Here is a 143,695-nt window from a genome sequence, read left to right on the forward strand (position 1 = left end):
GCCTTAGTGAAAATGTGTTTGCACCTCCTGGGCTCCAGGCTGCCAGCTGCCTGCCCAGGGTCTGAATGTCCTACTGTGACCTGTTTCCTCACCTGGCCCAGAGGACAGATAGGGAAGGCTTGTTTTGAGGATAAAGCAGGGTAATCCCTGTAAGCCCTCATTAGCTTGCCTGTCCTCCAGGTCTTTTTGATTTCTTTTTTCTCTTCTTTGTTATGAAACTCTGGAGAATTGTCCTCCAGCCTGTCTTCAGCTGGGGAGGTAGAAACGCTGGACCTTGCCCTTGACTTCAGGGTCCCATCTGGGTGCCCCCTCCTCCTAGGGTTTTTAAAAGCATATACTTGGCAACATACCCTGTACCTGAGAGAGCTGCAGAGAACCTCCTGCATGTCCAAGCCAGCACATTTTGTTCCCTGACCCCAGGCCCTCATCACACCCCAAAGCGCAAATACTTTCAGGTGGCCAGCTTCAGACAAGAGTCTGAACTCTATGCTTGCTTTCTGGGGTCTACACAGGCACATATGATGGGGCTACCTCTATTCTACCCCTGTGCCTCCCCCAATCCATTAGGGGCCTCAACTTAGTGATCCCTAACCGGGAGCAATGTTCCCCAGGCAAGGAATGCAGCCCTCCCCAGGATGCTGGTCTGTCCAAGTCCCAATGGACATCGGTCTTGGAGCAAGAGGTCCAAGGCAGGGAGTTTCACCCCCTATTTCACCACGTGTGGTGACCTTTCTTGGTTCCTAGCATTGAAGATGGGATTTTTACACTGTGCCACAGTGGGGGAAACCGAGGCACAGGGCCAGTGAGCGGTAAAGAAGGAAAACCTCTGTGACTAGGAAACATGGCCCTTGCCCAGCACAGCCGCTCCAGGATATCACCCTTTGAGATGTATTGCTGAGCTGTTCTTGGCACATGGCATGGCACTGGGGTGGAGGTCAGCAGCTTGTGGAGTTGGGGGTGGGGGTGCTGGCAGGAGCAGGTAATTTTGGACCCACCATGGGGAGGAAGGGATCATTGCCCCTTTCCCCACAACTTGGGCACAGCAGCAATTTTCTTCTCTGATGTGTGTGGGCACCAATGCCTACGTGGGTGTGGGTGCATCCTCCCTTTTGTTGATGAAGAACCTTCCCGCAGCCGTTGGGGTGGGTATGGGCACCACGTGTGCCTGGCAGCAGGGTGGTGCCTGTGGAGGCTTGGCTACTATATGTCTCACTGCCACCTCCCCAGGGGAAGGAGACCCTGTGCCCTTAGTGCCCCTCATGCCCAGTCCCTCACATTCTTCACTTGGCATCCCCCTGCCTGATTCTCCCAACTCAGCCCCTGCCAGGTTTCTCCAGGGGCTGTGGGCCCTGGGATGGGATCAAAGGAGGCAGCAACTGTGCTGCCTGCCTCTGCCTGAAGTCGGGGATCCCTGGCCGCTTCTGTCATCTGGTGGGCAGGGTATGTGGGGAGGTCAGGGATCAGTTTTTCCACTCCCCAGCCTGCACTGCCTACGTCACCAGGTGTAACTGGGCTGGAGGCTGATCTGTGTCCTCCACAGTCCCTTGATGCATTATATTGAAGCCAATCCTTGTGTGAATGACAAGACCTGTTGTTACCGCCCAAATCAAACCAGAACCTAAAGACTGTTGCACTTGGGTCCAGAGCCTGGGGCTGAGGCTGCCATGACCACTCTGTTCTCTTCCTTCTGTTGCATTTGGGCCCAGAGCCTGGGGCTGAGGCTGCCATGACCACCCTGTTCTCTTCCTTCTGGGGTCCCCAGGAAGCTCCCAGGACTGAATGATCCCCACAAAACCCAGCGGCCAGGATGGGAGGGCTGGAGGTCAACTCCCCCACTCTGCCCCTACCACCACAACCAAGAGGCCCCCATGGAGGTTGCCCCTGAGCTGTGGGTCCCTGTGGGATGCAGGCTCCCACGGATACTTCAGGGGATGAGCATGGGTCCTCCTGGCTGACGGAAGCCTGGTGGGCACTAGGTGTGTGGGGTCTGTGTAGGTGGGTTGGACAGCACTGGGCCTAGCCAGGGAACCAGGGTGTGGTGTGACCAAAGTGGACAGCAATATGTTGCCAGAACCAGAACTACAGTGCAACCAGCCCAGCTGGTAGGGAGGAGACCTGACTAGCAGGATCATCCACTCCTGTCCTGGCCCCAAGCCCAGACTGCCTGCCTGTACTGGACATTGCCTGGTCTGGGAGGCCTGGGCATGATGGTCAGGTGGTGTGTCCCTGGGTTCCAGGCCTTGGTGGTCCCTTGGGAGCTGAGCATCCTCTGGGCAGGAGGAGGGCCTACGGTCCATTGTTTGCATCTGCCCCTGGGGGTTTGCCCCCGCCCCAGCTTCTCAGCCCATACGGGGATGTGGCCAGGGCTCCTCACCTGCTCTGTGGCTCCAGTTCTGATTAGCTCACTTGGTGACTCTAACAGCTTCCTCCCCAAAGCTTGGGTCCTCATCTGTGAGAATGGGGTGTCCCAGGCCCCTTGCAGGCAGGAACCCACCCCCAGCTCCTCTGGTGGGCCCTCCTGGGCTTTCTTACCTACTGGCTTGTGAGACCCAGTTGGCCAAACTTGGTGTCCTATTTTTATTTTGGCCTTTTTCTTAGTGTGTGTTTTCTATAACTACTGCTGTGTAGAACCTCTATATGAGTTTCAGGTAGAGAATCTTGCCCACCCAGAGGTCCCCCACCCCAGAGAGCCTCCATTCAGCACCCCCGGGCTGGTCCTGCCTGTGCTCCGCTTGGTGTGAATGTTGAGTGTGACCGATCCACACGGCTGCTTGACCCTGCATCTCCTTCCTTCTTGTTACTGAGGCCAGTTCTGTTCTCTCTTTCTCCACCTGAACTGCACTTGAAGCCAAGATGAAGGATGAGAAGTGGTTGCTAAGAAGGATCCTCCTGCAGCGAATCCGCTGTGAGAGGCTGCGCTGGCCCAGCCTGTCCTTTCCTTCTCTAAGCTCATTCCAGAGGTCGGCAAGGGGCAGCCCGTACCTGCCCGCTCTTGTGGCCCATGAATCAAGAATTGATTTTACATTTCCATATGGTGAAACAAATAAAAAAATAACAGTTCATGACACTGAGACGTTTCCATGTCCATAAGTAGTTTTATGGGGGTGCAGTCATGCCCATCTCTTCACAGGCCACCTGCAGAAGCTGCTGTCATGCAGCCATGGCAGAGTTGCATCCTTGAGGCAAAGATCACTTGGCAAAGCTGAAAATACTGACTCCCGGCTCTTTAGGGAAACGGTTTCCAGTCCCTGGTTTAAGGGCTGTGTGGCAGGACCCCAGGATCTTGGTCAGATTGTTCCTCACTCAGGGCCTGCTGTGGCCTTCGCTAGTATGTCTGCAAAGTCTGAGTGCTATGGTGCCTCTCATGGGGGCGTTGAGCTCTGTCGTGCTAGATTTCAGGGTGTCTGCCTCATGGTCATTTGTCTCACCAATGGAGACCCTGTGGCCAGATTCAAACAAGCAGGAACTGTTGGTCTTTGGCAGCAGGGATACCTTAGAGCTGAGCTGCCACCCACCCTGAGATGGTCCCATGACACCCACTGTCTGGGTCAAGGTTGGGGCAGGGCTGGTGTCCTGAGCTGCTGTGTGATTTAGATCGTAATCGCCAGGGGAGAAGAGGGGGCTATCACTCCCCATATCAGGGAGGTGCCTCACTCCCCTGCGATGGGGATCTTAATAGCCAATTACTCCCTGCCGCAACGTGTGTCCATTATTAGCAGTCTCTTTTGTTCAGGATATTAGGAACAATTTCACAGGTTGTGTGTACACAGCCTGTGATCGGAGAACAAATACCACAATCTGCTCCTCTGGATATTAGGCACCATATCACACAATGGGTGTACACTTTTTGGGAGATTTGGGATAATGTCATCCTGTCTTTCCCTGATTATTCCGAGACATATCACAGGGCGGCTGTACACCCACTACTCTCTTGGCTGGAACATCATACTTTATCTACTGGAAATTACGAGCAATATCACAGACTGGGTTTCAAGCCACTGTCATATTGCAAGTAATATCATGCTCTCCCCCGCAAGTTATGAGGAACAATAGCACAGGGGGTTGTGTACCTTCTCCAGTAGCGGGAGTAGCATCATCATCTCTTCCTTTAGATGACAGGAACAATATCACAGGGTGGGTGTACACCCCGTGTGTTTTTGGAAGCAATGTCATTCTCTCTTCTTCTAGGTTTTACGGTTCATATCACAGGTGGGGTGTATACCTCTTGTTGTATTGGATGGAATCTCATCCTCTTTCAACCTGTATCTTTAGAACAATATCCCATGGGGCTATCCATCCCTTCAATATTGGTACTAATATCATCTTCTCCTTTCCTGGATATAAGAAACAATAACACAGGAGGGGTGTACACCCCTTGCAATACTGGTAATAATATCACCTCTCCCCTGTGGTTATTAAGGACAAAATCCCAGGGTGGTTGTATGGTTCCTACTTTACTGGGAGTAATGTCATCCACTCACCCCCTGGATAAGAGGAACCATATCACTGAAGAGGAGTCCAGCCCCTTTGATATTGTCAGCCATGTCATCTTCTTCCCACCTGCTTGGGGCCCTGGGAATGAGATAGCACAGATCCTGCCATCCACATGCTGGGGGCCCCGCTGTGCACCTCCCTCCTCTGGTCAGGGGCTGCATCCTTGAGCTTGGCAGCTCCAGGTCCTCGCACTCAGGGGCTAAGGGCGGGTCCTGGATACAGAGAGAAGGAGAAGGGTGGCGGTTTGAGCCCAAGTGTGTTGGCTTCATCTTCTGCCTCTTGTCCCTAAATACATTTGCAAAGTTTTCCAGATGAAAACTCAGAAGGTATTTTTAATGACTGGAATTTGTGAATTCCATGGAAGCCAAGTCTGTCCACCTCTTTCACCCACTTCACTTCTCCCCATTGAGTCTGATTTTGGCAGTGTTCATAGGGGCATGGATGCAAGGGGTGGTGGCCAGCCCTCCGCCCTGCGTCCCTCCCCTCCTCCCCTCAGCGCCACAGCATTTCGGTGTCTTCCTCTACCCTGCACGCGTCCTCATGAAAACCAAGTGCGGCTGGAGGGAGATGACTGCGCCCGCTCGTGCTTCTGAATCTTCATGCGTGTGCTCCGTGCAGCCACCTCACGGGCTCCCCAGGAACGGAGACAGTGTCTCACGCCGGTCAGAATGATCTTCTCTGTCCATTGAATAGTCCAACACATAATCATTCCTCTGTGATTATTTATGCTTTGTTATGTAGAACTGGAATAAAGAAAAAGTGAATTTAGACATTACAGCCATCAGGTTGAAGCTAGGTAATTGCATTAGGGAATTAAATGAAAGCATTTGAGCTTCTCGAGCTCTAATTCCACATCTTCGTATCTCCATCACCCCACAGCCAGTGTCTAACACAGCTCTTGGTCTAGGAGTTTCTTGATAAATGCTTATTGAATTGAACGGGACTGAGCTTAACATTCCCACCCAGAATTAGAAGCCAGTCCCTGAGCAAATTGCATTTCGAACGTGAATTCGATGTTACTGTGGTAAGGGGTATCCTACACGTCATAATTCCTAGTCAATATCGGGTATTTAGTCAAATAGACTCAAGTATAGAGAGGCATGGCCCATCTGGTGAAAGGGCAAGGCACAGTGCTTTAGGTCCAAGTCCTCAATATCAACTATGAAAATAAAACATTGTCACCTCCAATTACAGCCCTGTCCTCAGCTGGTCCCTGTTTACGCTACCAATTATAAACAGCTTGAACTTGCTGTCCTGAGAGGCAACACACCCTCCATTCTCTCTGCAGTGTGGCTGTCTTTGTGGATGGAACACGCCCCTCCTCCCTCCCTCCCCCCTCCTCTCCCCCTCCCTCTCCCCTCCTCTCTCCCTCCCTCCCCCTTCCTTCTTCCTGTCTTCTGTCACCTTTCTCCCCCCAACCTTCTCTCCTGGGCGAGGGGCACAAGAGAAGAGACCTCTGGAATCTTCTGCTTCATCCAAGCAGCTTGGGGGCAGCATCAACAGCTGCAATTTGGCTGCCCCAGCAGTTGCCTCAGGGCAGCCTTTCTAATGGGAATCCTGGAATCATGTCTTTCGTTAATGTGTCCTAAAGGCTGGAGGACATGAAGTGAAACAATGCTCCATGCTCAGTCCTATGATTTTGTGTATTTATTAGACTTACTTTGAAATTAAACTAAATGATACCCAAGGTAGAGCATTAAAAAAAAAGAAAAAACAGGCTATGGTGTTTGAAAAACAAACAAAGTCATTTGGTTTGTTGGTTTGTTCTTAGACCGTCACAGGCTCCTAGGTCACACGTTTCAGTTTCTCAGGGAGTGACTTTCTCTCTGGAAGCTGTATCAGCCTCTAGTTTGATGATGTCAGCCACAGCAGAAAGAAGCACTCCGCAGGCCCGGTGCTCAGCACCTTGGCGTGAGCTCCTGCAATCTGTTCATATTCATCACAGCTCTGTGCAGTGGGCGTCCTCCTCATCCATGTGGGAGGATGGAGGATGGAGGCGGAAGGGTGAGTGATGGCAGGATCACATTAGGGGTCTCTCCTGAGGTAGGGAGGGGAACTGGCCCAGGACCTCAGTGCCCATCGCGTCCTTCCTCCTCCTCCTCTGTCTCTCTGTGACTGTTTGATTCAGGCTGCAGGGACAGACATGAGTATGTGCAGATTGTGTGTGTACCTCTGGGGGGCTGTGCACATATTGGCAGGGAGGGATGTGAGCGTGTATAGAGCGTATATGCACACCTTGGGGGTGTATGCTGGCATTGGCAGGGACAGATGTGAGTGCGTACAGAATGTGTGCTGGCACTGGCAGGGACAGATGTGTACAGAGCGTGTGTGCACACCTCGGGGGTGTGTGCTGTTGTTGGCATGGACAGACATGAGCGTGTACAGAGTGTGTGTGCACACTTGGGGATGTGTGTTGTCATTGGCATGGACAGACGTGAGCACATACAGAGCGTGTGTGCACCCCTGGGGGTGTGTGCTGGTGTTGGCGGGGACAGATGTGTACAGAGCATGTGTGCATACCTCAGGGTTGTGTGTTGGTGTTGGCACGGACAGACGTGAGCGTGTACAGAGCGTATGTGCACACCTGGGGGTGTGTGCTTATGTTGTTTTGTAAGCTGCAAATACGTGGCCTGTTGCCTCGGGCGGTGTGTGCCCGTGCTGAGTCCGTCAGTGGCCCTCAGGTTGGGGTCTCCATCTCCCCAGACAGCACTCGAGTGTCTTGAGGTTTCAGATTCTTCCTCTCCAGGTACTTGGGCCTCCTCAGGACCAAACATCAGAACCAGCCAACTGCAAACTACAAGAACGTTCAAATGCATCTTCAGTAGGAAAACAAAAGAAATTGGAATAATTTTCCAACACGACCCCGTGGTTAAGCCGTTACATACTCCAGCCAACAGATTGAGTCACTTTAACATTCACTCCAATTAAAATGGTTGTGAGAGTTGCAGAGCTTTACCGCTAAACCTTGAAATAATTGAAGCGTTCTGCTCCGCTTGCTTATAAACTAGGGTTGAAGATAACTTTCCGTTCAAAGTAGCAACCTTCTAAATCCAGCTTAGATGCGAGGCTCCCACTGACACAGGAAGAGATGGTGGCCCTTGTTTATTCTCCTGTGTTCAGATACTTTGTCATTTTTTTTTTGTATCCTGATCATCACTTCTGCTTTTCCAATTCAAACTAAAGGGAGTTTAGTTCTGTTTTGGAGAAGCTGTGGTTAGTGGTTTCTTTTCACGGTTTACTTAATCTCTTAAGTCTGGTGCTTCTATTTACCCAAATGGACTTTTCTTTAGTAAGACGGTGCCGTAGCCCAGGGCTTTTCCCTCCATATCTGCTCCCCAGGAGGCCCCCTAGGAATGGGTGCTGGAGATCCAGGCCCTCTCCGTGTGCCATTTTCTTTGAGTCCAACGTAGGTTTAGCTCAGAGAAGAAAACAGGCCTCCGGGTTAGGTGCCTCTGACTGCTTGCTTGTGAAATGTTTAATGATAAGGCGACTTCCAAACTAATTTTACACATTGATAGTTGTAGCCTGAAGTATCACTGCAGTCATAAGAACAAGAAACACTCCCATAAAGTAGATAGGCAGAAGAAAAGCCATAAAAGTTTAATAAAGGGCAAATAAAATGGTGTTGTAAGAAGGTACAGTGGGAAATGCTCTCAGTCCACCCAGATCGGCTGTGGCATCCTCCTGTGAATACATTCATCCACGTGTGGCCCTGATCACAATCACTACTGTGAATCGTGATCCAGAATGTTCTTGGGGGCGGATGCCTGGACTGTGCCAGCAGCTGAGTCTGATTGGGCGTCACGGCGGTGATGTGCTTAGCGTGGCCAGCTGGGCTGACAGGTGGCCACCCGTGCACTCACCACGTGCAGCCACTATTCTGGTGATGGAGTTGCACGCGGCACGGCTTGTCCACCTGGGCTACTTAAAGTACCGGGAACCCAACCGCGGGCGGGTGCCTCCCGACATGGGAGCTGTCTTTTTTTTTTTATCCAGGACCCTCTGGCGCTGCAGACACCCGCCGGTCCCTGAGCCCACGTGGAGGCACTGGAGGGCTCTGCTGAGGCATGGAAGTCCCTGAGCAGGTGGTCACTCCTTGGTTGTGGAGTGGTCCATGGCTTGTGAGTTTATTCCCGAGGTCTGTGTGGGCGAGGTTAACCAGTTCACAGCTGGGCACTTACCCCTTACACAGGTGACACTAGTTCAAGTGGAATCTATATTACCTCACACGGGAGTGCGTGAGGAGCTGGGAGGGTGGGGGAGGCATGGCCTTAGTCCTTGAGCCCGGGTTCCTGACATTCTGTGTCATCCTGTTGAGGGGCCGTCAGGGCCGCTGTGGGTCCTGAAGACAGTGGGTGCCATATGGACCAGGGGATGCGGAAGCCTCTAGAGGCTGCGGGAGACAAGGAGACGGTCGCTTCCCCAGAGCCAGCCCTGCTAACACCTCGACGTTAGCTGTCGGGGCCTGTTTTGGACTCCAGCTTCCAGAGATGTGAGAAAATAAGTCAATGTTTTGGGCACTAAATTTGGGGTGATTTAGTGGAGAAATAGAAAACTAGTCCACGAAGGTGCACGCATTGAAATGTGCTGTGTCCAGGTGTTCACAGTGGCGTGAGGGAGATGGCATCAGGGTTCTGGGAACCGTGCAGTTTTACTGAAGGAAGGGAGCTCGCCACGCCTTTCCTCATGTAACTGAAGGTATGTATGCCTGCCACACCGCCCAGGAGACAGGGACTAGAATTCAGACTTTATTTCTTATGGGAACCAAGCCACAGTCAGAACACGGTGAGGGCTGAAATGAGCTTCCTACAGCCTGAACTGGGAAGAGGAATGGCAAGTAGTTTGTGTTTTGCTACACAGACCTGTCCTTTCAGGTTTTCTTAAGTTCTGGAAAAAGGGAGAAGCCAGGCATCTCTCGGCGAGGGACAGTGTTTCTGGAGGTGGTGTGGCTTCAGCCTGAACGAGGCCATGTGGCTGGGAGGCTCAGAAACTGCCCTCCAAGGGCACTCATCTGTTCCTTATTGCACTAATACCTCATTTATAGAAATCCACAGAAATTCCAGAGCAGTGCGGGAGGCCTCTGGTCTGGATGGGTTTGTGTGGACCGAGGGCACAGGGTGTTGTCCCAAGTGCTTATCCTGGTCTGGCAGACGCTCTGTTCCCAAATATTACAGTTTCAGAGCCTATATCTGAGGGGTAGTCTTTTAACTTTGTTACATAAAAGCAAACAGTATGTCTTCAGGGTCTAAAAATCCATTTAATAGTCATGGCTGTAAACTCACACATGGGGCTTTGGGATGGAGTGAAAAGCACCGTCACCTGGCGTGGACGCTGTGTGGTATTTTAGCGTGGTGGCCTGCTCGTGCCTTGAGCTCCATCTGCAGTGTGAGCAACAGCTGTGCATTTGAGAAATGTGGGCAGGTCAGCTTCCTCCTCCAGGTGCATGCGGGCGTCTGGGAGAGGGGCCTGGGATGAGGCCACGTCAGTGGGAAGGACCTCGGGTGTGTCAGTAGATATGTCTGCCTCTACAGGCCCGCAAGCCAGCCAGAACCCAGTTTTCCTTTGGTCATCTAATGCTGAAAAAAAACTGTTAGTTTCATAATTTATATTAATCATTTGATCATACATAAAATGTTATAAATGCATGAGGCTTTACAACTTGGCAGATATGTAACTCACATGTTCTGATTGAGTCAAACTGTTGGACATATGCTTCACTTGAGGGTTTTTAGCATTTTATGCACAAAGCAAATGCCAATAGCATTTTGAAGGAGTATTTTGGAATTTTAAACAGTGGGACAGTGCTGGGTCTCTGGGATGCTGGTGAGGTGGACGTGACGTCAAGCTCTTGGAGCTTGCAAGGAAGCAGGATTCCTAAATTGTCACACCTGCAGTGCTGGAAGTCAAAGTGGGTTTCTGTAAATGAGGTATTAGTGCAATAAGGAACAGATGAGTGCCCTTGGAGGGCAGTTTCTGAGCCTCCCAGACACCCCAGGGGGAAGCGGGGGAGGGGTGTAGTTACCCACCAGAACCTGGACCGTGGAGCCGGGTTTGCAGGTAACCCTGCGTGGCAGGTCATTACGTGCAATAAGGAACAGGTGAGTGCCCTTGAGGGCGGTTTCTCGGCCCCTTTCGGAACCGCAAGTGGAACGAAGCCCCAAGGTGGGGGGTGGGGGTGTCGGTTATCCCCCGGAGCCTGGATGGTGGAGCCGGGTTTGCTGGTGGTCCTGAGTGGCAGGTCATTACGTGCAATAAGGAAGAGGTGAGCGCCCTTGAGGGCGGTTTCTCGGCTTGCTTCGGAACTGCAAGTGGAAGACGCCCCATAGTGGGAGGTGGGTGGTCGGTTATCCGGTGGGGCCGGGTTTGCTGGTGGCTGCTCCGGGAAGGTCACTGCGTGGAGCAATGCGAGGTGAGTGGAGTAGGAATAGGACGCAACCTCCACAGCTACTTCTGGGAGTTGGCTCTGGTAGCACAGGGGGCATAGAGGGATTCCCATCGGGCAACACGGCTGGGGTCCCATGTGTACTGGACGCCGAGGTGTGGCTATATGTGATCTTGGTCTCCACAGCCACCCTGGGAAGTGGGTTCAGTTACCTTCCCATCTCTCATTTGAGAAATCTTGGGCTCACATCACAGCTGGGTGGGTTGGAACTAATGTCTCAGGCAGGACGTTGGCCCCAGAGCCGAGCTCTTACCTGACCTACTCTTTTCAGTCCACCAAGCTTGTAGAGAGTGGTGTGTGGTGGTGGTGGGCAGAGGTCCTGCGTTTCAGGGGGCGGCTGAGAAACCACAGTAGAAGGGGGGCAGGAAATAAACCAGGCAGGAGACACAGGCACTGCTTGGGAGGTTGGGTGTGGGGGGCACCTCTGGGCCTGTGAACCCCGTTCTGTGCTCCCGGCTTGCCCAACCTTGGCCCTCAACCACATGCTGCGTCCTTTAGGTGAAATCTCAGTCCCTCGTGTGGTGGGGCCATCTTTTCTCCCTGGCTTTGCCTCTCCTTAAATCATGGAGTCTCAGTGGCGATGGTGGGGTGGTCGGTGGTCCACGGAATTTGACCTCCACCTCCCCATCCTTGTCCTGTCCTGGTTAGCCTGTTACCTGCATCTGTGTCTCTCCAGCGCCTGCAAATGAGTGGAGGCTCACGGCAGCCTCGCGCTGACCGGCACCTCAAACTTTTTTTCATCAGAATCGTGTTAAATGCTGATTCCTAGGTACCCCATTAGACTCTCTACGCCTGACTGGCATGGGTACTTTGAGAAAGGTACAGAGGGTTGCTGGGCTGTTCCAGGAGGGAATTTGCATTTGTAGAATGTCCACTGTGGCCCTTCCAGCACTCTACTTTCCACGCACACGTGGCATTAACTCTGGAAGATCTCTGGATGCTGTTCTGGTGAGGAAGCCCCCACTGGATGAGGGGCTTTCGGGGCTCGGACTTGATTCTTGGGCTGGGGGCTGCGGGCTTGTTCTCTTCAGTGGGCCTGCTGATGGGATGCCCTGGGAAGTCCTGCTGTGCGCTCGGGGGAAGGTGCAGAGACAGGCTCAGGAAATAGACCATGGATTTGAAAATTCCTACTGGAAAATCTTTTATGAGCAAATTAATTTGCATCTGACTGAAGACAATCATTGCTTGAATAGTTGGTTTGTTTACAAAATTGATCCTATGAACAGATGAAAATTATCTTTCATGTCTTGTTTATAACCTAAATAGGAGCTATTACTGCAACCTAAATTAGCTTTAAATTTTGTATCAGATTGCAGTCCAGATTACAAACGGCTGCTTGATAATCTAATTGATAAAACGGAGGAATTTAGTACTTGGAACCCAGAGTAAAGAGAACAGAATTGTTTTGGTTTCTCAAAAGCGTGCGACTGAGGGGTGACCTGGGGTGAAGAGAAGTGGGTGGAGTCATTACACTCGAGATGATCTGCCCCAGCCTTTCTCAGCTGTCTTCTGGATAAAACAAAGGGGCGATAAATGGAAAAATTCAGCACTGAGTTCGTCTATGTCCTGAGCAGCTTATACAGTCATTAATGTGACGGGGCTGTATCTGTGAAGCCTCCATACAGGCACAAAGGAATTAGGCTGGAGTAAAGCGGCCGGCGACCTCTGGCGTCTGGGCTGTGTGTCATTTCCTAAAGCCCTTTTGGGTGAAATGACAGTCACAATATCTGTTCAGAGGAGTGTAATCTCACATATGAGATGCAGAATTTAAACACCAAAGCCAGGAAGCTTGGTGGGAGTGGCTGCCTTCCATGTGCTTTTCTGTGCTGCCATGGACGAGGCGTGGATGTGTCATCCGTTGGTGAGATCCACTGGTGAAGGGGCTAAGCAAACCCTTGGCGGGGGGTGCTGGTGAAGCTACATCTCTTGGCATCCCAAGTATAAGTACATTTTGTAAAACTTGTGAATTTGACCCTAACCCTGAGTGTTGAAATCTGGTGCAGTGTCTTGAGCCCTCTTCTACATTGAGGGTGAGTGACTGTAAATGACCGATCCCTCACTGGTCAAAGTTCAAATTTAGTTTTCCTGAGGAAGGCAGACCTCAGTCACCCATGTCTCCATTGTAAACACTGCAGCCCCTACGCGGGTGGCGGCAAGTTTCCAGGCCCTCCTTGAGAAGCTGCCGTGCGGTGCTTAGTGACTTGATAACATCAGCCACCTTCTGTCTCTGTCTAATCATGGTTCAAATGATTCTACAAGGAAATGGATGTGGTTTCTTCCCCGATCGTTGGAAGAAGCAGCCCGCCTAGGGACTGCACAGTCCTCTGCACTTTCACAGAGAAGCTTGTGTCTGTCTCTGAGGAGTGTCACGTGTGTCGTGGGAATCGCAGAAATTGCCTGCTTAATTGTGCGCGCTTTTGAGGGCTTGGGCAGCTCTGCCTGTTTCACCTGGGATGAGCAGCGGGTGGCCTCTGGCTGCCTTGGGACTAGGGATTGGGGTGCGTCATCACATCCAGTGGCCTGTCCAGGTGGGCATCATTGTCTTTTGCCTGTTGGCTGAGGCAGTTGTGATGCCATTGGGGTCATGCTTGTGTCAGGGCCAACCCAGTTCTTCCCATACACACCTGTCCTCCTGCAGTGCCTGTCCTTATGATGACGTGTTGAATTACCGTGGAGAATGCAGAGAGGCTCTGGGCCTCTCCTTCCCATTCTTACTCCCTGGAGCTGTGATGTCCCATAAGGGAGCCCATAGCCAGAGGCTCCTTTAAATTTAATTAGAATAAAGATTTGATTACATAGCCCAACACATTTGAAAAGAACTTCACAGATTAAATTCCGCATTCAGCCTTTCAGGCCCAGTGGCCACATTTCGGGGCTCAGCAGCTGTAGGTGGCTGTTGCCTTTGAGTTGGCTGAGCAGATTGGGACGTTTCCAGCTCAGCAGGCAGTTCTCTTGCATGGCTCTACCTGTGGTGAGGGCACCTTGGCTGGAGAGCCTCCTGGGGATCCTTTAGGCCTCTGGCTGCAGCCAGGCTGCACGGTTCCTGTGCCCCGGGTCCTCTGCAGGCCCAGATGGATCCCACCACAGAGCCAGCACTGCTAGACTTGTGGTACTGTGTGCAGACAGCAGAAGGGCACATCCAGGCCTTGCAGGGGCTGGAGTGACTGGCCGCCTTGGCCAGGCTCCCGTCTCGGAGTCTTCATGGGAAATGCATCCACCATCCACACTGTGTACCAGAGGAAAACTGCAGGTTTCTCTGTGGATGGTGAAGTGAGATGCAGGGTGACTAGGCTTGGGCTCCTGACCAGCGTGGAACCTGATGATACCTTTAGGTGGAACCTGACATGCCTCCGTGTGTACATGGCAAAGAGAATGCAGCGTTGTCAGCTTGAATCCAGATGTGCTCCCGTTTTGAGGTGGAAGGTTCTGGGAGTATTGACCGTTGGTGATTGTCCTGCCATGGAGGACTTTGCAGGCACTGGTTTAGGATAACCCTGGTTTCCTGGTCCCGTATATGGGCATCCCTGAATATCCCAGGCTGGAGGAAGGCAGGGCAGATGGGAGGGTGACAAGAGGTCAGGTGTTTCCAGCTGTGGGGAGTGATGCCATCAGATGGCAGAGAGCAGGAGGGTGGTGGCCTGGGGACCAAAGCAGGGGTGCGTGGAAATGCCATATTTCCCGAGGCGTGGGGAGGACCTGTTGAACTCTATTCCTGGGCAACAATTCTTCCATTCTCAGGAATCTGTGCCATTGTAATTGAGTAGCAAATTCTGTAATTGCTCTAATTACTTTTAAGTCCCCATCCCAGTTACCATGAATTAGCAACAGTGGTAAGTTTACCTGGTCAAGCCTTGCCAAGAAAAATCAGTGGAACTAGTTTTAGTTGCCTTGAGTTCCCTCCAAATCAGATTCCTTAGCGGCTTGTGTCCCCACAGCTGCTGCAGTTCCTCCTGGGCCTGGCAGGCACATTCCACACATTCACATCTCAGCTCAGATGCAGGCGTGCACATTATTTATAGAAAATCGCACTGCACTGTGATCGGCTTGAGCTGAGGTTTTCTAGGTGGGAGATGGAGGCTGAGGACCTGTGACGGACTGTCTGAGTGTCCTCTCATTGACTTGGAGCAGGTGCACATCTGTTCTTCAAAAGTTCTAATGGGATGAAATTAGAAATATGAATTTTTAAAATTCACGTGTTATGAACTCTGTTCAGTGATTTCCTCTGAAATGGGAGACTATTTGCATATGAGGCAGTCGGCCTGCAGCTCTCCTTAGAACTGTCCTAGTCCTCGATGACGTCCTATGGCTTCTTCATGGGTGTGGGGTGCTCTGCTTGAAGCAAAACCAAAGGAAAGAACGTGGTCAGTGTGCATCACTACTGCAGCCAGCTCAGTGCGCACACCCACTGGGAGGGGGGCCTGATTACTTAACATTTTAAACGCATTTAACATTAAACCAGCAAGTCAGCCAGTGCTTTCTGTAACCAAGCTGCCTGGCTCATGGGAACCTGACACTTTTCGGAAGAGAATACTTCTGTGGAGTGTCAATATTTGTCTCATTTCTTGAGACTTTGTTCAAAGTAATGAACGTGTGTAAATTAGGACCTTTTTGTGTAAATTGGCCACAGAGCTCTCTAGGCACAGTCAGGGGAGTAAATGGCTGTGAAAGATGCCACCTGATGTGAGCTGTGGCCAGGCGCTTGGGAACCTAGGATCCCATCTCCAGCCTTTCAAAGGACGTAGAGGAATCAGCCTGATGTGAGGCGTGGCCGGGTACTTTGTAACCTGGGATCCCATCTCCAGCCTTTCAAAGGACATAGAGGAATATAAAATGCAGATGGGAGAGTTCATATTTTGGGCATCTCTGTTCTTTTGAAATCAAAGTGCAAAGAAAAAGTTTGCCTTGAGGTCTTACCCCATACTTGTTTTTCTCTTGAGGTTTCAAAATTGTCTTAACTGCTTTTTTCTCCCCCGATCCTTGGGGAACTTCTATCTTCATATCTTCTTAAAAGATATGGTTAAATTCAACACTAAAATTTAAAAGCATGTTTTCTTTTTTTTTCTTTTAACTGATGTATCTGACATTGGTGAAGAACGAAATGGGCGTATTGGTTTATTTTTATTTTTTTGAGACAGTCTTGCTGTGTAGCCCAGGCTGAAATGCAGTGGCATGATCTTGGCTCACTGCAGCCTCACCTTGTGGTTCACGCCATTATCCTGCCTCAGCCTCCTGAGTAGCTGGGATTGTAAGTGCCTGCCACCATGGCTGGTTCATTTTTGTATTAGTAGAGAGGGAGTTTCAACATGATGGTCAGGCTATTCCTGAACTCCTTTCCTCAGGTGATTCGCTCACCTTGGCCTCCCAAAGTGCTGGGATTACAGGTGTGAGCCACCACACTCGGCCTGGGATATTCTTGATTGTAACTGTAATAGATCCGTTTAATAAAAACAGAACAAAACAGAACAACAACAAAAAACAGCTGTCTGAAAAGTCCCGAAATTAAAGAGCTCATTTGGACAGGGATTTGGACACCAGTTGAATGGCTCGGCACAAACCATAGTTACATGGGTCACTCAGCCTGTTAGATCCTTAGGGTATTTGAAGTCGTGGGGATATTTGCGTTTCTGCCTCTGGATACCGTGTTACTACGAATTCGGCTAGCGTTTGAGGGCCAGGCTCAGATTCAGGAAAACAAGAGCCCGTGCCCTCACGGCACTTCTCTTCTATGTGTGTGTGTGAGGAAAATACAAAGCATAAGAGATTTTTGTCAATGAGCTGGGAAGATGGAAAAACAAGCTTAAGATGTTTACTTGTTCAGAAGAAGGGAAGTGCAAGGAATACTCAGCTTTGCTGCTACTGAAGGAGGCCCCTGGAGGAGGCTGCTTCAGAGGTGGGGTCTCTCTGAGAAAGGTGGTAAGAGGCAAATAGGATGCCCCATCCGGTTTGCCAGAGATGGGGTAAGTTAGTATCCCCAAAACAGCCTCAGCATTCTGGAAAAGGCTTCGGAAAACCAGCTAGGGTGTGGGACCTTCTTGGCCGCTGGGTAGGAGGGAAACATTGCTGGTCCTGAGGAGTGTACTGTTCTTCCACTGCTATAAAGAGCTACTTGAGGCTGGGTAATAAGGAATAAAAGGTTTAATCGGCATACACTTCTGTGGGCTGTACTGGCTTCTACATCTGGGGAAACTTACAATCGGGGTGGAAGGTGAAGGGGAGGCAGGTATGTCTTCACATGGCTGGAAGAGGGGAGAGAGTGAAGGGGAAGGTGCCATGCACCTCCAAACAACCAGATCTCAGGAGAACTATCATGAGGACAGCACTTGGGGGATTGTGCTAAACCATTAGAAACCACCCCCATGAGTCAATCACCTCCCACCAGGGCCCACCTCCAACAGAGTTACAGTTCAGCATGAGATTTGGGTGGGGACACACAGCCACACCATGTCAGGCTTTCCATTCTTCTCCTGCACGTGCTTGGCAAATGGTTCTATCATTGGTTTTTGTTTTTGTTGATACATAGTATGTGTACATATTTTCAGAGTGCATGTGATATCTTGATTCATTCCTATATTGATCAAATCTGGGTACTTGGGATGTCTTTCACTTGAAATATTTTCTTTCCCTTGTGCTGGTAATGTTGAAGTTATTCTCTCCTAGCTGTTTTGAAATACACAGTAGATGACCCCCTGCCATCCCCCTACTGATTTATCAATAGTAGGTCTTGTGCTCCCATTAGGCTGTCTGTTTGTGCCTGTTACCAGCCTCTGCCCATCCTGCTTATGAGTGGGCTCTGTTGGCCACCTACTCTTGGCCTCCACGAGATCTGCTCTCAGCTCCTGCTTATGAGTGAGAACACGCGGCGTTTCTTTGCTTGGCTCGTTTACTTAAGGTAATGTCCTCCAGCTCCATCCATGCTGTCGCGGATGACAGGGCTCCCCGCTGTGTGGTGGAATATTGCTCCTGTGTATGTTTGGACCACGTTTCCTTCATCCCCTGTTGATGGGCACTCAGGTGATTTCGGACCTTGGCTGCTGTGGATGGTGCTGCATTGAAGCCGGGAGCAGTCACTGGCTTTATACTCGGGGGACGTGAGCCACTTTGATGTTCTCAAGCAGCCTATCCCCAAAATCCTCCATGGAATGCCGCATTCCTTTGTGCCCATGGCTTCCACTAGGATGAACCACTGGGAAGGGGCTTTGAGTGAACGCTTGGGTTTCTGTCTTTAATTGGTACCCAGCTGCACTGACCAAGCGGGGGTCCCAGTGACCCTGGACACTGCCTCACATAAAGTCCAAAGATGCAGTTAGGTTATTTTTTTAACTTAAAAAATAAACAAAAAACCCGCTTTTTACCTGGTTAAGCTATAGCGTTATCAGTTAGTGTTTTTCATCTTGGAAAGGTGTATATTTTATTTTCTAAGAAGGAAAAAAATCCTGTTAAATACTCTAACCACAGATTAAATCATGTCAAGGAAAGAGGTACTATTTTGGGGGAAAATTACCCCTTCATGTCAAAGATCACAAAGATCAAGGAGATGACTTCCATTGTTTGCGTTAATTATGAAATCTTAAGTGGTTTTGAGAAGACGAACTATGGATGCTGCAAGACATGAGACTGATGCTGATTTAATGTTAGTCAGCCCTGAGAGAATGTGGCTATTATTTAAGGCTTGCTCCAGTATTGCTTGATAGATTGTAAGTTAATGTAAAGATCTGTTTTATGCTTTTATGTTACATAATATTGAGAAAAAGTTTGACAGCCAAGGAACAGCCTTCAACCAATTTCTTCCTAATTTCTATCACCAGAAAAATGTGTCCTGTTAATTCCAGAATTTACTTTTGGAAAGTTCCTCTCGGGAGAGCAGAGATATTGGTGGTTGAATAGTGACTTGAATTTAGGTGAAGATCGTTAAATATTTCATAGTCATGTTTGTCTGGGTGGTTTTAGCAATTTTATATTAAATTTAGAACTGCGAGTCAAACCAAATGTGTTCTTTTGCTTTTGTGATACTCCTTTGTTTGCATGACTATACTAAAAGAATGATAAAATGTGTATAGGGTATTTTTTTCTGTGTAGATATTAGGATTTTTAGGGGAACAAGTTAATCATTCTTCTAATAGACATTGTGCTGTGTGTTGGGTCCTTTGTATATTGAATCACTAATGAGGACCACTTGAAAGTATGTTTCTATACAAGATCTTTTATGTGCTGACTCGTGTTATGCAAAATCCTTCATCCTCTAAGAAGACTAAGCAATGGGTTGGAGGAGAGGTTTAATCCCCCATTAGGTCTATTCCAAATGCCCAGAATTGAATGCAAGTACGAATTATGTTTTTGAAGTGGGGTTGTTGTGGATGTGGTGGACTCCTTTTGAGGTCATGGGAGGGAGGTAAAGCAAAGATCAGATTTGCTGAAGAACATTTGTGCATATTCTAGTGGAGAAGTCATATGACTTGACTGCACCTGCGTACTCTGATTTTGGTTTCATTAGTGTCCGTGTCCACAAGCCTCAGCCGCCTCTGGGACCCACCCTGAGGGGCTGTGGTGAGGGTTATTACAGAGTGGTGTGTCTTAGTGAATGGCACAAATGGCCTTATGTTTAGGTGTTTGAGCTACCTTAAGAGGCTAGGTCAGTTCTCACTGGTGTTTTCAGGGCTTTAGGCCTTCGGAACAAGCAGGAGGAAGTACAACTTTGTAGAGCTTTGGAAATCTCAACGGACTTCAGGGCCATCCCCCTTGGCAGGAGAGAGCCCTACTGGAGGTGAGCAGGGTGCCGTGCAGGCCTGTGCTGGGCCCAGGCATGTACTGACGTTGTGAGGGCCACAGGACACAGATCGGTCGTGCTTCACAACTGGTGTCCATGGCCACGTAGGATTTCTGACAGGTACATGAGTACGGGGACTTGGGTTTCGGGGGGTGCATCCTGGTTGCCTAGTTGCTTGGAAGATCCCTATTCAGACCCCAGCCTGAGTCACCGTGACAGGCCTCCAGCATCACATGCCACACGGAAGCCGTGGCGTCAGTCACTGACTCCCACCAGATGTCAGATGTGCATGTATCTTCCCTGGTCTGGGGATGGGTCTTGTTTTGAGGTTATAGTAAACGTTCTTTAAGAGGGGATTTGGATTTTTTGTTGTTTGCAAGGAGGCAGTAGGGAGTGCTTGAGCAGTGAGATCCCCTTCCCAACCAATGCGATTTCAGATCACAGCAGGTAATTAGGGCAGTGGGGCGGGTGGTAGAACCCTGAACTGTGGCTGTTTCTGGTGTCTTGCCCCGTGGACCGAGCGTGCTGGGGTCTCCGTGGTCCTCTGTGGGGTGGGTGGAGCATATGAGCTGGGTGCTGCTGGGCCGTGGCTGGCTCCCCAGCCCGGGGTTTATGTAGGACTCGTTCTGAAGACCACTTGGAACCCAGAAAGCAGCCCGAGGAGAACGGGTTTTTGTGCGTTTCTGGATCCTTGGTGTTTCAGAGTCTCAGACGCTGCACAGGCTCTGAGGGGTCTCACCAGGGAGACTTGCACAGTCGGCCCCAGGGTGGAGTGGGGCTGCAGCGGGTCTTGCAAGAGCTGGAAGTGGAGGTGGGTGTCTCGCAAGCAGGGCCTTTCAAATGGGCCCAGCAGGATGCATCTGTGGAAATGGTGCCACCTAATGCTGGGCTGCGGCCAGCAGGGCCTGAAAGGCTACAGCGAGCTGTGTTTCTGCTCTCTTCAGAGAGTCTCTACACAGTTTTCCTTGGTTTTTGTCTGTTTGGAGGACGCTTCTCCCTTTCTTGGGCTTACCTAGCCTTCTGAGCGTCCTTGTTGCGTATGACAAAGCCCTGAGAAGGCATTTTATGGCATAATTATGTTATCCTGGTGGCTGGATAAATGACCTGGAAATGCGGGTGACTCAGTAGCTCTGAGGGTGTTCAATATCCAAGACAGAGGTGGGAATGAAATGTTCAGGCAGACGTCAGGGGATCTGTTCTCTGCTTCACATGGTTTGAAAACGGTCAAAGAAGTCAACTGAAGTTGACAGTCAACTGAAGACAGTGTGGGGCCCTGGTTTGCTGACGGTCTTCACACTCGATCCAAAATGGGGATAATGAAGTCTCACGGATTCGGCGTCAGCTGAGAGCTGCCTCCAGCACAGTCTTGTGTGAGTAACAGTTTATATGTTTGGGGCAAAGGGCGGGCATCATTTGATCTTATTTGCGGTGGTGCTTCTGGTGGCTTTTCCGTAAGGAATTTACTTTATTAGCTTTGGCAAGGGAATCCTGAGTGATAAATTGGAAGAATGTTTCAGGAAATTCTGGAACCTGCAGTGAATCTGGAATCTGTATGAAATTGGGATTTGGATTCTCATGATTTCCTAATGCTACCCCAAAACCCAGTAGTTGAGATAGTCGTAAAGCTTCAGTTGTGCTGCCTCAGTTCCCCATTTTAAAAGGAACACGTTGCTTTCATCTAGAATGCCCTGAGCTCTGAGTGCTGCCGGCGGAGTGACCAGCTCTCTGCATCAGAGGGAAAGCCAGGACTGTGCTCACGGCATCGCGGCAGCTGGGAGCTGACCCTGGACCTCAGGCACGTGTGCTGCTGACCATTTTCTGTAAACTCCAAGGGTGCTGCAGTGGTCTCCTTGGCGCTTTACAGTCTTCTGAAGCTTTTGATGTGTCTGCACTTCATAGATTTTTCCAAAGTAGACGGCCTTTTCCCACACCCTTGTGCTGAGTTTTGTCAGAGGCTGGTGTGTGGGAAGCACCACACCCACATTCTGACAGGGAAGACTCTGGTGCCCAACTGAGGTCAGAGTGGAAATTTGTTTTTCCTTCCCTCCAGTCTGGTCCAGCTGCTCCCTGCTTGGCCAGAAGAAAATCATGCTTATCCAAGTCGTAAGCAAACCCCCTAAGTCAAACATTTGTCTTTTTTCTTTAATATGCCCATTTAGTTTATATGGGATGATAGAGAAATGTCTTTTTAGGGGGAAATTAATTAGAGAACTTTTTGGATAAAAACTACAATCAAGAGGCTATTTTGTAATAAGATCTAGTTAAATAACAGTTGAAAGCTCCTTGTATTTGATCTTTAACTTGGGCCCGGTGTGTGTGTCAGCACGCTCGTGCTCATGAGGCCAGGCTCAGCTGTGAACTACAGGCACGGTACCTACTTTCTGGTTGCTTTTTTGAAAGTTACTGCTTGGCCTCTCTGACTCAAATGTTGAGTTACATTGATTCTGTTCAGAATGTTCATCCCTCCGTCTAGGGTCCAGTCATCTTTCAGGGAGGAACCGTCTTCCTCAACTTTGTCTTCTACAGTAGTGTATATTTAATAGTCAAATATTTATAGGTTACATGGGTGACTGATCTCTTCATTGGGAAAACAGTTCCAACTTTTACATCATTATAATGGACTTGTTAAATGATAGTATAATGAAGTTTACATGGCAAAAGAGGCTTTACAGATGTGACTGTAATGGACAGTGAGATGGGGGAGGACCCTGGGTTGTCCAGGTGGGGTCCAGTGTCCTCACATGTGCCTTGATGAGAGGGAGTAGGAAGGCCTACCTCAGGAGGAGACCTGAGGATGAGATAGGGGCCAGAGGGCTGTGGGGCTGAGGGTGGGGGTGCGGCAGAGGCCGGAGGGGCATGGGCCCAAGGGTGGGGCAGGGGCCAGCGGGGTGCAGGGCTGAGGCTGAGGCAGTGGTCGGAGGGGTGTGGGGCTGTGAGCCAAGCTGCATGGTGTGACCTCTATAAACTGGGAGACTCCAGGCAGGAACACAACCTACTGACCCCTTGACTTCAGCCCTGGGACTCCTGACTTCCAGGGCTGAGAGGAGGTTTGCATTTGTGGTAATTTGTTGCAGCAGCAATAGGAAGTTAATGCATGGTATCTGTTCTTCACCTCCAAACCTTTGAAAAGTAACCATGTTGTATCGGCCTTTTGTGTGCCCTAAATTCTAATGAGATGGTTTGTAGGAAATAATGGACACAAACGATGGCAGAACAGAAAGTTGGACAGAAACAGTGTCTTCTGTGGTTCTGTAGTTTGGGTCTGTGAAGTTAGATTTCGGTCAGAGTGTGTGATCTTGTTCAGTGTATACCTGGAATACTTGTTCAGAGCTCCTGGGGGAGTGGTCTTTAACACTGTTAGGATTAAAACTTCAAGCACATCAGAGACAGAGTTCCTGAGTCAGTGTTAGGTGACCTTCGAATAAGAATTGGCTTGTAGAATCTGCCCACTTTACTAGTATGAAGCAGCAAAATCTTTTTTTTTTTTTTTTGAGATGGAGTCTCGTTCTGTCACCCAGACTGGAGTACGGTGGTGCAGTCTCGGTTCACTGCAACCTCCACCACCTGTGCTCAAGTGATCCTCCTGCCTCAGCCTCCAAATTGCATGATTTATTTTCCTGTTTTATATACTTAGTATATGAAAACTCTGCAAACTTTATTAATACAAATGACATGCCAGAACTTATGAGAATCCAGCATTTTCCCATGCAAATTAGTAGTGATGTGGAATTCCTGGGCTGGTTTGGTTTTATAAGATGTAGGGGGTGGATTCTTTGCCTAATTTCTGTGGAACTAACAATTGTTAATCACCCAGCACTCTTACCTCCCCCAACAGCTCAGGTGAGGGGTGCTACCCCTGCTGTCGTGTTGAGAGGTGGGAGACTGAGGCTTAGATGAGCAGGTGACACGTTGCTGTCTGGCCCCATCCACCCCATAGTTTCCTGCCATAGCTCAGTTATCTTCCTGCAAGAAAGGATAGACACCATGGTGCTGGATAAAATTCCTTGGGGAACCCCTTTCCATCCTCCAGAAAGTTCTTGCTTTATAGTGGTGGCTCACGGGGAGGCCTCTGGCCCACTGAGAATGTGATTCATGTTGTAACATGACTGTCTCTGTCCGGTTGCTGTCGATTGGGTGATTTGTAAGCAGACATTTATTGCTCACAGTTCTGGAGGCTGGGAAGTCCAAGGTCAAGGCAGCCCAAGGTCAAGGCGCCTGCAGATCTGGTGCCCCAGGGCCTGTGGCTCACAGACGGCAGCATCTCGCCGGGTCTCGTGTGGCAGCAGGCGTCTCGTCGGGCCTCATGTGGTGGAGGAGCAGGAGGAGGCTCCTTCACGCCTCCCAACAAGGACACCAACCCCGGTCCTGAGAGCGGGGCCTCCCAAAGACCCTCCCCACCTCTTAATGTATCCCACTGGAGATGGTTTCAGCATGAGGTTTTGGGGACATTCAGGCCAGAGCCGTTGCTCTGCTGTGGTGTTAGGGCTGCCATGGCATCATTACTGTAGCAGAGCCACAGCCTCTCATCTGCATTTGCTGCAGGAGGAAGATGCAGGTGCCTGTGCAAGTTGGGATTCGGTGCAAGAAATGGAGACCCTCTGGGAGTCTTACCAGGAGGAACTGAAGGGCTTTGAGAACTGACACTTTAGGACTGTAGGTTTCTTCAGACTGTTAAAACCTTGGTATGTGACAATACTGAACATTGCCTGAGCCTTGTGATCCTGTAAAACTGATGGTTAAGACATTCCCCTCCCCACAACTGTGCCCCCACTTTGTTTACTGCAAGAAGCCCCTTCCCATGTGGCTTAGGCTGACTTTCGGATGACCATTTACCGAGGACAAGGCTAGACACAGGCCTTCAAATCCCTCTTCTCTGCCTTATAAGTGATTAGTTAAACTGCCTGTTCCCACTGATGAATCAGAACAAAACGCTTGTTAGCCAAATCTTGGTTCCTCCTCTTCTCTCCTTACCCGAGCCTGAGGCCCCTCTGAGGAAACCTCTGATCCCCAATCAGCCACCCCTTCGCTTCCCCCACCGCTTCCTCCTGGCCTTGTTTCCCCTTCCCTGTGAAGGTGGGAGCAGTTCTGGCTGCTCTGAGATGCCGGCAGGCCTGCCGTTGGAGCAGTGGGCACCTCCCACTTTGAAATGGTTCTTCGTGGTGCGGTTGCGCCTAGGGGGGTGGACTTGTCTTTGACTGTTGCCTTCCACAGAGGACGGTTAGGGTGGGCAGGAAAGAATTCTCTGCTACAAGTCTGCATTTCAGGCTGTTTCCAGAAGTGGGAATTCTCATGCCCTGCAGTCTGGGAATGGATTTCGTTTCCCAGCTTCAGGTGGAGATGAAATTGAGTGAGGCAACCCAGCACATATCTGGAGCCAGGAACTAGAGCCGTTTTTAAAGTGGCAGTTTCTCTGTAAGATTACAAAAAAAAAAAAAAAAAAAATGCACTCAGCACATTTCTTTCTTTCTCCCATGCATTTGGCCTTCTACAATGGGAATGCTGGTTTTTTTGAAGCATGGATATAGTTTTAAATTTTGAGTATTGTAAACCTTAATGTAGCTTCTTAAAATATTTGCCTGATTATCTGGAGATTTACTAAACCTTTGGAGTGGTAATTTGGAGTGGCAATAATGAGTTGATCTATATGACTGTTTTCTATGATGCAATGAAAGTACTATAATTAAAACCTCTGCAGTTGGGTGCAGCAGGCGATTGGCCAAAACGAATTCTGCCTTTTGGTTTTCTTGAACCAAACAAGGGAGTAGAGTGTAGGCTGAAGTGGCAAATTCATTTCAGAGCACGCTAGAGCCCTCAACGATTGAGCAGCCTTCTCTCGTGAACGTGTAATGTGCCATGAGTCTTGGCAAGCCTGGCTGCTGATTGTGTGCACGTGACACCATGGAGCCACACCTAGGAAGATGTGGTTTCTGTAAGAAGCTTTGGAAAACCAAAGTTCCACTTAATTATCCGACTTACAGAAAAAGTTTTGACCAGATGGCCAAAGACCTGATTGTCTCACGGTCAAGACGTGGTTGTAAAATTGCCCTTACTTGGTGCCAATCAGTGTTGGTCCACAGTGATACTCATCCAACCTCACTGAATAGTTTGGAGACTGAAATGAGACTGTGAACATCTCCTTAAGGGGCTCTGGGGCATCTGGGAATATCAGCACACCCGTGGCCATTCTTTTAAGGTGGAAAGGATGGCTGGGTCATGCGGGAGCATCCGCACACCCGTGGCTGTCCTCTTTAAAGTGGAAAGGGCTGCTGGGGTGCCCAGCAATATCTGCACACGCATGGCCATTGTTGCTGTCTCCCTTTCTGCTCAGTCACCTCTGGGTTCCCGCATTCAGGCTTTGGGACACTCATGAGCAGCTCATCCCCTGGGCTGGTGAGGATGTAGTGGGAGGTTGTTCTGAGGCTCTGTCACCGTCTGCCCTGTCATGAGCTGGGCAAGGCAGCGGCAGTGACCCTGGAGGAGTCTGGTTAGTGAGGGCTCCGGCAGGAAGTGCCGAGGCTTGAGGTGGCTCTGCCAGTCGTAACCAAATGTCTTCCCTCTTATTTCCACAATTCCTTCTACTTCTGCGCCTTGCACTGCAGAGTCTCTGTGTATCTATAAATACACATTAGTTATGATACAGGTGTCTCTTTCTCCTCTGTCTGGGGCTGGGCCTAGGTAGTGAAGTGCAAGACCTTCTTACTGCTGGATGCCCACCAGCACGAGGCACTGCCTGCCCTGCTAACTAATGCCTACATCGAGTCCTGGAAGCTCCCTCCTGAGCACCTGGCCTGTTGACGGTGTACACGGGAGATAGATGAGCTCCCCTTGCCCCGCCCTGAGCAGAGACTGAGGAGGCGGCGGCAGCGCTGTCCCCCAAGGTGCATCCTCGGTGCATGGAGGAAAAGTCTGTTCATGCTTAAAACAGCCCATCCTCTCAAAAGCAGGGTGACAACCACATTTACATCTGGAATCTTATAAAAGGGCCCGTCTCTTTGAGAGAAGAACGTGGCATGTATGTGTGTACCTTTTTTTTTTTTTTTTTTAAAAGACAGTCTCCCTCTGTCACCCAGGCTGGAGTGCGGTGGCGCGATCTCAGCTCACTGTGAGCTCCGCCTCCTGGGTTCACGCCATTTTCCTGCCTCAGCCTCCGTGGTAGCTGGGACTACAGGCGCCCACCACCATGCTTGGCTAATTTTTTGTACTTTTAGTAGAGACGGGGTTTCACTGTGTTAGCCAGGATGGTCTCGATCTCCTGACCTCGTGATCCGCCTGCCTCGGCCTCCCAAAGTGCTGAGATGACAGGCGTGAGCCACTGCCCCGGGCCATATGTGTGTACTTCTTTATAAATCTTGCCCGACCTTTGCATTTAAAAATTATTGAAAAACTTAATGTAACTGACAAGAACTTTATAGGTTTCCCCAAGTAAAAATTTGGAAAAGTTAAGTGAACCCATAATGTGTTTATTTCTATGAGACCCACACTTGGATTTTAAAGGTGGGCAAAACATCTCTAAGTTCTTCAGCCTGATTTCCGTGGGATCATGAATGCAACGTGCTGAACTTGCCACGCGGATTTTGTTATGTGGCAGTGACAAGTGGGGCTGGTCATTAAACAACTGGAGGGATCCCTGTCCTTTCTGTGCTCCTGTTGGACACTAGGCACGTGCTTGGGTGTTTTCTGTGTGTGTGGACAAGGTGAGGACAGAATTTCCGGATGATCCACACGGTGGCATCTTCTCCCTTTTCTGTTAAAATGTGTCTTCTGTTGCTTCTACATAGACCAAGTGTTTCTCTCTTGCCTGTCTACATAAACGCTGTTTAACAAAAACTGTATTGTAGACATGTGAAGCAGAATTCCACATTATAAAGCAGATAGAGATGACTGAGTATACTGTTTTGTGGAAGGAAGGTTTAAAATGATTTTTAGCTTTTTCCCTGAAATAGGGAATAATGAAATGGGAAAATAAATTTTCCCATTTAATTGTTAGATTATATTTAATTATTTGTTAGATTATTCATGTATTGCAAGAGAAAAAGGAACTAGATCATCCCATGTACCCAAATGAAAATTTAAAGGGTATGGGCAAATTCATTTGAACCCCTTTAATTTTTTTTTTTTTTTTTTGGACAGTCTCACTCTGTTTCCCAGGCTGGGTGCAGTAGTGCAATGACAGCTCACTGCAACTCCAACTTTCAACCCCAGGCTCAAGTGATTCTCCTGCCTCAGCCTCCCCAACTGCTGGGATTTACAGGCATGAACCACCACACACAGCTTACCACCTCTTGGAGGCTAGCTTTGAGTTTGGGCATTCAGTGAACTGGATTTTGGTTAATTCCCAAAGTTTCTCACTGTTTATCTTTAATTTGCTAAAAATCTAAATGTATTGTGAAATGCATTACATTTCCTTAGCATTCACAGATTCCCTATTAATGGGGCAGAGACGCAGAAGGTGTTCAGACATCTCTAAAACACAGCCACGGTGTGGATTTTCTCTTGAGCCCCCATGCCTTTGCTTTGCAGTTTGGGAATGAATGACGTCATCAAGGGGAAAGAATTTGAGGAAGGAGCCTCTGAAGCTAGGAGGGGGTGGGGAGGGGCGGGGGCAGAGGGAAAAGGAGTTGTAGGGGGAGGAGCCAGGCTGGGACATCTCCCCATGATGCTCCCCCACCCCTGGCGCGAGGCCCCAGGGACTGACTGACGTTCCCACAGGAAATGTGCATGAGGATTGCGTGTCTGTTTTGTGGGCTGGCCATTTGAATTGAGGGAATGTCCGTGTTGTGATTCCTTATTGATTCGAAGGTTGAAAAGGTTTGTGCTCAATACAGGGGTCTCTTGGTGCGATGAGAAATGTGATCGCTGCCACCTTCGGGGTGGGAAAGGCCCTCAGTGGTGGCCGGTGCCGGCCTTAGCCTCCCTGGGTGAGCTGCCCTCCGGGTGGGAAGGGAGGTCCTTGGTGGTGGCTGCTGCCGACCTTCGCTTCACCGGGTGAGTGCTGCCCTGTCCCCAGCATCTCCGACTCCTTGCCTGGCACCTTCCTCGTTGGAGGCCGTGATCCATCAATCTTGTCTACGCGTGTCCTGCAGACTAGTGCTGACTACAGGTCCAGGGGTGGTCAGAGGAGGTCCTCGTGATGCGAGGCTACACATTTAATGAATGCGCTGCTGAGTACATGAGCCGCGTCAGCCCAAGAGTCCGGGTAGGAGGGAACTGCGGGGTTGGAGGGAAGACTGGACAGATGGATGCTTTCCTTGGCCCCGGGGACATGGCCAGGTCCATGCTCAGACCCTCCTGGTTTCTCCCATATTTCCATAAGTAGCAAGAGAAGGACTCGGGGCACCCAGGGACCTCATGGGTATAAGCTGTGTCCTCGCGTGGCCCCAGCTGTGGCCAGTGACATTATTCTCTTTAACCTGTCCCTTTGTGTTTTTATACAAAATAAGCCTGAGAAGTAGTTCACGGGCCTCTAAAGACTTACGTAATTGCTAATAGGCCTACTTTTATGATTTCTTACGTATTAAGAGAAAATCATGAAACAAACTCATTTCTGTTTGAAGAAATCTTTACTGTTTTCATTTTTGTGGAAAGCAACATTGATTCTTTGTTTAGTGAGAGCGTTAGTGCCCTCCTGCCCAGCGCCGCTGCCTAGCATGTCCTCGGCACACACCTCTGTCCACTGGTCTCTGTTCATCTTTCCGTTTAGAATTGTAGGAGGGGCGCTGGGATCTTAGGGCTAGAAAGAAACTCTGAAGACCACTTGTAGGGGCAGCTTTTAGTCAGGGCTCTCCAGAGAGACAGCCAGCCGCGTGTGCGTGTGTCTCCAGGGGAAGGCTTGCTGCAGGGGTTATGGAGTCCAAGAAGCCCCAGGACCCACAGCCTGCAAGCTAGAGTCCTGGGACGGTGTGGCTTGAAGACTTGAGAAGCGGAGGGTGCAGATCCCACCCGGGTCTGAGGAGCTGAGACCCAGGAGCACGGGCGGCAGAATACAGATGTCACTGGCCCATCAACGAGACAGGTGGAGTGAGCCCAGTCTTCCCCGCCTTGCTGTTTTACTCGAGCCCTGGGTGGATAGGGTGGTGCCCCCCACAAGGGCGAGGGTGGGTCTCCGCTCAGTCCAGAGGCAAACATGCATCTCACACAGAAATAATGCAGAACCAGCCATCTGCGCACCCCGGGCACTCTCAGGTCGATGCACAAAACCAACGCCGCTCGTGGCCCTGAAGTCTGCGTGTTCGCATCAATCTATACACATTGCTCGGTCATTGCCTCGGTGAGTTTGTAAGCTCGTTGTGCGGTTCTGGGGGTCTTTGCCCCAGGTTATGGTGGTGGTGGTGGTGGTGACAGGCTCCCCACTGCCCCAGCTCAGGTGTGGAAGGTGATGCTACCAAGGGGTACTTATTTCTCAGACACTTGAGCGGGTGCTCTGTGCAGCCAGTTCCACCTGCAGCAGCATCTGTGTTCCCTACGCCGATTCCATTCGGAGCGTGTGCCTGCCTTCTGTTGGGGTGCAGCCTTCCTTCAGGGAGGAACTGTGTCCTGTTCGCCTATGTCTCCTGTGGTGTATCTCATGGCTGAATTAAGTAGCTATAGGATACCTCGGTTTGCTGAATGATAGGTTCATTGGAAAGAAAACTTTACACTTTTTTTCTTTTTGAGATGGAGTTTCACACTCAACGCGCAGGCTGAAGTGCAATGGTATGATCTTGGCTCATTGCAACCTCTCCCTTCTGGGTTCAAGTGATTCTCCTCCCTTAGCCTCCCAAGAAGCTGGAGTTACAGGCGTCTCCCACCACGCCTGGCTAACTTTTGAATTTTCGTTAGAGGCGGGGTTTCACCATGATGACCAGGCTAGTCTTAAACTCTTGACCTCAGGTGATGCACCCACCTCGGCCACCCAAAGTGCTGGGATTACGGCCATGAGCCGTTGCACCCAGCAACTTAATACCGTTTTTTTTTTTTTAATCATAATGGGCTTGTTAAATGTTTATGTCAATGTTTATTTTTAAAAATATTATCTGTGACCATTCAACTTTTCATAGCACTTCTCGTGTGAATATTTTAAAAAGGCCCTTTAGTCATGGGGCAGAAGAGGGGGTTATCCCTTTCAGCAGAGGGAGATGGAGGAAAAGGCCCTGGTGGGTCTGAGCACAGGCAGTTTTCCCAGCCTTGGTGCTTGCTTAGGTCTGTTTTCCATTCACCGTAGCAGTGTCCACTCTCATTGTCACCTTTTAAAAATAAGCTTTTTCCTCTTTCTAATCAGAATGAACAGTTAGTTTCTTGACCGTCACGTTAAGGTATCAAGAATGATGGCTTTCAGGCCTCAGATATGACACAAGTAGTAAATGCAGCTGACCCTGAACGACATGGGTTTTGAGCTTCGAAGGATCACTTATGTTAATTTTTCTTCCAACCAAACCCTTACTGAAAAAAACCTGGCTTTGTGGAGGGCCGACGTTTCCTACATGCGGTTCCATAGGGTGGCCGTGGAGTCCTGTGGACACGTAGATTTGGGTAAACTCGGGGGGTGTTCTGGAATCCATGTCCCTGTGTATACAGAGGGACAACTGCAGCTTTTTAAAAGTTTGTGTCATGCCTTGTCCTAAAAAGGCTCCAAGGTGGATGCAAAGTTATTTCATTCTTCTGGTTTTCTTGGTAGGATATTGATGTTTATTCTTCAGTGTCTAAAATCCTGAGTGAAAAGAGTTGGTGCTTCAGGAACAAAGCCAGTCTGGAAACACATACTGAGATATCCACCTTTTCTTCATGGTTTCACAAAAGGTCATGATCATATTTTATTCGGTTGAACCGTAGCAAACTGCCAATATTTGCTGTTTTGGGCCTATAAAATGGCAAGTTCGTACAATATTAAAAGCAAAGGCTTCCTGGATGGGGAGAATAGGAATCGGTAAAAACCTGAAGTTGTCTGTCATGGCCTGTGAGTCACAGGTAAATAAACCTGTGTGAGGGGGAGGTTGGCTGTACAGTATTTTCCTTCTGTTTTGAGCCTGTCAGAAAAAGGTCAGTTCTATTCTGTTGGGTCCCTGTACCTCACCTTTGCTGCAGAGGGGACTTGCCATTACACTTAGTGTCCCCAGTGCCCAGGAGGCTGATGCCACATAGAAGACCTGTAGGTCGGTGAACGTGAACAGGCATCGGACATGCTGTGCACCTTGGGACGCATCTGAGAAGTGTGTGCTTTGCAGCAGGTCTGGGGTGAGGGCGTGTTCCATCTCCTCTCCCTTGTCTGGCTTTGCAGGCCTTTGAAGTTGGTCCTGGAAAGTGAAATTAGTTAATGCTGATGAGCTCGAGGTCAAAGCCAGAATCAGGCTCATCATTTCCTGCAGTGTTCACAGCAGCAGGTTGTAAACTCGACATGACTTGAACCCAGAGAGTCGAGGTTCCGCCCTGCTTTGTGACTCGGTTGTGTGTGGTCTTGAGAAAGTGAACATGGGTTTCCTTGATTCTGAGGGGGCCGAAGAGACCCGCTCTTCACTAGGGGTGTGAAGCATTGGGCATTCCCATCAGGAGGCAGCAGGGACTCGAGAAAGCCCCACATGCCCTCCAGTTCCCTTATGTTGAAATGGTTTGTACTGGGCCATGCCGGGTCATTTTGGGAGGTAAGTGGGGCGTTCACATGGGGGTATGCAGTATTCTTAGGTGCCAGGTGTGAGTTGAATTTGTAGAAACTGTGCAGATAGGAAAGGGCCTGACAGGGAGTGCTGTTTACACGGAGCCGATGTAACACGAGGTCTGCGCTCTCCCTGGGTCCTCGTCTGACCAGTGTCTCCAAGTCTGCAACGGGATGTTCACGTGATTCGGTGCCATCGTCCCACTTTGTGTAGATGTCTGAGGATCTGTGCGCGGCTGCTCTGTTAGTGAGTTGTGATAATGAACTGAGAAACAGTGAAAAAACCCTGAATTGGTTACTACTGGTTCCACAGCCAGTTCTGCTGTGGTTGGAGTCATTCATATTAAAGTGTGCTGGACTCCTACGCAGAGCTCTGAATTTCAGATGCCCTTTAACTCGGCAGCTAACCAGCTGCTTCCTTCAGAAGACATTTGAGTCCCCTTTACGTGCCAGGGTGACCCTGGGAGTTTGAAGATGAGTGAGACAAGCCCTCCCCGTCTTGTGGATTTTACTGTCCAGAGGGGAGACAGATGTGGATGGTGAAGGAGGCCCTATCAGAGGTCGGCGCACATCCGTTTTATTTCTTCAGCACTTGCTGTGTTCAGGCGGTGTCCCGGGCCATATGCAGAGCATCTGGGGACCCAGCCCATGGCATCCCATGCACAGTTAGCATCTGCGCCATCTTCATACTTCTCCTGAGTTTTGGCGGAAGTACCGAGGACGGCTTCTGCCTTTGCCGGAGGGGATTGGAAGTCAGGGCAGCCCTCCACAAGGAGATGATCGCCAGCTGATTCCTCAAGAAAGAGAGGTGGTCCCCACATGGGTGGAGCAGGGCAGCATGCACAGACCTGGCTGTGGGGTCTGGGGCAGGTGCATCTGAGTGGGGTCTGTTGGGAGACAGCAGGGGTGAGGTGTGAAGGCGTTGGAATTTACAGGATAAATTATCACTAAGGTGATGCTGAGTAAACAGATAAAATTGTGACTCTCTGGGGTAAAGGTGGACTTAAGGTTACCCTGGGCATGGGTGATATCAGGCTCTGAAGACAGAGATTTAGGAAATTGGGGCAGAGCTGAGCCCCAGACGAGGATGAAGACCACCCTTGGGGGGATGTTGAATGAGACAGGGGTGGAAACCCAGTGAATGTCCTGGGGTCAGTCCAGCAGGAAGGCAGCAGAGGACACCAGTGCCCTCAAAGGCCCTGTGGAGCCTGCCTCTCAAAGTGCTGGGATTTTACAGGCATGAGCCGCTCTCCCTGCCGATACTGGTAAAATTTCTAAGCTACTCTCTCTCATACCCACTCCCGTTTTTTTTAATTTTTAAACCAGGTTTATGGCTGTATTTTTTCCAAGGGAACTAAACAGTTACCTGTTTGAAGTAAAAATAACACCATGTTTAAAAACCAAAAATGCCAATTTGCACAGAAGCTTCCAAATACCCAGTTGGTTTGAGCCTTGCATTGCAGTGTCACTACCTGCTCTTAAATTTCTACACGATATATAGATAGCGAGGCAGGGACAGCTCGTACATCTTCAGGTTTTGATTCTACTATCTTGGGCTATATTTTCATTTGTTTTGACACACCTGTGGGTGTGGTGAGCAATGCCAGGGTATTTATTTTGAAGCTTGTCAAAGGAACAGTTGGGAAGATGTTCACATTTTTAGAATTTTCATAGTAATAGTTATAATTTACAAAGAATTTAAAATCGTGTAGTCATTATTTTGCTTTTTTCTAGGTGTGCCCCTAAACAGAGTTGCTAGCTATAATTCTACATCACAGGATTCAGAACAGTACCCTTTTGGAGCAGATGCCTGTAATCGACGAGTCTCGTGTGTAGAGTAAGGGCAGTTCATGTATCTCTTAAAGCAGGTAGATCTAGGAACACAGAGCATCCCGGTGCTAGGACGGAGTTTTCCGCTAACTCTGGGAATGGAATCTGTAGAGCCTCGGGTGCTTTTGCACCACGAGGTTAGCCAGGTTAGCGAGGGTGCACTCACAGCCCTGCCTCTGTGTCCCGTCCCTTCTGCTAGAGCGTCTGCCGGGGCCTGCGTGGGTCGCCTGAGCATTGCTGTTACCTTTTTCACTTGAGCCTTTTTACCGAATACTAGGATAAACTTGACCTCACATACTTTGTGGGGAGAGAGAGAAGTATATCTGGGATCTCTGTAATTATATGTTGCAAAATAGATTTGGGCAAAATACTTCTGCGTATGCGTGCTTGGTGGGCATGGGGTTCCCTGCCGCACCCTGAGGCACGTTCGCACATTTTGATTTAATCTTGAGCCTATGGCAACAAAACTGCAGAAGCTGGCTATGACTTACTTTCTAAAATCTAGAAATAAACATACACTTGGAATCATAATCTATTGGACTTCTTTGTAAAACCTGATTTGAGCGATCACTTTTGCTTTGTATAAACAATTTCATTTTTTTATTTAACGTGGCGTAGAATGAATGGAACAAATATTCAAACTCAAATTTAAAAATGAAGAATTGTTACCATTTTGTTTTTGTATCAACATATTGCTTCACCAAGTTTCTTATTATAATAGTTATACTTTCTCTGAATGTGGCACAATTGTTATAGAATTAAGAAAAAGATTGGGCATGCTGACTTATGCTTGTAATGGCAGCTCTTTGGGATGCCAAGGCAGGAGGATCACTTGAGGCCAAGGAGTTCAAGACCAGCCTGGACAACATAGCAAGACCCCATCTCTATAACAATCTCTATAACAGAAAAATTAGCTGAGTGTGGTGGTGCATGCCTGTGGTCCCTGCTACTCTGGAGGCTGAGGTGGGAAGATCACTTAAGGTTACAGTGAGCTGCGATTGCTCCACTGTACTCCAGTCTTGGCGACACAGCCAAGACCCTGTCTCAGAAAGAAAAAAAAAAAAATCCAGAAATATCATTTTCTTTTTTAATCATCCCAAAAGAGAAATCGGTTTTTTCTAAGAATGTCAAGAGTAACTGATAAGATTCTTTCCTTGCATTGTTTCTCCTTTTCAAGTATTTAGAGTATTCTGTCCACATGGTCTCTCGTCATCTCGTTACAAATCAGCAGGTGTCTTCGAGGTTAGTAGTGTTTCTCTGTGTTGCACCTTGGAGAACAGCCATCATGAAACCTCTTACCATGATCGTGCACATTGTAGTCCCAATTAAAATCCTCTGTAGAGCGCCTGTGCTGCTTATTAGAGCAGAACTTCGGTTGTGCTAAAACGTGCATTCAGCTAATGGTTTTAAGTTCATATCTGAGATGATGTTGTATAATTCATTAAGCATATGGGATCAGTAATGATAGAAGATAATTCAGGCTGATGTCATTTAGAGGATATTTTTCACATCAAGTTAAAACTTCCTTCGTGATAGTCATTTTGGGATTCATTTAAATATGTGGTTTATTTCATAGCTCAAATTTTCATTAGTCATTTCATAACATAGGATTTTGAAAGCAGATTTGGCAAAACCTTTCTAACAAAATGTTTGCTTATGATGTCCCAGGGAACAGCACTCAGAATTGCTGGCAACTGTGGTACATTTTTAAGGCTGATGATAGAAGTCACTTGAACAGTAAGGGCTTCTTCGTGAGGCAGATGGGGTTTTGAACCCTGACCCTCCTGATACGCCAGCCCTGACCCTGGCCTTCTCTCCTCTCCTCTCCACTGGGAGATGAGAAGGTGCCAGCATCCACCTCACAGGCCGTCCTGAGAACCTGGGACTAAGGGCTTGTGTTCCTCTTGCAGGTGGCGCAGTTGTGAGGGCTTGACGATATATACACTGCAGGCTGCCAGTGTCGGGATAATCCAGTTTTAGTTAAAAGGTGGGATTTGCTTTGCTCCCGTGCGGACCAGGTGCAGTGCTGCTGTTGCAGCAGGTGTGCGGATCCTCTTGGGTGGTCAGGTGGACAAGGAGTCACTGATTCCGATTCCCAGGGTTAGATGTGAGGGAACCATGGACCTCATGTGTTCAGAGGGAAGGGGAGTAAAAAGCTTCCCTTGTAATTCCAGGACTGTCTGTCCCAGGAATGCCAAACCACTGGCTTTCACTTGATGCTGTCGTAGGTGGCACTGTATGGAAATGAGGACTCATGTTCCGCATACCTGGGCCAGTGCCCGTCTCCCTCCAGGGCCGTGGCCGAGCCCTCCTGATTTCGCTGGGTTTCCAGCCTGGGGATCTGTAAGCCCAGTGACGTCTCCGGTCTCAGCCCCCGCTCCCCTTGGGGACAGGAGGTGGCTTCAGGAGACTGGTGATGAATGCCTGAATGAAGCCGACTTGTGACTGCAGTTCTAAGGGCCTCCCTGGGTGTTAGATGTCAGTAAATGACACCTGTGTGTCGATCTCATGTGATGAAACAGTGGGAGAAACCAAAGCTTGTGGAGTCTGCAGGTTCTGGACTGGGGGGTGTGTGCCCCTGTGTACTTGGTGAGGGGTGTGATGTCTGGAATGAGTGTGCACGTGTGTCACGATTGTGCGTGTGTGGTGAGTGTATTTAGCAGGTGTGGGTGGAGTGAGCATGTTCATGTGTGTCGTATTTGAGGGTGTGTGTGGAGCGTGTACACGCATCACATTTGGTGAGTGTATTTGAGGGTGTGTATGGAGTGCATACATGTGTTTGTATAGTATTGGGTGAAGGGGTGGCGTGTGTGGAGTAAGCATGCACACGTGTGTGCTGTGTGTGGGGTTTCTACCTGGTCCTCCCCTGAGCCTGCTCCTGGGCCCTGCTGTCCTGGCAGCTTTACAGTTTGGTGTGTCTTTGATTCTGGAAGATTCTGGAACCAGATTCTGAAGCTGTGATCACAAACTTGCAGCCCTGGAGGACGCCGGCCCGTGGAGCTGGCATGAGGGTCTCTGTGCTGGCCTCTCCCTGGGCTCTGTGCACAGCAGAGCGTGTCTGATGATTGAGCTGTGCGGGTCTGTGGCTCCCCAGCCTCGAGTCAGCCCTCAATTCTGTCCTGCCTCTGTTTTTCTTGCTGAGGGGCTCCGAGAAGCAGTGCCTGAGATGACGTTTTCACCCTGGGGTTGCTTCGCCAGCTGCCCAGGTGCTGGCTGCCTGAGCCCTGCTGCCGTCCTGGGTGGACGGGGCTGGCGCGGGGACATCCCTGAGCACCTGTGGGGGAGGCAGGTTTAGGAAGTGCCAGAGGTGAGTGGTTTCCTTCCAGACTTGATTTTCTGGAAAGTTCTGGGCCTCATATTTTTCCCTAAGGGAAGTTAGAAACTGAGTTTCTCTTTAGGGGAACGTCTTTGCAGCGTCTGTTTGAATGTTCTCCAGGTGTGGAATACTCAGGGCCGTGTGTGTTTGGGAACATCCGTGTCCTGAGCGAATTCAGTAGGGAATGGAGAGAGGCCTCCTGTCAGCTTGGCCTCTGTTTTGAGTTTGTGAGGGTTGACGGCTGCTGGTATGCCAGGGAGAGTAAAACACTGGGCACCGTGGGATGGGAATGTTCGCTCTGACAAGGTCAGTGGGAAAGTGTCTAAACAAACGTTGCTGTTCTCCTGGCTCCTCGGGGTCGAGCTTGTTTTGTGGTGTTGAGGGAAAGCTACCCTTGTTCCTGTTCCTCACCATTTGAATGGTGTCCAGGGCCTGTTCCGCTGGAGAGGTGATGCTCATGAGTGGGGGTCAGGTCACAGGCTGCGAGGTGATTTGGAATCTGTCAGCTGATTTCCTAAAAACACAGGTGCCTGGTAAAGATGTTCCTGATTAGCTAAAACATTTCAACAGGATGTGATAGCTGGTGGTGGTTCAAAGACTATCACAATTTTCCTGTTACTTTTTAAATGCCTGTTGAATAGGGGAAGATTCACATATTTTTCTTTTCCTGTCTGCATACTTGATATTTCGTTTTTTGTTTTATATGTGGGTGTGCAGTTAACTGGATTTAGAAGCAGTCTCAGCCCTGGGGAGACTTCAGGGCAGCCTCAGTCAGTGATGAAGGGAGGCAGGGATTGGGGGTCTACCTCCTTCATAGGATGGACACCAAGGGCCAGAGGTCAGCAATCTCAGTGAGGTCACAAAGACGGGCACACCCAGCACCCTCGCCCCTGTGCCTCTCCTTCACGTTTGCCTCTGCTCAAAGCTGCTCTCCTAGGTCATCACGGGTGATCTCTTGGCGTGTGCTTGGTTCTTGCAGAAGTGGGGTCTGGCTGTGGTCAGTGTGGGCCCTCAGGACTTCCATGTTTTTGGCTCACATCAATACTGGGCAGTGGTGTACGTTTCTTTTGGAGTGGTAGATCGGGTGGATTTTGGCTTTGCCAACTCATTTAATATCTGTTTCTCCTGTTTCTGTATCAGGTGTTCTCTATTTGGTTAGAAGGGGGATGAAGGTGGTGGAACTGCTTCCAGCTGTTGAGCGCCTGCTAAGAGCTGTTTGGCGTGCACAGATCCATTTCGGCACAATCTCAAGAGTAGTCCTGGGCGGTGCAGAAAGCAAGGCCCAGGCGAGGCTGTGTCGGACACAGGAGGGCCCTGACCTGTGTGCTTTCGGCCTCTGAGCCACCCCTCTCCTGACTGCTTACAAAGCTGTATCGATAATGAAATCTGCGCATTGAAAATTCGCTAGAGGAATGCCATTTCCAGGGATCTTACTGTGGACCTTCTGTAAAGGTTCGCTGTAGAATAATGAATTGCCTTTTAATGCAGGTACCAAACAGGCTCCCTGGGATAACTCATTCCATACAAACTTTTTAAAGTAATGTTCCCAACCAGCTGTCCTATACATTCTTTCTACTAAGAGGTGCTCCTCTCCTGTGCGCTTTAGTGATATCCTGTGTTTGCTTTGCATGTGCTTGGATTTTCAGAAGAAACCGTGTTTGCAGATATACTTGGAGTACAACATTCCTCTTCCTATTAGTGTAGATGCTCCATTGGAGGAGATATTCTCATGCATTTGTGTGTTTTGTGGGGAATAAAAGTAGTCACTGGCTTTTGCAAACCTAGAAGATGCCCAAAAGTTGATACATGTGAAAATATGCGGCCACTGCCATAAATCCCCTTGTATGATGTGTGGCAAAGTGGTCTGTGTGTTCTGTCTGTGGAGAAAATTAGTCTTCCCTATTTTCCCAAGAGGTAACACTTGAATAGACACCAAAAATTCTTATTTGAAAATGATACCTTCTTTCCATTGTTATGAGACTATGTCATAGGAACTCACACATGTAATTGTTTTCTCCAGTTAGAACTTCCAGGTTTTGTCATAGTCCCTTTGTGTCATTACAGTGTCTGGTTCCACTTTATTTAAAGCAGGAAGAGACCAGCCATGTGGCCTCACTGGTGCTACCCAAGCACAGGGTCTCATAAGGGCATGAACACTTGGTTTGGAGACACGCTGTTCTTCCTGATAGAAACCCTATCATGCCATTCTTTAGTCTCCTGCGGGGTTTCTTCCACCCTAAATGCACCCAGTTTCTGTTGGTTTTTAGTTTATTTGTATTTTCTGAGACAGGCTCTTGCTCTGTCACCCAGACTGGCATGCAGTGGCGTAATCCCGGCTCACTGCAGCCTGGACCTCCCTGGCTCAGGCGATCCTCCCACCTCAGTCGCCCGAGCAGCTGGGACCTCAGGCGCGCACCAGCGTGCCTGGCTAATTTTCTTTTCTTTGTTGTAGGGATGGGGTCTTGTTATGTTGCCCAGGTGTGGCTCTGTTTTCTGTTGAGTGTACAGTGGGTTTTTATGGAGAACCTCTGTATTTGGGTTGGGTGTGTGGCATCCTGGTCAGGAAGCTGCCCTCAGGCTTCCTTCCTGCCCAGCAGGGTCACGAGTGATGTCTCCACCTGGGCTGGTGTGTGTGCTGGCCAGTAGGGCTTAGTCCTGGACTGCAGACTGGTACTGGTCCATGGTCTGTTAGGAACCGGGGTTATAGCAGGTGGTGAGTGGTGGGCAAAGTGAGCATGTCCGCTTGAGCTCTGCCTCCTCTTGGATCAGCGGCAGCATTAGATCCTCCTAGATGCTGGGACCCTCTCGTAAGCTGCGTGTTCTCCTAGGTGCTGGGGTCCAATCATAAGCTGTGTGTTTTCATAGGCGTTGGGGCCCTATTGTAAACTGGATGTGAGGGATCTCGGAGGTTCTCCTTATGAGGATCCAATGCCTGACCTGAGGTGGGACAGTTGCATTTCAAAACCACCCCCCAGAAAAATTGTCTTCCACGAAACCCATCCCTGGTGCCAAAAAGGCTGGGGGACAGCTGGCCTAACGCGTGGATGATGTCAGTAGATTTTTGGACTCGGGCCGCAGTTGGAGAGGATTAGATTTTGAAAGGTGGGGGATTGAAGGCTTCTAAAGGGCAGGTTTTCATCTCCAGTGGGGCCTGGGCAGAACTGGGTAGAACTGACCCAGAACCTGATGATTAGTCAGGCTAGCTCACTGCCTGCATCCTGTGTATGCAGCCTTGCTGTTTATTCAATTGTCTCGTCGTGTGGTGGATTCCATCCACAGCCTCAGAGTAGTGGAACCCATTACTTCAAGGCTGACCTGATTTAACTTTATCAAAAAAAATTAAAATCACTGAGTATAAATCTTCCAGACACCCGTATCCTTTTTTTTTTCCCCCAGAGGCTTTTAAATATTGCAACTTAAAAATCTTCAAAAATAACTTGAAAAGAAAACCTCTAAGTACATTTTTGATGAGTGTCCTTGACAGCTTTAATATGTGAAGTAAATTCCCTTGACTTCTGTATTCCTAGAAACTCGTTCATATTTGCAGAAGACTTTGTATTTTGTCAACAGTGGCCACTGTTTTGTGACCATCATACCTGTCGTCTCATTTAGAAAGTTGGATGTGGATGTATTAACTTCTCAGACATACAAACACATGGGCTGTTTGTTTTTGGTTTTGATTTTTTTTTGTTCCCCCCACCCCCGAGCTGAATTCAAGAAAGGGAAACAAGTAGACTAGAGTAAGTACCAGAAAGCGTCTAAGTGGCTGGGTGGGGGATCCTACTACGGTGTTGGATTGTGTTCTGCCAGACATTGCTCCTCAAAAAGCTGACCCTGAAAGGGCTGGCATTGCCCTCACTCTGGGACATTCGTCTGTCTCACCAGAAAATGAAGAATCTGCCAGAGTACCGTGAGTCAAATTCAGTCAAAACTCAATTAAATAAAAGAGGCTTTGTCTCAAAGGCCAAAACATGAGGACACACTTCTAATTTTTAAGGAGCGCTTCATCGTGAGTCAGTCCTGACGTGTACTGCATTAGGAAACCTCTGAACTTCCACGGTCAGGCCCAGAGCTCTGAGGGAAAGTGGTTGTGCCCTTCCCACTGTTTCTGTCACTAGTTTTATTCATTAATTTCCTTAAAACCCTTTTTGTATGAGTTCTATTATAGTTTGGAAAAAAATTCACATAGGTAGAACTGGAAGCGTTTCCGCAGTGTTAATACTCATGACCCGTTCTGGGTCTCGGTATATGTGTACTGTATAAATGTACATGTGTGTATGTGGTGTATGCATACTAAGTGTATTTCACTGCATGTATTGACAGTGTATAGGTATGTACACTACATATGTCCTACACACGTACATGCTGTAGGCATGCATGTACACGTGTATGTGTGTAACTGGGCACTATGGTTATATGCACACTACTTGGACACTTATCTGTTCTGCATGTGTACATACATGCATGTGTTTAATGCCATATACATACCTGTGTACGTACACCATGTGGTTATGTGCACATTATTTGTACACATGTATATATACATATGTGCACACAAGCATGCATGTACACTACGCACACTAAAGTTCTGGATATGTACACACTAATACATATACATGCTGCATATGTATGTACACTGTTGCATATGTGTATACCTTAGACTTTATACGTTAGTGTACTGATGTACAGTGTATACATGTGCATATCTGTACACTGTGCATGTGTATGCGTGCTGTAGTGCACCTACATACATTGGATAAGAATGTACGCTATATGGACGTGTATACATATAGCAAATAGCATACCTGTGTACACACGGATGTGCATGTGTGTGCCATATGCATGTACATACAGGTTATAGTATATCTGTGTATACTTTTTACATATAGATGTGTGTACATGCTATGCATGTGCATACATGTTAGCATACCTACGTACACATGCTATATGGATAGGGATGTGTGTATGCTCTATGCTTGCACACGTAGTGAACTCTTGTACACTATACATATGTGGATGTGTACACTATGCAGGTACACTACATGGATCTGGATGTGTGTGCACTCTGTACGCATGTAGTGCACTTATGTACACCATACGTATTGGGATGTGTGTACGCTCTCTGCATGTACACGTGGTACAGTGTACCATATACGTATACTATGTAAGTGTAAATGTGTGTGCGTTCTATGGCACCAGGAATAGGGCTCCCGCAGGGATCCAAGAACGCACCATCTCGCTGGCACCAGAGTGTAGGATGAAAACAGTTGTTTGTTGCAACCGAGTTGAAATTTGGCAGGTTCCTATACCCTTGGTAACGATTAAGGAACAATCACTTCATTGATGTGTGTGTTCCTGAAATCACAAACAGCTCTGTGAGGTGTGTCTCATTCCCAGATGAGAGAGGGAACCGAAACAACAATGACTCGGTCACTGAAGTGAGGTAGAATGAACATAGCAGCTGTCTAGCTTTCCATATTATAACTTTGTCAGCAGCTCACTGAGAAATCGCCACTCATCAGGAAATGTGTCCATTTTCTACTGTTCTTTATTCGTGGCATATTTACTGCCTTGTGTTATTCCTCACGATGTAGCAAAATCCCTTCTAGAGTTGTGAATATAAACAGTTCATGAGAAATGTAGTATATTCTTTGTTAACATTGAAAATGATATGTAAGTTCATCTTCAGGTACTGTTTGGAAGGATGAGAAAGAAGATATTTAGGACAAAAGAATAGAGAGCTTTCAAGTATACAGGGAAAATAAGGGCTTAGTGCAAAATATTTCCAAATTTGGAATTTGGGAATAATAAATCTCACATCTAAGATGGTAGGTAGTTTTTTGGGTTTTTAACATTAGTACTTGGTTTTCCATGCCTTTGGGAATGTTCCTCCTGATGGAGGACTGCAAGAATAATCTGATTTTTCAGAACAGAAGGGACAGTCTGTCTCTAAAGGTAAATTCCAGGTTCTACCATAGACAAATAGAAATTGCTGCCAATTTTCTGTAAGGTTCTTCAGTTCTTTCCTCTTCTGTGGTTAAAAACCATCTCTGGGGCTGGATGCGGTGGCTCACGCCTGTAATCCCAGCACTTTGGGAGACTGAGGTGGGTGGATCACGAGGTCAGGAGATCAAGACCATCCTGGCTAACACGGTGCAACCCCGTCTCTACTAAAAATACAAAAAACTAGCCGGGTGTGGTGGCGGGCGCCCGTAGTTCCAGCTACTCGGGAGGCTGAGGCAGGAGAATGGCGTGAACCCGGGAGGCGGAGCTTGCAGTGAGCTGAGATCACGCCACTGCACTCCAGCCTGGGCGACAGAGCGTGACTCCATCTCAAAAAAAAAAAAAAAAAAAAACATCTCTGGGTTTAGTCTCAGCCAAGTTCCTCTTATCAGGTTGCCTTACATTTCTCACAGCTGTTGAGTTTTCATCATTTGTAGTTAACTTGTTGAAAGCAAAAGCTTGTACTAGTTAGATCTGAGCACCTTGAAGACAAGGCTTTGTTTTATATTTTTAATGAGCAGCAGGGTGATGGCAGGGCTAGGGCCCTTCATCCCATCATGCGTTCCCCTGAGCTTTCAGAGTTCTCACTGCGTGCTGAGTGTGGTGTTGGCTGTTTAGGGTTTAAATAGGAATACGAGGCTCTGCGACTTGGTACGCTCTTACCTCCTTCATAGAGAGCTTGGTGACAGCTTAGCATGATAAAGTATACACAACAGGTGTGCAAACTCTTACGGCCCCACTGAAAGGGTATTGATTTAAACGTGACTAATTTCTCATGTTTATATTTGTCTTTATTCCTAGTTACGGTCCTGATACTTTTTCTTCCTTTACCATCTTGCTAATCGCTAGTGAATTAGTGATAAACTATATTTATGTGTCCTCTAAATCTAGCGACTTAATTGCAGGTCATTCTTCTTATACCATCTGTCAGTGCTATGTCAGGATGGCTCAGTTTTATGTTGTCAAAGGATTAACTACGGCAGGATGCAGCCTTTCTGGAACTTGCTCTCTTATGAAATATCGGCACTTTTTTTTTTGTTATACGTGAGGTGTACTCAAATGTAAACATTCTGAGCTGTGTTAGGATATACAAGATTGTAATGAAGTAAACAACAACTTGATCAAGTATCAGCTAACGAATTTTATATTTTAAGTACATGGAACGTGGACCTTGGCAATCAGTTTTCATCTTGACCTTTTACTTTTTTGTTAGAATCTTGCTCTGTCATCCAGGCTGGAAGGGTGGAGCACAGTAGTACGATCTCCGTTCACTGCAACCTCTACCTCCCAGGTTCAAGCGATTCTTATGTCTCAGCCTCCCTAGTAGCTGGGGTTACAGGGTGTGTGCCACCATGCCCGGATAATTTATTTTTAGTAGAGGTGGAGTTTTGCCATGTTGGCCAGGCTGGTCTCCAACTCCTGACCTCAAGCGATCCACCCACCTCAGCTTTCCAAAGTGCTGGGATTACAGGTCTGAGCCACCATCCCTGGCCTGACCTTCTGTTCTAATATTGGTTATTCAGTCTCGATGATAGCGCCTGGTTGTATTAAATTGGGGTAGAAAGCACAATTGAAATGAATTTGGTTGTGTATGTACATGCTGACTTAGCGTTCATGGCAGCACTGTGAGTTGGGCATTGTTCCTGAAGGAAGGCCAGATGGGTAAGTCGGGGCTTAGATACGGGACTTGTGGGCAGTCACTGCTGTCCCATGGCTGAGATCAGGCCTGTCTGACGCCTGTACCCGAACTCTTCTTAACACACGAACCAAGCAGTTGTTAAGAGTCAGTGCTTGAGTGTGATGTGGCCCGTGGTGTTTGCCTCACAGCGTGACTTTGGCTCGGGGTAACAGGGCAAGAGCTCCCTCCGTCTTGCAGCTGCCTGGGAGTCCCAGGAGAACCCACTGATACCGTTTATAAATGCCGGACATCGAACCTTCTGCTTGGTGCCAGCACATCTGGAATCGGACAGCGCGGTTAGATTCTCAGCCAGCAAACCCGTACAGGAGTGTGTGAACTCTGCGTTTGCTTGTCCCGGACAAAGGTGAATTCCTGGTCACTACTGGATGGCAACAGGTGTGGCCTCAGGAGCAGCATGGAGACGGGCACTCTGGTGCAGGAAAAGCATCTGCATGAGGGGTGGGGAACGTGACAGACGAGCTCAGCTCTTACCGTGGGGTGGGGGGGGAGGGTGGGAAAGACCAGATTTTCTCATTGTTGCCCCTTTCTGAAAAGGACCCTGAATTGGCTTCTCTGTGGCTCCTCGTGCCTCCTTGTCAGGTTGGAGGAGACTGCGCCCCTGGCTCAGGCCCTGCTTGCAGTGAGACGGAAGCCGCTGTTGCTTGCCCTGCGCTCCCTGTGACGTCCTCTGTGCTGTTCTCCTCCGGGAACAGTTCTGTTGAGCAAGCTTGGACTCTGCTCCCTTCTGCTCTTGGATTTCATGTCTGGAAGGCTTTTCTTCTTTCCTGGTTTTTGATGATGCTGTGCTATGTTTTTGCAAGGATCACACGTACCCATAGCCGGGAGAAGCCCCTTTGCAACTTTAACATCTTGACGCTCTCAAGCAGAGCTTGCTATCGAAGTTGACAGACTCCTGGGTTTTTGTTTTGGCAGAAACTGAATGTCAGTCCTAGGACAGCTTCAGCACACTTGATCCTAGCTCTCCTCTCTCACTGCTCCCCTCATGTGTGGCAGAAATCATATGCCCTGAAGTTTACCAGTCCCTTCATTTGAAAATCAGTTAATGTATGCGATCCTCATGAGAATTTTACTTTTTATAAAAGCAATCACAAAGACTGGGTTTTGTGAAACCAGTGTTTTATGTGCGTATTATAATTGGACTCACAATAAGCTTTGTCTTCTAAATATTCCATGTTTCAGATTAGCACTGGAATCATGTCCTGGAGTGAGTAGTTTCGCTTTTCCGCTTTTATTTTTGGCTAAGGTAAAGTTGAGAACGTTGTGATATTAGGTGTAGTGAGCCCTTTTAGTTCCTTCTATGTCTGTTTTCCTTTAGGCCAAAAGCAGCAGACTGATACCAGTTTGTGAGCACCAGGCATCTCCCAGGCCTTTCCTGGTCTTCCCTCCGCTGTCTCGTGGACAGAGCAGTCACTCTTGGAAGGTGAACCTGAGAATCCCTGTGTGGAATTAAGTAAATGTCATAGCTCTCTTCTGTGATGAACTGAATCATATTAGGCCCAGTAAATTGTAACAGCAGGCTTTGCACATACAAAGCATTGAACACCAGGACAGGTAACCAGGCTGTGACGCTTCTGGTCCTGCCCAAGACCTGCGGTATCACAGCGCATTTAACATACTGGCAGCATTGAGTGTTTGAAAACATTGTGTATGTACCATGTCCGTGATTTTCGAGGGCCTGGATAAACACCTCTGTGGGTATCGCAGTCTTTATCAATGGGAGCTTAAGGTTAGTACTGGGGCAGACTGTATTAAAGAATCAAGGTCTCTTGAGTATGTTTCGGTTTTCCCATGAAGAAGAAAGATGTTAGCTGTTCTTTCCCGGACTGTGGCTATCCGAGTGCCCCAGCACAGTCACTCACACGTGTACCTCATTTCCATTTAACCGGGCTGGGCTTGGGCCAGAGTACTTCGGTTGTCAAATGTCATATGAGGCTGATGAACTGTCTTCTGCTTCATTGTTAGCATATGGAAATACTGTTTTCCAAAGCATACTCTACTTTATCACTTGGGTTTATATAAAATAATGGAACAGTTACTTTAACTGTGCAGTTTCTTATGCTTGGTTATTTAATTGTGGAAAGATAACGGTTTTATTTTGCTAAAATCTGTGCTAGGAATTGAGCCAAATCTTTGTGAAATGCCCAGTTTACTAGCTTAAGGTATAGATCTTTGTACGAAAAGAAAAAGCCTATTGCTAAAAGGAGCGTTGTCTTTATCGATGCAAAAAGCTTTAAACTTATTGGCCGTGTAGTCAGTAAAATGCATCAGAATGTGGCGAAAATTGAGAAAACATTGAAGTTTTAAAATCTGCTATGCAGTTTTCTTCAACTCCCTTGCAAGATACTTAATTCGAATAAAAGACAGAATAAAGTGTTCCCATTGAGGAAAGTTGGCAGGAGAATGTGTTCGGAACCTGAGCAGTCCTGCCACGCGCGTCTGTGATGTGGTGGTGTTCATGGTATCACTTTTACAGAACTTTAAGAATGCTGCTTCTGCGAATAAAAATACATTTTATTCTTAGCATTTCAGTTTTGAGATGTGTAAAATGTGTTAATGGTTTCTTTCCCTTACAGAATTTGCTTGTTGTTCTTTTTTTTTTTCCTAAATGTCTACAAGACTCTGAAGCACATTAATCACTTTAATAGAAAAGAAAAAAAAAAAAAAAAGGCGGGGCGTGATGGCTCACGCCTGTAATTCCAGTGCTTTGGGAGGCCAAGGCAGGCTGATTGAGCCTGGGAGCTTGAGACACAGGAAACCAGCCTGGGCAACCTGGTGAAATCCCATCTCTACTGAAAACACACAAATTAGCTCAGTGTGATGGCTGCACACCTGTAGTTCCAGCTACTCCAGAGGCTGAAGAGAATCACTTGAGCCTGGGACGTGGACCTTGCAGTGAGTGGAGATCACGCCCCTGCTGTCAAGCCTTGTTGACAGAGTTGGGATCCTGTCTGAAAAACAGCAACAATAATAACTTATGGGTGAACTGCTTGGCTGCTCTCTGTCTAGAGTAGAATAAATCCAATTACATTTTTGTCTTTTATTAGCATTGAAATTTTCTAAATCATCTCTTTGTTTTCATTACATGGTAGCAATATATTGCTGCTTAGAGTCTGGAACAAGTAGGTTTCTCTTGACCAGGTTCTTACTGAATTGCTAAAACTTAGAATGATTTTCCCCACCTTGAATGTGACTTACAGAACTTTGCCTTTTGAGGTGATGTGCTGCATTTGACAGCAGACACAGGAACACCCAAAGAATTCACTTATGGGCTAAAATGTATATGCTTTGTAGTGTTTCCCTCCTAAAATGAAAACAGGTACCTCTCATTTGTGGGTCGATGATGCTATTTGCTGAAAACTTGTTAAATTTTAGGTTTTTTTTTGAGACGGAGTCTTGCCCTGTTGCCCAGGCTGGAGTGCAGTGGCATGATCTCAGCTCACTGTAAATTCTGCCTCCCAGCTTCATGCCATTCTCCTGCCTCAGGCTCCCGAGTAGCTGGGACTACAGGTGCCCGCCACCATGCCTGGCTAATTTTTTGTATTTTTAGTAGACACGAGTGTTTCCCCGTGTTAGCCAGGATGGTCTCGATTGCCTGACCTTGTGATCCACCTGCCTCATCCTCCCAAAGTGCTAGGATTACAAGTGTGAGCCGCCGCACCTAGCCGAAAACATGTTTGTTTACTGCCTCAGTCCTCAGTTGGGTAGCCCTGTTCTTGGTAGGACATTCAGGGAGTGTGGGGACATCTTGAGTCTTGAAAGGCGCCCTCTGCGAGATGGGAATTTTCCAGCTGCTTATTTAGGGAATCCTGCCAGCTGTCATTGACTGGAGAGCGCAGTTTCCTGGCTGCCCTGGTCTTTGAGGGGAGTGAGACTGAGGGGTCATTTTCCCACCTGGACCAACGTGTTTATTAAACCTGGCTTGTGGATCATTTGGATCTTGTTATGAAGGAAAAACCACATCTGTGTCTTTCAGATGAGTGGAAGTCATGGTAAAAAAAAATTTTTTTTTTTTTTTGTGGCTACTATGGAGAAGTTTTGTCCTTGTGACCTGTGAATACAGTCACGGGAGAGCAGAATGTTCACGGTGTGGGTGCTAACAGTGTACATACAGAGTCACGTTCTTCACAAGAGAAAAATATTTTTCTCATTACAACCTCGGTAAGAAGCTGGCAGTACTCTTGTTTTTGGAGGGGTGTGAAGGGAATATTGAGAAAGTATCAACGTTAGACTCGCCCACTCTGCAAATTCTGTACCAGCTGGAGTGAGGCCCCCGTGATGGAAAGATGCAACCCTCTGCCCAGAAGGAGGTGAATTTCGGTGGCGCTCAGGATGCGCGGTTCATCTCTATATAAAGGCAGAGCGTGAAACGCCGTGGAGGCTGAGAGAAGAGATGTGGTTAGCAAGTATGAGTGAGACATTTGGGGCTTGTTAGCACCTGACGTGTGTGCAGCAAGCTTTGCCATGTGCACGCGTGTGATCCTTAGAACACTGGCATGTGGAGCCGTGAGGCTATCGAGGGCCCCAGCTCCTGGCAGGCTGAGGAGTTCCCTGTTACCACCAGGATAACTGTGGTTGAAGGCTGTCGCTCAATCCCGAGTCCCGGAAGGGGCTCCTTTCAGAGAGGAAAACACCCATAGAGCCTCCGGCAGAATTTGGTGATTTTTATTATTACGTTGCTTAGATTTCACAAACATGAAACCAAGAACATATTTCAGAATGCTTATGGTTCTTTTGTAACCATGGAAAGAAAGTAATTTGCAATCGATGGACAGTTTGCGGAAGCTGAACTGCCTACATCATGAACACGGCGCTCTCCCTACCGCCCTGGGCCTTGCTCCGGTTTGCTGGGGAGGCTTTGCAGGGCCTCTTGGCTGGGATACCTCTCCCATGTTGCTGCCCCTGGTCAAAGCCATACTGCTGGGCACTTGCACCGTGAGGACACTGAGTGGACATGGAGCCATGGGGCAGCAGTTGGTCATGAGGTGGCATCCACATGGTCTGAAACAGGTTTCTGTTCATTAAGAATGATCATTGCAATAAAAACATGGAGTGAAAGAAAACCCTCTACTGACCTGAGAATGCGTCAGCTGAGTTGGATGGGGAAGTGCAGTGAGGAAGGTGAGGGCTGAAAGGAAATGAGGGAGGGAGAGGAAAGGAGAGAAGAGAAGCGAAAGCGGGAGGGAGGATGGGAGTGAAGAGGGAGATGGAGGAGAAGGAAGAGAGGGCGGTGGGCAGGAGCCTGGGAAATGAGCCCCAGAACCGGTTCCTGACCCTCGTGGGTGCGTCAGAGCTGATCTTCCAGGAGAGGCGGCCCGGGAAGGCTGCCCCTTAGGAAGTGAGGGCCGGGGGGAGCTGATTTTTTGGTTCTCAGTGGGGCTGTTGCTGACCTGAGATGCAGTTGACAGTTATCCCGAAGAGGTAAGAGGTCGTCTGCACAGCCACCATTTGCCGTCAGGTTGGAGAGAGAAGTGCTCGTCCCCATGAGTTCTTTCTATTGTGGATTTTTCCCAGTTTAGCTGAGCAGCCTGTCAGTGGAAATGTCAGGGATTACTAACATGTCTCCATTCTACAGAGCAGTCGGCCAGCTTCCGATCCTGTCGTTGTTGGGGGCACCACTCCTGACCTGTCATTAGGCCATTGCCGGCCCAGCGTGGGAGCTGCAGCCTGAGGCGCTGGGAAGCCTGTGGGGCTCTTGTTGCCGGGGCTCTGATGGGAGTCGTGCACTGAAAGAATGATGTCCCTTGAGCAGAGCCTGGCGAGGAGGGGGTGCTGCTGTTGCTGCAGTACATGGAATTTCAATGACAAATGAAATGCCCTTTTAATTATGACCAGAGCTCTATGCTCTGCGTTTCTTCAATGGAAATGTGCTGAAATGAATTTGCTGTTAATCGGTTGCCTCATGCAAGACAGTGTGCTTGGGAGCAAAGTAGGATGTGGACTTACCTACAGAACTTCCTTCTCTCAACAGACTATAATCAGTTGGATGGTGCTACACAGGAATACGTGAGAATTCATGTGAGAAAGGTGATAGGTGCAGATCTGTGTGACCAGCAGGTGTGGGGGGAGGTTTGAGAAAAGCTTTTGGCTGAAGTGGTGTCAGGTGCAGGTGCTGAAGTGTGATGTCTGGCTGGATGGAAGAGCACATGCCTCTAGGCTGCAGGAAACAGATAAAGGAGGAGGTGGGCACACGTGGGTCGTGTCTTAGGAATGGTAGCAATTCAGGCAGACCCAGGATCAGGCTCCCATGGGGGAGGAGTGGACTTTAGGACCCAGGGAGCATGGGGTGGGGGTCATGCCCAGGCTGCTGCAGGGCTTGCTGCTGTGTCAGTAGGCCCCTGTGCTTGGCCTCTTTAAAACTGTTTCCTGATCCATAAAATGGGCACTACAAAATCCACCTTGTGACACTGAAGCTTAAATGAGATGATCTACATGGTGCCTTCCTTCCCTTTCTGACATCATAGGCTCACAGCTATGGTGGCAGTGACAGGCTGGATGGAATGCTGGAGCCACTTTGTGTCTGGTGAAGCCACATGGATTTGTGCAGTGCTTGTGACTGTCTCTGAAAGCCTTTGGTCATGGCAGTGGCAGCCTCGAGTGGCTCTTGGCATATTTCAGTCTGTAGAGTGCAAGGTTGGCTGGAGCTCCGAGGCCATTGATACTATCCAGGGGTGAGCTGATGGGACCGTAAAACTTGGGGGAAGGTCGAGAGGAGTTGGCCGCCAGAAGTATTGTAGATTTCTGGCTTCAAGAACTTGTTGACTTATGGACACAGGAAGGTAAACCCAGATGCCTCCAAAATTTTAAGTCCAGAAGAAAGGTGGGAGGGTACAATTGTTGACTAGGTCATGGTTGCCCTGTCCCTTTCTGACCATCGTTTCTCCTCCCTCCCCTTGCCTTTGTGGGCAGGAGGGCCCGAGTCTGTACAGTGGTCTGTTTCATGGTGATGATGGCCGATTATTACCCTGCAGTAAGAAGTCTCTCCACTTTATTTTGCAGCAGTAGTTAAATAAATTTAAGGAATAATGGTGAAGTGGAATTTGTTTGGTTTTTGCCTTTTTTTTTTTTTTTTTTTTGAAGTATGATTTATGTGAATGTTCTTCCCAGTTTCACTGATCACTTTGAGAGGCCAAAACATGCTTTGGTTTGTTATTTTGTGTTTGACTTTGAGCTAGTTTATTTTCTCACAGAATTACATTCCTTATTTGGGCTTTTACAAAACTGAAACACAGGATGGTGCATCTCCATTGAGGGTTGTTCTGAAGTGTGACTTTTCTTGGCATGCTTGAGAATCAGTGACATTATTTTATAGAAACACTTTGTAACTGACAACAAAGCTTTAGAAGCTGTTGTAAAGGGCAAGGTAGGCAACGTGTTATGCTTTGTGGGTCACAGAATTCTCTGCATATTTTTCTTTTGTTAAAACTTCAAAGTGTAAAAACCACTTGTGGTTCCCTGGCCAAGGCTGGTTCGGGGATCATGATTTGCAGACCCTTGACAGCACCTTACCTGAAAGCTGATCTCCCTGCTCAATGAAGTGAGTAGGAGCCCACCTCATTGGTTCAGCTAGAAAGATGCTGCCCTCATGCTGGAATTTGCTTCAAACAAACTTGAAAGTTCTGGCACCGCTGCTCATTTCCGTACTGTTGCAGGTCATCTAAAATACGGAGGGTGCCTTGGCGTTTTGATTTTGTTACTCCTCTTTATCGGTTCTGAGATGGCTTATCGAGGGTTAGACATTTTCAGAAATGATCAGGCAGAGCCGCAGCCATCTTGCAGATCAAGTGAGGTTTTTTCTGAAAGTTTGTTACAGGCTTAAATTTCTGATCCCTTTCCATCCACTGATCTTGTATGATTGGTTTCTTTTTGTTCCCATTTGGGTCTATGAAACTTGTTGAACAGCGTCTCCCCACCACGGTAGAACTTTAGCTCTGATTTCATGCATGAGTAGGTATCCTCACTTCTCATTTGCGATGAGAAAGTGCTGCAGGTCCTGCATGGCTTCCGTCTCTTCCCTGCACACGGATGGATGTGAGAGTTATTTGAGGTGTGTGAACTTGCTACCCTTAGAGCCTCCAGGTTCACTCCCCTGGACCACACTCCTCCCTCCTGGTTCACTCCCCTGGACTGTACTCCTCCCTCCTCCCCTGGACTGCACTCCCCCCTCCTGGTTCACTCCCCTGGACTGTACTCCTCCCTCCTGGTTCACTCCCCTGGACTGTACTCCTCCCTCCTGGTTCACTCCCCTGGACTGTACTCCCCCCTACTGGTTCACTCCCCTGGACTGTACTCCTCCCTCCTGGTTCACTCCCCTGGACTGTACTCCTCCCTCCTGGTTCACTCCCCTGGACTGCACTCCCCCCTCCTGGTTCACTCCCCTGGACTGTACTCCTCCCTCCTGGTTCACTCCCCTGGACTGTACTCCTCCCTCCTGGTTCACTCCCCTGCGCCGCCACCCCTGCGCCGCCACCCCTGCGCCGCCACCCCTGCCTCCTGGTTCACTCCCCTGGGCCCCCACTCCTCTCTCTTGGAGCTCAGTAGTTTCTGCTGTGCTTGTGCCAGCATGATAAGGCTGAGTGGCAGCTCCAGGGCTGTGGCAGCTCACACAGCTGTGACGTTAGTGCAGAGAACCGGGGGGATGCAGCTGCCCTTACTGTGACGCTTTGAGTGTTGTAGTCGGGGTGGGAAGCTGGGTGGGACAGGAGCCTCCCCTCAGCCTCTGTCAAACACTTCTCAGCCAGGTGTGGTGGCTCATGCCTGTAATCCCAGCGCTTTAGGAGGCCGGGGCAGGCAGATCACCTGAGGTCAGGAGTTGGAGACCATCTTGGCCAACATGGTAAGACCCTGTCTCAACTAAAAATTAGCCGGGTGAGGTGGTACCCACCTATAGTCCCAGCTACTCTGGAGGCTGAGGCGGGGGAGGATGCCTTGAACCTGGGAGGTGGAGGCTGTAGTGAGCAGAGATCACACCACTGCATTCCAGCCTGGATGACAGCAAGACTCTGTCACAGAAAAACAAAATGAAACTTCTCTATATCATGCTCACAGCTTGTAAGCAGAGGAGAGAATGTTTGTTTGGCAGAAATATTCAGATTTAGGAAGTCTTTTCTGATTAAGAGAATCAACTCAGTTAATCTTCTGCCAACTTTCAGTCGTGTTGTGGCTGGGAGCAGGAGTGGCTGTTAAAACAGGTGCCTGTCTTTGGGAGGCCGAGGCGGGTAGATCACAAGACCCAGGAGCTGGAGAGCAGCCTGACCAACATGGTGAAACCTCATCTCTACTAAAAATATAAAAGCTAGCTGGGTGTGGTGGCGTGCACCTGTAATCCCAGCTATTCAGGAGGCTGAGGCAGGAGAATTGCTTGAATCTTGGGAGGTGGAGGTTGCAGAGAGCTCAGTCAGGGGTGGGTGCCGGCTCCCGCAGATAGAAGAGCCAAGTGTCCTGCAGGAGGCCAACGTGTGCACTGGGAGTTTCCAGGTGCGTGTCCTGGTACACGGCCCAGAGGCTCCTGACAAGGCTCAGTGCACCAGGCACACAGTGGACTGTTGGTGCCTGATCCAACGAGGGAGTGAGTGAGGGCCGAGACACAGGTGCGGGTATGCACGGGACGGTGTACAGTCAGGTGGAGAGTCATGCTGTGGGGTCCGGAAGAGACGGGTTCGAGAATAAATGGGACGGGGGTACATTTAGGTGGAGAGTCATGCTGCTGTGGTCTGGGAAATGTGTTTTTGCTTCTATCTGAGAAGGTGGACCTGAGTATTTCTGTGCTTTGGCATTTAATCTGTGCACTATCCTCCACAGGGTGCGTATCTCTGTGGTAGAGGACACCCCGGGCACAGTGGATGTCAGCGGCCGTGGCTGGACTCAGGGTCCATGAAAGTTGCGTGATCGAACGTGTTTGGTACATTCTCAGCTCCTGCCCAGGTGCCTCCCAAGCATCGGGTGTTGTGGCTCCCCACAGCCTTCCCATCTGCGTGTAGCATGGCATGACCACCACCTTCCTACCATGTGTTTGTCCTACCACGGATGCCGTGTCTAACGGACGCTGTGCTCTCCAGCTACTTTCCTATAATCAAAAGCCTTGACTTTGCCTGTGTTTCAGAGACGACAGGGTATTAATCTTTCATGATTGAGGATTTCCAAAAGCAAATGCATCTTACAGGATGCAAGATAGTGGAGACAGTAATTACAGATGACTTTTCTCAGTCTTTTGTGGTAAAGTTATATAGCACTTGAACCATTTTTAAGTGTATGGTTTGGGGGCATTAAGTGTGTTCACACTGTCATGCCGCGATCACCACCATCCATCTCCAGAGCTTCCTGGTCTCCCCATGCTTGAAACTCGGTCTACCGAACACTAGCTCTCCTCCTGCCGCAGCTCTGGTGAGCATACAGATTGCTTGCAAAATAGGCTTTTTCAGTAAGAGAAGGGGCGAGGAGAAGAGCTCTCAAAACTCTTGAGATTTGAGGAAGTGTTTTAGGTTTTGCTCTCTGGTTCCCAGTGTAAAGGAGCTATTGAAGACATGGGAAGGCGAAGGTCTGTGATCTCAGGAAGTGCTGGGCTGGGCAGCTTTCCCGCTGTGATGGGGGCACTTGCCCTCAAACCCTCCTGAGATAATCGCGTGAGGATGGTGCTGTATTGTGACAGCTCTGAACTTGGTGTCCTCCAACGTTGCCAAGTACATAAGCTTTGGTGGTTGCCGTCTAGTGTCTGCGAGAGACCTAGAATTGGAACATTGTTGACTTTAGAACACACTCATTCTTATAACACTCTACCTGTTCTCATCAGTAGGAAATACACTGTGTCCTTTTTTTTTTTTTTTTTTTTTTTTTTTTTTTTTTTTTTTGCTTTAATAGTCTGTGTTGCAGTAGCAGTAGTTGCAGTGGACGCTACTTCTGGTTCATGGTTATTGCCAAACACAAGCTTCTGGAAACCGTATGAAAAAAGGGGAAAAGTGGTTTTCTGCCTAAGGCTTTTTTGAACATCTTCTTTTTTCTGGAATATCTGTTGTGGTGTGAAACATTTTCAATTTAGGGAGTTGTAACGTGTTTTATTCTGGTTAGCTTTGAAACTCCATGTTTCTGCATGTCATGGGGTTGCTTTATCCTGTTATTCTATGATATAGCTGGTTTTCAAAACTATTGGTTATTTCACTTTAAAAACCAAAGCAGCTTAGAGTATGAGTGTGATTCCCATAAGAATTTAATTGTAAAATTTATTCGTGTTCAATAAACTTACTGGAATGACTCGTTAGATCAGTGGACGAAAAGATGATAAGAACATGTCAAGTCTCTGGGCCAGGAAGGACTTGCAAATAATACACGTGATACACAGGAATTTCTTAACAAAAGATTAGATTTGGTACATAACTGTTTAAAATCTCTGTTTTCTATTATAGCCATTCCACAGTGCCCACGGGGGTGGGCTGCAGGACTGCCTATGGACACCAAGGTCTGTGGGCGCTCAGGTCCCTGGTATAAAAGGCATCGTGTTTACATATGACATACACACATCCTCCCGCAGACTTTCAGTCATGTCAGGGTTGCTCGTAACACCTATACCAAGGACATGCCATGCGAGTAGTAGTTAAACGATATTGCTTAATGAATAATAGTCTGAATGCTTAGTACAGACACCTTAAAAAAGTATTCTTGGTCTATGGTTGAATCCACAGGCCTGGAACTCGGGGATAGAGTACAAACTCTAGAAGCAAAATGAACAAATAAAGATCTTGAGGTCAGCCGTGACGGGTGTGGGATCACACTGAATCTCGTGTGTTTTGCTGTCTGTGTCACTACAGAGTGTAAACGGGGACCATTTTTAGCTTTAAAGTAAAATAGGTAACAGGAAACACTATGGAATGGGCACGAAGGCGCGCCCCTCATTACCACATGTTACAGCCAAGCCCCTGCCTCCTGGGGAAGAATCTGTTCAGTGGGGAGACTAGATGTTGATGATTTCTGGACATGTGAAGGGAAATGCCCTCCGAGAAGCGTGGCTTTGACTGGAGCATGTCAGACGAGAGTTAGCGTGGTGTGGAGTTGCCACAGTGCCCCTCACACCTGCTGCTTCTCTCCTCTCCTCACCCCTGGCTCTGGCCCTGGCTCTGGTTCTGGCTCTTACCAAGGGAGGAAATTTCAGCTCCAGCTGAATCCCACACAGGGCTGTGAGTCTCTAGGGCAGGTGCTGCCCTGCCTTCTCCTGAACAGGCTGTGGCAGAGGAGGGTCTGGCCGTACTTGAGCTGTGAGCGATGCTCTCAGAGATCCAGCATCTTGCAAACCCAGGTGCTGAAGGTCCCTTCACTGTCCTGCAGGGAGAGGGGTCTGTTCTTGCTTCCCCTCAACCTGAGCTGACTTCTTGTCTGTCCTGTACACCTCGCTCTTAAGAGCAGTTATTGTTAAAAATAATCATCCAGCAGACAAATACCATAAGGTGACAGCCTGGGAGGGTAGATGGGGCTGGAAGGTGGTTTCCTGAATAACAGGGTTCAGGTTCCTGTTTTGGCGTCACTCAACCCAAGGCCCCCAGGCAATTGAAATATTGTTAGCAAAACACCCATGTTGTATCTGAGTTTTTTTTTTTAAAGGAATGGGCGCAAACTTCTAACAGGGACCTGCCAGAAGAGAAGGATTTCTTCTCTGCAAAGCGAAGGTCAGGGCTGATTGGCATTTGCCACCTGGGACTAGCAGGGACCCAGGCTGCTTCCCTCCTGCTGCCCGACTCCTGCCCCTCCAGCTCCTGCCCCTGTTCCTGTTCCCACCAGCAGGAAGAGGAGTGGGAAGGTGCCTTTTCTCCTTTAAGGGGATGAGGTGAGAGTTGCACTTGCCATTTCGCTAGTCCCTGGGGTGATTCTCCAGCATGGATGGGAGTTGGGTTTGGCGGCCTGAGCCCCGTGAAGCTGGGTTTGCTGTTCCCTGAGCAGCAGGAAGCCTGGACTCTGGGGAGTGGGGTCAGAGGGTAGCCTTTGCTGCATCCCCAGGAGGGGGCCCCTTGTCCCAGTTGACATCACTGCAAAAGGGGGTGTGGGTTTTCATGGTCCATTGATAAATAGAACGTTCCTTTTTTTTTTTTTTTTTTTTTAAAAAGCACATCAAACCCTAATTCCTTCGGCCTTTACTAAAGTGGCATTTTGTGATTCCACATGATTGCATTATACCCGCAGGAGAGAATGCTTCCTGTAAACCAGAAGCGTCTGAGATAGTTCTCGGCCCATTCAGAAAGTTCATTTTCCCAAGGTTAAAGACACAGCGTCAGGAGGGGTTGAGGACACACCCGGGACACCAGCCTTAGGAGGGGCTGAGGATGCGCCGTGACAGTCTCAGGTCCTGGACATGTGCCCAAGGTGTGTGGGGCACAACTTGGCCTTACACTTTTTAGGGACATGTGAGACATCAATATATGAGATGTTCGTTGGTTTGGTCCAGGAAGGAGGGATGACTCGAAGCGGGGAGGGGTTTCCAGGTCACAGGTAGATCAGAGACAGATGCGTTTCTGGTGAGCCTTTCCAGAGAAAGCAGTAAGATCCACATTTATCTCCGTGTGCAGATGGTGACTTTCAGTTCTGTCCTCTGTCCCTGAGGAATTTCCTTGTGGACCAACGGTTGTGAGGGAGGAACGTGGCTTTTTTTTTTTTTTTTTTTTTTCCTCTAGTCTCTGTTAGGAGCATGGGAGGCAGGTTTGCCCTAAGCCGTTTCCCACCTTGACTTCACTTTAGCTTAGTGATTTCGGGGTCCTGAGATGTATTTTCACTTCACACTTCTGAACACACTGGCACTCTAAACAGTGTTGTAGGAGGCGTTCTAACTGATTTAGAAGAAGAAACTATTTGGAAGGACTTGAGCACCTTCTTCCTTGAGAGAAACAAGCCTTTGTTTATTTGCCCCGAGGCTGTTAGGCTGCCGGCGTGGGTGGCCTTAGAAAGCTGTGCCTCTCTGAGCGCCTGCCTGTGGAATCTGGTGACTTTGAGGTTAATCCAGCAGCTACATGTTTTTGAAAGCAGATTGTCTCTTAAAGTGTTGACTATGATTCTAACACCAGAATTTCAATGTGTATTTTCCACCCTTCTTACTTTGTCTCCTCATACCATGAGATGTTGCTGCATTTGCCCTTAGGCTTCATTGAGGGGAGGGTCAGTTCTGGCCCTTTCTTTAGGTATTGATCTTGAGTGGACAGAATCGAGATTCTGAAAAACCTTTCAGCTGTGAGAGTGTGCTGGTATCTATGTCAGTGGAATTCATGTGTTAAACTCAGTAATAGTTTAAGAAATATCAATCCTAGGCTGGGCATAGTGGCTCACACCTTTAATCCCAGCACCTTGAGAGGTTGAGGTGAGCAAATTCAGTTTTGAGCCCAGGAGTTTGAGACCAGCATGGGCAACATAGCAAGACCCTGACACTACAAAAAATTAAATAGTGGTGGTGTGCACCTGTGGTCCCAGCCACTCAGGAGGTTGAGGCTGCAGTGAATCGTGATAGCACCACTGTACTTATGGTGCACTGTGCCTGAGTGACAGAACGAGAACCCCTGCCACCACACACACACACAGACGTCCCCACACACACACATCCCCACACACACACGTCCCCACACACACACATCCCCATACACACATACACAAAGTATCAATTCTAAATGGACAAAAATGAGACCTTTTAAGTGGAAAAACATCCTGTTTGGTTGCTCTACTTGGGTAACTGTTGACTCTTTTGCCAGTAAGAAAATGCAGCGGCCAGGTCTGCTGGGACCACCTGTTAAGGCTACTCTGGGCCTCATGGTTTGAGAACAGTCTGTCCAGGGGAGAGTGGGAGTGGCTTAAGGCCTAGAAGCCAGTTCTTGTGGTTCAGCGTGACTGAGGGTGTGGAGCTGGGGGCAAGGATCTTCAGGGCATGAGAGGGTAAATGGATGGGCTTCCAGGATGAGCCCCGGTGACTTTGCCTGGTTTACATCCATCCAATACAAATCCACAGGCTCTTACTCTAGAAGCTTCTGCCAGGGCTGATGGACTGGTCTGGGGACAGAGGATGCCTTCTGGTTTAGGAAGAGCACTTAGTCACCTAGATCTAGGACTTATGGCACTACAGGGGACTCATGACACTCGGAGCAGCAGCCATCTGCATTCTAGACTTGGTTCTAGGCAAAGTATTTTGGAGCCTGTTGGAACCCTGTGTTCTGTTTATCTGTAAAACAAGTTAGAGTTGTAAATAGCTAAAACCTATTTTTAAAATTTTGTCACAGAATATGGCAGTTGTGGTGGAGCCTGGCCAGAGACCCCCACACTCGGACACTGCCGCGTGCTGGGGTTGCAAGCGTTGCCTTCATCGGCTGCCTCTCCTGGCGTGTCTGTGTTCTTGACACGGGTGGTGCCCATCGAGGTTCGGCCTGTGGGACTCGTGCAGCCATTTGTCTGTGTTCCTCTGAGGTTCCTCAGATTTCACGGTCCCGTGGCAGAGCGTACAGTATCTGCTTGCATCCTGATTTCCCCAAACCCCAGGACAGGCCAAGAATTCCTTACACACAGCTGCAGAGGGCCCCGGGGTGTGGATTTGTGGGTGACGCAGCCTTTCCCCAGCTCGGCCTTCATCTCCAGAGTTGGCTTTAGGGTGACAGAAGCTTCCGTCAGACTGGGGGGTCCTGAAGCTTTGGTGGTAGGAACTGGGTGACCAGCACGGATGATACCCCATTTCTTTGCATTTGGAGCAATAGTTGCTAATATGACCTATGAAATGTACAGAGGAAGGGAAAAAGGAGGTTTTGTTTTCAGAGTAAGTCTGTGCTTTGGGAAATGTGGTCTCGGGGGAGCTGTAAGCACACATCCTTCAGGAAGGGGGGAGGCCGCGGCGTTAAACCTTCCAGTTTTTGCTGTGTGTGTTCATCGGGCTCATGGAATGTCTGAACGTTTACAGGGAAAGTGGGGTTTCTTCATCCGGTTCGTGGAATGTCTGAACACTTACAGGGAAAGTCTAGCACATGCGCAGTGAGTTAACCTGTAACATCCATGTTCGCCTTGGGGCTAGTGTAACATTTGAAATGAGGCGGACTCAGCGTGTCATGTACAAAGGTGAGTTGTTGGGCACAGACGTTTATGCGCAGCCTCAATCACAGCCAGGACTGGCTCAGAGTCTGCGGTTTCTGGCGGGAAAGGACACTCACGAGGCCATTCTCTCCAGTTGGGGCTGCCGTCAGGGTCCCAGGGTGGGGCTGTCTGGTTGGCTGGCGTCGGAAGTCCACCCAGGTCCCGTGGGCAGCATTCCTCTAAACCAGGCTTCTGTCTGATGGCGGAGGAGACTTCAGGCTGGTTAACAAACTGCAAAGGAGTTAGTGTCGTGGGGCTTCGAGGCTGACCTTCCTCTCTGTGATGCCGATTACATTTTTCTCTGGGCCTCATTGTAGCCACACAGAATCCACCTCGTCTGACAGCAGGGGGTGCCATGTTGACATAGTAATTTATTGTATTAACCTTTTTATTACTATTTTAATAAAAGACTTTTTTTACTTTTTAAAGTGATAGGGTCTTGTGTTGCCCAGGCTAGTCTTGAACTGGTCTCAAGCAATCCTCCCATCTCAGCCTCCCAAAGTGCTGGGCTTACGGTCGTGAGCCACTGCGCCCAGCCTACAGCCATGTTTTTAAAAGTCGGCAATTTAAAAACACTGCTCCTTTCACCCCTCAAGCAGGCTGGTTGGCCTTGTACAAACTGGGGTGTCAGGACCTTGGTCCCCCTTTTATTTTTCCCTTTCTTCGGCCTCAAATTCTGATGGAATCAGCAGTTACAAAGTGGGCATTAGTTGAGTCTTCCGTTACTGAACCCAGAATTCTCACTAGTTAGAGACGTTTGTCCCCAGGATCCCAGAAAGCTGTTTTGAATCAAGCCTATGACAAATAAGTAAGGAACTAAAGCCTTGGTCCTCTGCTTAGTATCTGGGAAATGTGTTATTGCTCACACCCTTTGATCTGTGCTCACGTGCTGCATCTCGTCACGGGAAGCAGAGTCACCCTGTGGAATAAAGCCTGGCTTACGGTGGCACGTGGGGATGCTCCGGTCTGTCAATCCCTTAGACGGTGGCAGACGTGGAGACTCAGCATTGCATGCAGAGCCTGGGCAACCAGGGTGCATCCTCCTTAGAGACCACACAGCCGGTCAGCAAGGTGGACATCCAGGCAGATGGTCCTGATGGGCTCGCCGCACGGTGGTGAAAAGGAATTGGTTAGCAAAGAAATGAAACTCGCTTGTGGGTCCCAGCTACTTGGAAGGCTGAGGTGGGAGGATTGCTTCAGCCAGAAGGTCAAGGCCACGATGAGTCATGACTGTAATACTGCACTCTGGCCTGGGTGACAGAGCGAGACTCCGACTCAAAACATAAAAGGAAAGCAAGCTAAACCCTTACTCTCCATAGCAGGAGGGAGAATTTATCAAAGTAACTGAAACAAAAATCTTAGATGATGTAATTTCAGTGACTAAATGAGCTGTCCAGCCCACGTAGCTGGCTCACAACGCAACAGAGCCAGGTGCTGCTCCAGCTGCCCTCCCACCCGATCGCTTGTGGACATTTTCTGTTTTCCCATATCTCTTTTGGATACGTAGCTCCCTCCTTTATAGTTAAGTATCAGTAAAATAGGTTGTCTATTTTGACACCTAATTATGGTGTCTTTTAAGGAAAGAAAATGAAGCAGATGAGAGGAGATGTAGGTGTGGTGAATAGATTTAGATGAATATTTAGTACTTGGCACCACTCTGATCCCTCCTTCTTCTCTCATGCTTAATTACAGCTGCTGCCTCCCAGCACAGAACACTTTCAGCTCTGTGAGTAGGAATTAGATTTTCTAAATCAGAAGTTTGAGTTAAGTGGTATTTTACATGAATGGCCAGTCCCTAAGTGTTCTCTGTACTGGTGTGTGGTATAGAGGAAGGAACGGGGGCTTGGGGCAGGGTCTATGGTGCAGTGTCCTGGTTCCCATGTGTTGAGATGAGGGCCATGAGATGGCCTAGAAGGTTCAGACTGTGGAGATTGAATGGATCTGCCCACTCCTGGGAAGCCTCGAGTCTAACTCGACTTGGGCTGGTTTTAGGGAGATGTCGGCAGTGCTGTCCTCACGGGTCACTGGCAGGGGCTCTGGCACCATCCCCGTCAGGTGTCTCACGATCAGCCCAGCTTGCCCATCTTAGAAGCTGCTGGTCGTGTTCTCGTTCCTGTTGTTTGTTGCTTAGGTTCTGTTCATGTGGAGACCTAGGAAGTTCCACAGTGAGAGGAGAGCTGCTGAGCCGCCTTCCTGCCTGGACGCCAGCCCCACAGAGGACCGTGACTGCTTGAGGTTGGCTTCTGCCCCCGGCGTCACCTGTGGACGCAGTGGTAGTTTCTAAGCTCCTGGGGCACACAGCGCAGTTGTGTGGATCCACAGGACACTCTGGCGTTCAAGCTCGTGCCTCCCGGAGGAGAGGACCCTGTGGGCGCTGATGCTGGGAGCTGGCGGAGAGTCCAGTGCGTAAGACTCCCTGTGACGTGCACAGCTGCCATCTGCGCAGCCCCTCCTGATACCAAGATGGTCGTGCGATAAACGCACAAAGCGCATCTCCAGCAAAAGGCCGCAGAGTTTCCACATCCAGGATATCCACCGCGGTGGCTTTTTGGTGTTAATACGATGAATGTGAGCGGCAGGTGGTCTGCGTTCTGGGGGGGTGTGACGGTGCCACTGCAGTTTTGTTCTCATGTCTTGATGAGCATGAGCGGCTCCTGACGAGGGTGGGTAAGGATGCTGGGACCAGAGACGCTGCGGGATTGTAGCTTCAGGAACAAAGGAGGTTTTCTCTCTTGCAAACCCTTCAGGGAGGAAGTTCCAGGTTGGTGACTACTCCATGAGGTATTTGGGGATCCAAGTTCCTTCCAGACTCCTGCTTTGCGTTCCCAAGGACACGGCTGTCCTTGCTGTGGTTGGGACTGGGTGAGTGCCACGCTGGCAGAGTGGGGTGTGGGGGTGAGGCTTAGGGTGAGAGTGGCCATGATTTGCCTAATCTACATAATGACAGGGAGCTGGGAGTAAAGTGTAGCCATGGCCTGGAGGACGGATGTTGGTGAAGGACTGGCTGCACTCACCGCAGCTGGCCCAGGGATGGGGAAGGATGGCTGATCATGCCACTCAACGGTGCCTGGTTCTTTCAGATTTGACCTTCTTATGGATTTTCTGCTATAAAGAGGAGAGAGCCTGTGGTTCTAGGCCAAGCATCTCACTCATCTCAAAACATCTTATATCCCTTAGCCAACATTTATGTCAAGTTTTAGAAGTCCTACAAACTGGCAAGCATTTCTCAATCTGGTTTAACCGTTGGATTTTATATCTGTGTCTGCATCTCTATTTACATCTATGTGGTTATTTGACACTCTGTAGTACATTTGTAATAGGTTCTATTCGTTGGAAGTTACTTTCAGCAAACCCTTGCTGCTGCTAGAATTTTCAAGGTTGCAAGTAGAAAGGAGAGAATAAAAACCACATCTTCTCTAATTTTAAAATTTGTTGTTCCTCAAATAACACCAGAAGTACAAATATTACAAATTACAAAAGCAGCCAGAATCAAGAGATTTCTGGGTGATTCTGGCTAATCAGCAGTATTTGCTGAGGTGTGTGAAGCAGAGCAACACACCAAGAAGCCCTGGATGGGGGAGAGTTGGGAGGCCAGGCTGTGACTCCAGAGGTGCTGTTGCCTCAGGGAGAGGAGCTAGATGCAGAGAGGATAAATGGCCGCAGGTGCGACCACCGCCGTCCTTGCTGTGGTACGGGGGCCTTTGTATGGGGTCCTCTGTGAGCTGGGTTATGAACGAGGTGAAGGTCGTGTAGGCGTCAGAGAATCGAGGCCAGACATGACGGGTGGAGGCTTGGTGGAGGTGAGGAGCCAGACAGCCTCGCTAAATGTGCGGTGGCTCACTGCAGACAACGTCCATCAGTCGCTAGACAGGCTTGATCTTCAGCCCCTGCGACAGCTGCCTTTATCCTGTCTGCCTCCACCTTCTGAGGCCTATAGGCATCTCAAATGTGTGTTTCTTAAACAGATTTGGATGAGTTGCTTTCTGCACAACACACCTGGACAGACGGAGGCTGGTTCTCCACAATGGCACCAGGGACTTGGCGGAGACTGGCGGGACAGAGGCACAGCACCAGCTCCCTGGGAGAAGGCAGTGCCTGTGGGATGGAGGAAAGAAGAGGCACACAGTGCTGAGGTGTGAACTCTAGTTTGCTCTTAGACATGACACACATGCTTTCCAGAGGTTTCCACGAAGCACCGTTAAAGCCACCAGTGTGGACAGGTCCTAAGATCAGGAGACCCAGAACATACGTGTATTTGAAATCCTTCATGTGCTGTAATCTCTTCAAAGAGGACCACAAGTCATCTCTAATAATGTTGTCAAATTAATTTTTTAATAAGTGACATGGCTTTTTTTTTTTTTTTTTTTGTGGGGTAGGGCTGGTCTGTGACAGTAAAACAGATGCAGTGGCACAGCTGGTGGGTGTTGGTTCTGGGCCCCAGTTAGGCAGTTGTATGAAAACAAACCAAAAAGTCTCCACAGTGGTATGAACCGAAACACCTGGATTACGTGTTTTCATGTATTTAACATAAATGCACACATTTGTATTCTAAACACACATTTTTCTATATGTAATAAAATTCACACCTTTAAGTATTTAGCATAGAAACAGCTGTGCAGCATCTTCTCCATGCCCGCAGACACCCGGATGTTCTGAGTGGAAACCGCACTGCTGTGGACTTTGTGAGTGGTGAGCCGTGCACAGATATGTGCTGTGTTTGCTGTGTCCGCTGACGCAAGCCCTGGTCAGTCCTGTTTCAGGTGGATGTTTTCCCTTGTAGTTCCCTTCTCTTGTTCTGTTTGTAAGTTCAGTAAACTCGGGACCAATGGTGAGAGTAGGCGTAGAGGAGCACGGTGTCGGCAATTAAGGAAAATCCACGCCAGACCTTGCAGAAGGAGGAGGCGTGTGGAGTTCCGATGCCTGTGTGAGCCATGACTGGTGAGGGCCTCTGGGTAGCAGCTCATCTGGGCTACTTGGAAATGCAGATTCCTGGGCACAGACCTGAGAGGCCCTGGAGTGACCACCCTCCAGGGATTCCGCCCAAACTTGGCCATCTTGTCTTTTGGCAGATCACCCGTGCCCAGCTGTCTCATTGAGATGCCCGGCTATCACAGTTATCTGCACAGCTGGTGTGGGTGTGCCGATGGGTGTACGGGACTGGCCTGTCTTCCTTTCTCCCCCTATGAAGTGTTTGAAGGTCTGTTATCCTACCCTGTTCTCTCCCTGTCCTCAGTGGGCAAGCAGGAGGTTCATTTTCACTTGCAGATGAGGAAAATTCTAAAAGTCTCATAAAGCAGGGAGGATCATCTTCAGAATCTTCTTTGTTCCAATCAGCTCTGATATTTTCAGTTGGAAAGACTTTTCCTCAAACACTTTGCATTCGTTCTGTATGAGAAGTGCTGTAGACTTTCCTGTTGTTTTAGTAATTAGGATCTGTTCTGTTGTCCATTACAAATGTATATATTTTCATTCTGAGACACGCTGAGTCAGTCTTTGCAGTCCAGAGGGATTTCATGTGCATTCATAGAAGCTTCCATCAGAAACCACATGCCAAATAGCTGTGGACATACAACCTGCTTGTGACTTTGGGAATTGCCAAAGTCAAATTCTCTCTCGATTTGAGGCTTTAGGAGCTTTAGAAATCTTGAAATTATAAAACGAAGATGTGACAAAATTAAGTGTATGTCAAACAAAAGAGATACTATACTGCGGGTTTTAAGGGCTGTGGTACATTATTTGGTTATCTTTAAGGATGTCGTGTTCCACCCAAGTTACAAATACATGAAATTTAAATATAAGGTGACCCCTTCAGAACATCCTGGATTTGGTCTTGATCTTCTGCCCTTGAAAATGAGATTCTTTTTTTTTTCTTGAAAATGTAATTCCTTTTTTTTTTTCTTGAAAATGTGATGGTCTTAAACTGTGTGTCTAGACCATCTCATCTGAATTGCTTTGGAAACATCTGCACGGGCATCTTTCTATTCTTGGGTATAGAGAGAACGACATCATTATGCTTTAAAATAGCAAAAGTCCCGTAGAGCAGTTTTTCTTAAACTAATGAGCTATTGTTGGAAATTAAGGTGTGTAGCAAGTTATAGAATCTCTCAGTGAAAGTGATTATTTAAAATAGAAATCTTAGTTTTTAAAATAAAATGCTAATAGAGAACCTTTTGTTCACAAGAATCTAAAATGTTACGTCTTTGTTTAGAATTTAAGGATAGTAATTTGCTTCTGAGATCTTTGTGACTGAGATTTGAAATCTTAACTACGGTTTATCAATGTTATATATATATGCATGTATGGATATATATATGTAAGGCATATAAAACGAAAATAAGCATGCATGTATTTACATTTCTATACCCTTCTATAATGTGTATACTTCTAGTCACACAGAGGTCTAAGTGACTATGACTTTATTTGATGACCAAGAGGATAATTAAATAATTTTCCTGCTCTTAGCCTTGCTTTTGCATCTGATCAGGGACCCTGTGAAGTGTGCCTCCCATGTTCCAGGCCTCACACAGCCCGTGCCAGGTTTTGGAAGCAGGAGTTTGTCTGCAGCCACTTCGGGAAGCAGGTGGTTGCCAGGATTGCCTAGAGCTCCAGGCTGTCTCCAGTCCAAGCCTCCCTGGGTAGAAGCTGCCCCACTAGGGGCCTGGACATGGATGTTAGGGCCTGGAGCCAGGGACTGCTCCGGAAGAAGCGCTCCTGTCACTGCTGGGCATGAGAACCGAGGACAGGAGGTGGAACCAGCCTCGGGTCAGTGCACGGCCTCCCCGGGAGTGCTTGCGGGAAGCCCCAACCACCCTTTCCTGACTCCAAAGCCAGCACCAAACTGTGAGATCCCCTTGGCCCACCCCTCAGGTTCCTAAAATGGTTAGGGTTTCCTGGGCTGTGAATTTTTAAGTCTAGGCTAAAAAGTCCTGGGACAGACTCACTGGGTTCTTCATGTAGAAACGACGAGGGTGCTGGTGACTCAGAGCAGGCACTGCACCTCTCTCCAGGGTCCTTTGTGCCAGGTGGAAACGAGCGTGTGGGTCACACAGAGTCCCTGTATCCTCGCTCCAGGCATTGCTCTTTGGTTTCTTAATTAATAAGCCTTGATAATGAAAATGTGTTCTCCCCAGAGTAGAGTTTCCGGTTACGGAGGCTCACCTGTAAATGCCGTGCCAGGTCACATATGCTGAGATCTGGGCCAGGTCCTGCTTCCTGCCCATGGCCAAGGCAGGTACTTCATTTGGGAGGTGACCCAGAGGGACATCTGAGAGGCCTGCCTGTCCCCGAAGGATGAAGCCGCTGGCCTTCACACTCTGCTCCGGCCTCCATCAGCTCCCTGCCATCTGCAAACTGCCTGCTTTTATGTTGCCATCGTTGGAGATATGTTAGGAACTTCATATGGAGAAACCCCCTTAGGACGAGCAGATCGTGGAAAGGTGGGAACCAGGGCTGGGAGGGTGGTGACCACGGCCAAAATGAGAACCGCGGTGGGCTGGGAGGTCCATCTTCTGTCTAAAATGTTTTTTAAAATAGTGTCTCAGGATCATGAGAGGGCAGGCCACAGACGAGGAGAACGTATCTGTAAAAGACTCATCTGATAAAGGCTGTTATCCAAACCGTGCAAGGAACTCTCAAAACAAGAAAATGAACAACCTGATTAAAAATGGAAAAAAGACCTGGACAGATACCCCAACAAAGAAGATACACAGATGGCAAATCTACACGTGGAAAGATGGCCCGTGTCTTATGTCATAGGGCGAGGCGCCACTGCACACCCACCAGCCTGGTCAATACTGGAACTCCGACACGACCGTGAGCTGGTGGATGTGTGGGTGTCAGGACCGTCACTCGTCGCTGGGGGAAGTGGGGCAGCTGCTGTGGGAGGCAGCGTGGCGGTTTTCCATGGAACTAAGCAATCCGACCACAGGACCAATCACAGTCCTGGACGTTCACTCAGAGGAGCTGAAAATTTACTTCCACGAGGAAATGTGCACACAGATGTTGACAGCAGCTTTATAGCTTTATTTACAATTGCCAAAACTAGAAAGCAACCAAGATGTGCTTCAGTAAGTGAATGGATAAACTGTGTTACGTCAGAAACTGGGATATTATTCAGCACTAAAAAGAACTGGACCACTAAGCCATGAAAAGAGACGGATCTTAAACGCATGTTGCTAAGTGAGTCTCCAATCTGGAAAGGCTGCCTGCTGTGTGAGTCCATCCGCAGGGCAGTCTGGAAAAGGCAAAGCTGTGGAGACAGTAAAATGGCCAGCGGCTGCCAGGGGTTGGGGAAGGGAGGGATGAATAGGAGGAGCATAGGGGGATGTGTAGGGTGGGGAAGCAACTCCGGATGGGGCTTTCATGGGGGATCCATGCCGTTCCATGTCTGTGAAACCCACAGAGTGAGCAGCAGCAGGCCGAGCCCTCGTGTGAGCTGTGGACTCTGGGTGGTGGTGCCGCGTTGATGCGGGTCTGTCGGTCATACAGAAGTGTGCTGCTCCGGTGGGGGCAGGAGAATGATGGAGACTCTGCCTGTGCTGGGGAAGGAGATAGATATGTGAGGACTCTGTACTTTCCTCCTGATTTGGCTTTGAACTGAAAACTGCTTTTAAAAACGTCTATTGAAAAGGCAAACAAGAAAGAATGCTAGCCAAAGAGTGCTAGCCAGATAGCATCTGTGTGAGGGTGTGGCCTGTGTTCTACGTTCAGGATTTCCGTGTTAGAATACACATATCTGAATTACTCAGAAGTTAAACCTTTGCATTAAGTAACTCACTACAAAGTTACAGTATCAGCTTGAGCACTGCCAGGATAGCCAGGATCCTGTATCCTGACCAGCTTCTCCCCTTACAGGTGCAGTGACACCCACAGCCTCACCCCAGTGAGCAGCAGGGCTGGGACCAGGAGTCAGGCTTTGGGGGGCGGAGAGGAAGTGAGATCTGTAAGCCCGTGGCAGGGAGGAGCCCATGGCAGGGAGCCGGCATGGATGATTTTCTTTTTTTTTTTTTGGCTAGTTTTCCTTATCACTGAGGCCTTCTTAGACTTGGGGAGTCGGGAGTCCCCACTTTCGGGCACCTCAGAAACCAAAGACTGCTCCTAATTCTCATGTTCCAGATGCCTCAGGGGGAGGTACCTGGGTTGTTGGGTGCAGTTCATTATTTGCTGCTCGGTGGAATTTGCCCCCAGCATTTCTGGTGGTTTTTAAGAGCTGATGCTTGAGCTGCTTAAAATCACACATGGATATTGATTTACCTGTAAAAGTTAAGAATGGAATTTTGAGTTCAAAGGTTTGTGAAAATGTTCAAGTTTGTGTACTAATATATATGTTACATTTCTGGAAATATCTAAAAGTCCAGGATTTATATTAAACACTTCTCTTGATTTTTGTAATACCTACCTCTCATATTTCCATTTGGATAATAGATGTCAGAGGGCTTAAATTTTGAGTGCCTGAATTCACTGAATTTAAGACTTCTTACCTCAAATGTAATTAAACTGAATGTAGCCAACAGTATTATAAGTTTTGATTAAAATATATATATAAGCACATATCCATGAGCATGCAGATGGGGGCAACATATTAAACCATGGAAGTAGAATTAGTGTTCTTTGTTTTCTGAGAAGACAAATTTTTAAAAAACCAAGGGGTCTTACAACTTTTTAGTTTCCAACTTATTTACCCTAACGTGAAAGTTTGGCAGGAGAAGATTGACAGCAGCAGAAGAGTAGATCCTGGGCAAGTGTAGGCTCTGGGAGCAGCGGGGTGAGTGCTGGAAGGAGCTGGCTGGAGGCAGAGCAGGGAGGTGCTCAGGCAGGTCAGTATAGCCTCAGGGAACGCGGCTTAGTGAGAAAGTGTTCACATTTCCTGGAGAGCCCTTGTCTCTGCCCATGGAAAACCCAGACTCCTTCCAACTGGGATGTGCATCTCATGTAAAAGTTACTACTCCCAGAAAGGAAGCCAGTGGATATAGAATTTTTTTTTTTTGTATGCAGAAATTACTTTAAATTTGTTTTTAATCTTATCCTTTTCTTCCCCCATCTTAGTGTCTAGTGACTTCCTGCAGGTAACGCACACATCTTAGGAGAGCGCTGTATTTCAGTTGCTGTTGGCTCTGATGTGACTTTGTGGTGTCAGAGGTTCTGCCCAGAGCGTGGCGCTCTCTGCTGAGCGTTGCTTGTTGAAGGCCCGTGTGGAAACTTTCCCTGTAAGCTCGTCAACCCCAGCAGTCTTGGTTCAGAAACCTTTGGATTTGCTGAGACTTCACACGGCCTTCTAAACTTCTTGCGTGACCTTTTCGTTTTAGTGTTCCCTATTAATTCAGATGTTTTCCAGAAGGTAAGTAAGCTGCTGAATGCAGGGTGGGGGGTGCCCTCCATTGGCCCTGGGGAGAAGCATCGCTGTTTCTCCGGATGGAGCTTCCCTCCCGCCATGGTGTGCTCCAAGATGGAGTTAGGGTTCTTTGGCAGAAGTAACCGTCAAAGGCCCGCCTCTCAGCGGCAGTGTGGCTGTGGGTGTGCGGCCTTGCGGCCGTAAGGGCCCCTCCCTGTCAGTGGCACCAAGGAGAGGAGCAGGGGGAGGCCTGGGATCTGTGCTTCCTAGACTGTGTCGTCCGTTTGTAACTAGACGTGCAGAGAAAATGTTGGAGATAAGCAGGCGACAGTGTCTGTCCCTAATGAGCTCAGGCGTGCCATCTGAATCGGCCCCCTTCCCAGGCTGGCTGTGCCAGCTGGGCGCCCAGGCCTGACCTCCCGCCAGGACAGAGGCCCCGTGTATGTGGTGGGGGGAGGGTGGGGGTGAGGGTCTTGCTTTATTGCGGTATCCAACGCCACGCGGGGTCAGCGATTGAGTTCAGAAACCTCAAAAACTCAGCAGTGCAGACTTTGGACATGACCCGTCCAGCCCTGGGGCTCTTTCTCTGAATTTCCTTCCATGGTATCCTCATCCCAGAGGCTCGTGTCCCCGCACGGCTGTTGGCAGCTTCACAGCTTCCTCTGCCTCCCCTCCCAGGCCATGGTGTGGCTGGGGCAGCTGGTGGCTGTGCAGACCCCACAGCCAGTAGGTGGTTGGTGCCAATGGCTTGGGTCTGGGTTACCTGAGCCAAGGACTCCAGTGCACAGCTGAGCTCACCTTGAATGGCTGGATTGGAAGGCCTTGGGATTTAGAGAGGCAACCAGAAGATTGCGGATTGAAGGACAATCTGCAAAGGAGAAGGGGAAATAGGTGTGCTGGATGGGCAACTGGAGAAGTCTGTGCAGAGCCTGGGACCCGGTACAGATGCAGAGCTGGCATGGGGAATCTGGTGACACAGCCACCATGGAAGTGGACAAAGTCAAATGCTTCAGACCGACATGGAGGGGCTGGTCTAAAACGATCCTCCTTTTCCTTTAATCGTAGCATCTGCTGGCTTACAGGGTGGGGGAATGAGATCTGTGGTGGTGGCGAGGAGAGACAGGGATTTTAATTAAACCCCTCTTTCTGGGAGAGGGGAGTAGCCGTCTCTATAGGACGGTGAGCATTGTCACCTCAGGCAGCTCAGGCTGCTGCAACGAAACACCATTGACTGAGTGGCTTATGAACAACAGAAATTTGTTTCTCGTAGTTTTAGAGGCTGGAAGGCAGGATCAGGGTGCCGTACGGGTGGGTTCTGGTGTGGGCCCCTTCCTGGTTCACACACACCTTCTCTCTGGCCCTGACACAGTGGGAGGGTGACAGATTTGCTGGGCTCCTTGTCTGAGGCACAAACTCCATTCACGGGGCTCCAGCCTCAGGAACTCATCACCTCCCAAAGACCTCCTGACAGCATCGCACTGAGGGTGAGGATTTCAACCTGTGTTTTGGGGGACAGGCAGGCGGTTCATAACCGTCAGCCTCTTTGTGTATTTCTGACTCAACATTGAGTCTGCAGTGGGCTGTCCAGGGGACAGAGCCTATGTGGACACTGAGCGAGGTCAGAGCTGCAAGCATGTACACATCGGGGGTAGGGGAGCTGCCAGGGCTGTGAGAAGGGGGTTTCAGCGTCAATCAGAGCTGCTTTCCTGGTAAATGTACTCATAAGCTATCCTGGCAACATTTGCTTTTCATGAAGAGTCGGTCAGGCAGGGCAGCAGGCAATGTTGCCAGAAGCTTAGACCTGATGGGCAGCAGAGAAGGGACAGAAGCCATGACCTTGGGGTGGTCAGCAGTGCCAGGTGTCTGCCCTCCAGGCCTCACACCTGTGACTGCAGAGACTGAGCTGACCGGGGCTTGCCGGCCAGTGTGGCTCTCATGCAGGTGATTATCGGGGTGTGCTTTCTATGTAATGTTCCCTCAACCCTATCCCCACCCCACCAGTTTCTGTGCCTAGCAGAAATCATGCTGCTCTCCTTGATGAAGCATTGAGTTTCCTATGGAGGTGTAGGAAGAGCACGATTTGGCTCACATCAAAATACTTTGCAGTGAAGCTGCACGGAAGAGGATTTTAGGCTTCCATTTGACGTTTCAGACAACGCCTGAGTGTTACAGGATCCTCTTGCTTGTTAAAGCACCAGATGAGAAAGGCTACTGGTTAATAAGGGACACTTTTTACATTAGCACAGAGAGGGTGGCTTGAGATAAATTCAGTGTAACGTAGGTGTGTTTGTAAGCCGTGAAAGGGACCATCTCTCTGCTGGCGACATATGTTTTCTGGTATGGATTTTGTTCTAAAAAAGGATGACTGGCATTCGGTAGAATCATTCCAAAATTCCCCTGGAAGGCATCCACATGGTGCCTTGTTTTCTCCTGACATTCTGGGCACCACGAGGAATTATTCTTGTCTTCAGCACTAGCAGGAGACTTTTCCTCAACACATGCTCCTCTTTGGAGTTGTGGGTGCGAAGGGGTCAGAGTGACCCCGTCTTCATGGAGCTTTCGGACACCATGGGGACAGTGTGGCACGATGTCGGGCTCGGGTGGGATGGAGGCTTTCCCCAGAAAACAGCTGCCGATTCCAGGGAGGCCCTCGACCCCTCCTCCCTCTGTTCCTCCACGTCATGTCTGAATTAAGGCTGTTCTATCATAGCGGGGGTGTCATGTTAACTGGAAGTGTGCTTTTGTAAATAAATTAATGGTGCATTTGCCAAGGACAGCGAGATTTGATTTGATGAATCCAGTGTGGAAAAGGAGAAGGGGCTTGGCTGGGTGGGGACATGTGTGATGGGAGCAGAAAGGAGCAGCCATGAAAGCTGGTGGGATGGAGGGGTCGCGCCCGCATTTCCATGGGGTCTGTCAATGTTTGTGCCACTAGACCTGAACCTCGGTCTCCACTTCTAAAACCTGCATGGTGAGGAAGCCCCTGATGGGCCTGAGTTGTTACTTCCCATGGCCATTGCTGGGAAGGGCCCCGGACGCCTCTCCTGGCTGGTGACGGCCCCGGGACTAGACACTGGCTTCGTCCTGACCTCTGCGAGGGGCTTGGGCTCCACACACAGCAGGTACCTGCGCATGCCTTTGGACGTGAGATGTTGGCGCTTGGCTTGGAGGCCACCGCGATCTGGGTGTGGTCAGGACTGGCTCATCCTTTGGGGAGAGAGCACCTGCCCGGGGGCTTCTCTGAGGTGCATAGCCCTGCAGTGCCCTCACAGGATGCCCTGTCCTGCGGGGACTTCCTGCCATTCCCCTGGACCCTCAGGTGTGGGAGCCAAGTGTGGTGTGTGTGTGTCCCTGGTGGGGGTGCTGAGGACACCACGTGCCTGCTCGTGCGAAGACCCAAGGCACTGCATGGGCTCATTTCCAGGGGCCTGTTGGCATCTGAGGGCCTGTGGGTGTCTTTCCACTGGCAGGAAATAATGGGTGGCCCATGTTACCTTTTTTTTTTTTTTTTTTTTTTTTTGCCAAAAAGCCCTAATGCCAACGTTGCAGTCCCGCTGTGGGAACCACCCATCTCAGGCTCACTGGCCCTTCTGTTTCTGGGCTGTTGCAGTGTTGTGTTGGGATAACTGTGTTAACTTCGTTTGAATTTTCTTCCTGTTCCTTTGGAATAAGTGTCGATAGCTTGTGCTGCTTGTTCACCCCAGAGGCAAGGGTGTCCTTTAGGCCTGGCAGAGCACAGCGGTGCAGGGAGGTGCTGGGCCTCGGCCTCCCTTGTCCGCAGCCTCCCTTGTCCGCAGCCCTCACTGCACGTCTGCTCTTCGCTCCTCGTGCACACGGCCGGGGTCACGGGCTGCTCACTCTGCTGTTTGAGATCCTCTGAAAAGGTGATGCTTACACTGAAGGGAGATTGGGGGTGTGCGGCTGATTTTAAATAGGAGGAAATGACGGTAACAGAATGAGCAATGCCTAGCACTTAGTCTCAGGCCTGAGAAATTGTGTTTTAGAAGCAAGGTATCCTCAACTCCGGTTTTCTTCAAATTAAATCTTTTAAAGAGTCCACAAATAACAAATAGTTAAAGCCTAAAACTATGTAACAGAGGGCCTAGAGCCCAAGCCACTGCCACCTCTGATTCCAAGACACCTCAGCAACTTGGTCCTCTTCCTCAGAGAACCCCGCTTCTGCTCCTCCCTCCACGCTCCTCTTCCTCCCCCTGCCCCTCCCTTTCCCTTGGACAGCCCTCCCCTTCCCCCACTTCCTCGGACAGCTTTCTTCCTCTTCTTCTCCCTGCCTGTCCTTGGGCAACCTCCTTGGAACTCCGGTTGAAATTCACTGGTCTGGCCGGGCGCGGTGGCTCAAGCCTGTAATCCCAGCACTTTGGGAGGCCGAGACGGGCGGATCACGAGGTCAGGAGATCGAGACCATCCTGGCTAACACGGTGAAACCCCGTCTCTACTAAAAAATACATAAAACTAGCCGGGCGAGGTGGCGGGCACCTGTAGTCCCAGTTACTCGGGAGGCTGAGGCAGGAGAATGGTCTAAACCCGGGAGGCGGAGCTTGCAGTGAGCTGAGATCCGGCCACTTCACCCCAGCCTGGGCGACAGAGCAAGACTCTGTCTCAAAAAAAAAAAAAAAAAAAAAAAAAGAAATTCACTGGTCTGTGGGGCCACCCATTTGACAGACGAGCATGCTGAGGCCAAGGCACAAGTGAGTGACTCAGACCCGCGCAGAGGCTGACCCAGAGGCCGTACCAACGGGTTGTCACTAATGCAAGAGAAGCAATGATGCGGCTTCACTGATCTCCAGGGAAAGCAGGTCGATAACAGGTTATAAACATGGGAACATTTTGGAAAAGCCGTCGTCCACCTGTCAGCTCCATCTCTCCTGCCCGGAAGATGTAGGGAGAACCTGCCTTCAGTCCACCCTCATCCCGTAACAGGACAGAGGACAAGGGCAGAGACCCAAGTCCTGTCAGTGCCCTCAGGAAACCCCCGTTTCCTCCTCATGGTGGAAGTGGAAACCATCCCGCTGGATGATCTTCCCGGGGAGACCCTCCACCCTCAAAGCGAGGAATCTGGTTTGAGCACACACACGTTCTTGGTGCCATCACTTTCTGCAGCTGAACGCTGCGTACGTGGCCCGTTATTCTTGCTAGTCCGGTGTTACTGGGTCCTGGGAGTTTCTGTGGGCTGATGGCAAGTGTTTACCATTGTGTTTAGAGAGAACAGAACTTTTTTGTGTCGAAATCACATGATAACCATTGCCATGTGATTCCTTGGGTTGATTGGGGTGGGGGATGCTCAAGTTTTTTCTGAGGTCTAAGTGCTTGTTTGAGACAGTCTCACTTTGTCACCCAGGCTGGAGTGCAGTGGTGCGATCTTCGCTCGCTGCAACCTTTGCCTCCTGTGTCAAGCAGTTCTCCCTGCCTCAGCCTCCCGAGTAGCTGGGATTATAGGTGTGTGCCACCACGCTTGGCTAATTACAAAAATTTCTAATACAGGAAGGGTTTTGCTGTATTGGCCAGGCTGGTCTCGAACTCCTTACCTCAAGAGATTGGCCCACCTTGGCCTCCTAAAATGCTGGGATTACAGGCTTGAGCCACTGTGCCCGGCCCGATCCTGACATCTTTTAAAGCTGCCTTCATGTACCAAAAGCCAGTCTATGTTTGAAAATCAGCCTTGTTGAAGAGCCTAAGAGGAGAGGGATATACTTCAGCTAGGTAAATAACTATGCATAGGTTAAAAATATGGGCCAAAATCTATCCCAAATATTAACTCTTCTGCTTTGCGTTTTATATCCATTAATGGTTATTCTTTCACTATTAAGATTTTTAAAGATTCTTTTGATAATTGTGGACAAATTACTATTAAAACTCAGCTGCATTTGTAACACTTTAAAGAACTAACTGATGACATTATTTTTCTCGGAGGCATTTTGGATAGTTACATAATTGTTTATCTCTTTGCCAGAAATCTTTTTTTTTTTTTTCCAGAGCAGAAACCTGAAAAGAAACATTCCTTTGCATTAAGTGCTATTTCACTGTGTGACCATCAAGTTTTGAATGTGAGAACAAGATCATCGTGTATTTTTGGGATAATTCTTGCTTAATAGTGATAATGCTAAGTGTTTAAATTATGGAACAGTTTGTTTCTTTGAAAATTACTATTTGCCTGCTCACCAGATGGGAGCTGATGAGAATGTGGATGTAAAAATTAAATTGTATTTAGCTTGTATAAAAGAAGTTTAAAAAAGCTTTTTTGTTTTGTGCTACTACTGAAGTTGCTTAGCTGTGGAAATGAGGTGATTGCAGGCACCTAGAATTTGATCTCCTTCACTTCCACGATGGGAAGAAATTCTCCAAGAAGCACAGGAATCTGACTTTCTGATATTGAGACTCCTAGGCATCAAGCCCCATGGAAGGGGTGGTGATTACATGAGCGTTGGCGTTGATGTGGGCATCCTCCAAGCCGGACGCAAGGAGCAGGGAAGGGCAGAAAGAACAGGCCCCTCAGGAGCCATGAGAAAATAAAGTGTTGGCAGCAGTGGTGAGGGTTGGTGTCAGGGGCCAGGAAGAGGTGGCGAAGGGGGAGCATGTGCCTCAAGGCAGCCCTGGAACCCGCAGTCCCTGCAGTGAGGTCTGATCTGCAGGGGACATGGACGGCCAAGCGGCAAGGCCCACAGACAGCCTGGACTCTGCTGCCTCAGAACTCTGGTGGACGTTGCAAACGGCCCCACAGAGTTGCAGTGCACATTCCTCAGACAGAAAGAAGTCGCTTGGAACTGTTCCCAGCACGAAGCCAGTGCCGCGTGAACAGTGGCTGCTGCTGTCATGACTGAGTGCCATCCAACTGGGGACATTTGCTCTGCTCAGTTCACTGCCTTCAACAAGCTTGACGCATTGAACGAGGGCTCAGTCGATAATGTACTCTGTAAATACTCTCTCCCGGCTAGAGTGAGCAAAGCCCAGGGAGCGGGTGGTTCTTCAGTATTACTCAGGTGTTTGTGGCAGGGCCAGCTGTGCGGCTGCCAGAGCGAATGTGACCAGGAAGCCTCTGTCCCCCCGAGGTGGCCAGCGATCCTGTTACATGTGCCATAGGCAGAAGGTGGGCACTGCTGGGGAACTTGCTCATGTTCCTGTTTTCTGATTGGAAATTCAAGGTTTCTGAGCATCCTACTTCGAATTTGTACATTGCTGAGACTGTACACATTTCAACGCTTGTTTTTTTCTGCTTTTCAGATCTATACAACCTGGCGTTTGGCCGTGGCTTCCAGGACAGGCTGGATGCAGAGTGAAGTCCTCTCCTCACTGTCAATGTTTGCAGATGTCTTCTTGTATAAACTTCGTATTTCTTGAGACTTTCAATTAGGTTTTTACTTAACTGGACTTTTAAAATTGCCATGCACATAACTCTACCAGTTACAATCTTGAGCTAACATGGGTTTTTGGTTTTTGGTTTTTGGTTTTACTTTGATGAATGTTTAACATTTGCATGCTGGATGTGGGGGTGGAGGTCATTTATCTGCTTTTCATTGCCTTCTTGGTTATACTTAGTGACTTTCAGGTAAGGTGTGGAAGGCCTGGTACAGGGTGAATTGCAGGCCGCACCGTGGCGTCGTGGAGGACAGGTGCGGGCTGCAGTGGTGTGCACAGTGGATGAGAGACAAGAGGAGACTTCCATCCTTGAGGGAAACACACAACAATTTAAAAAACTGATCGTCTAGCTTACATGAGGTCCAACAAATTCAGTTTGCAAAGTTTAACTTCCAAGTTAATTTAGTAATTTTTCCCCTAAGTCATTAATTTAGTAGCTTATGTTTAAATATATTTCTTTTGTCTAAAGGAGGCCATAAATTCTAAAATGAATGACTAAACATGTAATAATTTAGGCATACAGCACCTGAAGGGAAAACTGCCAGTATGCTAAAATATTGGATACAGATGCTTTTAAAAAATATAATGTAGCATTCTTACAATGCATGTGCTCTTAGCGTGTAACTTGGTGGGTAGTTTTGAACTATATTTGTGGGAATGTGTATCTTGAATACTTGAGGCTACCACTGCAGATGTGTGTGTGAGATGTATAAATACTGAATGTTATTCTCCCTTCCCTTAAATGGAAAACGTTAGCTCCCTTTTATTTTCATTTTTATTTTTTATTTTTTGAAGTGGACTCTTGCTCTCGTTGCCCAGGCTGGAGTGCAATGGCACAATCTCGGCCCACTGCAATTTCTGCTTCCCGGGTTGAAGTGATTCTCCTCTCTCAGCCTCCTGAGTAGCTGGGACTACAGGCACCCGCCACCACGCCCAGCTAATTTTTCTATTTTTATTAGAGATGGAGTTTTGCCATATTGGCCAGGCTGGTCTTAAACTCCTGACTTCAGGTGATGTGCCCACCCCGACCTCCCAAAGTGCTGGGATTACAGGCGTGAGCCACCGTGCCCAGCCAGCGCCCTTCTGTAATGATTTTTTATACAGTTGTTTTTGCTTTTTGTTTTTTTGAGACGGGGTCTCACTGTGTCACCCAAGCTGGAGTGCAGTGATGCAAATCTAGGCTGACTGCAGCCTTCACCTCCTGGGCTCAGGTGATCCTCCCACCTCAGCTTCCTGAGTAGCTGGGAATAGACACATGTCACCACGCCCAGCTAATTTTTTTTTTTTTTTTTTTTTTTTTTTGTAATTTTAGTAGAGACAGGGTTTTGCCATGTTTTCCAGGCTGGTCTCGAGCTCCTGGGCTCAAGCGATCTGCCCGCCTCAGCCTCCCAAACTGCTGGGATTACAGGCGTGAGCACCACATCTGGCCCATTTTTTTTTTTTTCCTTCCAGGATTAGAAGTCGACTTTCAGAAAACCCTTCAACCTTGCAAACTTAATTTTCCATAACAATATGCCTCTAGGATAAAAACAAGACAGAAAGAAAGTATGTGTGGACTGCAGTTAAAAATTTTCTACACAGCATAGCTTAGGAGAGTTGACATTTACAAAGAGCAGGAGGCCCGTTCAGTGCCTTCTAGGCATTGGGAATGGCGGTCTGTGGGCGACCCTAACGTGTGCGGCGTCCTGAGACTTGATCGTGGTGCTCACGCTTTTACCGAGGGCCCACCGGGAGTACCAGAGACTCTTCTTCTGCAGTCGGCCAGCCAGGCAGCAGCTGCTGGAGGAGGAAGAAACAGTAAAAGACAGATGTACACGGTGTTGTTGTGGCAGAGAGGTTAAAACCAGGCTCACTCTGTTCTTACAGTTTTAAAAAAACTAATAATGAAGTCCTTGAATATGTATTGCATTTCAGGATTTTAAAGCAGTTATGGGTGTGTCTGTGTGTCTCTCTAGCTCCTGGGTGCTACCTGTGAAGAGAGCTCAGAGATGCCACCTTTCCTTGCTGAGGTGACAGGGTCTGGAGAGGTGTGAACCCCGTGGTGAGGGGGGTGACTGACCTGGGGGGAGGCTGGGTCAGCAGTGGGGATCCACCCCCACTCCACGTTTCTGTAGGGAATCCACAGTTCTAAGTCTTTATGATATGGGTAACATGAACCTGGAAGAGGTGTTATTTTTTAAGAAGTAAGTGCCATGCTCTTTTTTCCTCATACTTCCCCATGTTTAAGCAGCATTGAAGGATAAGGCACTAGTAGCATGTTGGTTTGGAAACAATCTTGTTGGTTATTTTACCTTGAATCTGATACTAAGGTTGCCTGGTAACAGAAGTTTTCCTTTAATAACATGGAACTCTGTTGAATCTGTTGCCCCATTGGCTGAGCAGTCTGAAGTCAGTGCCCTGGCAGCTAAAGATGCCTTAGAGGAAGGCCTTGGAGGAAGCCACTGGATGGGCAGGAGGCACCCCCCTTGATTGAGGGAGAGAGGTGCAGTTTGCAGGGACCCCACGTGGCACTTGCGGCTCTCTCCTGCCCCCTGCTGGCTGCCAAGCAGCCTCGCCACAGTGTGCTCAGCGTGAATGTTCACGGGGCAGGCCAAGGCTTTTGTTCCAGAAACACTGACTTCAGAAACCGCAGGCTGTGTGTGTTGAGCATGGCAAGAAAGACTTACGTGTGTCTTAAACCTCTTGAACAAAGCAAGTTGATGTTTCAAATGCATCTCCAAGGCTAATGACTTTGCTATGGTCAATATTCAGGAGAAAATAGGGTTTGATGAAATAGAAGCACAGGAGTGGCAAGTGAGGTGCTTGTGCCCCGTATGACTAAGCAATGTCCTGGCCGTTCCACACCATGGCCTCTGAGCAGCCAGCGTGCAGATACTGGGTCAATTTAGATGGGACTCCTGGAACTGTCGGCCGTCCAGGAGAAGTACGAGGAGTTGTGCCTATGATCATGGTTCCCGCTACTGTGTCCAGCAATGTGCCGCGTTCCGATTTCAGCATCAGGGTAGACACAGCCCTGAACACTATCACTGAGGTAAGTCCCAGTGCGCCCCGACAGGTGGGCGCCCGCTGACGCTAACCCGATGGCCCCGGCCATTATTATCTACCAGTGCGCTAGAAACAGCCTTTTACAAATACCCTGAATGAGAGCTTCTCGTTCTTTTCTCCCCCCTGGAAAAGTAGGTTTTTAGACTGAACATTTTTGATCTCACTCCCAAAAAAGTTTTATCGCCTCTTCTGTGTGGCCACCGGCCCGGACTTAGCGTGGCCAAGACCCCGGATGTGCCCGTGAGTACCTGCAGCGCTGAGGATGGCTGGGCCGCAGTCTCCTGTGATTGCACCAGCATTAAAATCCGCTTTTTTTTTTTTTAATGTTGAGCCTAAATTTTCTTTGAGCCTCCAATTCCCATTATGAGGAACCCCTACCTTGATGCTGAGGGTAGAAATTGAACTGAATGTTTTATAATTGTAGTCATTGTCCTGAACGCACCATTGCATTTGTTATCTCTTTGGTCTTGGCTGTTGACCTCATTTTCCCCTTTGTAAACTGGGGATGTTAAATTACATCTAAGGCAATATTGGGGCTAGTTTAGTTTTTTTGCCAAGAGACAATACTGAAACATACTCTTCTGTTTGTTTTTTCCTTTGTGAGACAAGGTCTTACTCTGTCACCCAGGCTTGAGTGCAGTGGTGTGATCTCGGCTCACTGCAGCCTCGACCTCCTGGGCTCAGGTGATCCTCCCACCTCAGCCTCCCGAGTACCTGGGACCACAGGCACATACCGCTATTCTGGGCTAAAAGAAATATATGCCTATCCTCATGTTTGTGTGTCACACTTGGTGATTCACGTGGGAATCTGAAGATCCGTACCTAACGCAGGAAGCATTTCATTTTTTTAAAACTTGATGTCTAAAATTTTCCAGAAATTCTCAAGTTTTGATTTTTCTTGTGCGACTTAGTTCTCACGAATATTTTTCAAAGTTTTTTTTTTTTTTTGTAAACCCTTGGCATGCAACTTATTTTGAGCACTGGTAATTAAAATAACAAGATTTTAACATACAGCTCAAATGGTTAGAAATGCTTAGCACTCATTTCTTGCTTTTCTGAGTGTCTTAAACTTTCTTCACTTTCTTTGTGAAGGAAACCTGCCCAGGTTTTCCCGTGTTCACTGGCTTTGGGGGCAACTTTCACCTTATTTTTGGCAGTCACTAATCTCTGACCTAGACACTGCTTCTGTAATCCTGGTGACGGGCGTCACAGCTTTGCTGCTGTGGGTCCAGCCCGGCTCTGGGCTGACCTTCACGCTGGGAAGGTGAACATGAGTGTCTGTTTCACAGAGGGGGATTCCAGCATGGCTTTCACTGCTCTTTCACCAGCTTTAGCTGGATTTTTGAGTCTGTGAAAGTTGGGTATACAATGGGAGGGATTGAAGCTTCTTTTTTCCCTAATCGTTACCTAATTGGCGCTTGCCCAGAGGGAATGGGTGGAGAATTTGAGAGCAGTCACTGCAGTTAGCTGAGCATCTGAAGATGTGGGACAAAGCTGGTGTTGATCTCCCTGTGACACTTTATTTTCAAGTTTCCACACAAAGCATAGATGCTTGTGGTATGTGATGTACACTTTCATTCAGGAAGAAAATCTCTCTTTAATTCCAGCGTCCTCTGCTATAAATAACTTTTTTTTTTTAGATTGTAAATATGTAACAAATGTGTAGGGTCAAAATTTGAAAACCAAAACACGTGAGGCAAACACCCCACAAATGGTCAGTTCCACCCGCTTTGAGGGACTGTGTGATTTTATTATGCGATTGTTTTAAATTCAGTTTTTCATTCATTCGAGTTTCTGAAAGCTAGGTTAAAAAATTTTCTTTTCTTTTTTTTTTTTTTTTTTGGAGACAGGGCCTCACTCTGTTTCCCAGGCTGGAGTGCAGTGGTGAAATCATGATTCACTGCAGCCTCGACCTCCCAGGCTTAGGTGATCCTCCCACCTCAGCCTCCTGAGTAGCTGGGACTATACGTGCATGCCACCGTGCGTGGCTAATTTTTTGTATTTCTACAGAGACGAGGTCTCCCTGTGTTGCCTGGGCTGGTCTCGAACTTCTGGGCTCAAGCAATCCCCCTGTCTTGGCCTCTCAAAGCACGGGGGTTACAGGGATGAGCCACTGTGTCGGACCTTAAGTTAACTGATTACAATAGAGAAAGAACTGGAGCGTGTAGTTAGTTGAGCCTCCCGTTGGCCAGGCACAGCCACCTTAGTGTGTTTGTGTGTGTCCTCATTGCCCTTCTGATCCTGAGCTCCGAGGAATGAGGCGGTCTTGGGAGTGCTGTGGTTCTAGTCTCGTGATGGGTGAGTGACGCCGGCTGAGCTGATCGAGGTCACCCTGGCAAATGCTGCAGCTGCTCAGGAGTCGGGGCAGGGATGAGAAAGCTGCCAAGGATCCCTCTGTGGACCCTGAAGGGAGAGGGACCGAGATGTGGACATGGCAGCTGTTTTCTCCAGAGCCCTGTTTACTGACGGCCAAACAGGGTGAATCCTGAGAAGGTTTGAATTTGGGTCTGAACTGGGCTCGTCTGGCCGTAGAACAGGAGCTGGTGGCGAACTCAAAAAATGAGGGCATGAGGCAACTTGACGTGGGTGACTCCAGGTCACTCCAGCCACTGTCCTGAAGCCATCAGAGGCTGAGGACGTGTGGGAGTGAGCGTCTCTTCCCTGTCTGGCCACACACCCTCTGTGACCCATGACTCCTGGCCTGGCCCTGGGCAGAATTTATGTTTGGGGTCTGTGGATGGCTCCAGGTGTTCAGTCAATTTGGTGATTCTCATGGGGTGATTGTGCCCCAGGGGATGTTTGCACCGTCCAGGGAGGTTTCTGGTTAGAACTGGGAGAAGGGATGCTTCCAGCACCTGGGACTGGAGACAAGGGACGCTGCGGAAAGTTCCTCCAAGCACAGGGCGAGCTCCATAGTAGGCGTCTGGCTCAGGACGTGGCCATGTTGCGCTTCAGAAGTCCTGGGCGGATCTGATGTGGTGAAGTCGTCATCTGCTTTGGACACGTGCGTCCTCATCCTCATCCTCACTGATGATTTGCTTCTTGCCAGCATTGATGCTTAGCTGACGCCATAGCCCCTCAGAATCTATGCGGTGCTGGCGAGTGGGTCTTCCGGGCAGAACAGAATGAATGGAATATCTCAGAGCAGGTGTTACACATTCTCAGGATGTGGCTGCAGGGATTTTCGGTTGGACTCTTCATTCCTTAGCGCTGGCTGGTGCATTACTCTGTCCTGTAAGCTTGATCAGGTCACATCAGAAACACAGTAGGTGGGTGCCATGCTGCTGTCAGGTGTCGTGAAGGTGGCGGTGACCACAGCCTTGTAATTCCTTGTCATAGTGGCCCCACCACAGACCCAGGGGCCCGGCTGTGTTTGGTCTTGAGAGTTTTATGCTTTTCTGGGCAGGGTCTCCCCTGTCTTGAAGCTTCCTTGCCCTTTTTTGGAGACTGAAGGAAGGGAAGAGGGGAGAGAGGATTTGCAGCAATGTGGCCATTCCCACAGATTTCAATGTGGAGTTAAGGAGCTGAGACCCCCCCACCTGCCCTCTTGTGTGCCTCAGGCCCCTCCTGGCCCCGGGTCACCCACACCCTCTGGCTTCCGGCAAGGGCTTCTTGGAGAAGCAGCCAGCTCCCCGCAGCCAGTCTTGGTCCAGCCAGTCTTGGTCAGTCCTGAGCTAGGGTATTCCACAGTAAAGGAGTGACGTCACCTGTCTGAAAAGCATAAGGAGCCCCGCATGTGGTGGTCCTGAGGGGGCCACATCCTGGGCACCAGGCCAGTGAGTATCCCCAGATGAGTGTTTCTGGCTGGGAAGCAGGCTGGCATTCGGATTGAAGTCCTGCAAAGACTGCCATGGCCAGAGCCTGTACAGAGCAGCCCAAGAGCTGGGCATATGCTGGGCCTGGGTGGATGTGGAGGCTGTGCCATGGGGGCCTGGGGGCCCCTGCTCACAGCTCACCTCGTGGTCACCCAGCACTGACCCACCCACCTTACCCTCCTACCCACCACGCTGTGAACTCACCTGCCACGGATCTCTACTCACTGTCCAAAGCCCTCTGCCCACACACGGGCTCCTGGCCTTGGGATGCTTTGGGTTGCATCAGGGCTGCAGAGCCTGGGTCGCTCACTGTCCAACTCTCCTGGGGAGATGTGGGCCCCGCCCCGTGTCCCAACAGTAGCATTTCTGCAGCAGATGTGGGGATATTCACAGGAAGAGGGACACATCCAAGTCCATAAATAGTTGGTTTTGCCACCAAGTGGATGACAAAACACCTTGCTGTGTGGGGCCGCTTGGAGGTGGGAACAGTGGGCGTGTGGACCTGTCCGGCTGTTACCTTGGTTAACACCCTGAGGTGGAGTCTGAAAAACCCCGGTGCACACAAGCTTGAGAACTGCTCCCATTTCTGACACCAGAGCCCATTTCCCAGTGGAACCCCAGAGCAGCAACTCAGGTTCTTGCTCGCGTGTGTGGTTTTGTGTGCGGCTTCCCGCCGGAGAGCAGAGATGCGGCCCGGGGCTGAGTGTGGCCCCCCGGTTATCCAGCTGCCTGCCTCCTTCCCTGCCTGCGCGTGGAGGCCGCCTCTGCACGATGATGGCGGTCACTTGGTGTGGTCCTTACAGCTGTGGGCCCCATCCCACTCATCCTTGCCTGCCTGCAGAAAGCTACAGGACTGGCTTTGCCTTTAAACGTCCTGACCGCCCTGGCCTCCCTTACCCACAATGAGATGCCGAGAGCTGAGCTGTCCGGCTCGTGACTAACTCGCCACTGCCTGCAACCTGCTCTGCTGCTTGCCTCACACCCACCCTGCTGTGCTGCCTGCAGGCCTCCCCTTTCATGAGGACCTGGGCTGTGCCCAGGCAGCCCCCTGTGTCACTGAGGCCTGTCCTGCTCCCACATGACCTCCAGAGCTCCCCTGGGCCCCTTGACCCGCATGAACGGGCTTCCCCTGGTGACTCAGGCCTCTCCTGTCGCTTCCTGGACCTCAGCGCAGGCCCTGGGGCTGGCAGGTGAGCACCCAGCACCCCCGCTAACCGCTTGGCCCTGCTGCTTCATGCTTACAAGAGCACGTGCGACATGGCCAAGGCATGAGGCCACCACCAGGAGCTTTGCATCCCCCGTGTGTGGTGCCAGCCACGATTAGCAACAATGTCCCGGGGACAGAAATAAGCCTGGGCACAGACACTGGCCTGAATGCTGTTGTCCAGGTAAGAGAACCCCGTTTCCTCCCATTGCTTTCTTTCCTTTATTTTAGCAACTTGTTTCTTCTGTGCTAAGAATGAGCCAGGTTTATTATTACTCTTTCCCCCCAACCCTTTGCTAGCTTGGCTTTATGTCGGTCATACTGGCCAGAACAGGGTAAATTTTTAGCTTCTCTGCCTTAGGGAGAGCCTGTCTTTATTGATTGAAAGTGAGATGATATATCCAGTCCTTGGGGTCCTGTTTCTATGCCACCTAGACTAGGGGAGCGTTAGCACCATTTCTGTGGAGCCGGCCTCTCCTGCCTGCGTTGACGAGCGAGGCTGCAGGGCCAGCTGCGGGAGCCTGCAGGAAGGGGTTCGAGTGCCTGGTATCTACGAGCTCTGGGACAGAGCCGGGCCCACTGGGGGCCGCTGCCTGGAACCATAGCCTTCCTGGTGAGATGAGAGGTTCTTTAGAGAGCTGAAATCATGCCCTCCTCGGCAGGCAGCTTCACCAACATGTGCTGTGGGGGGAGTGGATTCTGCCGGTCATGGGCGTGGTGCTGACACCCGCATGGTGGCCCCTCCAGTCCCTGATAAGCTGATCCACCTCTATGGTCAGGTAGTTCCACAGGCCTTTGCTGCAGAGAGGGTCCTCACTCAGCTGCAGACGGGATGGCGGCCACCTTGGCACGTTGGGGTCACGTCAGTGGCTTGGCCGCCTGGCGCCTCCTGGAGAGCAGCCGCTGGCCTTTACCTTAGATGTTCACATCCAAAAGGGCTCCAGAGTTTGCGGTGAAAACTCCCAGCCCTGTTGAAGACTCCTTAGTTCAGCGTGGCACAGAACCTCGGAAAACAGTAGTTCTGCTCCGGGTTCTTCCTTCAGAACTGAGTTCCAGTGCAGGGAAGGGAGCAGAGGGGCCATGAGGTCAGCTGAAGCCTCCTGTGCCTCCCACTTGAGCTGAGGGCCATCTCTCTCCTGGGCTTTTCCCTGTTGAGTTCCCTAGTGCTATGCTGGCCTTGCCGAGGCTGGCCCCGGCTCGTTTCCTGGACTTCCTTGGGCCCCACGCTTGACTCCTGTTCGTTGAATGCCATTAGGGTCCGGTCATCACTGGCTTCACTATCCTTCAGCACCTTGTAGATGTCCACACGTGCTTCCACCCTCGCACCCCGCACGTGGTGCAGCATTAGCCCGGCCAGCCAATTTTTTGGTCAGACACTGTTTATCAGGCCGTCATAGGAGATTCCATAGAAAGGCCACAGGTCGAAGAGGCTATTACTCCCAATATCGCAGGGGCCGTGGCTCTACACCCCTCCTGTGATATTGTTAATATCCTAGGGAAGAGAGGATTATACTACACCCAATATCGCAGGGGGTGTACCCCCACCCAGTGATATTGTTCTTAATGTACTCCACCCCCCACCACCAGGGATATCGTTCTTAATATCCAGGGGAAGACAGGATAACATTATGCCCAATATTGCAGGGCAGTGTACACACCCTCTGTGATGTTGTTCCTAGTATCCAAAGGTAGAGACGATGATATTACTGGCCATATCGCAGGGGGTGTACACCCTTCTGGGATGTTGTTTTTGACATTCAGTGGGGGAGAGGATAACATTAATCCCAATATCGCAGAAGGTGTACAGACCCCTGTGATGTAGTTCCTACTGTACAGGAGAAAGAATATTGCTCTCAGTATCACAGGGGGTGTAAACACACTGCCCCCCGAATATTGTTCCTAATATGCAGCGGAGTGGAGGCTGATAGTACTCCCAATATCCCAGAAGGTGCACACACACCTGTGATAGAGTTCCTAATATCCAGCGGGAAAGAGGCTGATTTTACTTTCGATATCGCAGTGGGTGTACACCGCCCCCAACCCTGGGGCATCGTTCCTAATATCCAGGCGGGAAGAAGATGACATGGCTGACAGTATCGAAGGGGGTGGACAATTCTTCTGTGATATGGTTCCTCTTATCCAGGGGGTGAGTGGACGATATTACTCCCAATAAAGTAGGAACCTTACAGCCACCCTGGGATTTTGTCCTTAATATCCACAGTGGGGAGGTGATATTACTACCAATATTACAAGGGGTGTACACCCCTCCTGTGATACTGTTTCTTATGTCCAGGAAAGGAGAAGATGGCGTTACTACCAATATTGAAGAGATGTACAACCCCCATGGGATATTGTTCTAAAGATACAGGTTGAAAGAGGTTGAGATTCCATCCAATATAACAAGGGGTGTACACCCCGCCTGTGGTATGCATCGTAAAACCTAGAAGAGAGAATGACATTGCTTCCAAAAACACGGTGTGTACACCCACCCTGTGATATTGTTCCTGTCATCTAAAGGAAGAGATGATGATGCTACTCCCACTACCAGAGAAGGTACACACCCCCCTGTGATACTGTTCCTCATAACTTGTGGGCGAGAGCATGATATTACTTCCAATATGACAGTGGCTTGACAGCCAGTCTGTGACATTGGTTCTGCACACCAACTCCGCGCCCCTCGTTTCCCATGCGTTCTCTCCTCACTGTTGGAACCTCGGGGGAGGCTTTGTCTTTGGTTACAGATGAAGAGATGAAGGGTCTGAGAGGTTAAGTAAGTTACTGGAAAGGGGTCCCGATCCAGACCCCAAGAGAGGGTTCTTGGATCTCACAGAAGAAAGAATTCGGGGCAAGTTCATAAAGTGAAAGCAAGTTTATTAGGAAAGAAAAGAATTAAAAGCATGGCTACTCTGGTCGGGCGCAGTGGCTTACTCCTGTAATCCCATAACTTTGGGATGCCGAGGCAGGTGGATCATCTGAGGTGAGAACTTCGAGACCAGCCTGGTCCAACATGGCGAAACCCTGTCTCCACTAAAATATAAAAGATTAGCTGGGTGTGGTGGCAGGTGCTTGTAGTCCCAGCTACTAGGAAGGCTGAGGCAGGAGAATCGCTTGAACCCAGGAGGCGGAGGTGGTAGTAAGCCAAGATCACGCCACTGCATTCCAGTCTGGGCAACCTCCAAAAAAAAAAAAAAAAAAAGAATGGCTGCTCCATAGGCAGAGTGGCCCCAAAGGCTGCTGGTTGCCCATTTTCATGGTTATTTCTTGATCATACGCTAAACAAGGGTTGGACTATTCATGAGTGTTCCAGGAAAGGGGTTCCAGTAATTCCCAGAACTGAGAGTTTCTGTCCTTTCCTTTTTAGACCATGTAGGGTAACCTCCAGATGTTGCCATGGCATCTGTAAACTGATGGCGCTGGTGGGAGGGAGTGTCTTTTAGCAGCTAATGCATTATAATTAACACATAATGAGCCATGAGGACAATCAGAGGTCACTCTCGTGGTCATCTTGGGTTTGGTGGGCTTTGGCTGGCTTCTGTACCGCAACCTGCTTTATCAGCAAGGTCTTTATAACCTGTATCTTGTGCCGACCTCCTATCTCATCCTGTGACTAAGAATGCCTAGCCTCCTGGAAATGCGGCCCAGCAGGTCTCAGCCTCCCTTTACCCAGCCCCCATTCAAGATGGAGTTGCTCTGGTTCACGTGCCTCTGACAAGTTGGCGTGGGTTGAATGTTCTCTAGTGTGTGGTTGTTGGAGCTGTTCCTAGGAGTAAGAAGTATTGTCAGTAGGAAATAGGCCTCTATTAGCCCTGGAGCTGGCAGTCTGCCCCAGTAGGTCGACCTCATTTTAGTGGTGACCAAACTGGGGCTCAGAGAAATCAACTCCCTCACCCCGCACCCCCAGACTGAGTGGTGGGCTGGCTGAGGTTTGAATGTGGGGCTTGAAGACCCATCATCTCCTCTGGTCCCCCAGTCTCTGCTGCCCAAGAGGAACAGGATCCCAGGATCCAGGCCCCTCATGGCACTAGCCACGGTGGGTGGAGAGAGATGGGGAGGCACAGTTCCAAAGTCCTCCAGACTCTGAGGCGGGTCGGGGGCCGAGAGCAACCCGGACCTGCGGACCCCACCCTGAGAAGAATGGCTGCAGGCTCGGCCCAGCGGGCAGGAGGTCTGTGTCCTCAGTAAACGTGACGGCGCTTCCCGCTGCTCCAGCCAGGCCGAGCCGTCTTCATGTTTCCAATCATGCGGCCTCCAATTCCCAAGATCAACCCACAGAGACAGCGATCTGGGGTCAACATGAATGAGGCTTGTCAGCAGATCTGACCCACTGCTTCCCGCCAGCCCCGCGGCAGGTTCTGGAAAGCTCTCTGCTGCCCCCTGGTGGGGAGGCTCCGGGCAGGGCTCTGGCTCTCCCAGAACCTCCAGGCTCTGTTGTCACCTCTGCTGGGTGGAAAACCAAACCAGGACTGAAGCAGCAGATGGGTGCCTGATTCCTTCTCAGAGCTCCGCCCACTGGCAAGTCTCTCTCCGGGCCTCAGTTTCCCCTTTCATTAAACGAGGGGCTTGGGGGATACCAAGGAGGGGTAACTGCTTAGTGAGGATGGGAGGTTTCTTCTGGGGAGATGAAAACATTTTGAAACTAGATGGCGTGAGTGGTTGCACAGGACTGTGAATGCACAAATGCCACCACATGATTGGCGTTGAAATAGTTAATCACATGCGATGTGAATGTCACCTCATTTAAAGTGTTGAAAAGAGGGGCCTGGGAGAGTGCAATGTATGTAAGAATCACGTGGGACACCCACAGTCTCTGAACCTCGGTTTCCTTGCTGTAAACTGGCAAAGAGACCGTGTGAGCCATGTTCCCTGGGGCCAAGAGATTCCAAGAAGGAAAACCTGGATTCCTGGGACTGGGATGAGGGCCGGGGGCCGGAAGAGGAGGGGTATGTGGGGACGGCTTGGGGGGCAGCCCAGATAAGGCTTTCAACACTGGGCAGCAGCGTCTACATAGGCAGTCTGTGTAGATCCCTGCATCTCACTTCCCGCAGGGCTGATCAGTGGCCAAAGGTGGGACTGGCCAGGCTCGGCCCAGCCAAGTCTGGGAGCAGAGGACACTGAGTGAGGGATCCCCGGGGCCACCCTCACGGGCCTGTGGCTCTCCTGACACCACAAGAGAGGATCAGGAGCTGACCTTGGGTCCTAATGGGGGACACCTTCCTGGCAGCAGGCTGGCAGGGTGGTGTGTTGGTCAGTGTACTGGGCTCTGTCTCCGCCCCTACCTGCTTTGTGATGGTGGGCCAGACACTTAACCTCTCTGTGCCTCTGTTTCTTCAATGGTGAACAGGGGCACTAGCAGCCCCCACATCCGGGCACAGTGGCCTGAAGGTTAAAGGCAAGGGTGGCATGAGACCTACAGCAAAAGCTCTGAGCAGGGAGCTGCCCAGGGAGTTCACCATCTCCCTTCTGGCCACCAAGGAAACCGAGGCTCATGGTGACCTGGCCCAGGTGTGTTGGACTCAGGGTCCTTCCCATCCCCAAGATCAGAGGGCTGCCACCAGGGAAGGAGCTGGCCCCTAGACACACCCCAGGAAGCACACAGGGAAGGATGCCCCGGGGACTTCGGTAGGTTATTGCAAAAAAAAAAAAAAAAAAAAAAAAAACTTTGCTATTTGACCCCTGCTTTCATGCCTCCATTTCCCAGAAAATGAGCCACGGGAGGCAGGAGACCACCCTCCTTGCACAAAACCCACTCCCGCGGATGCTGTCCTCAGCGAGGGTGGCTGGGGGCCAACCTAAGGGGGCCCACCCGCAGAGTGGCAGAGGAGGCAGGTGGACCCTGCGGACGTTGAGCTCTGTGGCGAAGGTCCTGGCCTTCTGGTAGAAGAAGAGCGACTTCTCGCGGTCCAGGAGAAAGTTGTGGGAGATGGTGGCCGGCCGCGTGTAGATCTTCAGCTGTGCCTCCTTGTTGCCCAGGTCCACGGTGGCTGCCAGTGCCAGCTTGGTAGTACCTGGCTGCATCAAACGGGTCCTGAAGGGGACAGGCCATGGTCAGCAAAAGGGGGACTCAGAGTCTGTCTTCCCAGAGGGCGTTCCTGTCTCCGGGTCCTTCCATATGTCCAGCCAATCCTGGCTCACCCCATGAGCCCTGAAGCCTGTGACACTGCTGTGGTCTCAGCTGCAGGTGGGGGGGATGACCCTGACACCCCTGGAATACTTCCTGACTGTCCCTACGCCCCCACTCACATGAAGCCTCCTGCCCCAGTCCCACCCTCTCTGCAGGCAGTGGCTGCTTTTCCCATGGACTGAGGTCAGGGCCGATCCTGCCTGCTCTGAGAGTTCCATGCAGGACCCATGGCTCCAAACCCCAGCAGGGGCACAGCGTTGAGTGACCCAGGCTCCCCTCTGGCCCCTGTCCTTGCTGACCATTTCCAGGCCCTCCAAGGGCCAGGCCAGGTACACAACCATCTCCCAGGTGTCCTCTCTGGCAATGTTCCCTGAAATATTGACGGAGTGTGACTCCCCAGACATCCACTCCTGTTTTCAATGCATCTTTGGCTCAAACTCACCATCCCTGGGTTGGCCTCCCATACCTCCTCCTTGACCGTCCCATCCCCCACCCGGCTTCTCCCCAGGTGCCGCCTCCACATGGGGGTCACCCAAGGGACCTAAGACTCGAGCCTGGCCTGTCCCCCTTTACCATCTCAAGATGGCTCCCAGGGCCAAGGACAAAGTCCAAGATGCAGCAGTCCATTCCCTGACTGCCCCACCCCACACACGGAGCAGGGGCGTGAGAAGGCCCTGAGTCACCGCCCAGCCGAACACTGGACTCTGTGCTGGGTGTATGGCTGAGCCTAACATCCTTGCTCCCAGGCTGAGGGACCTGGGAGTGAACACTGACCATACAGGGTGGCCCGGGCTGTGGTAGAGGGAAGCCCAGAAGCCTGTGGGGGGCCCAGGAGGCCCCAGACTCAGCCAGGGGTGGGAGGCAAGGGCTTCCTGAAGGAGTGGGGGCATCCCAAGTAAACAGGAAGGAGCCAGCCAAAGCATATGTCTCTGCGTATGCGTGTGTGTGCGCCTGTGTGTGTCCTCCAGGAAGGAGTTGCTCAGTGCAGGCAGGCCTGTGTGTGTGTGTGTGTGTGTGCCTGAGTGTGCGTGTGCCTGTACATGTCAATGTGCCTGTAGTGTGTGCAGCAACTAGTGAGTGGCAGGCTGAGCCAGGACACACCTAATCCACCCTATTCCAGGGCTCACTCTCATGTGTAGACTAGAGGGGACCCCATTTTAGAGGCAATCGGCAAGAATGCCCATTTACCCCTGCCTCTCCGCCAGCCTTCCAGGCCCCATCCAGCCCGGCTTTCTCTCCCACTCCTCTGGGCCCTGGGTCCAGAGCCTCCTATACAAGGAGGAGGGCGTGGCCTTGGAAAGACAGCCTCCCTTGGGAATTCCGAGGGGGCCTTCCTGTGGGAAGCTGGCCTGCGCTGACAGCATAGTCACAATGAGGCCCAGAGGGCTGTGCATGGGAAGGAGGTTAAAGGAGGCCTCTGCCCCTCGACCCCAACCGTGGACGTTGGCATCTCAGCTACTGCTTGGCCCTTTCCTTCCTCCTGGGCAGGCGGAGTGGGCGGCAAGCTTGACCAAGAGAGAGAAAGGCCTCTTCTGGGAGGCCCGTCCCCTGGATCCCAGGTGAGCCCCTGAGCAGTGAGCAGTGTCCCTCTGGGCCTGACACCTGGCACCTCCCTGTCTGGCTGGGACCTGGGAGGCCACCGTGACAGCTTCTGAGCACCAGGTGTCGCCAGCACTGGGCGGGGGCCTCCCGGGCAGCCCCAGGCCTGTGGTGGGGGATTCGGGGTGGGGTCTTAAGGCTGCCCCAGCTCCTCATGTTGTTCTAAGGTCCCCAAGATCTCAGTCCCTGGACTGGAGCGCCCTGGCCCCTCAGCCCATAAGGAGCACTGACACGGTGCCAGTGCGATGCTGAGGAGGGGTGGGCACCTGCTGGCCAGAGGGGTGCAGACATCCCAGGTCTGAGTCTGCCAGTCCCAGCTCTCCACCCCTGCAGGGCTGGGGGCAGAGGGAGTACAGGTCTCAGCACCTTCCCGCGAGACAGACCCGACCCAGCAAGGCCTCAGTCTGGCTGGCTTGGGCCCCACCCCATTGCACCTGCCCTGCGCTGGGGTTTCCCTGTCTGTGAAGCACATGGTAAGACACTGGCCCCACCCCACCCTTCCTGGGTGATGTGAAGATTCAAGGTGTCTCGGGACTCCAGGAAGGAGTTGCTCGGTGCAGGCTGGCACCCTGGGCAGGCTTCCTAGAGGAGGCGCTGGGATTTGGGTTGGATCTTGCAACGTGGATTCCACATGAGGATGATGCCATCCTCCTAAATGTCCTCCTCCCGACCCTGTTTTTGTTAAATGCAACTTGACACTTGATTGTCAAGACTCAGCTTTGGTGTCACCTCCTCCAGGAGGGCCTCCCGACTACGATCCCCCTTTACCCAGAGGCCACCATTGCCCGCTCATGTGTCAGCCTCCTTGGCTGAGACTGAGTTCTTGGTGGGGCCTGGCCAGCTTGGGAGCTGGGTTGTATCTGCTAACCTTGCTGGCTCCTCCAGCCAGGTGCAGAGCTCCCGGGAGGCCACTGGGCCATTCCTAAGGAAGGCTGGAACCCAGGCCTCTGGGGTCTGGGTGGAGATCCCACTCCAAGGGGGCCGGGAACACCCCGAGCCCTGCCCCTCCCACGCACCTTCAGGTCGTAGATGATGTCGCCGAGCACCAGGTACACCTTCAGGTAGTAGAGGGTCTCCTGGTCGAACTCCAGCGGTGAGTTGCAGAGCGACAGGGCCTTGAGGTAGAAGTGCTCCGCCAGCTCGCCGTCGCCCAGCCGGTGGTAGGCCACGCACTCATTCAGCTGGTCCCCTGGGGTGCAGGCCAAAGGGGCAGGTGTGAGGACGTGGCTTCCTGGGGCAGGCAGGGCACAGGCCCCTTAGGAGCAGGTATGCAGACCCCGGGCAGCCCCTGGCTTGCCTCCAGGCACCTGCAGTCACCTGGGCAGCTCTGGCCAGTCCCTTCCGGGTTCCCAGACTCGCTTTCCCATCTGCAAAGCAGAACTAATAAGGCCTGCCCCCGTCTACTGTGAGGCTTTGGCAAAGTCGGACTTGGATGGCCCAGCTCTGCCTACACATAGCCACCTGCCTTTGCTCACTGGTTTTAACCAGGGGAGCCCAAAAACCATGCAGTCCAGGTGCTCCCGGGCACCAGGGCTCCAGGCAACCCACAGACGTGACATCGGACTCCTGGGTGTGTCACGATCAGAGCCCCCTACCCTGGGGAGTCACTGCGTGCCTGAGCTCCAGGTCCCCCCACAGATGTGCAAACCCACCTTGGCTGTCTCTGATATCTTTCCCTTTTCAGGGCGAGTGCCGTGGAGGCTGCATTCAATGCATTCCCACACAGCTGCACACCTACTGTGTACTGGGCCCGGAGCACAAGGCGCTGGGGCATGCGGCCTGCCCAGGGCTCCCTGCCTCTGGAGGCAGACAGACAACCCTGGCACAGCACCAGGGGATGCCCGACCTTAAAGGGCAGGCTGCTGGAAGGGGAACTGGGACTTCATCAGCCAGAGAGCTCTGTGCTTGATGAGGGTGGGAAGGGCACAAGAGAAAGGGAATATGCCATTCAGCCAGGCACAGGGACCAACGAGATGCCTGGCATGTCTGGAAGGCACAGGCCACACTGGGCAGCCCTTGTGGTCAGCAGCGGGAAGAGGCAGAGGAAGCAGAGCTCAGCCAGGCAGGGGGCTCAGCACCGCGTGAGAGACCTCGGGATGTGCCCCACAGCCAGACGGGGAAGCCAGCTGGCCAGATCTGCCTGCCTGGGCAGAAGACCAGGAAAATCTGGCAGGTGTTTCAGCTCCTTCCCTGAAGACCTGGAGGCTGGGCTCTGGCAGAGTGTGGGTCCTGGCAGGGTGGGGGCTCAGGGGACTTACCCAGAGTGATGCTGAGTGCTAGGGCCATGTGGGCAAACTCTGTGCCCTCCTGGGCTTCCTCCAGCGTGGCCAGCAGTGCCACCAGCTTGTTGCACAGCCACAGCTCCGCCTTGCAGTTGCCGGTAGTCACTGCTGGGGCAGGGCCCGGTCCTACCACACAGGCAGGTGGGGTCAGGCTTCCCGCAGCACCCACCTTGCCCAGCGCCCCCCTCAGAGCCCGAACATGTGCTTGGAGCTTCCCACGCCCCAGCTACCCCTGGATCTCGACGCAGCTCTGTGCTCTCAGATAAAGCACAATTCAAACACCCAAGTTGGGGGCTGAAGAGTCACCCGAGGTCCATCCAGCTACACCCGGCAGCCTCAGACCCAGCCTCTCCCACCTGGGCACCGGGGGTCTGACGGGGGGGAGCCAGCACTCCTCTCTAAAAACATATTTATCTCTGCCCAGGGCTGAGCCACACCGTGAGCTCAGAGAAAGGGAGAAGCCGTCCCTGCTTTGGGATGCATGCAGTCCTGGACCTCCCACTGACATGCTGTGTCCTTTGACATGTCCCTGTGCCTCTCTGAGCCTCAGTTTCCTCATCTGTAAGATGGGGACAGGACTTCCTGCTCGTGGTTGCTTGAGAGCATCAGGTGCAAGGGTAAGGCCATTGCCATGTCCAGGCCCCAAGCATTTGTCCCAGGCACAGTATCATTCCCGGTGAGACCACTAGGAAACCAAGCATGTGCATGGGTGGCCCTGCCTCCAGGTGCGAGGCCTCTGCCCTGCCACACCTGTGCCTCAGCCCTCCAGGTGCCCCCTGAGGCTCACCCACATCAGCCCACAGGCCAGCTCACCCGGTAGAAGGACACGGCTTTCTCCCGCTCCCAGGCCCCATTGAAGAATATGTCTCCAGCTGCCTCAAACAGCTCCAGCCCCAGGTTGGGGTCGCCTGTGTACAGGGCCACATTCTGTGCCCCCTGAAAGGAGGCAGAAGTTCCCTCAAGACCCACACCTGGCGAGGTGGCCACGCCCACCCTCGCCAGCCTCCTTCCTGTCACACACTGCAGGTACACCTGAGCATTTTTCAGACCCTGGGCATTAGGGCTGCCCCCACCACTGGATGAGGACAATGAACTGATGAACCTGAGTGCCAGGAGGTGACTGAGCAGCTGCAGCCCGGGAGCCCGACACCTGTGAATCCTACCACCAGGGCTAGCCCTAGCCCACTCTCCCTGCATTCAAACCAGTCTCCGTGGCCCCCAGCTTGCTGGGAGCCCATCCCCTGGCTCCTTTCTGCATTGCCACATCCCTGCCACAGCTCCGGACTGCACACCAACAGTGTTTGTGGGTGGGCCTGGTCCCCTCTTGGCCATGAGCTCTTGATCCCTCTCCTCAGCTCAAGGAGGTATACAGCAGGTGCTCAATGATGAAAGCTTCACCAGGTTCATGGGCTTCACAAGTTGTTCCAGATCACACTGTTTGGGAAAGCCTCTGAAAACAGCCGCTACGATAGATGCATTTTGTAAGGAGATGTGCCACGTGTCGCCTGGAGCAGGTTCTTCTGTGTGTTAACTGAGTGGCCACATTATTTGAGCATGTGCTGTACACCAGCAGGTGCTGGGCACTGTGAGGGGCCCCGCCTCTGCCCTCAGGGAGAAGATGCTGGCCACTGGGGGAGGATATGAGGGAACCAGTTGGACAGAGGGAAAAGGCATACAACAGATGCTCAGTAGTGGCTTAGGAATGAGTGGATGGATGGATGAATGGATCAATAGATGTATAGACATGGATGGATGCTTGGATGGATGGATGGACAGATGAATGGGTGGGTGGTTAGAATGATGTGTGTATGTATGGGTAGGTAGACAACGTATGGATGGGTGGAGGGTAGATGATGTATGTACATATGGATGGATAGATGGGTGGATAGACAAATGTATAAACATGGACAGATGAATGGAGGGATGTATTAATAGGTAGACTGGTGGGTAGATGAATGATGGATGGATGGAATGATGAAGAGGTGAATGGATGGATAATGGAAAAATGGATGAACAGGTGAACAGAAGGATGGATAGAAGGATGAACAGTTAGAAGGAGGAACAGTTGGATGGATGATGGAAAGACAGATGGAAGGATGGATGATGGATGGACCCACAGGTGGATGGGTAGATGATGGAAGGATGGATGGATGAACAGGTAAACATGATGGACGGATGAATGGATGGGTGGATGGACAGGTGAATGGATGGATAGACGGGTGAATAGATGGATGATAAAAGGATGGATGGACAGAGAGTGAACAGCACAGGGGCCCTCCTGCAGCCCTTGCCACTCACCTGGATGTACAGGTCCACCAACTCGCTCTGCTGCAGGATGTAATAGATCTTCCCTGCTTGCAGCCAGGCATGTGCCGCCACCTCTTTCTTCTGGAGGTCAATGAAAATCCCCAGACTTCATTTGGTGTAGTCCAGAGCGGATTTGTAGGCCCTGGAATCAGACACAGGTGTCAGAATAAGGGCTCTCATCCTCCTGGAACCAGTCTGCCTCCTCCCATAGGTCTGGTGACACATGAATCTGGAATGTGGGGACTGGGAACGGCCCTCTTGTGTGTGCAGTGTTCTGCCCTTCCCAGGCTGCTGGGAGGGCCAGGGTGAACACACACGGCATGGAAAAGATGAAGGACATCCTTCTGAGGGAATCGAGCATCATGCTGCCCTGTGGCAGGAGGAGTGTGCTAGTCCATCTCCCCTCCTCCCAGACAGGGCCTCTGTCTTCTCCAGACGCACCAGGAGACGTTAGTATTCAGAGGCTATCTAGGCCGATGGTTCTCAAGATGTGCAGGCATCGCAGTCACCTCGAGACCTGTCTGTATAGCTTGCTGGCCCTGCCCCCAGAGCTTCCGGCTCCACAGGCCTGGGGCAGACCCTAGAACTCCCACTTGCCACAAGCTCCTAGGTGACATGGATGCTGCTCTGCTGGTCCAGGCACCACACTTTGAGAAGCATGGCTCTAGCACACTGGCCCATTTTCCTTCTGTGAACCTGAGGCCAAGACTGGAGCCAGTCTCCCAGGTCCCCATGGAATCTGGCTCCTTCTCTGCTCTCTCAGTAAGTCCGACAGTCGAGAGGGTGTGACTGCAGCAATGTCACCGGGCCCTGTGAGTGGGGTGGCCAGGGCCATGGTTACCCCACCAGGTCAGGATGCTCGGGGGAAGCCAAGTGGGCCACATATGGGACGTGAGACCTTGAAACCCTGCCCCAGGGAAGCGGGTGACACAACGGGCTCTGGCTGCTGTGGTCACATTTAAGGGGACAGATGAAGGCCAGGAGTGAAGACTCGGGGCAGGCAGAGGTCAGATGATGAAAGCCACCCTAGTAGGAAGAATAGCCCAGACTGCACGTACTGCCTCTGCTGGGGTTGAGATGACCTTTGGGGAGATGTGCAGGCAGGGATGGGAAGACGTGTCACCCAACGAGAGGCTCAAGCTGGGACTCGGGCCATCCGCAGCCCTGGGACGACCCCAGGCCCAGCAGCTCAAAGAATCTGATGCCAAGAAACCAGATGATCCCAAGGACAGGGGCTGCTGGGGCCCTGGGCCAGCTTCCCTGTGCTCCCCTCCCTGCCCTGCCCCCCCCGCCCTCTTTGTGCCCCTCCCCGCAGTGGGGGCTTGGGCGCTGGGTTCCTGGAGGGTCTCCTTCTAGTCAGAGAATGCCCCTGGGGAAGAAACCTGGGTCTGAAACCCCCACCCTCCTTGGGCAGATGTGTGGGACCGGGGCCCCTTCACACGGTCCTTTCCAAAATCTCATCCCTCCTAGGGCCAGGAGTGGGTGACAGGCCTGTGCTGGGAAATGGGCAGATTTGGCCACAGCCCCTGGGGCTCTGGGCCAGGCCACAGGAGGCACCTCTGAGTGGTCTCACTATGCCATGACGTCCATCCTGGGAGGATGGACAAAGCGCTGCAAGGCAGAGGGGATCCACAACAGCATCCCTTGTCTTGGTCATTTCCCTAGACTCAACTTTCTCATCTATCCTATATCCTATTCCTGTGGCCTAGCTTTCGGACAGCCCTGCCCACCTACTGTCCGTTCACTGCTCAGTCTGCAGTGACTGTTCTATAGCACTCCATGGCTCCCCAGTGCTCTTGGGGAAAAGGCCAAGCCACAGCCTGAGGCCCCAGGCCCTGCTTAGCTCTCCAGAAGAGCTTCTCATCATCCAGCACCCAACCCACCCACTCCCAACTCTGCACCTCCCTGTGTAAGCCCGGCTCACTCAACCCTGCTCACACTCCCACTCACTCACCACCATTCACCCACCGCCACTCATCCTCACTAGCTCACCCCTGGGCCTTCACACAGGCTACACCACCAGCCCCTCTCCCCTACCACCACCATCTATTACTTGACTAAATCCTCTCAACCCTCTGGTCCCACACTAAAGAGGCTTCCTTAACCCGGGGCCAAGTGCTGCCCCGCCATCACGCCACTCACCCTTTTGTGGCTTCTCTGGCCTGAAGCTCACATTCCCACGTTCAGCCCCTGCCACCCAAGGACCCCACAAGCCCCATTTGTGGGTGGGGCCTGGCCCACTCTGCACAACAAACTGCTTTTGCATGAACCGCTCTGCGGCTTTGGGCAATCACCTCCCCCGTGTCCTCTGTGAAGTGGGATGACAGGTGCACAGGCTGCCGATATACCAAGCAGATAACATGGGCACAAGAACCGGCGTTCCAGGCCTGGCTCATGGCGGGGCCCCAAGTCCCAGCTCAGCAGAGCCTGCCTCGACCCCAGGGTTATGTCTAGGGATTCCCAGCATGCAGGACTTTCAGTGCTCAAGGCAGGATGGTCCCTGGGCAAACCGGGAAGAGCTCGCTGCCCCAGTAGGGCACAGAGGGCCTGCCCCTGCATGGGAACGGCCTGTCTCCAGGGCGCTTGCCAACATCTGCTGTTGGCCATGACGCAGCACTTTCGATGGTGGAAAAACCATCACTTGTTTCTGAATCACAAACCCCAGGTGTGCCCTGACCCAGGTGGCCCCAGAAGGTGCACAGGAGGAACTGGGGCACTCACTCTCCACGTGGCCCATCTCCACGGCGACCAGACGGGCCCACTCATAGTAGCCCTTGCCCTGCTGAGCCGGGCCCTGGTGGGTGCAGAGGTGGCCCAGCTGCAGGAGCACATGGGTGAAGTCCCGGCCACACACTCCACAGGGCAGTCTCGAGAACAGCCTCATGGCCTCCAGGAGGTCGTGCTGGGCCAGCCTGCTGGCACCCGCATGCAGGCACCGGGCCCCGAAGTTGGCCAGGACCACTGCCTGGTTCCTCCGCTGGCCCAGGTCCCGAGCCACCCGTAGGGCACGGTAGTAGCCCTCGGCTGCCTGCCTCATCCGGCCCGTCCTCTTCAGAGCCACGGCCACCATGTTGGCAATCACGCCCTCCTGGTCCTCGCTGGCCACCACTGGACAGACTGCAGGATGTCCAGGCCACTGGGCTCTGCCCATGAAGCACGTGCAGGCAGTCCACGATGGCACAGACTCCGGCAACAGCACTAGCTTCCACCGCCTGCATCACGAAGGTGATGGCCGGGCCGTGGTAGCCATGGTGGCTGTACAGGTGGACCAGGCTGGCGTGGAGAAGGCCGCGCAGCGCCTGGCCTGTGCCCGGGGTTAGGGAGGCCAGCGCTCCCCTGAGGTAGTGGGAAGTCTGGGTGGGCAGGCTGTGGGGCTGGAGGACGTTCTGGAGCACCAGGTTCACACTCCTCAGCAAGTCCTGTGTCCTCAATGAGGCCACCTTCACACAGCTCAGCACCAGGTGGGGCAGGCACTTGCAGCTGTAGATGTCAGCTAGGAGTAGGTGACAGTCTGAGAGCCACGAAGCCTCTGGGGCTCCCGAGTCCCTGTGCAAAAGCAGCAGCTGCTCTAGGAAGGGCAGGGCCTCCTCGGGCTGCTTGAGGTGCACGTGGTGCCTGGCCAGCAGGAAGCAGGCCCGGGCCTTGGCCTGCAGGCTCTGGCCACCCACCGCCTGCCGCAGCGCCAGCTGCAGGAGCTCTCCCTCCACCTCAGTGCTGCAGATGTGGCCAGGCGTCCCCAGGAGCAGGGCCACAGCTTTGGGAACCACCTGTGTACACTTCTCCCCGTTCTTCTGCTTCCAGTAAATACTGGCCAGGTTGGCGGACACAGCCACCACCAGGAACAGGTCCCCAAAGCTGCCCTCCAGGGCCCCCGGTGCTTCCTCAAAGTACACCCAGGCCTGGGACAGCTTGAGCCTCCTGCTGCACAGCCGCCCCAGGAGGAAGCAGAGCCTGGCCAGGGCCATGACGAGGCCAGCTTTCTTGGCTGCCCCTCGGGCCTGTGCCAGACACCCAGTCAGCTCCTCGTCGCTAAAGCTGCAGAACACGCTGCTCAGCCATGGCAGCGCCACGTCAGCTGGCCTTGTACCCGGGGGCGTTCAGGAATAGCAGCAGTGAGCTCAGGGCCTCTGGGTCCTCCCGGTCGTCCTCAGCTTCCAAGCAGAAGGAGGGCTCCTCGGGGTCCTGCAAGCTCACGTTGCTGGATGCTGGCTCCTGGGGGCAGCCTGGGCAGGTCTTACATTGTTCCAGAACATTCTTCATCTTCCGCAGGGTCTCCTGTGGCTCCGGGCCCAGGCAAGGTGGAGGTATTTCTGCAAGTCACAGAAACACCTAGACAGATTAGAGTCCAGCAGTGAGTCCTTGGTCCACTGGGGAAAGGGTCCCCGCATCCCTGCCCCCTGTGTCCCTGGTGCAGCTTGCCATGAGCCCTTGAGAATTATGCGCAATACAAACCCGGGGCCTGGAGCACGTAGGAACTCCGGCACTATGGGGACAGAACACGCAGGCCCGAGGCCCGACTATCCTACAAAATCACCCTCCCGTCCTGCTTTGTCGCCCACCTGACAGCACGGTTTTAGGGCACTATGTCAGCTCAGTGATCCCTCAGAGATGCCTTTCCCTTTAGAAAGCAAGCCTAACTGGACCCATGTATATGCAGCACTACAACTACAAATGTAACTTTTGTCAGCATATCCGGCCCCCCGATGGGGTAAAGGAATCCAGGAAATCCCCAACAGCCAATCAGCTATTGATCAGCTCAAAAGTTGCTATGCAAAATTGGTAAAGCCACCGACAGCACAGGACAGGGATGTTGTATCCATGTACCCAGCTCCGTGCACGGAAACAGACCATCCCTGCAGGAAGGATGGGAAAGCTTCCAGGCCCCTGTGGCCACCTTCACCTTGGATGGTCTGAAAACCTGAACCCCACAGTTCCTAAAGGGTTAACAAAGGCCAGGCTGCTCAAGCAGCCCGCTGGCATCTGCTGGCTTCTTAGCCAAAGCCCCCTCCCAGAGGTGAGCAAACAAGCGCATTTCCTGTTGGAAAACCTGGGATGAAAGGAGGCATTACTGGGAAAGAAAAAACCTAGATTTAAACAGACTCTGTTTCAAGCTCACATGTAAAAAGTATTTTCAATACAAACTGTCTCATTCATCTGTAAAGCCTTGGAATTAAAAAAATAAATATGATTTAGAGACAAATGTCTGACTTGACTACACTAGATTAGCTAAGAAATCTCCCCCACCCGGCAGAGGCACACAGCCCCTCCCAGCCACTACCCTGGCCTCGAGGGCAGCTGGAAAGCCACGTGCCTTTGTTCCAGGGACTTCGGCAGAGGGTGGAACCACCCCCTCCCCGAGGCAAACCTACAACAGCCTTCCCTTCCCCACTGGCTTCGCGGGCCGCCTCTGGGACCTTGTGCCTGCATCCCAAATGTACTGGGATGGATCCCATTCCCAGGGAACTTCCAAGGGCCCTTGGGGCGTCCACATCACCAGGCTGTCCACATGCGGACCCTGTGTGAGGGGAAGAGACAAAGCCGTAGAGGGGAGACGGGAGGGCCTCCCTGAATCAGCCCCTCAGGAAGGAGCAGACCCTTCAGGGACCTCAGTTGAGGCCCCTGCAACCTAAGACTCTGAATTCTGCCACCCACTGAGGGCAGTGTGGCCTCCCACCTCTGAGGCAGAGCACAGGGCGAGCTGCAGCTTCTCCAGGTCATGAGAAAGTAACCCACAGCTACACGTGGGTCCCAGCAGTGGAAAGGATGCCCCGCCTCTGTCGGGGACCAGGTGGGGGCCAGCATGTTCACTGGAAGAAGTGTGGGACCCCACAGCCTCCAGTGCCAGAGTAGATGGGAGGTTCAGGCCCACTTCAGGCGACGTCCCCCCAGCCCACACCACAGAAGGGTGACAGCCGGATCCAATGCCCACCGTACTCAGCTCTGTCACCTCCCCCGGCATTACCCCAAGGCCCAGCTCATAACCAGAGGAAGCCTGAGCCACGGGCAAAACCCACCTCGTTCCTGCGGCTGCTCGGTCTCAGCTTCCTCTACTGAGTCTGGCAAGGGAGAAAAGAGAAGCCATCAACACCCCCAGCCAGCGCCTCTGGTGCCATGTCAGCTTGAGTTGGTGTCGGTGTTGCAGGGTGAGAGCATTGCAGGGTGCAGGGCTTGAAAGTAATATCATTCTCTTCCCTCCTGGATCATGGGAACAACATCACTGGGGGGTGGACACTTTCTGCGATATTGGGAGTAACATCGTCTTCTGTGCCTTGGAATATTAAGGACAATATCACGGGGTGGGGGGAGGGGGCGTGTACATCTTCTGCAATATTGGGAATAATATTATCCTCTCTCCCCCTGCAAATTCGGAAAGCTATCACATAGTGGGTGTTCACCTCCTGCGATATGGGGATTAATACCATCTTCTCCCCTTCCGGATATCAGGAAGAGTGTCACACGGGGGTGTACAGTGTCTGCGATACTGGGAGGAATATCAACCTCTCGACCTTGAGATATTAGGAACAATATCCCAGGCTGGGTGTACGCCTCCTGCTCTATGGGGAGTCATATCATCCTCTCCCTTCCAGGATATTAATAACAACATCTCATGGCGAGTGAACACAGCCTGCGATACTGTAATTATTATCCTCCTCTCCCCCTCTGGATACTAGGAACAATATCACAGAAGAGCTGTACCCTCCCTGCGATATTGGGAGTAATATCATACACTTCTGTGAATATTAGGAGCAATATGACCGGGTGGCTGTCCATTCATTGCTATGTTGGGAGTCATGTCATACTCTACCCCCCTGGATATCAGGATCAGTGTCACAGGGTGAGTGTACACCTACTGCAATATTAAAACTAATATCATGCTCTGTGTCCCTGGATATTAGGAATGACATCACAGGTATGTGTACACCCCCAGCGGTATTAGAAGCAATAATATTATAAATTATTAAACATCAATGATTGATTTTAATAATTATCAGTCTGGTCTCGAACTCTTGACCTCAGGTGATCTGCCCGCCTCGGCCTCCCAAAGTGCTGGAATTACAGGCGTGAGTCACCGTGCCCGGCCAACACTTCTTGATATCTCTTTTTGGACCTCAAATTTAGCATGCCCAAAACGCACTTTTGATTCCCCCTGCTATAACCCACTCCTCCCAGTCTTCCCAATCCCAATAACAGCATCTCTAGTCTTCCAGTTACTCAGACTAAAATCCTTGACATCATCCTTAAAACTTCTTTTTCTCTCTCTTGTCATCCAACCCATTTAAACTCTCCTTTCAAAACATATGCCAGACCTAACCAATTCTCACCTTCCTCATCATTTCCAACCAGGTCCAGCCCTCATCATACCGCTCTGGGTAACTGCAAAAGCCTCCCAATCGCCAGGCACAGTGCCTCACGCCTGTAATCCCAGCACTTTGGTAGGCCAAGGCAGGTGGATCATCAGAGGTCAGGAGTTCAAGACCAGCCTGGCCAACATGGTGAAACCCCTCTACTAAAAATACAAAAAATTAGCCGAGCATGGTGGTGGGCACCTGTAATCCCAGCTATTTGGGAGGCTGAAGCAGGAGAATCACTTGAACTCAGAAGGCAGAGATTACAGTGAGCCGAGATCGTGCCATTGCACTCCAGCCTGGGAGATAAGAGCGAAACTCCATCTCAGAAGGTTAAAAAAAAAAAAAAAGCCTCCCAACCCACCTCTCTCCTTCTGCCTTTCACCCTACCCTGCATTCTACCTTCCACTCTCAAACATTTCAGAAAAAAAAAAATTATATCCACAGAGAGAGAAAGAGAAAATACAAATGGGGTGAAATGTTTGGGGAATCTGAGGGAAGAGCATACGGGAATTCTCTCTACTATTTTTGCAACTTTTCCAAAATTCTGAATTATTTCGAATTCAAGAGTTAAACAAAGAAAAAAAAACAAAAAACAAAAAAACCACTATCTCCTTTTGTGAATCCATCCTGTCTTTCCCCTGGCAACTGAAGGACGTTCTCAACTAAACACATCTATTTTTTCATGAACAGTAAAAGAATCCTTGCCTAGTTTTGTCTTTCTGTGCTTGGCAGTAGAAGTGTGTGTGAGTGTGTGTGTGTGTGTGTGTGTGTTTTTCATATATATGTGTATATACGTGTGTGTGGTGTGTGTATATATAGAGAGAAATATATATGTGTGTGTATATATATAAATATATGTTGCATATTGACAATGATAACGTGTATATATATAAATATATGTGTGTGTGTATATATATGTAATACATACCCCATAGCCTGTCCTTAACCAGTTCTAAACTTAGTGGGAAAAATACATACCTAAGCAGAGAATTTCAAAATAATATGATGAATATTTTGACAGAGGGATGCGTTGCTATGGAACACGCTGCTAAGACACAAAACCTCCTAGATGGGACAAGGAATGAACTAAGTTTTGCACCTATAGGCACCCCCACTGATATCCTCACAAACTTTTATAGTTATATGCATTTGCTTCCCCCGGAACCCCCGTTTCATAAGGGTTAGTCCTAGAGCCTAGTAAGTTCCTACTACAGCTGGCACACGTATGCCATTCAAGAAACAGTGGCTGAGTGAATGACGAGTTAAGAACCATTTGTCAGCCAGTGCTCAGTAATACAACACGCACTGGTATGCAAATTATATTTGTGTTGAAAGCAAGGGCAGGATCACAAATTGTCTTTCCAGAGAAAGCAAACCTCAAAAACTTCTTTGCCCTAGTAAAGCACGTTATAAGAAGTTCCCCTTATATAACAGAAAACCTCCTCATTCGTTACCAATGGCACGTAAACCTAGTACGCCTCCGCCTCTGATGACATCTCTTCCATCCCCAGGGCTAGATAAAGGAGGTTCTGGAAACCCTGGTAGTTGTGAAGGTGGCTCCCAGCTCTGACAGTCTTGAACCCTGCGGCGCGGAGGTCACACAGCAGAACAACAACCGAGGGAAGCATCAGCAGGCTCCGAATATGTTTGAACCAGAGACGGCAAATAGGCTGCAACCAACTGAAAACACCAGAGATTCACGGTGGCCACCTGAGGGGTTGTGCTCTTAAAATAAAAAAATTAAAAATAAAAAGTAAAAAAGTGAAAAAGGAAGGGGTCAAGAATCCATCAGGTCTGACTGAGACATGTATCAGTGACTAACACCACATATGGCAAAAGCACTCCGGTACGCTTTGGGTCCCCACAGCTTCAGCAGTATTCAAACGCGTGTGCTGCCCTAAGACTAAGCCATGGGAATACCCCCAGCAACTCTGCCAGGAGAAACAGCTCACATGGATTTGGCTAGAAATACTGTTGTCTTTAACAAATTAACACTGAATAAATCCTGACTTATTAGAGCCTGCGAGAATGACATTCTCAATGATAACAGTTATCACTACAATCTCCAAACATCTGCGATCCTGCAAGGAGGAACTGTGACAGCGCAGGCCACATGTCCAGAATGCTTCCCAGACTGCCTGTTACAGAATAAAAGAAATGAAACCCCCCCTAAGAATGTCTTCACTCACATTTAGCCAGTTGTTCCTTTGTGTGCATCTCTGTGCTAAAATGGCCATTCTTCCCCACAGCCTGAAGTCCTATGCTAAAATAAATGAGACTCACATGAAGCCAGAAACGTTCAGATGCGAGGAAACCAACACAAACGAAATGGGCTGGAGAGTGTGGCCAGGAGGATGGTACTTCCCAGGAAGCAATTACTCCATCTCTGCCCACGAAGCAGGCAGCTGTCACTGTCCCCCAGGCCCACGCCAGCCACTCGCAGTAGGTTCTAACCAAACTACCTCCAACAATCAACATAAATACACCACACAATTGGCTTCTGAAAGGACACCTTGCAACCAACAAGAAACTGTAAGCACAACTTTGAAAAACTGTGCAACTAAAAACCTTGGAGAGGGATAAACACTGCCACATTTTGACTCAAATACTGTTACGTGGTAGCACTGCAATAATTCACTGAAACGAAAGAAAGAATGAATGAGGAATATGTTTACATAGGAATCAGGGGAAGCGTGACTAATCATTTAAAGAAACAGGTCAAGAAACTGCTAGGTTCAGATGCTACCGTGAGACACTCTCAGGGCCTTAGGCAAATTCACTTCTCTTGGTCGTGTTTCCAGGCTCATCAAAAACCAGCTTTGGACTAGGGAACCTGTTGCTTTCCAATGCCTTCCTTCTGCGATTCCAGCCCAGATTGTAGGACTGCTCTCCCACTTGGTATATGAAAGCGCTTTCAGTGTATAATAGCAAGAGTACATTTCTGTGTTGAATGCGGTCTGGGACCTACTCTATGAGGAACAATATCACCATGTAACTTTAAGCATCATGACAAGGCGCACTCTAGAGAAGGATAACACATAGGATGTGGCCACACGCCTGTGCATGCCTGGCAGGGAGATGGGGAATAAGATGTGGCCACATGCCTGTGCGTTCCTGGCAGGGAGATGGGGAAGTCTCATTTAGTGAGGCCAGGGGGGCCGGTTGTACCTTAACATCCGCAGTCCACGTCAAGTTCGCAACGTCCTTCTGACATCAAACCACAGGTATCACATACTTTTCCATCCTTTCCACCCAAGATTAAAATATGCAGAGCATCGTGATAAAGACGCCTCCATCACCAGCATGTTGGCTCTCGTTCTGTAGAATTACATACTTTCGGTGCAAAATGATCCCCAGGCTGCAGCGGCAAGCAAGACTGGCCTCCATGGGGACAGCAGGCCCTGCAGCTGCCACCACTCCTCTCGCCACAGTCTGATGCAGCTGCAGAGAAGCTGTGGCTGAGGCCATTCACTTTGTAAGAGAACCGCACAGGAGGGAAAAGGTAGGGAAGGTAGGGAAGAGGGCAATGTGGGCCTCTGAGTCCAAGCCAAGCCATCACATCCCCTGTGACTTGCACGTATATGCCCAGATGGTCTGAAGTAACTGAAGAATCACAAAAGAAGTGCAAATGCCCTGCCCCACCTTAATTGATGACATTCCACCACAAAAGAAGTGAAAATGGCCAGTCCTTGCCTTAAGCGATGATATTATCTTGTGAAATTCCTTTTCCTGGCTCATCCTGGCTCAAAAACCTTCCCCACTGAGCACACTGTGACCCCCCCCCACTCCTACCCGCCAGAGAACAACCCCCCTTTGACTGTAATTTTCCTTTACCTACCCAAATCCTATAAAACGGCCCCACCCTTATCTCCCTTCGCTGACTCTCTTTTCGGACTCAGCCTGCCTGCACCCAGGTGATTAAAAAGCTTTACTGCTGACACAAAGTCTGTTTGGTGGTCTCTTCATACGGACGCACATGACAGGCAGGTGCAGAGCCAGGGAAGGACCTGTGATGAGAACAGAAAGGAATTCGCCTCCCTGTACGCACACTCGGATTGTATGACAATGTGGGCAGGGGGCTGAACTGGATGCCTGAGAACATTCCTCCAAGTTCTTTTGCTGATTTTCTAAATATTGATGTAAAATCTGAACTCAGACAAAATTTTTTTAAATCTCTTTAATCAACATCTTTGTCTGGTGCTCAGCATCATGTCCACATGATCATCTAGAAAACCAACTTCTGTTCTAAGGCTCACATCTTCCTATAAAGTCCCAGGGATTTTACAAGGGAATGCACCTCTCATTCGCATCTAGAACACACACAACTACCATTAAAGAAATGCTTAATTTGCTTACACGATTTTTTAAACACCCAGATTTGAAATACAATAGAGAAGATAACTTTTTGATAGTTCCGCTTTTGAACTGCGAACTGCGAACTGCGAGTGGAGAAAATAACCTACCATGATTTCTAACCAGTCAACAACCTGTCTTCCCTGGCTGCAGTAGGAGTAGTGTTTCTGAGCTCTTTCTGGGTTCTTTCTGAAAAAGAACCCAGCTGGTTAGGGGACAGATAATCAGCAGTTGTCAGCGGGCTTCCCGGGTCCCACATCCCCACGTGATACATGGAAGTAAAAAGCTATCAATGACCAAGCATCTGAACGCTTATCCCACCTCCCCATCTGCTTCTTCTGCCACGCAAATTTAAAATTAATAAGCCTGCTATTAGAGAACAGAGTTGGTGCTGCATCTGTCTTCCTAAAATTATGGATAATTACCAGCCCATAATGGCTTCAAATCAGATTTGAGTAGTCCCTTAGACAGGAAGCTAAAGTGCCTCAGCCCTAAACTGAGAAGAAAACAGAAACTGGAAGGCTCTAGGTTTGATTTTTTCCCCCTTGTTCTAAAGTTGCTGTTCCCAAATCTCCTTCTACTGTCTTGTTTATAAAATGTATGGGAAACAGGGAATTTAAAGACATTATAGAAATGGCCACTTTTTCTAGGTACAAACTTTGTGAACATGATTTTCAGCTGCTGGGCTTTTTCTCCACAAACTGTGAGCCTGGAGTACATTTTCTCCCTCGTGGTTACACATTCAGAGTCAGGGAAGGTGGCTTTAGCAGTAAAGAGGGGACTGCAGTGAGAAGTGACTGGGCACTGAGAAGGGCAGACAGGGACTCTACCTCGGTGGCCTGCAGTGCTCCCGGGCCTCGGCCTTTACTTTTCTATCTGTACAAGGGATCTAAAGGCCCGTGATTCTAGGCCACGACAGCTCTTCATACACACATACGCAAACATCACATGCCTATGTCAAAAGCTGTGACACGCGGCTGATTTCCTGAAGAAGTTATCTTGTATCATTTCTACTCAAGTACTCCACCTCCTTCCAGACAAGTATCTGAGGATGATGGGCTATCCCACAGCAATGTGTGTAACTCTCCTGCTCACGATCCCCGTTCACACAGCGTTTTCCAAAAGCATTTGGCGTGAAGTGACAGAAGAAAGAAGAATAAGGTTATTTCAGCCCATTCATTCATTCATTCATTCATTCAACAAATATTGACTATCTACGTGCCAGGCACTGGTATATCACCAGGGAGATATATATAGATATAGATATAGATATAGATAGATAGATAGATAGATCTCAGATATAACAGGGAACATATATTTTTGTAGGTGGAGACAGACAACCAAAAAGCATGTTCAAGAGTGATCAATGCTGTAGAGGAAACACACCAGGAAACAGGAAAGAACAATACCCCTAGCCACCCTACACTGGGGTGATGCTAGCGTTACAAAATGGAAACAGCGGCCGGGCGCAGTGGCTCACACTTGTAATCTCAGCTCTTTGGGAGGCTGAGGCAGGCAGATCACCTGAGTTCCAAGATCAGCCTCACCAACACAGCGAAACCCTGTCTCTACTAGAAACACAAAAATTAGCTGGGCATGGTGGCACACGCCTGTAGTCCCAGTTACTCAGGAAGCTGAGGCACAAGAATCACTTGCACCTGGGAGGCAGAGGTTGTAGTGAGCTGAGATCGCACCACTGCACTCCAGCCTGGGCCGAGATCGCACGGCTGCACTCCAGCCTGGGCCGAGATCGCACGGCTGCACTCCAGCCTGGGCCGAGATCGCATGGCTGCACTCCAGCCTGGGCCGAGATCGCACGGCTGCACTCCAGCCTGGGCCGAGATCGCACCACTGCACTCCAGCCTGGGTGACAGAGCAAGACTCTGTCTCAAAAAATAAAAAATAAAAATACAATGTAAACAGAGAATAAGATACCAAAAGAAAGAACATGAAAGATTAATTGTAACAAAAGGCTTTGTAAAAGCTGATACTTTCCTTTCTTGCCCCTTACAAATGGAAAAAAAGGGCGGGTAGGGGGTAGCATCAAAATGATGGTGATGTTTTAAGCTGGCTTCGGGTTTCAGATGTCTGACAGCCACACTCATGTACTTCAAGGAAAAAGCTCTGTAAGCCATCTGGGCAATGGTTTAATGTCTTTTTTTTTTTTTCCAGAGAGTTTTTAAAATACAGGAAAACGTGTGTGTTTCTTTAGCTGCCCTGTGCCCGCACACGTGCAAACTGTGCTAACAGATTTTTCCACGTTTTGCTGAATTTGCCAGCTTGCCATAAACAGGCTTCCATATCTTTTCTTAATTATCTATAAATAGCACAAACACCCAAAAATGCAAATCAAGACAAGCTGTCCCTTCAACTGCTGCTGCCAATACCACGAGTAACGCCAGTGATAGACTATGTTTAGCCATAATGACCCATTAGCATTCTTTTTCCTCTAAAATGTTGAAAGAATAACATTGAGTGTGCACTCACGAGGTGCCAGGCTCTGAGTTTTATCTCGTTTAGTTCTTGTTGAAATCCTGTAAGATCAGTACCATATTCTCTCATTTTTCATCAGTGAGGAAACTGAAGCCTAGAAAGGCTAAGTAAGTTGTCCATGGTCACAGGTTATTTAGGAACTTTTCTCCAAACTTTCAAAAGTTAACTACTGTCACTATTACAAATGGGTTTCTCTTTGTTTGTTTGTTTTGAAACAGGGTCTTGCTCTGACCAGGCTGGAGTGCAATGGCGTGATGATGGTTCACTGCAGCCTTGACCTCCCGGGCTCAAGTGATTCTTGCATCTCAGTCTCTCCAGTAGCTGGGATTACAGGCATGAGCCACCACACCTGGCTAATTTTTTAATTTTCATTTTTTGTAGGGATGGGGTTTCACCATGTTGCCCAGAGACTGGTTCTGAACTCTGGGCTCAAGAGATCCTGCCAGGTCGGCCTCCCAAAGTGCTGGGATTACAGGTGTGAGCCACTGTGCACAGCCCTACAAATGTGACTTATACAAAGTCCGAGCAGTGACAGGAAGAGAACAGAGACTTCAGCGAAGTCTCCTGGCTGTTGCAACACCATATCCCTCCTCCATACCGTAACGTGTCTACACCCACCAAGCTCCTACACGTTGAAGGCAGGCCAGCTCAGAGACGAAACAGCAGTAAAGAAAGAGAAGGTGCAGACATGTGTCTTGATTTCAGCGCCAGCGTGCCTCTCTGCCCTGCAGCTGCACAGGCAGAAACCAGGGGCCGGGAGTCTGAGACAGTGCGTTTGGTTCCTGGCAGGAAATCTTTTGGGAGACCATCCCATACAAATAGTGTTACACTTCTCAAAAAGGAAGTGTGACTTTTATAGAAAAATCGCTTCCATTTAGGAGAAAGGTTTAATAAAACCACAAAAGGATAATACATTCATACAACAAATTAAATTCATCCGCCACAAACTGAAATCCCAAAGCTCTCTGGGCTGCTTTTCTGAGCTGAAATTCAACTCCAGTTGAGAAACAGGTCAACTTTCCTAAAAAGATTTCTTTTTCACATGTCTTAAATAAAAATTCCTTTCTCTCACTTGTCATTTTCCAGATTTAATGGCTCTGTTGGCCTTCCTCTCATTTAGGCCATGAGCACTGACTGCATGTCGGCTACGGCCAGGACTCCAAGGGAGGCACCCTGGGGAACACAGATGACCGCAGCACAGTGACACCCTCAGGGAACACACACGGGGAAGGCAAGATGATACAATCGCAGCCTTCACACAGAAAAGAACTTGGCATCCATACCCCGTCCCATTTCTAGAAAACAACGACGCTGAGTCAGAAACATTTACCGAACAGCCTGCAGTGTGGAGGCAGCACCAGGGGGTCCATGCGGGGAAGAGCACCTTCAGAAGGGGGCATGCAAACAACCTGGAGGCAGGAGACGCCCCCACGCACAAGGGCCAGCCTGGGGCCCTGCGGAAATGCCCATGCATCTGGGAGGAGGGAAAGAGGACAAGATACTTAAATGCTCCAAAATGAATAGAAACCTCCCAAGAACATCCTCCGAAATGGGGCAGGGATTTACAAAAGACCAAAGCAAGCATGCGCAGTTACCTGAGCAGAGCGCCACGAGAGCGAGCTATCGAAGAAGAAACAGGGTCCCTAGAAGCCTGAGCCTCTACTCCCAGCTCTGTGACTCATTCACCCTATGACCTTGGTGAAGGCTCTTAGCTTCTGCGAGCCACAAGAGAATCATGGGAAAACAGAAGATATGAAAACTGCTCTTTTTCACAGAACTGCTGAGGGAATAAAATCAGATAATGGATTTTAAAATTCTCTGTGAATTACGAAGCAAAATACAAACATATGAAATCATTCTTACCATTAATAACAGCACTGTAAAATTAAGAGCAGAGTTAAGACTGCAGCACTTTGCACCCCCCGACTCCCGAGAGAAATAGTGAGTCCAGCCGATGTATTCGGGCAACCCCAGTATCTAGGCTGTAATCCCAGCACTTTGGGAAGCCGAGGCCGGAGGATCACCTGAGGTCAGAAGTTCAAGAACAGCATGGCCACTATGGCGAAGCCCTGTCTCTACTAAAAATACAAAAATTAGCCAGGCATGCTGATGGACACCTGTAATCCCAGCCACTCGGGAGGCTGAGGCAGGAGAATCGCTTGAACTCAGGAGGCCGAGGTTGCAGTGAGCTGAGATCACGCCACTGCGCTCCAGCCTGGGCGACAAGAGCGAAATTCCATCTCAAAAAAAAAAGAGCATTCTTTTTTGCTGATGTTAAATTTCCTGTGCTTAACACAGAGAAATCATACAACACTGAAATCCTGAAAAACTTAACATAAAAAGCATTTAGTGACTGAAAAGACATTCAATATAATCTGTAACAGTGAGTTCCCCTCCTCTTTCCAGCCAGCTCCACTAACGCTGTGACCCTTAACAATGCTTTCACTAACACAGAGGAAAATTAATAGGACCGCTTACCCCTCTCAGCTGACAGTTAAAGCAGTGCTTCTCCCTGGGCTCACTAAAGATGACCTTTACCCAAAACCAGGCTGCAACGACCCCGTAAATGTTGACTAACAATTTCAAAATTCCCATGTTCTTTGTCCACTCCTAAGGAAGATGAACTAAAGCCAGGTGTCTCCAAGTCAGAACTAACGGAGGCCTTAAACATCAGATGGCCCATCCCCTTCTTTCATAACCGGGGGATCTAAAGCCAGGATTATGGAAGAAAACAGCCTGTTTAGTAACAAAGCAAAAACCAAAGCCTAGTCACCTAACCTCTGGTCCAGAACTGCTGCAGCAGTCCAGCACCCACACAGGATGCGTCTCCCTAACCAGAAACTCCGAAATCCACAACTTTTTGAGTGCCGACGTGATGCTCAACGAAATGTTCATTGGAGCAGCTCAGACTCTGGAGTTTTGAATTCAGGATGCTCAACTAGCAAGTATAATACAAATATTCAAAAATCCAAAAATGTAAAAAAATCTGAGACACTTCTGGTTCCAAGAAGTTTGGATGAGGGATATTCAGCCTGCATTTTTTTTTCCCCCTCTAATGAAGGAAATTAAAAACGAGGCCCGAGCAAAGCCATTCAATCCATACTAAAGCCATTGAATAGTTTAATTAGTACCCATTGAAAGTTAAGTGCTACCCACAGATATTTGAAAGGATGAATACATACATGCCCATAATCCCAGAATTTGGAAGGCCAAGGCGGGAGGATCACCCGATGTCAGGAGTTCAAGACCAGCCCAGCCAGCATGGTGAAACTCCATCTCTACTAAAAGTGCAAAAATTAGCTGGGCCTGGTGGCTCACACCTGTAATCCCAGCTACTCGGGAGGCTGAGACACGAGAATCGCTTGAACCTGGGGGGAGCATGTTGCAGTGAGCCAAGATCACACCACTGTACTCCAGCCTGGATGACAGAGCAAGACTCTGTCTCAAAAAAAAAAAAAAAAAAAAAAAAAAATTAATTTAAATTGTGTTTTCACATGGAGCGCATGTTCCCAGAACACAAGCCCTGCCCTATGCTCCAAGGGCACACAGGGTGCCCCTTTATCTTAATACTCACCATATTCTATGGCAGCCGTTGGCGCGTGTCTGTACGTCACACTAGACTTCCTGCGCATGAGGCAGGGATCATATATTATTACCTCTCTGTCCCCAATGTCTGGCCTAGAAGACACTCAGTAAATGATTACTGAACTAAGTCAGTTACTAAGACATTTTAAACTTGTATTAACAAAATTGATTTAATAAGTTTGCCAATGCAGCGTTCATACCACACAGCTTAAATCTCAACCTGCAGATTTATCTTGTGTTCTGCTAGATTATCACCTATTAACATTCAGGAGGCACCTAGTGTGTGCTAGGCATTACTAATTGCTGGGGACCTAGCAGTGACAAAACAACATTCGTTGTTTAAAGAGAAGTTCTAGTGAAAAGAGGAATAGAAGGAACAGGCTAGATTGATGAGAGAGCTAAGAAAAGGACAGGCTGCCATGGGAAGCACCTGGTCTTCTCTGGATGGTACACAGTTAACGAAGTCTGAGTGCTTTGTACAGCGTAAGATCATCTCCTCCAAAGAAGCTAATGAAGCTTTGATTCCCCAGTACCACAAGTCACCACAAAGGTGCGCACAGCCACATGCTTAGTGTAGGAAGTGAAACCAAACAAACAAAGTTCCAACTTCCAGAGGCAACGGTCCAATTATGAAATCTTCTGGCTACGTTCAATTGAAATTCAAGGTATTCAAGAGGCCAATATTTAAGTGATAAATTAACTCAATCACTTAAAACTAGTCTTTGGTTCAAGAGGTAAGGGTATACTACCTTTTACAAATTTATTAGCTCTTAATATTTACATTTAAATATGATGATGACGGTGTAATAATAACTTCACTGATTAGTTTCTATGTGTTAGGCACCAAACTAAGCACTTTACACACACATTTGCACAATCCTGTGAGATGATAATGACCCCTTGTCATCCCATTTCACAGATGAAAGTCAAGTTTACATAAGCTTAAAAACTTGCCCCCAATGACATAGCTAGTTAGCAAAACCCAGGCAGCCTGACTCCGTAGGCCTTGCTTAAAGAAGTAATATTTATAAACTGTCCAGCACAGCGTGGTACAAACAAGAGTTTAATAAATGCCTAACGAGAACTTCATATCCAAAATCATTTCCTGCCAATCAAACGAGACTTACTCTGGTTCTGCATAACCAACTGTCAAATTATTGTTCCATGAAGAAAAGGTGGAATGGGTAGAGGTCACAACAGAGTGAATAACTGGTAAATATACTTCATGGCAGGTAGTAACAGGATGTGGCATTTAGGCTATTTCCACATTTGTTTGCATAACACTTTTTTTCACAGTTCTAAAGCACAAGAGCCATTTTAAGCTGGTGAAAGCATAAGGCATGTCTACGATCCAGGACTCCAATTCACTGTGGATCAGTGGATCTCAACCTTTACGGTATATCAGAACCACCTGGGGGATTTTAACAGCACTATAGCTGCCCAGGCTCCATTCCTGCAGATTCTATTTCAACTGGTTGGGAGTAAGCAACGCATGCTTTTTTCACAGCCCCCCAGATGCAGCTAGGTTTGCAAACCACTGTCCAAGACGCTCTCACACTTCCGCTCAGTTCAACACACACTCGCTGAGATTCTAAGCACTACGAATCGGGCTAAGTTAACAAGTCAGGCTCCACTCCCTAATAATATTGGCAAAGAAACCAATATCAGAGATTTATTCCAGTCCAAACCAAATAAATTGCCAGGTGAAAAAAATGCCCTGGTATAGTTTGTCATACAAAACAACTTCCTGTATCTTCCCAGTCAGTAGCCTAGGGACTGACTCTGAGCGATGAGAATTCAGAACCAGGGGAAAATGCCAGTCTGAGGCATCTGCCACACTCCTAGCACACCCCCAAAAGCGCCCAGCTACACTTCACATCCACTGTCCTAACAGGGGTCAAAATAGAGAAGAGCAGTGCAATACAGAAAACAGAGCCTGCTGGACATCAAAAGGCTGGGGAATTCCAGTCCTAGCCCTGCTACCAATCAGTCTGGTCACTTCTCTCTGGTCTTGGTGTGGCCAAGAGTTACGCGAGAGGGTGAGGCATAAAAACACAGATGTTAGGCAACCTCCAGCATCCAAAATACATAGAAATTAAAAAGCATTAAGGTGATATCAAGGAATGTATGCCATCAACCAGAAAAGTAACTGAAGTATTCCTTTTCCCTTTTCTTTTTTTGAGACGGAGTCTCGCTCTGTCACCCAGGCTGGAGTGCAGTGGCCAGATCTCAGCTCACTGCAAGCTCCGCCTCCTGGGTTCACGCCATTCTCCAGCCTCAGCCTCCTGAGTACCTGGGACTACAGGCGCCCACCACCTCGCCTGGCTAGTTTTTTGTATTTTTTAGTAGAGACGGGGTTTTACCGTGTTAGCCAGGATGGTCTCGATCTCCTGACCTCGTGATCCACCCGTCTCGGCCTCCCAAAGTGCTGGGATTACAGGCTTGAGCCCCCGCGCCCGGCCCCCGCTTTTCCCATTCTTAAGAAATCAAAAGTGGAAGCAGAAAATTGAGCAATCAGCCTACCAAGTTGACTGGGGCAACAAAATACACTCACGGATTCTGCTCACAACAGCGGGGGTGACAGACCAACAGGAGAACTGCAGAGCGTCCCTCTCTCCTCTGTCCACCCATGCCACGAGCCCGTGAGTGCGTCCACATGCAGCGCCCAGTCTCCTGTTCCACTGACGCCAGTGTCCACTCACCGCAAGCCTACTATGTGCCACATGTGCTATGATGCTCCCTCATCTCATCACCATAGACATCCCTGCTGGAGGTGAGTATGTGACAGACGAAAATCACGGAGGCCTAGGGAGGTTGAGACCAGCATTCCCACTGCGGTGAGGGCGTGCTTGAGAGGGGACTCCACGGCTGGGCCCTCCATGCCGCTCTCCTCAGTGATCACTCCCAGACCAGAGCAGCCAGGGTGGATTGTCTTCCTCTCACTATTTTCAGCCCCTTGGCTGACCCAGTATTCCCCAGAAAGCTATGGAGTCCTGCCAGCTCTGAGGCCACAAAGCCATAAACGCACGGGACACACAGCCCATCTGTCTCTAACGGGTCTTTTACTTGTCATGCTGGTCATTTCTAAGAGCAGATGGGTTAAGAAAGACTTGGCAAGTTACCATGAAATGACCCCTCCACTCCTCCTCCCTGGGGAAGGCTGACTAGCGAGCAGTCAGGCCGGCTTTCTTCCCCCACTCCCTGCATTCCTGTCCCCAAGGAGCCACAGACAATCTCACCAAATATAGGCAGGAGACAGCGGCCTCCTTCCTACAGCTGGAGTGGGGAAGGGTCCTCTCGGGCCTTTCAAACTGCATGAGAAGCAAACTGTGAGCTGTACTGACCCGGGCCTCGCCCATGTTGCAGGCATGTACAACACAGGCTCTCAGTGGTATCATCAGGCAGAACTACGAATGTACTTTCCATTGTTTTCATACAATGATTCCAGAACCGCTATCCACACAGCTCCACTTCTCACACATACGACGTGCTTCACGGATTACACAGCATTTTCACCAAGCCCCTCATCCGCTCCTCCCAGCAGCCTTGTGTGATCCCTTGAGTATGCTTCCTCATCTCCATTTCTTAAGAAATGGAGTTTCTGAGGTTATGAAACCAAAACTTTCCCAAGAACATCCAGCTAGAATTAGAACCAGGATATGAGGGCTTCTGATTCTAGAACCAGTATTTGTGCCACTGTTCCACATGGGCCCCTCCAGGGATTTCTGCCTGATCTTAAAATGCAGACAGCAAATCCGTCTCTCTAGAGTCCTGGGGTTCCCAATAGACAAGAAGTCAAACTTCTAACAGAAAGCTTGTACTTATTTGGAAGGCTACCTGGGATATTTCTTTTAAGTTAGTTTGTTCATGTTTTGGAAAGATTGTTCCAATGGCAATGCAGGGAATGAAGTGTAGAAAGGATTCCATGATGAGGCAGAGAAACAACTCGGTGGCTCTTACAACAGTCCAAATGAGGCATGAGGCGCAACCAGAAAGGACGGAGGGAAAATGCATTGGAAAGAAATGCAAAATGAAGTCCACTCAGACCCAGGATGGAAAAAAGGAGATTAAGCATGATGGTGGTTTCTAGTTTGAAAGACTGATGAACAAGGATGTCACTAACTACTGCAGAGTGGTATCTGGGGCCTGGGTGCACCAGTTTGTTAAATCATTCACCTGCTGAGCAGTCTCTGGGCTGTTTCCAGTTTCTAGCCTTTATAAATAATGCTGCTATGAACAGATACATAGAGGCTTTTGTGTGAACATAAGTCTTCATTTCTCTGGGATAACCGCCCATGAATGTGAGTGCTGCATCCTACGGCAATTGCACGTTTATTTTTTAAGAAACTGTCAAACTGTTTTTCAGAATGGCTGTACCATCTTCCATTCCCACCAGCCAAGTGTAAGTGATCCCGTTTCCCCGCATCCTCACCAGCATTGGTCTTGTTACTACTTTTTATTTTAGCCATTCTGACACTTGTATAGTGACTTGGCTTTAGTGTGCATTTTTCTGATGGCTGATGACGTTGAACATCTTTTCATGTGCTTATATGTTATCTGAAATGTCTCTTCTGGCCTTTTATTCATTTTCAAAGTAGATGGTTTGGTTTCACTGCTGAATTTTGATCGTTCTTTATAAATTATAAATATGAGTCCTTTATCAGACATGTGGTTTGCAAATAGTTTCTCCCAGTCTCTAGCTCCTCTTTTCATGTTTATTTTGCATTTTACATTTTGGTCCATGATCCATTTTGAGTTAATTTTTGTACGAGGTATGAGGTTTAGATCAGAGTTCAGGTTTTTTTCCTATGAATAATCAGGTAGCCAGTAATTTTTTTTAAGAGACAAGGTTTCACTCTGTCACCCAGGCTGGAATGCAATGACAAGATCAGAGCTCACTGCAGCCTGGACTCCTGGGCTCAAGTTATCCTCCTGCCTCAGCCTCCTGGAGTAGCTGGGACCATAGGCAGGTGCCACCATGCCCAGTTAATTTTTTTAGTTTTTGTAGAGACAGGGTCTTGTACCATGTTACCCAGGCTGGTGTGGAACTCCTAGGCTCAAGTCATCATCCCACTTATATGGGGCCAGGCAGTGGCACATGCCTGTAATCACAGCACTTTGGGAGGATGAAGCAGGAGAATCACTTGAACCCAGGAATTCCAGACCAGCCTGAGCAACAGAGGGAGGCCCTGTCTCTGCAAAAAATTTTAAACATTAGCTGGGCATGGTGTTGTACACCTGAGGTCCCAGCTACTTGGGAGGCTCAGGTGGGAGGATCTCTCAAACCCGTGAGGCTGAGGCTGCAGTGAGCCATGATCACACCACTACACTCCAGCCTGGGAGACAGTGAGACCCTGTCTCAAAAAAAAAAAAAAAAAAAAAAAAAAAAAAAGCTAGAGCATCACCCATATTAAAGACAGGTATTGTCTTTTTGAAAATTTATTACTGTTATATAATGGACATGTAAAATGTCCAGTTTGAAAGTCTGAAAATATATAAGTCTAAGTATTCTTACCTTAAAATTCTGATTCCTATCTAAGATATCACATACTGTTTACATAAGTATCACAATGTCTGGACAACAACTAAAAATGTGTACGAGGGAGAAAAATGAGCATGTATGCCTATTAATTAAGGTACATTTCCCCCTTATTACATAAAAAAGTCATCACTGCAAACCCCTGTGACTGTATCCAAAGCAAGCCTACAGCTTTACTTCTCTGTATTATAAAATGCAAGGCTAAAATTCAAATACTCTACATTTCCTGAAGCCAAGGGTAGTTTACTTAAAATAAATGCCTAGGGTCTATATCAAAATATGAAAAAGATAGCTACTTCATAGCCATTCCAATCTAAGTTCAGCTTTTTCTTTTTTAATTGACATGTAATTGTGTCCTGTACATATGTATGGAGTACCCATAGTGATGTTATAATACATGTAATGTATGTGATCAGCGTAATTAGCATATCCACCATCTCAAACATTTATCATTTCTTCGTGTTGGTAACGTTCAATGACCTTCCTCCAATTATCTGGAACTATATATTCTTTTTTTTTTGGAGACAAAGTGTCGCTTTGTTACCCAGGCTGGAGTGCAGTGGTGCGATCTCGGCTTGCTCACTGTAGCATCCGCCCCCCGGGTGCCAGTGGTTCTCATGCCTCAGCCTCCCGAGTAGCTGGGATTACGGGCGCCCGCCACTGCACCCGGCAAATTTTTGTATTTTTTAGTAGAGGTGGGGTTTCACCACATTGACCAGGCTGGTCTTGAACTCCTGGCCTCAAGTGATCCACCCACCTCAGCCACCCAACAGTGCTGAGATTACAGGTGTGATCCACTGCGCCCAGATAATTTTTGTGTTTTTAATAGAGACGGGGTTTCACCATGTTGGCCAGGCTGGTTTCAAACTCCTGACATCAGGTGATCTGCCTGCCTCGGCCTACCAAAGTGCTGGGATATCAGCGTGTGCCCCGCACCCAGCCAGCTGCTCTAGCTTACACTCCCCTACAGTGTGTAAGAGCTCGCTTGTCTCCATATCCTCGCCAGCACTTGTTATTTTTTGTCTTTTCGATAATACCCATCCTAACAGGTGACATGATACCTCACTGCAGTTTTGATTTGCATTTCTCTGATTATAAGTGATACTGAGCATTTTTTTCACATATTTTTTGGCCATTTGTATGTCTTCTTTCAAGAAATGTCTGTTCGGTTGGGTATGGTCACACAAACTTGTAAGCCTAGCACTCAGAACGCTAAGGTAGGAGGACAGCTTGAGCCTAGACCAGGCTAGGCAGCATAGCAAAACCCTAGCTCAAAAAAAAAAAAATAAAAATAAAAGGAAGAAGAAGAAGAAGAAGAAGAAGAAGAAGAAGAAGAAGAAGAAGAAGAAGAAGAAGAAGAAGAAGAAGAAGAAGAAGAAAGAAGGAAGAAGGAAGAAGGAAGAAGGAAGAAGGAAGAAGGAAGAAGGAAGAAGGAAGAAGGAAGAAGGAAGAAGGAAGAAAGAAGAAAGAAGAAAGAAGAAAGAAGAAGAAAGAAGAAAGAAGAAAGAAGAAGAAAGAAGAAGAAAGAAGAAAGAAGAAAGAAGAAAGAAGAAGAAAGAAGAAGAAAGAAGAAGAAAGAAGAAAGAAGAAAGAAGAAAGAAGAAAGAAGAAAGAAGAAGAAGAAGAAGAAGAAGAAGAAGAAGAAGAAGAAGAAGAAGAAGAAGAAGAAGAAGAAGAAAGAAATATCTGTGTCTGTTCAGCTTTTTGACCTCCAAAAATTAACAGCCCATTTTGGAATTGGATGACCTGTCTGATTCAGAGACAATCTGTGTTTGGTTCTACTCTGCTACTTCCTATGTGACTTTGGGAAGTTCCCTTAGCCACTTTGAGCTCAACTTCCCCAACATTAACCAGGAATAAGTACCACCTGCCTCTGCTGGTTAACGCTGAGGACTGAAAGGAGAACCTCCACAACGCCACTTGACAATGCCGCCTGGCGGAAGCCCCTCAATGCGGGACTGCTAGGATCATCTGAAGCCAAGTACAACCTTCCTTTCCACTTTCCCAGGCTCACTCTACATACGATTAGCAAGGAATAGCGAATAAAGGAAACCAAAATAATTGCTTCATTTTTAATAAGAAATTTTTTTAAAGTGGGGGTGGTGTAAAAGTAGGAGGGAGAGGAGGGGAAGGAAAAGCAGCCAGTCACAAGATCTAGTCCAGGGCTCATCCCCGGCCTCCTGACTCAGGTAATCACCAGTCCCCACCTCCTGGGGAGGGGTACTTTCTCGGCTGGCTTCAGCCACATGGAAGGCACTGCCACAGGTGTTCAGAAACCAGGAGCACCTTGAAATGGGCAATGTGCTTTGGGTAGCAATTTCCCTAAAGAAACCACGGCACAAAAGTGACCCACATAGGAGGCACCAATGGCTGTAAATACTTGGTGGCAAAAACTGATGTCATACCTTCTGTACAGGAGACACACACCCAAATAAAACTTGCCAAAAGCAGAGAAAAAAATACAGCAGACATCCAGTGCCATTCTGTTACAGAAATATTTATATCCCAAAGCCAGGGACCTCTCTGGAACACTGTCTTTATTTCCACGTTTCATGGAAGATGTTTGAGTGCACTCACCGGTGTCTCAACAAACTTCCAGCCCCTGCTCTAAACCCTGTGGCTCCTCAGCAAAACCCAAAAACAAGTACCAGTTTTCCTTCCAAATGGGAAATTTCCTGACCTAGCGAAACCAGCATCAAAACCACTTATGAGATAGCTGATTCCAGGCGAAGCCCTCTAGTCCAGGATGACTCCCCTCCTGCAGGAGTGGGAAGGGTGGGCACAGCACTGGCCTGCCAGACCACATCTCCAGGCAGTTTGAAACCATGGCTGCTCAGGTGAGCCATGACAAAAATCAAAACCAAGTATCTCTGAAAAGTATGTATGTCAAGAACCAGACCTCGCACCAGACTCAGCAGAAATGGATGTTGCAAGGCTTGTTCAGACACCTCCTCTCCATGCCCCCTCTCCCCGGGACCTCCCTCCTTTCACTACGGGCCTAGGGCCAATGGACCGCTCCCTTTACCTCTAGTCCAGTGCAATTTCAGGCTGTACCAGACCCTGAAATGTATTCACTGAATGCACTATTTCTTGAAATGATGGTAAATCACCTGACTACAACAACAATTGTTTTAAAAGTGTTCTCTCTCTCTCGGGAATCGTGCCATGAGTTTAAGCAAGCAGCTTTGCTTCTCTCTACTGCAATTCTATCATTTGCAAAATGTTAACAATTACTGTGTTCACCCATAGCATTGTTGTAAAAAGCCTTAAGACCCACTTATGTAGCCTGCCTGGAACACAGACCCTGTCACACGGCAAACGTCCACTGAAGGTGAGTTATCTGTAGCTATTATTACCTAGCACTCCAGCGAACAAAAGGAGTCGATCAGGTCTCAATATATCACCATGAAAGGATGTCCACGTAGACTGCGGAGTGGGAGTGGGGGGGACTCAATGTTTATCAGGTACTATTTTGTTTTTTACAAAGTGTACATATACATTTGTAGGTACACTGGAAAAGTTCTGGAAGGAAGTACACCCAGTGTTAATAGTGACTACCCCAAAGACACATTCATCCAAACACACAACAGAAAAACACTTCCTTTCTGTCTTCCATATCATTTGAACTATTTTCAATAAGCATCTATGGCTTTTGTAAAGTTTTTGAAAGGAATTTATTGCAATTTTTTCTGGAGAAACAAGCAGGAGCATGAAAAAAGTGGAAACAGAAGGTAAAATGGAATGGGACTCAATGGAATGGAGTCCAAGCCAGGCTCAGCAGGCACACGAACCACACACCTCTCACTACAACTCAACACCAGCTCTCTCTTCTCTTGGTCCAATGGCCCAAGACTTAGAGATAAAATGTCTATTGTGATCACATCAATCACACCAAGGAGCTTGGAACCACCCTTCCAAACTCCTGTGGTTCTGTGTACCTGCCCGGGGCTGTTAGCTTTCCTCCTGTGTCTTCGGCTGGCCTGTAGCCCCCTAGTGGTGGAAATGCACCCTGACACTTAGCCATCATCCCCACAACACTCAGCACCGCAGAGACCAGGGCAGTGATGCCCACTCGGACTGTGATTCTACTTATAAAGCAAAGGACCAGGGGCCAGATGCGACTTGTCTGTGGTAACTCACCAGCTGTTGCTTGAACCAGAACAAAGCCAGGTCTCCTGATGCCCAGAAAAGAGCTAGTGCCTGTTCCGCTAGAAACGTGGTGAAAATGTTTTGCTTGCTGTGAAAAGATGCACTACTGGAGAAGATGGGTGCAACTTCTCATGGAGCCGCTCGGCCCAGATCACCAGGCAACAGGGCTGCCGGATGAGACACTCGGCCCAGATCACCAGGAAACACGGCTGCCAGATGAGACACTCGGCCCAGATCACCAGGAAACATGGCTGCCAGATGAGACACTCGGCCCAGATCACCAGGAAACAGGGCTGCCGGATGAGACACTCGGCCCAGACCACTAGGAAACAGGGCTGCCGGATGAGACACTCAGCCCAGATCACTAGGAAACAAGGCTGCCGGATGAGACACTCGGCCCAGATCACTAGGAAACAAGGCTGCCGGATGAGACACTCGGCCCAGATCCCCGGAAGCAGGGATGCCGGATGAGACATGGGGCCCAGATCACCCGGAAACAGGGCTGCTGGATGAGACACTCGGCCCAGATCACCCGGAAACAGGGCTGCCGGATGAGACTCTCGGCCCAGATCACCCGGAAACAGGGCTGCTGGATGAGACACTCAGCCCAGGTCACCCGGACACAGGGCTGCCGGATGAGACACTCGGTCCAGATCACCCGGAAACAGGGCTGCCGGATGAGACACTAAGCCCGTCCACCGGAAAGGAAATCTGGCTGGGCAGTGGAGGGAAATTCACACAGGTTACCCCGGCCTAACAGCAGCAACAACATGAACAAAGCAAAAAATACCTGACTGGAAAGTCGTAGCCTGGCTAGCAAATTCGAAACAGAGCCACAATCCTAGCAGCACACATCACTGCAACACAGAGCTTCCATCAGTGTGTGCACACTTCAATTAGAAATGTAAAATGTCCATGTTTTTGGAACAAGGGGGCTATTTGTGTGTGTGTGTGATGTTAAACAAAACATCTCAGAAGAAACTGTTGGCAAGGAAATAGAAGTAGGCACCCTTATACGTTGACAGTGAGATAACGGTATGGCCCTAACGGAAGGGAATCCAGGAACACCCATCAACATTTAAAATGCGCAGAACCCTGGATCCCACAATTCCATTTCTAGCAAAGCATCCTATGAACATAATCACGTAAATATGCAAGAATTATGTACAACTCAGCATTGATTAATCCAAATGGCTGGGAACAACCTAAATACTTACCAGTGGGGAACTGGTGGAGAACAGTGTTTATCTTATGCCAACATCTATGTTTTTAAAAAGAAGACACATACGCTGGGCACAGTGGCTCACGCGTGTAATCCCAGCACTGAGAGGCTGAGGCAGGCGGATCATGAAGCCAAGATATCCAGACCATCCTGACCAACATGATGAAACCCCGTCTCTACTAAAAATACAAAAATTATCTGGGTGTGGTGGTGCACGCCTGTAGTCCCAGCTACTCAGGAGGTTGAGGCAGGAGAATCGCTTGAACCCGGGAGGTGGAGGTTGCAGCGAGCTGAGATCATGCCAGCCTGGTGACAGAGCAAGACTCTGTCTTGGAAAAACAAACAAACAAACAAAAACTGGCAACAGTGGTCACAGGGCAGTGATGGGAGTAGGACTTCCTTTCACTCTCCAGGACCTTTTGAATGCCGCTCATATTACATATTCAAACTATATGACTACAGTAAATATTTTCAAAGTAACTATGAAAAACTGGGGGAATAATAATATCTAACACACAGGACTGCTGTATAAAGGATGAAAAACATTAAGCACTATCAGAGTTCAAAGGAAGGAAGATTAATTCTAGCTTGGATGTCAGAGCGAGGATCATGTAAAGGAAGTATTTCAAGTCTTGAAGGAGGGAGAAGATTTAAAGAGGCAGAAGTGTGAAGAAGATGTCCCAGATGGAGATAAGAACACAGGTGAAGAAGATGAAGAGATGAGAAGGTATAAATTCTAAGTGCAGTTTTCAGGCTGGGCTTCAGAACAGGGCTTAGGCAACAAGCTGGAGTGCAAGGCTGATGGTGGGAATGGAAACACTGAAACCCAAACTTGCATATCACGCCCAGATCATGAGCCTTGAATGCCAAGCCAGGGAACCCGTCCTCGATCATAACAACAAAAAAGTCACTGGGCCGGGTGCGGCGGCTCATGCCTGTAATCCAGTGCTTTGAGAGGCTGAGGCGGGAGGACTGCTTGAGGCCAGGAGTTTGAAACCACTCTGGACAACACAGCAAGACTCTGTCCTTACAAAAAATTTAAAAATTAGCTAGGCAGGATAGCAAACCTGTAGTCCCAGCTACTCAGGAGGCTGAGGCGGGAGGATCACTTGACCCCAGGAATTTAGGGTTACAGTGAGTTGTGGTGGCACCTGCATTCCAGCCTGAGCAACAGAGCAAGGGCATGTCTCAAAAATCAAATAAAATGAAATTAAATCACTAAAAGTTTGTATAGACATAAAGTATAAAATCATACCATATATGATTTAATCCAGATATATAATATAAATTAGACGGGGAAAAGAGAAATTAGGAAGCTATTATAAGAAGACAAGACTCAACTAAGACATGAGCAAAGGCCCTGGGCTCACAGTGCTATCTTTATATAAAGGAATGAACTACCACATTTATTTTCATGGCATCACCAACTTAAATACAGACTACATTATTCTGGAACCATCTCTGCATCAGTCAAATCAGATGGCCATAATACCATAGGCAAATACCATAAAAAACACCATAGGCTGTGTGGTTTAAACATTAGTTTATTTGTCCAAGATCAAGGTGTCGGCCAACTCAGTTCTGGGACAGGGACCTCTTCCTGGCTTGCAGACAGCCACCTTTCTTCTTGTTTCCTCACACCAGGGCAGTGGGAGCTCTCTGCTTTCTCCTCTTCTTTTTTTTTTTTTGAGACAGAGTCTCGCTCTGTCACCAGGCTGGAGTGCAGTGGCACAATCTCAGCTCACTGCAACCTCTGACTCCCTGGTTCAAGCAACTCTCCTGCCTCAGCCTCCCGAGTAGCTGGGATTACAGGCACGTGCCACCACACCAAACTAATTTTTGTATTTTTAGTAGAAACAGGGTTTCAGGATGGTCTCAATCTCCTGACCTCGTGATCTGCCCACCTCGGCCTCCCAAAGTGCTGGGATTACAGGTGTGAGCCACCATACCTGGCCTGGTTTCTCTTCTTCTAAGGACACTAATCCTGTCAGACCAGGGCCCACGCTCATGACCTCATCTAACCCTAATCACCTCCCAAAGGTCCTATCCCCTAATACCATCACACTGGCAGTTAGGGCTCCAGTACAAGAATCTGGGGGAGACATAAACATTCAGTTTATAGCAAGGTCTTTTCAATCCTGTTGAAAAAACAACCAACTGAGTAGGCGAAGAAGTACCTTATATGTAAGCAAGTCAGGATTTTTCATACTTCTGCTAACACATTAAAGTCAATTTAAAATGTCTGAAAACAAGAGTCAGAAGCAGAGATAAATGGAAGTTAGTTACTCTGCATTTTAGGCCCACATTGAGCTGTCTTTCAATGACATTGTGGCACAAAGAACATTACTTTCTATTCCTGGTTTTGCCACCAAAAAAGCTGGAACATTTCCCTGTATTTCCATTTATCTCTAAAATCACTGGGCTGACCTAGCAGACCTCCAAGGTCCCTTCCATTCACAAACTCCACAAATAACTTCCTACCAACAGAGGCTACACAAATAAACTACACTGACGAGGGGGAAAGCTAACACTAGCAAACAATGAGATGCACACAAGACAAGACGTATAGAGAACTGGGTCAACCACAAACTGGTGGACGATGAGCCGGCGGTGGATAAAAACACATTCCCTAACGATGGACAGAGAGGCAGTGGCACCGAGGTATTATTGTTGAAGATTTCCTGTTTTAAATCTTCAAGATAAATGGCCCAATTGTTTATATTCATTCTGATTAAATGTGAACGTGAAAACTTCCTCCAGGGGACACAGACATCTAAAAAGTTCCCAATGTATCCAATCCGTCATTTGATATTTTTACTGACAAGAGAAATGAGGGACTGAATATACAAACAGACCATGCCTGATCATATGTATAAAGACAGAACTCAGACCACAACCTGCAGCTGCCCACCCAGGAAACCAATCCCCTATCTACAGTCAACAGCCAGGAGGCCAGCCAGGCTAGCACATCAGACAGGAAGCCAGACTGCTCTCTCTCCACAACCCAGAAACTAAACCACAACTCTGTCCCACGTGCCCAGGACTTGACTCAAAACTAACAGCCACCCTAATTTTGGCCCCTGTTTCCCAGGTAGGATCATTCAGAGAAAGCCAAATACGCCCCTAACCAATCACATAGGACACCCCGCTTCTGCACAGCCACGTCCAGCCCCCACAACAGCCGCCACTGGGAGCCGTTCTTTTCCATCTTGAAGCTTCCCCGCTCCTCATCTGCCACTCACTTGCATGTCAGTCTCTGCCACACGCAAGTGACGGTGCCGACTCCCTTACCACAGCAGCTCTGAGAAAGTCGCCTCTGCCTGTCTCATGTGGGCAGCCTTCTTTTTTTTCCCCCAAAGAGTAAGTCTTAAATGAGGGGCTTCTCTCTATATGGCCAAGCTATGGCAGATTCCAAGCCTGGAAAGACCATACACCCCTCAGGTCCTCTTTCCACAAAACACAGCTTCCTTGAGTCCTTCAGTCACTCCCCACCAACCAGGGAAGGAACCACGTGTTATGGGAAGATCAAGGGCCTTGAAGTCAAACTTCTAAGTTCAGCAAGTACTTCATCTTTCCATTTAATAGATTACATGGCCTTGGCCAGGCATGGTGACTTACACCTGTAATCCCAGCACTTTGGGAGGCTGAGTCAGGCGGATCACCCGAGGTTGGGAGTTCAAGACCATCCTAACCAACATGGAAAAACTCCGTCCCTGCTAAAAATACAAAATCAGCCTGGTGTGGTGGCGCATGCCTGTCATCCCAGCTACTCGGGAGGCTGAGGCAGGAGAATCACTTGAACCTGGGAAGCAGAGGTTGTGGTGAGCTGAGATTGCACCATTGCACTCCAGCCTGGGTAAGAAGAGCAAAACTCTCTCAAAAAAAAAAAAAAAAAAAATGACGTGACCTTGAATAATCTTCTTAACTTCTCTAAGCCTCTATCTTCATCTTCAATAAAATAATTTTACCTCCAAGATTGCATTAAATGGAATCCCACATGTAAAACAGCTGATAAATATTAGGGGCCTAACAGCTGTGCGCTCCTACTGCTGCCCCACTTTACCACAAGGGAGAAGCGCAAGATGTCCAGAAAAAGCCTGTTGACCCCTACACCTCAGCATCCTGTGTTCACACAAGGCACAGTGGCATCCAGACTTACCGGGGTCGCCCAAATACAAGACATGTTTTGATTTTTCAACTTAGATACACATGGCTTCTAACGTTCACCATATATGATCCATAATTTAGAAGAGATTTTCCTACACTACCCTGCGGTTCTATTTTAGCAGACTTAGATGTGCCATAATAGCTCACTCTCTTAAGCCCTCTTCAGTATCAAAAACAAAACTTTAATCTGTAACACAGTTATCAGCAGTGAAAGTGGAAAAGGTACCTATGAGTCAAAATGACCCTCTGGCCCGCCCCGCCCCACCGTACAAAAAGCCGTTCAGGAGAATTTGGGCCGATTAAGAGAATGCTGTCTGTATTCCCAGGGACAGACAAACGCCTACCCTGGTTAGAAGCTGTGCTGCTCAGCCTCCAGGGTAGAAAGCTCCCCACACCCTCTACCCAAGGAGAAGAGAAGCACATGGGGTGTCCAGGCTCCAGCATATGGACTGCTGAGTGTGGTTTCTGCAGTCCAGGTCACCGCCATGGGTGAAGCTCTTCCTTCCTTCTTTTCCACCCAAGTGGCCAAGGTCCTATGGCTGCTGTAGGGCCTCTTCCCTAGGATGAGTCAGCCCAGCCATTCCCCTTCCCCTTCCTTTTTTTTTTTTTTTTTTTTTTTTTTTTTGAGACGGAGTCTCCCTCTGTCATCCAAGCTGGAGTAGTACAGTGGCGCAATCTTAGCTCACTGCCACCTCTGCCTCCTGGGTTCAAGCAATTCTCCTGCCTTGGCCTCCCAAGTACCTGGGATTACAGGCGCCCGCCAACACACCCAGCTAATTTTTATATTTTTAGTAGAGACAGAGTTTCAACTGGTTGGCCAGGCTGCTCTCGAACTCCCGACCTCAGGTGATCCACCTGCCTCGGCCTCCCAAAGTGCTGGGATTACAGGCATGAGCCACTGCGTCTGGCCGAGTCAGTCCAACCATCCTAACTTTTTGTTCTGGCAAAATTACTCTCTTCCACGTCTACCTTCCAAGTAGCTACATCAGAGATCTGGCCTTGGGGCAGGCTTGAAGAATCCCCGTTTTTGGTCCTCAAGAGGTCCTACCAGGGTCTGGGACAATTCCAAGGCTTGTGTTCTTAAAGAGGAAAGAAACCTCACATACACAGCTCTCACAGAGCTCAGGCGAGCACATATCGGAGGCAAGGCTTGGGAGGCGGCCCTAAGGTTTGGGTGTGCATCTATGATAACAGCTAAGAGATCTGAAGCCAGCTGTCTGGGTTCAAACCTCAATTCCAACAGCACTGGCTGTGTGATGTTAGACAACGTCCCCAGCCTCTCTGTGGTTCCGTTTCCTCACTGTAAAAGGGCCACAATAATAGAGCTGCTCTAAAAATTAAGTGAATTCGTGCATATAAGGTATTCAGAACAATGCTTGGCACATGGAGGAATTCAACACACACGTATTGAACAGAGTAACTTAGCAATTAGTAAATATACTCATGCAGGCCAGGGGCGGTGGCTCACACCTGTAATTCCAAAACTTCGGGAGGCTGAGGCCAGAGGGTCACTTGAGCTCAGGAGTTTGAGACTAGCATGGGCAACACAGCAATATTCCATCTCTAAAACTGTGTTTCTGTAACATATATGTATATATACACTCATATATTCACAGTGTATTTATAATATACAAAATAGTTGGAATACAGACTTAACTATTCACAATGGTTACTTCTAGAGAAGGGGGAATGCAAATTTCAGCTTTTTATCCCACACATATATTCTTGTATCATCTGAAATATTTAAGCCAATTGTATGTATAAATTTGCCCCGAAACACATAGCAGAACACTGTAGTTTTGACTCAAAAATCTTCAAATCATGATGGAATTGTTCTGTGAAAGTAAAGTTAGAGAGATGAAAAGTCTCCCTCCAGCCTAAATGCTCTTTCATCTGACCTATATTACACACACCAATGCAGACGCCCCAATCCTTTCCCCACTGTCACAAGAATTTTTCAGAGAACTGCATTCCCCTTTACAAACTAGATGATAGTTAGAGTTACCAGGCAAGAACGTGGATCCAGTTCTGCTTTTTCAAAGCCCAATGTTCCTCACATAATAGCAATGCATTCTTCAACCGGTCAACTGCCCCCAACACCTGAGCTCTCTGTTGTACACAACTCAACCAGGCCTGGGAGAAAGCAGGTGCAAATTTCACTTACTCAGTAACAACACATCCCGCCTGATTCTTCTGCTGGGCTAGTTCTCAAGTCATCTTTTCCTAAGCTTTCATTCGGCTCTACCACACGTACCCAGGCTGGGTCAAATACTTTACCAGGTTTTTTTTTTTTTTTTTTTTTTTTTTGAGACGGAGTTTCACTCTGTCGCCCAGGCTGGAGTGCAGTGATGCCATCTCAGCTCACTGCAACCTGTGCCTCCCGGGTTCAAACAATTCTCCTGCTTCAGCCTCCCAAGTAGCTGGGACTACAGGCGTGCCACCACACCCAGCTAATTTTTGTATTTTTAGTAAAGATGGGGTTTCACCATATTGGCCAGGCTGGTCTCAAACTCCTGGCCTCGTGATCCACCCGCCTCTGCCTCCCAAAGTGCTGGGATTACAGGCCTGAGTCACTGCACTTGGCCTACTTTACCAGTTTTATTCCTGAATTAAACCTGTTATTACTATCAATAATGTCAATCAGTGCCATTTCATTCACCGTATGACACACACACACAAAGCACTTCATACTCGCTCCACCTATCTGCTTTTCTGCAATGGCCACAGTCTTCCCCATCTTACATGAGAGGCACAGAGAAAGACAATGACTTCTCCAAGGTTCTGTAATTCACAATCAGTGGCAGAACCAACATGCCCAACCAGGTCTGGCCAAAGCCTGTGTTTCAGCCACACCACCTGGTTGCTGCCCCGAAGGTTCAGTGGGCAAGTAACAGATCACTCCGATGGCAGAGGCTTCAGAAATGCCTTCCACCATGGTACAAGGGACGGTTCGCTCTCAGGAGGGGAGGCAGGGGTGGGAATCAGCACACAGTTCTGCTAGGTTTCTCATGCAGGGCACAGACTACGTATTTTGTGCCTTGCTTTGCAGGTGAAATGTCTCCTGCCCCCTGTACAACAGCTTTCTTTGTCCTCTCCACATAAAAGTACAACTGAGTTCCTCAGGGGCAGGCAGTGATCACTGCCCTGTGCCACACCTGACTGATGTCCAAACAGGCGGACACACAAGCTCTTCTCTAATGGCCCAGGCTGCCCCCATCTGCTAAGCATCGAAAACTACACACAGGATTCGCAGAACATGAATGACATGGAGGTGACTGCTTTATCTCTGTTGAAAACTTACTGCACTATACTAAAAAAGAGAATTCAGGAAAAGCTGAGCATTTGAGGCTGGCTGGCTGTAATCTTCAGCTGCTGAGAAAGCCTCAGCTGCTCGGTTCCACTTTGGAAATCCAACTCCTCCCTCAAAGTCCAACTCAAGTACATCTCCTCTGCGATACCCGCCCCCTTCCTCCCTTTCACAAGCATGTGTTCTCTCTGCAGTCCCAGAGCATTCTATCGTCACCTCTGGAGCCACACTGTCCCAGCCTACAGCCAGCTCAGTGCACAGCTGCCTCTCCCTGTGTGTACCTGCAGGCCCCACCTGGGCTGGAAGGCTGCCTCCTTCTCCTCCACACAGAGGCGGCACTCAGGAACTACTGAAGGAGGGAGGGAGTGGATGAGGAAGATCACCCAAGGGCCACAGGGAGTGGCCTGCAGCTCCCAGCAGTAACAGCCCCTGCCCTGCCAATCCGGAGGTGCTGGCTCTGTTCTCAGCAGGGCCGCTAAAAGCTCCGTTATAACAGCTCTAGGCCACAACGGTCAACTTGGTGTCAGGCCCTAGAGACACCAAAACTCCTAACAAATAAAGAGGCCGCGTATGCAGCTTGCTGGTTAAAAGCACAGGCTTTGGAGTCAGAGCTTCAATTCCACTTATTATGTGACCTTGAGCAAGTTACTCAATGCATCAATCTCATTTTGTCACTGGCAAAATGAGGACATTATCTGCCACAGAGTGTTGCTGAAAAAGTTAAGAGAGGTGACAGACGCAAAGTGCTTGGCACTTACTTACTCTTACTGGTTTATTACAAAGAAGAGAACACAGGAACAGCCAAATGTAAGAGACGCACGGGCACACCATGGGGCAGAGAGGTCGGGGCTCCCATGCCGTCCCTGGAAGTGCCGCCGTCCCTGGAAGTGCCACGTCCCCAGCACCAAATGAGTTCACCAAACCAGAAGCTCTCCAAACCCAATATTTAGAGGGTTTTATGGAGTTTTCATAACATAGACATGATTAAGTCATTGGCTACTCGTGACTAGCTCAATCTCCAGCCTGTCTCGTCTCCCCTCCCAGAGGTAGGGGTGGGGCTGATATGTCCAACTCTTTACTCATGACTCATCTTTCTGGCAACCAGCCCTAATCCTGAACCTGTCCAGGGGCCCGAAGCCACCTGTCATCTCATCATACAAAAGACACTCCTAACACCCCAGAGATTCCAAAAGTCTTAGAAGCTCTTGTGTCAGGTATTGAAACCTAAGACCAAGTATTATAACCAATGATGTTCCTATCACTCAGGAAATTACAAGCGTTTTAGAAGCTCTGGGCCAAAAACCGGGAAGAATACTAAATACATACACTATTGTACTATGTAGCCCACATCACAATAATTTTTTTTTTGAGAGAGTCTACCTCTGTTGCCCAGGTTGGAGTACAGTGGTGCAATCTCAGCTCACTGCAACCTCCACCTCCCAGGTTCAAGCAATTCTTGTGCCTCACCCTCCTGAGTAGCTGGGACTACAGGTGTGCGACACTACAACTGACTAATTTTTGTATTTTTTAGTAGAGACGGGGTTTCACTGTGTTGGCCAGGCTGGCCTTCAACACCTGGCCTCAAGTGATCTTCCTGCCTCGGCCTCCCAAAAATCTGGGATAAGTCACAAGCCACCATGCCTGGCCTCACTACCACAATAATTATACTGAGAGGATGGGGGAGAAAAACGTGGGCGCCGGGCGCGGTGGCTCAAGCCTGTAATCCCAGCACTTTGGGAGGCCGAGACGGGCAGATCACGAGGTCAGGAGATCGAGACCATCCTGGCTAACACGGTGAAACCCCGTCTCTACTAAAAAATACAAAAAACTAGCCGGGCGACGTGGCGGGCTCCTGTAGTCCCAGCTACTTGGGAGGCTGAGGCAGGAGAATGGCGTAAACCCGGGAGGCGGAGCTTGCAGTGAGCTGAGATCCGGCCACTGCACTCCAGCCTGGGAGACAGAGCGAGACTCCGCCTCAAAAAAAAAAAAAAAAACCTGGGCAACAGGAGCAGGGGGGAGGGTAAGCAACCTGAATCCTTGTCTTCCACAGTAGGACATCTCCCTGTCTTTCACACAATCTAGAAGCACCAGCTAAAACATAAACATAGTAACCTCCAAGGAGCAGGGATCAGGGTGAAGAAGGGTAAGGTAGGGGATTGCTGGGTTTTGTTCTAAGCCTTGTTAGTTTCTGATTCTTAGAGCTATATGCCTGTACACCTTTGCTAAAAATGAGTATTTACCTGTAATCCCAGCACTTTGGGAAGCCAAGGTGGGCGGATCACGAAGTCAGGAGATGGAGACCATCCTGGCTAACACGGTGAAACCTCGTCTCTACTAAAAATACCAAATATTAGCCGGACGTGGTGGCGGGCGCCTGTAGTCCCAGCTACTCAGGAGGCTGAGGCAGGTGAATGGTGTGAACCTGGGAGGCAGAGCTTGCAATGAGCTGAGATCACGCCACTGCACTCCAGCCTGGGTGACAGAGTGAGACTCCGTCTCAAAAAAAAAAAAAAAAAAAAAAAAAAAAGAGAGAGAATTTAATGTTTAAACAAAATCTGATACTTGACCAACAACAATAGTATATTAAGTGATATGGTTTTTTGTTTTTGTTTGAGAGAGGGCCTTGCTCTGTTGCCCAGGCTGGAGTGCCGTGGTGCAATTCTAACTTACTACAGCCTCAAATTATTGGGATAAGGTGATCAACTTCCTGAGCAGCTAGAACCACAAGTGTGCACCACCACGCCCAGCACTTTTTTTTTTTTTGGTAGAGGTGGAAGTCTCGCTATGTTGCTGGTCTTAAACTCCTGACCTCAGTGGATCCTACTGCCTCAGCCTCCCTAAGTGCTGGGATTACAGATGTGAGCCACCACACCAGGCCCAAGTGGTGTATCTAAAATTTTTTGGAATCCAACCACTTTGAAAATGTATGGAGAGCTATAAATAGTCTCCCCATAAACACACATGGATGCATATACACAAAATTGTTGCACAGGATTTTGGGGACTTCATAAATTTCTGAAAGCCAGGTTAAAAACCTTAGGATTATAGATTCTAGTTTCTCTTTTTTTTTTTTCCTTTTCTTTGTTATTTTTCTTTTTCTTGAGACAGAGTCTCACTCTGTCGTCCAAGCTGGAGTGCAGAGGCCTGATCTCAACTCACTGCAAGCTTCGCCTCCCATGCATTCTCCTCCCTCAGCCTCCCGAGTAGCTGGGACTACAGGCGCCCGCCACCTCGCCCGGCTAATTTTTTGTATTTTTAGTAGAGGCAGGGTTTCACCATAGCCAGGATAGTCTCAATCTCCTGACCTCGTGATCTGCCCTCCTTGGCCTACCAAAGTCTGGGATTACAGGCGTGAGCCACCGCGCCTGGCCCTAGATTCTGGTTTATTAAAGGAAATGTATTTCAAGTCAGAGCTTGTCATTTATTGCATAGGAAAATAAAAACTTAGTTAAAAAAATCAAAAACACCCACATGATAAAATGAGGTCCTGCTTGGTTTTAAACTACTTGGTGACCATCAGTTGTTTTCTTGACCACGGGATGCACCTAATTCCTAACTATGAATAAAGGTGCAAACATTGTTTATTGGGCTTTTGGCTTCAGCCTTGAAACAATCAGATTCTCTCAAACTCAAGAATGTGAATCGCTGTTGGGTTGATGCAGCTGTTTGCATTCTAGAAATGGACCTGGAATCATGTACTTTTCGCCCATGAAGAGTCCTTTGTGTAAAACTTGAAAAGGCAAGGTCCCAAATTCCCCATATGGGTGTTTCTTCCAGTAGAGGAATTACTCTAATGACTTCTTAGCAAAACTTACATAATCAGAGCAGGCCATCAAAATACTCCAAAACACAAAGTTTAGCTCCGTTTCTGATGGACCTCTCTCCACTGCTATGAATCTCACCAACAGCCTCACATCAAGTCAGAGGAATGGTTTTTTCATTTAAGAAGGATCTTCCTGGCTGGGTGCGGTGGCTCACGCCTGTAATCCCAGCACTTTGGGAGGCCAAGGTGGGCGGATCATGAGGTAAGGAGTTTGTGACCAGCTTGGCCAACAAAGTGAAACCCTGTCTCTACTAAAAATACAAAAATTAGCCGAGCTTGGTGGCTCGTGCCTGTAGTCCCAGCTACTCAGGAGACTGAGGCAGGAGAACTGCTTGAACCCGGAAGGTGGAAGTTGTGGTGAGCCAAGATCGTGCCACTGCACTCCAGCCCGGGCAAGAGAATGAGACTCCGTCTCAGAAAAAAAAAAGAGGGATCTTCACGTTCCTGCTAATTTGCAAAAAAAAAAAAAAAAAAAAAAAAAATTGGTATCTCTTAACCAGAGGCAATGAAAAGCACCTCCCAGGCTGCTGTAGTAAGTGGCTCGGTAACTGTGGTGGGAGATTCCAACCCCCTAGACCTGTGACTATGTCACACAGCAAAAGAGCTTTGCCACAGGCCTTAGGAGGAGTATCCTGGGCTATCCAGGGAGGTCCAATCTAATCCCATGAGCCTCTAAGAGCATAGAACTGGCCAGGCACGGTGGCTCACGCCTGTAATCTCCACACTTTGGGAGACTAAGGCGGGTGGATCACGAGATCAAGAGATGGAGACCATCCTGGCTAAAATGGTGAAACCCCATCTCTACTAAAAATATAAAAATTAGTCGGGCGTCATGGCGGGCACCTGTAGTCCCAGCTGCTCAGGAGACTGAAGCAGGAGAATCACTTAAACCCGGGAGGTAGAAGTTGCAGTGAGCTGAGATCATGCCACCGCACTTCAGCCTGGGCAACAGTGCAAGACTCCATCTCAAAAAAATTTTTTTAAATAGGGCATAGAACTTTCTCCGAGTGGAAGAAGAGAAATGCACACACGGGGACTGGAGAGCCTGACCAGGTCCCTGGCCTAGCTAGTCCTGAGCTGATGGGACCACATGCAAAGACCAGATAGAGGCCTCAGGAGCTGAGGGCAGCTCCCAACAGATGGCCGGCAAGGGGACAGACACCTCAGTCCTGCAAACACAAGGAACTATATTTGGCCAAAAGCACTTGGAAACAGTTCTATAGTGAGGAATGCAGCCCAGCCCACGTGGTGATTTTTGCCCAGTGACACCCACGTCAGACTTCTGCCCCACAGAACTGTGAGATGATACAATTTCGATTGTTTTAAGCCACTAAATTTGTGGAAATGTGGTAAAGCAGCAACAGAAATGAATACAGTGATTTACGTGGAAACCCCTAGAAGAGTGTCTGGCACGGTGTTGACACCTGACAAGCGTTTCCTGATTTCCTTACATCGCAAGGCAAGGCTGGCCACACTCCATCCAAAACAATAGATGATAGACTTGTTCTGACAAAACAGATTCAGTGAATTATAAATGGCCCAGAACACCTACAGATTTTAGGTTTCAGGTCAGTGATTGCCTTTCCTTTCACTTAGAAACCTCCCAATGCTCATCTTACTGATAAACTCTAAGTACCATGCAGGAGACTAAACACCAGACAAACCCAGCCCCAGATGCCCCGAGGGAGCCCATCCCAGCACTCACTCCGCTGCACTGAAATGATGTCCAGGTCAGTTGATCCCACTAGAACAAGAACTCCAGCTCTCCATGTGTGAGTCACCACTGCTGCCTCTGCATCTCTGCTTCTAGGATGGTACTTCTGCACTTCACAGGAAATGTGTATCAATGTTTGTCAACACTATGTATGACAGTGTCACTTAATATCTGCACAGAAAACATCAATTCTCTGAGGACCAGGGCCGGGTTTATTAGCCTTTGTACTCCCACTGCCACTGTCTGGGACATCAGAGGCACTCGGTAGAAGTAGGTGAAGAGAAAGAAAAGGCAGAGGAGAGAGGAAAGCAGGACCAACACTGCAGACACAGATTCTGAGGTGGCTGGAGGACAGACAGTGCAGAGAAACTTCCTGGATGCTGGAATGGGGTTCACTGTGATACCTGCTGCTGGATTTCAAATGTCAAAGGTGATGCTTTGCTGACCTTGACCTCTGACTGCCCTTCAGCTTTCCCAACCTCAAGACAGGGCACTTAGAAACTGCAATGTCAAGAAATTATGCTTCATTAAAGCATGGGAATGTTATTTACATGGACGTTCATTACTTCATTTTTTACGTGGGAATGTAAATAATTGAAGAGATTGTTAAAGACTAAATCATGCACATTCGATAACTTTGTAAAATATTAATGATACCTGAAACACAAATTTTGATGTTCCCCAAAAATGCTAAAATATAAAACAATACTGGCCAATTAAAGATAGAAAACAATCCTAATGAAGCTCCCCAACAGACACATTAAAACTTCTCTGTACATTAAACACTTGGGATTTCAAAGGAAAACCCAGATTCATTCCATTCTTAAATACAGTGTTTTTGTTTTGTTTTGTTTTAATCTTAGGTAATACAATATTTCATTTAAAATTTACAAAATTCCATTACATTCATGATTTCATTTGATCCTCAAAACAATCTCCTGAGTTAGGCAGAATAGATATTACTAACAACTAACTCCATTTTATAGGTAAGGGAACTGAAGTTCAGAAAGTATTTGGACTTAACAAAAGCTTTAATAGGGCCACATATCGAAACCAAATCCTCTGCTCAAAAGAACTAGAGTAAGTTTTTTGTATTTTTAGTGGAGATGGGGTCTCACCGTGTTAGCCAGGATGGTCTCCATCTTCTAACCTCGTGATCTGCCTGCCTTGCCCTCCCAAAGTGTTGGGATTACAGGTGTGAGCCACCACACTCGGCCACAAGTGGTAATTTTAAACTATGCTTCAAACCATTACACAAAGCCAAGTACATCTACTCAAGGCACTCTCAAATTTCCATGTATTCCCATTTTACTCAACCAAATAAAATGTTAAATTAGAACATATTTCACATGACACTTAAAAGGTCAACAAACTGCTCCTGAAAAGTTCTGAGCTCAACAACTCCATTAATGAGAAAAAAACAAACCAACTGGATAGAGTGAAGATGCTGCACATAAAACACAATTGTGAAGAATATGCAAGATATTGCCAAAAAGCTGCTTAAGCTTTCATCATAGATACTTGTCCTTAACTCCGAGATAAAGTATATACTCATGTAACTAAACTCGTTTAAAAGGAAAAAAAGGGGAAGAAGAAAAAGAATTTCCATTTTAGAATCCACATTTTCAAAGGCCTCCATTACTTACACCATTGCCGGGAAGAGAATTTTTCTCTGCTATATTTGCTTGAAAGAATTAAAGGTGTAGGGCAAAGATTCTTGGAACTTATGTAGTTTGCCATCCTCAAAAGTAAGAAAAATGAAGCCCAGAAGAGAAGGCCTTCCAGGAAAATTCCAGAGCCGGAGGTAGACCCAGTACACTGTTTTTGTTTTTGTTTTGAGACGAAGTCTCACTCTATGGCCCAGGCTGGAGTGCAGTGGAGCCATTTCGACTCACTGCAACCTCCGCCTCCTGGGTTCAAGCTATTTCCTGCCTCAGCCTCCTGAGTAGCTGCGATTACAGGCGCCCACCACCACGCCCAAGTAATTTTTGTATTTTTAGTAGAGACAGGGTTTCATCATGTTGGCCAGGTTGGTCTCGAGCTCCTGACCTCAAGTGATCCGCCTGCCTAGACCTCCCAAAGTCCTGGGATTACAGGCGTGAGCCACAGCGCCCGGCAGACCTGGTAAGTTTTAATCAAGTACTCCGAACTATGCAACAAACACTCGGAACTAATAGAAAAAAAAATTAATCTAAAAGCCCTCTGGAGAGTCAAAGAATTGCAGATTTAAAATAGCATGAATACTTGGATTCATGGTATTGAAAAAGGACCTCGCATTTACCCTCATGTACAAACTGCCTGCCCACCTCTATCAGAGCATTTTTCAAGCTGTGCTACAGTTAACTATGTACTACCCAAAGCCAATCTGTCCCTGCAGATCATAAGCTCTTAAAGACCAGGACTTTAGGAGAACAAGCAAAACTTCAGAGAGAAGGGAGCCACCGAAACAGAGTTCATAGCAATGGGTCCGCAGGAGCTGATGACTGGAGGTGCGCGTAGTGTTGGGGTCTGGGACAGTGGAGGGCAGAGAAGGCAAAAGGGTCTGCATGACACGCTACAGGGCTAGGAGCCACAGCTGCGGTGATTAGTTCAGTTTTCTCTTGTATGCCTGTTATTTATACACCATCTCTTGTTCAGAAAGAACTTCAGGTTGAGTATTTGGACTCCTTGAACCTT

The 143,695-nt window shown here is 49.2% G+C and overlaps 1 long non-coding RNA gene and 1 pseudogene across 3 annotated transcripts; one reads left to right on the top strand and one right to left on the bottom strand.

Moving 5' to 3' along the window:
* The first annotated feature begins 8,758 nt into the window (after nt 1–8,758).
* On the top strand, nt 8,759–79,026 carry LOC139361125 (uncharacterized). Of its 3 annotated transcripts, none has more exons than XR_011618663.1 (3): nt 8,759–8,986; nt 65,210–65,377; nt 78,811–79,026. It is a non-coding gene; the product is annotated as an uncharacterized lncRNA (long non-coding RNA). The 3 variants fall into 3 exon arrangements; XR_011618664.1 differs by lacking the exon at nt 8,759–8,986 and adding an exon at nt 63,650–63,812; XR_011618662.1 differs by lacking the exons at nt 8,759–8,986; nt 65,210–65,377 and adding an exon at nt 78,066–78,676.
* A 13,653-nt stretch (nt 79,027–92,679) lies between these two features.
* LOC139361124 (SH3 domain and tetratricopeptide repeat-containing protein 1-like) lies at nt 92,680–142,670 on the bottom strand (annotated as a pseudogene).
* Between the last annotated feature and the right edge of the window lie 1,025 nt (nt 142,671–143,695).

The sequence above is a fragment of the Macaca nemestrina genome, assembly GCF_043159975.1.
Source record: "Macaca nemestrina isolate mMacNem1 chromosome 10 unlocalized genomic scaffold, mMacNem.hap1 SUPER_10_unloc_2, whole genome shotgun sequence".
NCBI classification, from domain to species: Eukaryota; Metazoa; Chordata; class Mammalia; order Primates; family Cercopithecidae; genus Macaca; species Macaca nemestrina.